This window comes from Tachypleus tridentatus, chromosome 1 (assembly GCF_004210375.1).
Source record: "Tachypleus tridentatus isolate NWPU-2018 chromosome 1, ASM421037v1, whole genome shotgun sequence".
NCBI classification, from domain to species: domain Eukaryota; kingdom Metazoa; phylum Arthropoda; class Merostomata; order Xiphosura; family Limulidae; genus Tachypleus; species Tachypleus tridentatus.
In genome coordinates, this window is record NC_134825.1 from 66778076 (window position 1) to 66893710 (window position 115635).

The 115635-nt window shown below is 34.0% G+C and overlaps 2 protein-coding genes across 5 annotated transcripts; both read left to right on the plus strand.

Moving 5' to 3' along the window:
* The first annotated feature begins 13760 nt into the window (after positions 1-13760).
* On the plus strand, positions 13761-79696 carry LOC143250960 (putative cationic amino acid transporter). Its single transcript, XM_076502202.1, has 11 exons — positions 13761-13838; positions 43610-43733; positions 50640-50793; positions 56927-57157; positions 57836-58044; positions 59897-60055; positions 61760-61956; positions 67030-67154; positions 71768-72407; positions 74333-74460; positions 76928-79696. Exons 2-11 carry the CDS (start codon positions 43611-43613, stop codon positions 77230-77232), a joined length of 2271 nt encoding a protein of 756 aa, XP_076358317.1. The 5' UTR covers positions 13761-13838; position 43610; the 3' UTR covers positions 77233-79696.
* Positions 79697-101581: 21885 nt separating this feature from the next.
* On the plus strand, positions 101582-108072 carry LOC143250967 (uncharacterized). Of its 4 annotated transcripts, XM_076502226.1 has the most exons (4): positions 101607-101720; positions 102852-102935; positions 103973-104871; positions 107436-108072. In XM_076502226.1, exons 2-4 carry the CDS (start codon positions 102907-102909, stop codon positions 107447-107449), a joined length of 942 nt encoding a protein of 313 aa, XP_076358341.1. In that variant the 5' UTR covers positions 101607-101720; positions 102852-102906; the 3' UTR covers positions 107450-108072. The 4 variants fall into 4 exon arrangements, with proteins under 4 accessions (XP_076358348.1, XP_076358341.1, XP_076358331.1 ...); XM_076502216.1 differs by having other exon boundaries at positions 101608-101720; positions 103973-108072; XM_076502240.1 differs by lacking the exon at positions 102852-102935 and having other exon boundaries at positions 101645-101720.
* Positions 108073-115635: the final 7563 nt, after the last annotated feature.

The following is a 115635-nucleotide window of genomic DNA, read 5'->3' on the forward strand; positions in this document are numbered from 1 at the left end:
GTCATAAAATGTCAAAAAAAGTTACGATCCGAGATGACGAGAAACCCACTTAAAGTAAAAATGTATCTGAAGATGGCCTGTGAAGATCGAAGCGTTGCTCTCCACTTTATTTTAATAGAAATCCATACCAACCATCTTAAGATACAAAAACATACAATGGTAAGAATGATTTGAGTAAGACTGATGCTGATAACGTGAAATCTTTATGTCAAGTGGAGAGTTAGAATAAGCAGGAGTGCTTATAAAGCTAACAGAATCTGTGCTTAATATCTGTGGTGGGTATATCGCAGATAACCCATTACATATATCCATTATACACACATAGAGGGCTCGGCATGGTCAGGTGGGTTAAGGCGTGCGACTCGTAATCTGAGGGTCGCGGGTTTGCATTCCCGTCGTACCAAACATATTTGCCTTTTCAACCGTGGGGGCGTTATAATGTGACGGTCAATTCCACTATTCGTTGGCAAAAAAGTAGCCCAAGAGTCGGCGGTGGGTGGTGATAACTAGCTGCCTTCCCTCTAATTTTACACTGCTAAATTAGGGACGGCTAACGCAGATAGCCCTCGAGTAGCTTTAAAAAAAAAAAACAAATTTGTAAGTTTATTTAGTTGCTTTGTCCTCAGATGGAAGGGAGAACCGGTGGTAAAATACTTCTTAAGGAAGTACAAATATTGAGCTTTCTGCAAGTTGAACTGCTACGAGATGCAAAACATAACGGATCTCGATACCGGTATCCAAGATGAGTTCCGATGAATACCGGTAGACTTTCATCCCGGAAGAAACTAAAAATTATCTTTTCCGCCGATAACATAAAATAATGAAAAACATAGATAACTTTAAATATACCTTAATTTAATTTCTGGTTACATAACTATAAATGACCAAAAACAAAAAACGATAATTAATTTTATAAGGTGACTCTATGATTATGTCACTTATGTGTATAAATAATTAACTCCAATTTATTATCGAGTTACCAAGACTCAACGAACACTTTGAAAACATGGTTTTAATTAATAAGCCTTTGTTTTTGTGCTTAATCCCGATGGGATTTGCTTCACTAATTAAATTATAGGAGCTCAAATTGTCATCTTAAACCTTATCATCACGATTCTCTTTCTGACTTTAATCTGTGTTATTTGTAACGAATAACTTTACTGATCTATGAAAAATGTGCTGCGAAAAATACTAAAGCCAAAATTTTTCACATTATAATAAAAGTCAACTAGTCAACATTATCCTCTCCCAACTCTTGGGCTTCCCTTGTCAGACTGAGCGGTGCGACTTGACCATTAATTTTATAATTCACTCACGTTTTAAGTATGGGACGCGAGTTTCTTGTTTGTTTCGTTTTAGATTAACGGGACGCAACCCAGTAAACCATGTCTCCACGGTACGCTATGTTAACTTGTGAAAAGTTATAATATATTACCGTTTAATCTGAAGCGCTACCGATTTTGTTTGTTTGTTTGAAGTTAAGCGCAAAGCAACACAATGGGGTTTCTGTGCTCTAACCGGCAAGGGTATCGAAACCCAGATTCTAGCGTTGTAAGTCCGCAAACATACCGCTGTGACTTTTGTTTCTTGAAGTTGGAAGTTCGAGATTCGCTCGAAACATATTGATGTGTACATGAAAAAGATACTTTATCCCACTATTTCAGTACTTACGTGTACAATATGCTATATGTGTATAACATGACAGGCTACAGGACAAATACGTCATTGTTCTCATAATAATGAGTACTGAAAAAGAAACAAATTATTGTTTTTATAAATTACACTATGTAACAAAAGTTTTACTTTTTCTTGTTCCTGGGCAGAAAGTGTTATTTCTCTGTTGCTTATGCCTAAAGTAAATGGAAATGACCTATTTTTATCTTCAAACTTTGCTTTTGTGACCTGGGAGCGTATAATGAAAACATGATGGGTGACTATATTTGGGGGCTGATACGTGAGAATGATTTACATTACAGTGGCAAATCTCAAAAAAATACTCACTTCTAAACATTTTTGTTCATCTTTGTATAACTGTAGTATAAATACATGTAAATCTTGATTCATATGTTGTTTTATTCAGACATTATGTCAATTAAAATGTGCAAATTTGCCCGTTCTTACATAACAAATAGGTTAATTTCTAAATTTCATTATCCAGGTCACAAAAGTAAAGTTTGAATGGAATAATGGCCATTTTCTGTACTTTCACAACATAAGCAATTTAGAAATAACACATACAATCCAGGAACAAAATTTGTGTTACATAGTGCTACGCATATCTAAATATATATTTGCCTCGTATAACCTCGCACAAACATTTCTAAATTTGAAAAGCTAATAATTCTTTTATTATATATATTATATATATGTTTAAAAATATACTTATAAATGACGCATGTATAAATCATGTGATTAAATTTCATTATTATAGAGACTAGAAAAATTATAACCCCACCATCATCTTACGAATGGAAAGGCTAAGCCTACAGCATATTGGTTTGAAACCAATACCGCAACTGGATCTAATAACATTTACAAATATAGCAAAAATTATCTTCCCAACGATATTTCAATTAATACTGTAGCTTTCGTAATTACGTAAGGGTGATCGTAAATAGATAGATAGACATAACAGAAAGACAGACAGATAGATAGGTGTAACATTTTATCCTCTATAATAAAACTTGTTTAAATGTGAGCTGTTTGTCGTGAGACACTATTCCGATGATTAAGATTGAACAATATAAGATAATTGTTTTTCTTTCTTTGTAATTGAACAAAGAGAACGTTAAAATAGAACATAAAATTTAAGTTTACTGGCTGCAGCTTATCTTCAGAAGTTTATTATATATGTGTGTGTAAGATAAAAAAAGTCCTTCTTCAAAAGCATTTTATAATTTTAAACCTGAGTACAGAATATCCATGTTTATATAAAACGATTTTTGGGCAAATAATGATGTAGGACAGTTTGGTAACAAGACATATTTTTATTAAAGAAAACTATTATATTTCTTGGACATATTTTGCCAATCAACATCAAAATGGGCTTTAGAAGTGTTTAAAGTTTAAGAAGTAGAGTAAAAGAACCCAGAACCTTTTGAAATAGTTCTTACCTTTCAAATGGTGTTGTTGGGCGAATATTCATCAAAGAAAGCATCAATGTCTCTTCACGTTACAATATTTTGCTTATAAATAAATAATACATGATTTATAATTTAACTTTTTAAAATAAATAACACTTTTTCCAGTGTGTTTCATTCCTCCCCAGTTTGTTAAATGCTAGTTCATTAGTGGGTCAACTAGTTTATGTAATTATAAGACTCAAACCTAGGGTTCGATTCCCGGCAGTGGACAGAGAGCATCTACCCTATTGGTGAAAGAAGAACAATATATATAGAACACTATAAAAAAGTACTTAAATGTATAAAAGTGATATAATTTCAATGTTTCATGTCTTAAGTATTTCAGTGTTGCATATCTTATATAAAATAATAATCGATTGAATAAATGTATAAATAATAACATAGAACATACATTTCTCTAAATTAATTCTTGTTTAACTCGCAGTTGAGTTTCGTGTTAAAAGTAATTTTTATATTGTAGTCTTATAACAATTCCAGAATGACAAAAAGGAAAAATTGGTTCTTTTAGTTCACCGTACGATCTTGTGACATATTTACTGAAATAGCTTGAGCAGCCAACAGAACTATTTACTGCATTTCATACGTGATGTAAAATCATACGAATTATTTTAGTCCTAGACATCTTGTACAATTTGAACACGTTGGCAAATAAATACAATTGGTTGATGGAAAAATAAAATTTCAAATGTATACCTATATATATATATATATATATATATTGCATTACTAAGACATTTCTATTAATTAAACATTTTATTCTACGCAGAATACGAGAGGTGACTTGAGAATTATTGTAACCAAATGGTTGTGTTTTTAAAGATTGGTATGTTAGGCGCATACTTCAAGTGTCTTGTTTGTTTTCACGACCGTTTCGATAAATTTTACGTCATTTCCCTCCTTGGTTCCACCTCCAACTTCCTAACAGATTTAGTTGATCTCAGTTTTGGTACTACTATTTCCGTATAATTGTTTTTAAAGATCAATATGCTATTAGTTACGTGCACACTTCAAGTGCCTTGTTTGCACAACCACTTCCACATCTTTTCATGGCATTCCCGTCCTTGTTCCCCTACAGGTTTGGTTCTCTTATTTACATTTTTTTAAATGAAAATAGAGACTCTTAGATCTATTCAACTGCTGAAAATCAAACAAACTTGAAAACATGTGGCAGCTCATGTTTGTTTGTTTTCAATTTTGCGCAAAGCTATACTTGAGTTATCTACGTTAGCTGTTCCTAATTTAGCAGTGAAAGGCCAGGGTCACCGCTAACTATTGGGCTATTCTTTCACCCACGAATAATGGGATTGACCGTCACGTTATAACCCCACGGCTGAAATGGAGAGCATGTTTAGTGAGACGGGGATTCAAACCCGCGAACCACAAATTCCAATTCGAGCACCCTAACCATCCGACCACGTCAGACCACGCAGCTTATATTATTGTATTCAACCTGGATAAAATCACTCCATCTGATGACCGCTATCTAATCGATATGGTGTTAGAAATCGCTAGTTCACAAACCATGAACTTCATTTATTTAGTGGTTATTATAAAGAAACTGTAAGGAATAAACAACTTAGTTTCGAGAAGACTTGCTTGTATCCAAAGCTAGTTTGGACTTTCATCCAGCTTCTCTGAAATGGCAGAAATTATAACTACTTGCATTTCTATTATTCTATTAAAGAAATGTTCGCTAAGTAAAACTGATCCAAGTAATGTAAATCATATGAGGGACTTCCTAGAGTTCTGCGCAACACAACTACCAAAAAGGCTTAACGTTGCACTGATTCGAGAATGGGACAGATTTCTCCCTAACTTTGTTCACAATTTAATTAGAAGTGTACTACGCAGACGTAGAAACTACATCAATGTTGGAATAAGAGAGAGATGACCATACTATTGCTCTCCTTTTGTTCCTTTTCTTTTTTTGAAACCTTTTTACTTTCAGTAGGGTTAATTCGGTTCGGATATAAGCCTAACGACTGAGAGGGTTATCATGTTCCAGAGGTTGTAACTAGCAATATAATGGTCAATGAAGCTAATACGTTGCTTTGATTCATTCAGTAAGTACGTTCCTAAAATGTACTCTTATTTTATTGCTCATTTGATTGAAAAACGGTTTTAAATTAAGACACCTTGTAAAGTTTTTAAAGCAATTCGTTTTCATAAGTGTTTAAGGGCTTGTCGATTGACAGACATATAAGATAATCTAACTAAATAATGAAAAAAAAAACTGAATTTATAATTAATGCCTTCTATTATTATTTAAATAATAAAAATATAAAATTGATAATAATAGCCACCAATCCCACTATCAATTAAAATAGATCAAGAGATGGCGAAGGGTGCCATGGACTAATTGCCATACTACTTCTCTCTGTTCAATATTAGGAAGAGTTAGTGCCATTTTGTCAGTGTGCGTGAATACTTGAAACAAATAAAGAAACACTGAATTTTTTCAGATACCAGTTTCAATTTCCTTCTATAACTACGTAGTACACCAAATATGCTTGCCCTTTCAGCTGTGAAGGCGTTATTATGTGACGGTCAATCCAATCATTTGTGTTAAAAGAGTTGTCCAAAGGTTGGCGGTGGGTGGTGATGAATAGCTGTCTTCTCTCTAGTCTTGTTTGTTTGTTTATGAATTTAGCGCAAAGGTATACGAGGGCCATCTGCGCTAGCCATCCCTAATTTAGTAGTGTAAAACTAGAAGTAAGACAGCTAGTCATCACCACCCACCGCCAACTCTTGAGTTACTCTTTTAACAATGAATAGTGGAGCTGACCGTCACATTATAACTCCCCCACGACTGAAAGGGCGAGCATATTTGATGGGACGAAGATTCAAACCCACGAACCTCAAATTGTGTTTGAAAGAAATTTAAAACAAACAAACAAAATTAGATATTACTTTCAACCTTTAAAGTTTCTGGCAAGGGATAACTCAGCTTCTTTTTTAAAGTTTCATTTCTAGACAAAAGATTTTCACAGCATAGACCTGTAACTGTTCACCTGAAGAAATTATAGGAAACGGTAATAACAGCATAAAACCTTATTTATATATACAGTCTAAATGAACTGTAATATGCAACTTTATGTTTGCTTCATTCATCTAGCTGTTTGGCAAATACGAATACTTTTTAAATATGTTTGAATTTTCATCAGATATTTGAATTTTCTCCGTCACGCGAGTGTTCTTCTGCATGTGTACTGTGTGTAACAATACCGGCACATGCACGAATTGCTTTGTAATAATTATGTTTATAAAGAGGGCATTCGTTTTATGTAGTTTCAAGTGTGTGCGTTTGTAATGGAATGATGTTGTTATCTCAGCTTTTGGAAGTATTGATCATTCCTAATTATTCATCAATGTAAGTTTTATTTTCTAAATTATAAATCTACTGATTTCAAATATTTAGCCAATTACGTAAAAGTGACGACACTTCGTTTGCTGTTTGTTTTGAATTTCGCGCAAAACTACATCAGGGATATCTGTTCTAGTCGTCCCTAATTTAGCAGGGAAGGCAATTATTCATCACCATGCACCACCAACCCTTGGGTTACTCTTTTAACAAGGAATAATGGGATTGACCGTAACATTATAATGCCTCCATGGCTGAAAAGGTGAGAATATATAGTGGGACAGGGATTCAAACCCGCAACCCTCAGATTACAAGTCAAACGCCCTAACGATAGGGTTAATAGTGTCCATAATCTTCCACTTACATTGTCATCTATATTTGTGATATAGACCAAAGCTGCACAGAATGTTATTTGTGCTTCGCGCACCATGGGTATTGGAGCCAGATTTCTAGCATTGTAAGTCCGTTATCGTCTATTTTATTATTTCAAAACTCTTTACTATAGGCAATCTACCTACAATCGGCCATCATTTTGAACTGTGGTAGTTAACAGGGAAATAAGTGAACAATATCCACCGACAACTTTTGGGTTACTCTAATCAAATAGTACGATTTTACAGTCGCTCTTATAACACGCCCACAGTAATAAAATGTGGATCACATTCTTTCAACAATGGCTCACAAGCAAAGATATCACAGTTCTGACACGCTAATTCGTGGTCAAGACCGAATGTTTATGAGAGGACATTTCTGATCATAAAATTATTTTATCATATACTGGTATAATGTTTTAAAGCGTTTCTCTCTTAGCTTCTGATGTTCTAAGATTCTGTAACATGAAGTGTCGTGAGAAGACAGGATGTGCAAGGTTCGTTAATCATATCATCTTCTTATGCAATCTTCAATTAATGTTAATAATTAATTAAGACGCTCTTAATTAATCAGTTATTAAATAAATGCTTGCTCGTTTTTAGTGGAATGGTTTCTTTGTTCTAAACCTGTAGTCGTAATTATTATAATTCTAAAACTAATGATAATACTGTTTTCAGGTTTATGACCTGACTATATAATATTTTATAATATTTGCTTTAAAATTCTAAATTTAATATTATTAAATGATTGTTGTTTTGAGTTAAGGACAAAGCTACACAGTGGGCTATCTGTGCTCTGCCCAGGTATCGAAACTCGGTTTTTAGCGTTGTAAGTCCACAGACATACCGCTGAGCCACTGGGGGCTTATTAAATGGACTGAACTGATTTGCAGGCTATTCCGTTTCCAGTCATTTATAGTGTATAAAAAAAGAGTAAAACAAATTTGCTAAACGATGTATAAAAATTTGAGAGCAGTTTTCTATAAGCTTTTTTTGAAACCTTAATATTCGTAGTGAAGATATACAGTAAAAACTATCAACAGTGGTGATTTATATCTATTTAATATTGCAAAAGTCAATAATAGAAATGTTAGTTATCACCATTAGATTCCATCTAAGAACATAGGGCCGCAATCGCTTGCGGATTCTTCAACAGGTATTTAAGTGAGTAGGTTGTTAGCCCACTACACCGAGCCGTCCCTAATTTAGCAGTGTAAGACTAGAGGGAAGGCAGCTAGTCATCACCACCCACCGCCAACTCTTGGGCTACTCTTTTACCAACGAATAGTAGGATTGACCGTAACATTATAACGCCTCCACGGCTGGGAGGGCGAGCATGTTTGGCGTGACGCAGGCGCGAACCCATAACCCTCGGATTACGAGTCGCACGCCTTACGCGCTAGGCCATGCCAGGCCTTAATAGAAATGTAGTCCTGAGCAATTTATTACTATTTCGCCATCTAGTGATCGCTACGTGAAATAAATCATAGTGATTTTAAGTTTGTACTGAATTTATTATGTATCTTGTCTTACGAATCTTAAACTTTGAAATTAATAAAATTTACAATATAGTTTAAATAAGTAGGTCATTAAGAAAACCCTTAATTGCAATTTTACACATTCTTGTTATCAAACATTTAGTTTGTCGTTCCTAGATGGAGACACCAACGCAATATTTAAGGCAACAATCTGAAAAGAATACATTAGACCCCTACGTTACGGGAAAGATGAGTTCGTGAAAAACCTTCTGTGGTGTGAAATTCCTTAAGTCGAACCTCATTTTCCCATTGACTCCAATATTACAGACGTAGGTACATTGTTAAAGAATTTTTAATCCACAAAAGGAATAAAAGCACACACATGGATGTAAGAAAACATTTTTAAACATAAACATAAAGTCACCAAATTACCATCCAAGGTTTTTGTCTTAGGTTATATAAACATCATGTTTAATGGTACATTATGTTGGACTTGATCCTCAATGCACATAACCAGGAGTCTTCCATATTAAACATCACTTCACTTCCATGTTAAAAAACAATGTTGAGCATCTACAAATGTGGCTATTTTAGCACTTGTCTCAATTTTTTTTCATAGTTATCGAGTATTGTTCCTATTCAAGAGGTAGCAAGCCCTAAGGTTTTAACCAAACAGCTAAGTTTTTCTCTGACTTCAAGTCTCCTTAAAACACCAACTTCACATCCAAAGTATTTTCTTTTCATACTCTCTTGGGTTTACTACTAGAGCTTGATGACCTTTGTCCAGACATCTTGAATAAGGGTAATACACTACAGATTCTTGAAAAACGATACAAAGAACAACTGCGTGACTGTATGATAATCATAACAGAAGTGTTTGATGACGTGGACAAAGCGTACAGCCTATATCACTGATGATAATCATAACAGAAGTGTTTGATGACGTGAACAAAGCGTACAGCCTATATCACTGATGATAATCATAACAGAAGTGTTTGATGACGTGAACAAAGCGTACAGCCTATATCACTGATGATAATCATAACAGAAGTGTTTGATGACGTGAACAAAGCGTACAGCCTATATCACTGATGATAATCATAACAGAAGTGTTTGATGACGTGAACAAAGCGTACAGCCTATATCACTGACACTTGAAAATTTGCTATATGCATTTTTAAAAGAAAAATACGATTGTGGGTCATTTTTTTGTATTTTGGGTTTTAACTTTTTTATATGTACCCCAAAATTCCATAAGGGCAAGTTTACAGTATGTACCCCGAATTTATTGGTCACACTTAACAATTTTCATATGGGCGAAATTCCATAACCCGAACACCCGCAACGCGAGGGCCGTCTGTAATAATTAATCCTATACTTGGTCACACAGTGGGAAAAGCTGGATTTAAAAACCAGAGAAACTTTCCTTGATATCTTGTTTCTTACAGAATTACAATTATCATAAATGTTCTTAAAACTCCTCCAGTCAAAATCTTCTAATGGAAAAACTGAGGGAACTTCTGTTTACCTTGCTTTACTTCTTAGAAATACCGTGCCTTTGCTTTTACTTTATCATCATAGATTGAAGATATGTTTATTTGAAATTGATTTTCAGAAACGAATGTAACTTAATACAAAAGTAGTTGTAAGCGATTTCATACGAATCTGAAACTTGCACTGATTGTTGAGTAGCAATCATGTGTTTAGATATGCTTGTTCGAATAGAACTTATTCCATGGCGTTAAAGAAAGACATAAAATGAAAAGTTTCAACATCATTACCAAGAGTTGCTACTTTCAATCAGGTGTTTTGATCGTCGCAAAGGTACCTCTGCAGAACACATACGTTACTAAAAAGGCGTATGTATTTTCGAACATTAAATTAAAGCTATACATTAAGCCCATTAAAAGGTGAAAGAAAATAGATACTGACAAAAATATGTAAACTATTTTTGTATGGTTAGCGTGCTTAGCTGTGGTTTGTATATCAAATAGCACTTTATGCTTGTAAGAAATACATAGTCTTAGTACTATTACTGTAACAAATTAGCGGATTAAGTTTCATAAAAGCAATATACAGCAGTATGATTGTGAAAACTAAATATAGTGGCCTGTATTATTTAGAAATGAAGATGTTGAGCTATATTATTGCATGTAATAAGCATGTTTTGCTGTACTGATACAAAAGAAATCATGTTGAATTGTATCGTTTAATCAATTATATCCGTAGGTACGATAAGTCCGGAATGGCCTAGTTGATATCATTCTCGACAGTGAAACCAGGGTTTATGGTTCGCGGCAACTTGCTGCATAGAACACTTTCTGAGATTTGAACCCGTGAGTGCATTATAAGATTGACAATCAAATACTACTATTCGATTAGACAAGAGGTAACTCAAGAATGGCGGTAAGTGCTATTGGCTAGCTTCCTTTTTTCTAATCTATTTGGGCTGTGCTGTCATAATAAATAAGCATTTGTAGAAATAAAACAAGTACATTTAGACGTATTAATATAATAAGCAAGTATATTCAAAAGTGTCTGTGTACTTTCTTATAGTAAAGCCACATCGGGCTATCTGCTGAGCCCACCGAGGAGAATCGAACTCCTGATTTTAGAGTTGTACATGCAAACGTATGGCCTTAATAAATATTCATTCTTAGATCACATTCTTGCACATGTCTTTGTTTTAAAACTTCACCAACAAACTTTTAAATCAACTTCGGCAAATATCAATATATATATATAATCATTTTAGAAAATACAATTTCTGTGGTTTTTATAAATTTTAATAATTTAATTAAGTTTCGATATTTTGATAAAATTTACATCATTTTACAACTTTATACTAAATAAATCTCACTTTTAAGCAATGGTACAGGAGATAGATTCCTTAAAGCGATTTTGATTGGTTTCATTACAATGATTACACCATAGGTAAGTTTATCATGGAATTTATCGTTTATAAAGTTAATAATTTAAAAACTACGCAGTAGGATTTGGGGCGTTCGTTTTAAAAAAAAAAACTGTTAAAACTAACAGACATTTTTTCAATCGCTAGTTTTCGTCCACGTATTTTTCTGAACGTAAACATATTGTAAACGTTAAAACTGAATTGTTATTATAGTAAATACATATTCAGTATATTTGTCAGACTGTTATTTTACGAACAGACGCTGAATATTTCCTTGTTAATATTAATTTCCGGAATTTTCTACTTAATAACGAACACGTGTCATACAAACATGTCAAGAAAGAACCGTTGCAACTTAAAGATTTCGGAGCCCAGCTTAAGAAAAAAACAGGACATTATTTCGTATGATTAGTTAATCATGGCACCGAAAATACAGGAAATTGTATAATTACCTGTAACGTCCTTCAGTCGCAAGACCCGTTAAAACTACATTATTTACAAGGATCTTCTACGCTAAAATGTACCAGAATTTGGCGCTTTGTTAATATTGATTGTTCGTCGACGTTAGAAATGGGAAACGAATACTGTTGCATGATAATATTAGAATAGCTAGACGAAACGTTAAGAATTACTACAAGAAACAACAGGGATAAACAGCATTTAGTCCCAACGAACGTACTCATATCTTTCCTTATCCTTCTACCTGTTTGTTCTTATAATCTCATCTGTTATCTTCTTCTCTAGGTACCTCATTAAGACGGAGAAAACAAGGTCTAGCAAAACGCATCTGTCACGGAACACGACACGTGAGAAGGCCACAGCTTTATCTGCTATTTCATCCGTCTCGAATTTTCCTAGAAAGTAGAAGTAAAACAAGTATAAGACTACGTCTTGTAGGAAGACCCAAAGCAAGACAAATATAAGATTAAGTCTTGTAGGAAGACCAAACTAGGAAGTTGATCCTTCTATTGTCTTCCTCTAGCATAACGAATAGGGATAAAAAAAAAATCTGTTTGTTACTTCTGCTTTAGGAACGTTTGTCTTTATTGCAGTTAAGCACAAAGCTGCACAAAAGGCTATTTGTGTTGTGCCTACCACGGGTATCGACAGTTCAGGAACGCACTGAAAGTGTATAGACGGACCAGACAATGCCAGGTGGTTAGGGCGCTCGACTCGCAATCTGAGGCTTGTGGGTTCGAATACTCGTCACGCTAAATATGCTCGATCTTTCAGCTGTGAGGGCGTTATAATGTGAAGGTCAATTCCATTGTTTGTTCATAGGAGAGTAGCTTAAAAGTTGACGATGGGTGGTGATGACTAGCTGCCTTCCATCTAGTCTTACATTGCTAAATTAGGAACGGCTAGCGCAGATAGCCCTCGTGTAGCTCTTGGGCTACTCTTTTGCCAATGAATAGTGGGATTAACCATAACATTATAACGACCTCACGACTGAAATGGCGAGCATGTTGGGTGTGACGGGGATTCGAACTCGCGACCTTCAGATTACGAGTCGAGTTCCTTAACCATCTAGCAATGCTGGGCCATATATTACTTTTTGACATAAGTCAAATATTTTCTACAGGTTCCGCATTTTTAGTGGCACAGTGGTAATGCTGCACTCTTATAACGCTAGAAACCGGGTTTCGATACCTACAGTAAGCACAGCATAGAGAGCCTATTGTGTATCCTGGTACTTTATTACGAACATTCTAGAGAATAGACACCCTGCGGAACAGCTGTAGGTTTATGAACTTATAATACTAAAACCCGGAGTTTGGTTCCTTGCAGTGAACGCAGCAGAAAGCCCAACCTGGCTTTTCACTAAAAGAAACAAACAAATGCTTTTAAAGTGATATCTAGGATTAAATACTGAATACACCCGCATATTCATACAGCTTTTCATACAAAAGTAAACAGCTATATTTACACATTTATACTTATTTATTTATATTCATTTGGGCCTGGCATGGCCTAGCGCGTTAAGGTGTGCGCTTCGTAATCTGAGGGTCGCGGGTTCGCGCCCGAGTCGCGCCAAACATGCTCGCCCTCCCAGCCGTGGGGGCGTTATAATGTAACGGTCAATCCCACTATTCGTCGGTAAAAGAGTAGCCCAAGAGTTGGCGGTGGGTGGTGATGACTAGCTGCCTTCCCTCTACTCTTACACTGCTAAATTAGGGACGGCTAGCACAGATAGCCCTCGAGTTGCTTTGTGCGAAATTCCAAAAAAACAAAAATTATATTTATTTATTTATTTATATTTATTTTGTTTTCTTGGTAATTCCTGTGATATTTATTAAATTCGTGAACATTTATTTGTAAAACTTCAAGTAATACCAAATTAATTTGATAATAAAAAGAAATTGTCATGGCAACGACTTTACGTTTAACAATATAAAAACAGGTTAGCGGTGATCGCGCGCGCGCGCAAAATGAGAAAATCGACATATCCGTACCTATATAGACGCCCCTCACGGTCAGTTCTGTAACTTCATTACTCGGGAAAGCAACGGTTACGGATCTTCATAGACGGCTGGGAAATTACTTTCCAGTGCGATACATTGACGTAATTCTCAGGTAAGCTACAGTTTTGTTTATATTTTCTAAGCATCTTTTATTTCTTCCGTGTTAACATAAATTATGGTATTTTATTTTTTGTAATTTTGATAAATCTTTGGTCAGATAAGTTTATTTTAACCTTCTTATGAACCAATACAAAGAAATTCAGCCCTCACTATTGATAGTTTGAAAACAAAACAATATTGGTTGTTCTTGAACAAACATCCAAAATTAATTATAAAAGTTGGGTTCTAAAGATGTTTGGAAAATTCGCGTTTCGTGACGGAGGTACTTTAAGACAAAATTCCCTTGCATAACCTAAGCCCTAGAATTCTATGAAACAACGTAAATTCTACTTGTTATATTCCATTAGATAACTTGAAACTGGAACACGTTTTGTTGATTTAGAGGATTAGAGCCAATTTTACTGATTACATTAGTGTTCTAACTCTGGTATAAACATAAAACGAACACATGCATGGTTTCCCTAACATAAGTGATTAAACACAGCAGTGCAGATTTGGTCAACATAAATTCCAGTAACGTAACATCAAGTTTGATTTAAACAGTTGCTAGTAATGAGTTCGGTTCGAGTCCTTATCTCTGATGTCTCATCCTAAGAAATACAAGAATCACTACTTTTTGTAGTTAAATGTTTGGAAAAATTTTGCCTAAAAATACCGCAGTTTGGGTTCATTTTTTATTCTTAGTTCACTCATTGAACTGTTGTCCGCAATAAAACAAAAATTTAGACTTTTCATTTGGCTGCGGTTCTACTCCGAACGTATTTGCCAAAAGGACGTTCACTTCCTTCAGAATGTAATTAAAGCTGTCAGTATTATTCAGATGAAACTTCAGTATTCTCATTGCTTGTTTTGGGTGTTCGTTGTCCAGAGATACTCAGCGGTAATCTGCGCTAGTTCTCTTTTATTTTGAATTCACAGATTACAGTGAAGGTATATATAAAGAGTACCAATAGTCGACCCTTGGGGCGCTACTGTTAGATCGAGTGATAGAATTTCACGGTCATCATCTTCCTATCTTCTCAAAACACAGAGCGCGAGCTGTTATTAATATTACTTTCACAGTAACGGGATCCGAACAAGGACCCACATCTCCGTAGCGTGTGGCACGCTACCTCTTGAATCACGTTTGGTTTGCTAAACATTCCATTATTTATTTTACTATAACTACTTAATCTAGTGATATTTTTTAATTTTTTCCCTGTTCTTGACTCGACTACTCTGATTGAACTTTAATTGCACGTGAAAACCTGAAATCAATGTATTACACTAAAAGCAAACTTAACAGCTGCCAAGTGTTTATACAGAAAGAAGTCTAGCTTATATTTTTCGAGTTCAGAAGAACATTATTTCATTTATTCCAAACTATCAAAATCACTAGTTATAAACGACACAAAATTATCAGAATCACTTGTTGAAAACAACACAAAAATGATCAGAATTATTAGTTTAAAAAGGACACAAAAATTAGCAAAATCACTGGTTAGAAACGACACAAAAAATAGATTTAATTTCTTGCTTGTAAACCTACTGAATTAACAGATAAATGTTATTTTTTAAAGTGATTGTTTGTTTGGAATTTTGCGCAAAGCTACACGAGGGATATCTGCGCTAGCCATCCCTAATTTTAGCAGTGTAAGAATAGAAGGAAAACAACTAGTCAACAACACCCACCGCCAACTCTTGGGCTACTCTTTATCAACGAACACTAGGATTGGCCGTCATATTATAAAGTACCACGGTTGAAATGGCGAGCATGTTCGATAAAGGTACTAAAACCCATAGATAGGTAGTAGAATGTTATCAGGCCAATAATTATAACATCAAAAATACTTTGTAAATCTAGAATGAATCGTTCTAACACATTAAACCAAGAATACATTTAATGACATGAACTTACTTTCCCTTACAAGTGTAAATTCATTTTTCTATCTCGTTCCTTGGTAGTAATTGTACATTTTTCACTGAATTATGAAAGAAAAAGAATAGAAATTATGAATACAGACAAGTTTATAGGTTAAAAACACTGGAATCGTTACAATCACACATTCTATAATACGTGTGTGTGTTTTCTTATAGCAAAGCCACATCGTACAATCCGCTGTGTCGAATCGAGCCCCTGATTTTAGCGTTGTAAATCCATAGACTGTACCATAGCGGGAAACATTGTAGATTGTGTATAATGTGTAAGTAAATGTTAGGAATAATTGCATATGGAAAATGTCATGGACTAGATCAGTGTTTCTCAGTTTCGGTTCCCAATCCAAAAGAGGGTTGCAAGGCTATTTTAGGGGTCACGAGATCATAAAAATATTGGATTATATTATCTGAAGAAAATCAGACTTCAAAAATAGCAAAAAACATGGGAAGATATCACATTATCAGGAAGTTTACAGGTTTCATTGTAACATCATCTTGAAACTTAACTACTTATGTTAGTTTCTAATTATGTTTTTGTCTACAATTTTCTCTAAAGGGAACTGAAGGCCGCCTGGAGAGGTCACCTATTTTAACCATTCGCTCTATAATACAGTAATGTGTTGTATGCTCCTCAGCCAATAGACACTAAAAGGACGTCACATAAGGGACGCTTTAGGTTGCAATTTATGTTGTCGTGACGTCAGTAAAACGTGCGCGTGCCATATATCATGAGAACAATTATGCACTCTGTGCGCCACAACACAGCATGATATATGAACTTCAACAGCAACGAATAAAAATATTTGTTACTCTTGTGTTTCTGTTTACTCTTGTAACAGAATAGTTTCGTGGACCCTGTGGAAATACATTCAGTATAAATCTATTTTAGTCTATATGCCTAACGATTTACATTTAATGATATTGTTCTTCTGTTTAATTACACAATGAAACAAATTTTTTACTTTTTCTTGTTCCTGGGCAGAAAGTGTTATTTCCCAATTGCTTATGCCTAAAGTAAATGGAAAAGACCTATTTTTCTCTTCAAACTTTGCTTTTGTGACCTGCATAATGAAATTTTCAAATTTACCCATTTTCCTGAACATTCCAGGTAGATTCAGTGCTGAGTAGCTGATAGAGAATTTTCTCGAACTTACAGGAATTTTTCAAGAACTTTGTAGAATGTTGTAGAACTTACGAAAATTTTCAAGAACTTTCCATAGTAATATATATATATATATACAGTGGCTCACCACTTCAGTTTAGTTCTAGCTACCTAAGTAAACACATAGACGTATCTGATTTTATCAGAGATGGCATCAAGAAGCTGCAAGCATTCTCCAGACGCATTATGCTATGTATGTGGCCAATTTATCATGACAAGAGCGAGAAAATACTCGGTGACAGCATCTACTAAAATGTGTGAAGTCCACAATGCATATTTCGGCATGCCTATTAGGGATCAAGACCTCGTTTTACCTGCGAGCACTGCAAAAAACTCTAGAAGGTAAGAGGGAAAAGTTTGCTTGCTTGAATAGTAAAATTTTATATTATATAAATTTTAGACCTTTTAAAATTAAGATATCTTTCAATTTATTTTTTAAAATTTGCAATAGTAAAGAAAAATATCACATATACAATATTTTGCATGAACCTCTTACACATTAGTTGTGAATGAAATAAGTTTATTTTTCATAATAACAATTATATTTTCCTCTTTTTCAGGATGGTACAGAGAGAAAAAGAGAGCCATGAAGTTCGCTATTCCAAGAATTTAGCATGAAACCACTGACCACTCAAGCAATTGCTACTTCTGCATGATAAACCCTTCCAAACGTTGGGCTGGCAAGAATACATCTGCTAACATGTATCTAGACCTTCCTTCATCCATTGCCCCAGTGCCTCACTGCCCTGAGCTCCGTGTACCCACTCCGTCAGAGAGAAAGCAGCCATACTCAGAAGAGAGCAGCAAATCAGAAGAGGAGGTAAGCGTTGAAGATCCAGATTACAATTTCAAAGGTGCAGCTGGTGAGAGAAACCAATACTACCCCAACCAAAGAGATCTCAATGACTTGATCAGAAATCTTGGTCTAACACAGTCGAATGCCGAGCTTTTTACACCTAGGCTCAAGGAGTGGGACTTGTTAGATGAAAGTGTGCAAGTTGCAAGTCAGTGGAAGCGTCACTGACATTTTTTCTTCACTCATCAAGATGGGCTCTGCTTCTGCCACAATGTATCCGGTTTGTGTGAGGTAATTGGAATTGCCTGTAACCCGAACGAGTGGCGCCTCTTTATTTACAGTTCATCCAGTAGTCTCAAAGCCATGCTGCTCCATAACGGAAATAAGTATCCGTCTCTTTTCCTGGTTCATTCGGTGCACCTCAAAGAGAAATATAACAGCGTCAGAACCTTGCTAGAAGCCTTGAAGTATGATGACAATGGCTGGGAGGTTATCGGATACTTAAAAATGGTGGCATTCTTGATGGATTTCCAAGGAGACTTTACCAAGTTTCCCTGTTATTTTTACCTTTGGGACAGCAGGGACACTGCAGCACACTACAACAGGAAGCACTGGCCACAACTGGACACAATGTCAAGTATGAGCTACTAGTGGACCTCCAGAAGGTGTTGTTCTCGCTATTGTACATTAAATTGGGTCTTATAAAACAATTTGTCACAGCTCTTGATAAGGAGTCTGCTGCCTTCAAGTACCTTTGAGACTTCTTCCCTAAGCTGTTTGAGGCAAAGGTCAAAGCTGGTGTCTTCGTTGGTCCACAGATAAAGAAGATCCTGGAGTGTACAGAATTCCCCAAGAAGCTCAGTAGGAAGGAAAAAAAGGCTTGTGGCAGCTTTGTCACAGTGGTTTGGGAATTCTTGGGCAATCACAAGGCCGAAAATTATGTGGAACTGATTGAGGCTCTGGTGAAAAACTATGACAAAATTGGCTGCAGGATGGCCCTGAAAGTCCATATCCTTGACGCTCACCTTGATAATTTTAAGGGGAACATGGAAGCATACTCAGAGGAGCAAGGCGAGCGCTTCTAACAAGATATACCGGACTTTGAACACCGCTATCAAGGAGCGTATAACGTGGCTCAGCTGTATGTCTGCGGAGTAACAGCGCTAAAATCCGGGTTTCGATACCCGTGGTGGGCAGAGCACAGATAGCCCATTGTGTAGCTTTGTGCTTAATTCAAAACAACAATAACGTAAACATGATGGGAGACTATATTTGGGGGCTGATACGTGAAAGTGATTTACATCACTGTCGCAAATCTCGAAAAACTACTCACTTTTAAACATTTTTATTCATTTTTGTATAACTTTAGTATAATACATGTAAATCTTGATTCATATGTTGTTTTATTCAGACGTTATGTAAATGAAAATGTGAAAATTTGCCCGTTTTTACATAAAAAATAGGTTAATTTATAAATTTCATTATCTAGGTCACAAAATCAAAGTTTGAAGGGAATAATGGCCATTTTCTATACTTTCACAACGTAAGCAATTAAGAAATAACACATACTATACAGGTAAAAAGTTTGTGTTATATAGTGCTATCACTAATGATAGCCACCTCTGTTAGCAAACACGAAGTGATAAATAAATCAATTGTACAGGCCTGTATATTTAAACTTCATATGAGTTGTTTTGATTTTGATAATGGATTATCTGTAATTCAGTTACGCAGATTTTGTAAATAATATTCATTTTCTTCTATTATGTAAGAAATTTTTACAAATCTGAAAGGAAAACTCTTACTTAGATCAAATTTACAACAAATTTACCAGAAATATAACAGAATATATTTGGGTAATTTATACAGCCTCTTGCTGTCATAGCGGCAAATAGATAATACTATCTAGAAATGCGCGTTTTAACCGTTTATATACCAGCGGTGTGTTTCTCGTGGGTTCTAGAAAGATCGATAAAACTCTCATGTCGTGATTGATCTAGATAAATTTATAGCCAGTAATTGTCAACATTTTAACTACAACAAAATGTGTCCCGATTTCAATAAAAAAAATTATTCACTTATGTAAAATTACCTGTAACGTTTGTGAAAAATCTGTACGTAATGGAGAAAAATTTATACTTTAAAAATCAAAAACAACTAAAACGGGATAGAAATATATTACTTAGAAAACAATGTTTCACCAATGTTAATTTGAGATGTTAATTATTCGTAGTATATCTTTGTAGACTGCGTTTTGCTTTGGTGTCAAGATTTTAAATATCTAGTATAATACTTTGTACACTGCTCCTTTACTATTATTCACATGCATTTATATTATTACAAAGAAAAATACGTAAGCATAAACGATAACAGAACTTAAAATTAAGTTTTTTATTTCTAGATGTGTACTTCAATCTTCGTTTTTCAAATAAAACATTTACTATTTTATCCTCACGATACTGAATTTATTGTATTTATTTATATTTGTTCATGTATGGATGGAGATCTTATTGGTTGTTTTGAGCTTCGCCCAAAGCTTCACAAGGGCTAGCTGCGTTGGTCGTTTAAAACTGAGCAGCATAAGGGTAGAGGAAAGACAACTAGTCATCACCACCCACCGCCAACTCTTAGGCTACTCTTTTATCAACGAAGAGCTGGATTGATCGAAACGTTATAGCACCCCAACGGCTTAAAGGGCGAGTGTGTTTTGTGTAACTGGGATTCAAACCAGCGCCCCTACGGTTGCAAACCGAACACCATAACCATCCGGCCATATAGGGTGGATGTATATTTCCGGAAAATAATTATCAATAATTTCTGACTAAAACTATATCAATCACAACTAAAAACTATCCAAGTAAGTAACGTTGCTAATTTAATATAATGATCCAATTAGGAATATCCAAAATCATAAATACACCGGTCTAACTAATCGTATTCAGTGTCATAAATATGCTGGTCAAAGTTTTCGTATCCAGTATCATAAATATACTGGTCTAATTAGGAGTAACCAATATCATCAATATACTGGTCTAACTAGGAATATCCAGTGTCATATATATACTGATTTTATTGCGAATGGCAAGTGTCATAACTATATTAGATTAACTAGGAATAATCAGTGTCATAAATATATCGGTCTCACAAGAAGTATCAAATGTTATAAATATACTGATCTAACTAAGAATATCCAGTATCATAAATATACCAGTCTAGCTGAGGTATCCAATGTCGTAAGAATATCAGTCTAACAAGTAATTTTCAAATGCCAAAAATACATTAGTCTAACTAGGAGTATCCATTGTCATAACTATATCAGTCTAACAAGGAATATCCATTGTCATAAATACACCAGTATAACTAGGGGTATCCAATGTCATAAACATACCGGTCTAACAAGGAATATTCAGTGCCATAAACATACTAGCCTAATTAGGAGTATCCAATGTTATAATTATACCAGTCTAACAAAGAATATCCATTCTCATAATATATTATTTCAAAAGAGAATACCTAATGTCATAAACATACCAGTCTAGCAAGGAATATCCAGTGTCATAAGTATACTGGTCTAAATAGTAGTATCTAATGTCGTAATTATACCAGTCTAACAAGTCTAACAATGAATAGCTAATGTCATATACATATTAGTATATCAAGGAATATCCAGTCTCATAAATATACCAATCTAACTAGGAATATCCAATGTCGTAAACATATTACTTTATCAAGAATATCCAGTGTCATAAATATACCAGTCTAACTAGAAGTATCCAATGTCATAAATATACCAGTCTAGCAAGAAATATCCATTGTCATAAACATATCAATCCAACTAGAAATATCCAATATCATAAATAAACTTGTCTAAATAGAAGTATCAAATGTCATAAACATACAGGTCTGACAAGGAACACTCGGTGTCATAAATATACTGGTCTAATTAGAAGTATCCAGTGTTATAGATATATCGGTCTATCCAATATTCTAATTATACCAGTCTAACTAGGAATATCTAATGTCACAAAATAAAAAAAAAGTTATATGATTATAGAATACCTTAAATGATCATCTGGGTGTCTCCTCTTTTAGAATTTTTTTCTATCGTAATTAAAATAATATCTTACAAGGTTAGGCCAACTTTTATAGGTAGTTCTGAATGCATTGAGAAAACAATGAAAATTATCCTCACAATAGAAAAATAAAATCTATAAAAGTAAGTCTTGTTTATTCAATGGTATACTGAAACTAAACATTTTAATCAGTACTGTTAATGAAAGTAACATTAAGTAAAGAAATGCGTATACCTTTGAAAACAAATAAACAGTAACCGTTTGTTACATCTAATATCGATAATTTCCTGTGGCAACAAGTTACAAAAGAGTTTTGCTGAGGATACATTGCTCTTTCAAAACGTTTCTATAATATATTACATGTGAAATAATCAGACAAATCCTTAATGAAACATAATTTTACATGTGAAATAACCAGACAAATCCTTAATGGAACATAACTTTTTCTTTTACACTTTTTTCGTTTTTTTTAGTTTCAATGCTATACATAAGATGTTCAATATGAAGCCTGGAGTTTCAAGTTTGTTAATTAATGAAACATTTTATCTAAACAATGACGGTCTAGACTTCTTTCTACATATTCATTAAGATTTCTTTGTCTTCATTTGGTGTCTTTTATATTTTGACATACATTGACATGTTCAATAAACTTACAAAGCTATTTTCAACCTATCAGTCCCAAATCCCATGACAGTCTACCTGGTTGGTTAAAGACAGCGCTAAATAGAAAGAAGAAAGATGGAAAATTTCATTAAATTTTTCTACACACACAACACTCAACTATATAACTAAACATACCCTCATTCCGAACTCTCGTCTCTTAACACAGGCTGTTACTATAATAGTGTTTCCTCATTATTCAACTTTGTGATGGAAATAAAATGTAAAAAACAAACTTCAGACGCCATGAGAATCGAAACATAATTTGACAGTACGTATTTATTTAGCTCTCTGAGGAGAGACATAAAACAGAGTTGTTGTTGTTGTTTTTTGCATTTTCTTAGGGTTGTTCATTTAGTAGTTCACAGAAACTAACTTTGAACGAAAAATAGAATATTTTCTGTTCAAGTTTATTTATTGAATTGAATACACATAAGGTGATAGGAAATTTTATGACAAATTTAACATTTTGTTTCTTTATAAGAATCAGTTTTTTTTTTACTTTTTATACTAAAATAAAATAAAATACTGTCCGTCATTAGTGGCGTCTTGAGTTACTATATATTGCAGACGATACAGGGAACTTACGAATGATAAGTAAATTATCAATTATAAAATAAAATTGTAAACAAGTAGAAACCCTGGAAAGTTTTCTTCTCTTTTTAACAAGTCTTTGGTGGATAGATAAAATAGTGGTGTGGGTTATTGGAGTGGGTTACGTTAAATGAGTAGGATAAAATAGAAAGGGATATATTTAATGTCGAATAGGATGAGTTACATTATGCAGTATGTTAAAATAGAAGGGGCTCATTTTGATGTAAGTTAGGGTAGAACGGCTACATTATAGTATAGGTTAAGATAGAAGGGAATCGTTATGGTGTAAGTCAACTTATGAGGTTTACGTTATGGAGCACGTCAAAACAGAAGGGGTTCGTTATAATATAAGTAAGGATAGGAGGGTATCTTATAGTATAAGTTAAAATAGAAGGGATTTATTATGATATAAGTAAGGGTGAGAAGGCTACGTTATAGAGTAAGTTAAAATAGAAGGGATTCGTTGCAATGTACATCAGGGTAGGAGGGCAACGTTGTGGAATAGTTTAAAATAGAAGGGATTCGTTACAATGTATATCAGGATAAGAGGGCAACGTTGTGGAATAGTTTAAAATAGAAGGGATTCATTGTGATGTTCATTTGGGTGATTTGCGTTTTTAAACAGATTAAAGTGAATGCGTTGAGTTTTTAAGTAGGCTGTGATTAGTGAATAACATTGTTACTGATGGTTGAGAGAGTGATTCATTTGGTGATGCAGCCCAAGTTATGTTTTTTATACAGCTAAATAAACTTATAATAATTGATTTAATTGTAATATAAGTTAAAAATGGTGGATTATAAAGAAATGTAAGGATTACAATGTAATGTGTTCTAGGATACATAATGTAGTGTATATGTTAGTTGTGTAATGGGAAAACAGTTAGACTTTGTTTGTACAATTGTATTACGATGAGGTCGATTTAAAGTGCCTCAGAAGCGTAATTACATCTTGTTCAGAGTGAAATTTCCCCGAAATATTCTAGCTCTTCAGAATTACTTTTAAAATTTTCAAAGCTATAGACAAGATGATTTGGTGGGAAAATACGAACAGTTTTAATTCACCTGTAAACAACAGCTCTTCGCCTGTGCAGTGTCACCATGGTAGATTTACGGTTGGAGATTTATCAATGTCACCATGGTAGACTTACGGTTGGGAATTGATCAATGTCATCATGGTAAACTTACGGTTGGGGATTTATCAATGTCACCATGGTAGACTTACGGTTGGGGATTTATCAATGTCACCACGGTAAACTTATGGTTGGGGATTTAAAAAATTCTTTACGACGAGCATATTCATACAGTTAGATTGTTAGATTATGTTTGGCCAAAAGATGCGTTTGAAAGAATGAGGACTTCAATATTTCATTGGAAGCAGGAAATGTCTAGCATCAGGACATTTAGGAGAATATCTGGCTTTGAAACTATACCTAAATCCAGTTTAGAACAATACCCTCAGCGCGAAGCGAAAATTACGCTAATGAAAGAAATTTCTCCTAACTAAAAAAACCATTGCGGTGAAGAGGAAGATATTTTGTGTAATCGGTAATAAGTTAATAAACAACTATTTGAAGATAACAAATCGTAAAAGTCACAATCTCAAAATCAACAACTGTTTTCTTGAGAAAGATGGTTGAAGAAAATGGAATCACGGCAGTCTCGTTTTGTCAAGTCCAGTGATGCAGATCTAATGGCCTCTTGTTCTTTCATTTTGCACAAATGTGCCTTTGGAAACCGACGAACACGGAAGTGAAAGACCTGAAAAGTCTGTCAAGATATGAAGTCTAAGAATGACTCCATTGTCCTTTACAAATGTTTGCTGCATTGGAATTTGTGGTGTTGGATAATGATACATAACCATGGCCATCAAACTTAGCACGATCGGCGGTTGAGGAACTAAATTGAAGGGTAGCACGTGGACTTTGAACAACAGAGTTTAAACTCGGTATACTTTACAACATTAATGTGCTGATGACGTTAGAAAAGAAGGGGCTTATTAACAAAAAGGGTAATTTTCAAGCATCTTAAGGCAAGCCTTTTTTTAGTGTTGGTTGTTAGAGGAAACCATGAGGGATGTGAGTTGTCTTGTGTTACATAGAGGGTAAAACTCCCTAAACAACAAACGCTTCATCTTTTATTCCTATTTAATAAGTGTCTTGTAAACACTTTTATGATCTAAAACGAAGCAGTGAATTATTGCTTTTTAACACTTAATAACATATTACATTTGTCTTTAAATTCCCACAAGATCCTACATTCATTTTAAAGCTGAAATAATTTTGTCTGTTCTAATAATTCTCAGCAAACAAAATGTAAAATCAAATATATATTTTCTTAATTGTTGACAATTTCTATGATAGAAAAAAGCACTTTGGGGGCACACAGGCAGGAAGGCAAGAGCTTTAGCCCATCCAGCTATCTCTTAGTGCACGTTACTACTACATAATATAATTTCAAATATAAAAAATTATTGAACCATCCTGATGAAAAAGGAAACACGTCATGTTTTAAGTATTCATCTCCAGTCATATTGTAAAACAAAATCAGCTATAACCTACTTGTCACAATTATTTCAGATAATTCATTACGTTTTATGAACAAATTTAAAACGTTTAATATCTTCCATCTATATTAACAGTAACTGTGGTTTTTCAGTGAGGATTCTAATAACAGTTTCTGGGACAAATCAGAATATACATACTTGATGGTGTAAAAAACAGTGTCTTTTGTGTTGAATCATGGTGTATAGCACGTTTTCATTTTCTACCTTTCTATCTTTTTTTATAGTTTCAGATATATCGATGAAACTCCTGAGATAATTTAATCTATCGTCTTCAGAGAACTCTAGACGAGATGAAAGAACAAAATATAAGCTCAACCCTCTAACTGTCGAAAGGATCGACAGTTTGAGTTGTGGTATAGAGTATTGTGTACTGTTTCGGTCCAGGGAATTGGCTTAACTGTATTTCTTTGAATGTACTTTTCAACACATAAAATACATTTCTGGGCTTACAGAAACGCTCACATTTATTTTCGTGTTATTTTATCACCGTCAGCGAAACTCCAAACATTTGAAAATAATATTTTTTTATTGAAATCTTAATGAGGAAGGAGATTCATTTTTTTACAAATGGAACGGCGGCAAGTCTATGAACTTACAACCCTAAAATCTGGGATTTGATTCCCCGCATTGGCTTTGCTCTAATGCAAACAAACAAATTTTGACAACTTATTTGGTTGCTGTCTATTTTTAATGAATATACTTAACATGAATAAAATGACAAAAATCAATGGTGAGAAAAAGATAAATCAGGTTTAATAATTTTCTGCAAGATATTCTTTGAGGAAATGTATATACATTTTAAATTACTTCAGAGATTTCCACTTGAAATCGTATGTCTTAGATCCATAAAGATAATGAATACAAATCTAAGACAAGCTCAAGTTTTGATGGTTCTCAGATGTAATGTATGTCAGACTTGGGGTGGAAAAAAACCTTACTCCGTGTGTTTTTTTTATTTCAAAGCCACATCATGCTACCTGCTGCGCCTACCGAAGGGAATTGAACCCCTAATTTTAGCGTTGTAAATCCATAGACATAACGCTGTACTAGCGGGGAGGCCTCGCTTAGGATGAAACAAAAGCATTATATCTGGTAGTTTAAGGGTTACTATTTATTGTATGTCATGAAACAACCTTAAAATTGACTGGCTGTTAAAAATAAAACATTTTGCGCACCAAAACGGATTCGCAACTTTTTTTCTTCAAAAAATTAATTAAGTGATATACATATATACATAGAGAGAGAGACGTCAGGATTCTTATTTATTTTTATACGAATTATAGTACGCTATAAAATTGAAAATATACACATGAAAAGTTTCTAAAATATTACAATTAGAAATAAAAATCGTGGAAATTCCATTAAGGTTCAATATTCAAACCATACACATACGTTCTACGAATCAATTACGAATCACAAAACTTATAGTAGAGTAATAAAACTAGCTTTCAACCGAAACGTTACAGACGTGTAAACTAGACGGTGGACCGTTATTTCAGAAAAAAGTGGTGAACAGGCTAGAGTTTCATCAAGCTACTAAACTTTATTACCGTTTAAGTTTGCTAGGTAGAGTAGCCCATCACATTTTCGAGAGGACTGTGTTTGCTATTGATTTTCATTTTATGTCCCTTGTTAATAAAGTTCGCAGATTTTTCATACCCAGAACCAATTTATTACAGTAAATTTAATCATGTTAACTTTATCAATATCAGATATGTATTTCATTATATACAGACACATATCTATATAAACTAGCGAAAATAACCGGCTTCGCTCAATTTACAGGTTGAAAGTGTGTGTATTCTGAACCCATTTTAGCATAAAAGTACAACTTATATTCTTTTGTTGCTAAGCAACATGGCATTAAAGCCATTATTGAAATGAATTTTTATTAAAACGAACTAGCTTTTCTATATATTGCAAATTGGAACCACTTCTTTTCTACGTGTTTTTTTTTTCAAGCCTGTCTCATGCAAAGATGCTCTAGCACACATGCGCGTGTACGTGGATAAGTGATAATACTCAGCTGTACATCCTAAGAGTCCACTTAGTATATGCAAAATTTCGAGTTTCTATGTTCTTCCCTCTTAGAGTTATGGCAATCACACACAGACCTACATACAAGCCTTTATGTATCTTTTAACTCTTTTTAATATTTAATATCTTTAGAAAATGAAGTTTCTGATTGGGAACCAGATGAAATACCAAGTTAAAACTACAGTATATCATAGTTGTTTTAGAGTAGTCAAATTAAAATTACAACTGAATAGTTGTCTCTTGCAATTTAAAACTGCTAAATGAACTATCTAAGCTCTGCCCGACAAGTAAAATCGAACCCTAGGTTTTAGAGCTGTATTTTTAAATTTATCTCTCAACCGCCAGAAGGCATAACTTGAAATTAAAACATACTGAAATATTTTGGAAAGTTATAGTTTAAATAATGTGATGTGAGAAATGCTCAGTCTACTCGCACGTAAGTCCAAGCTCTACACTTCATTATAAAATATCGTTAACATAAATTTAACAATAATAATTTAACAAAACCTTCAATATTAGTCTCAATCCGTGATAGGTGTTGCTTAAAAACGTTAAAATGAATACATTATAGCACTTTATTTATAACTTTAAGTTAGAAGAGCCTGACGTGGCTTGGTGGTTAAGGCGCTTGATTTATATAATCTGAGAGTCATGAGTGCGAATCTACAATTATAAAATAGTCTTGTCTCACCACTATTACGAACGAACTTCTAATTCGCTGCTATTAACGTCGAGAGATTCAGCCGTGGGGGCGTTATAATGTGACTGTCAATCCCACTATTCCTTGGTAAAAAAGAGTAGCCCAAGAGTTGGCGATGGGTGGTGATGACTAGCTGCCTTCTCTCTAGTGTTACACTGCAAAATTAGATACGGCTAGCGCAGATAGCCCTCGTGTAGCTTTGCGCGAAATTCAAAAAACAAACGTCGTAAGAAACCAAAAACATAAATTTCGCAAAGTGTTGATATTTTTTCACTATATTTCTTTTATATTCACACAAATTTTGCGCCTTAAATATGTTTGACCTAGCTCCAGTAGTATAGTGGTATGTATGCGGACTTACAACGTTAGAAACCGGGTTTCGATACCCATGGTAGGCAAGAGCACAGGCAGTATATTTTGTAGCTCTGTGTTTAATTCTTAATAAACAAAAAAAATAAACAAAAATGTTTAGTCTTAACTAAATTTATTTTTAAGTCTGTGTTAGAAACGTGCGTAAGTTGAATGGATTTGAACACAAAGCTACATGATGTGCATGACTGGATATATTTCCCAACAGAATAAAATGAAAGGATTTAGGCATGCTTTGCGAAAAATACAGAATATATCAGTTTCTACTGATAGAAGAAAAATTTATTATAGAATAAAAAATTGTGACATTAAAAATACCATCTTTTATTCGGTTATATAAAAGCGATATTAGTTGGCATCTTACAAAAAAAGGAAAGGAGTTCCAATTATTGAATTATAGAACCAAAACGCCTTCTACACATTAACTTATACAAGCTGCCTCTGTGACTCTATCAACGTTTACAAACAACTTTGTCTATATTTATGACAAAACTACTAAGATTATGTACAGCCATCTCTAATTCTCAATTATTAACCAGTTGGAAAGGAATCAGTCAATAGCATCCCATTATCCATGTATCGGATTTACCATTGTATATTTATTTTAATATCAACATTTATGTATGTTAAATTTATATTTAAAAATTTGTTAAATTTGAATTGCGAAATTCCCTCCTAGTCATTAAGTTTATAGAAGATTTCCGATTGTAAAAATCAACAATATATATATATATGTATGTGAATACCAGTATTGTAGCCGACTGAAATTTCGAGAACCTTGCCGGACGGTTATAAACCGACGTGCCAAGAGACAATATATATTGTTGGTTTGCTACAGTTAGTACACTATAAATCTCTGAAGCTATAACTGTGACTAATCCTTATTAATCTGGAACTACAGATATTTGGCCAGGAACGTTTATAGATTTCGAACATTACAAATCGTTTAACTTCAGCGGATTAACATCGGACATTAGTATTTTTACGAATACATTATCTAATATCGACTGTGAAAAAGTCACGTATGATCACTGAAAAGCTAGCTATCTCCACGATATTGAATTGTGCTTTATCAACTAAAAAAAATCGCTTTTTGGAGAAAAGACTCAATATTGTTTGTAAGTTTGTAAAACTTTTGTACACAAATCATTACTTGAAATAACCGTTATTATAAATTGTGTTATTGTTTGTATATTAAAATATATTTGTATTAAGAAAGAAAAATTGTGTGTATCAATCTTGTTAGTAAACGTCATAAGTTTGAAATATCTTTATGCTTAATTAACTACTAAATTAAAATTAAAATTAAAATTTAACCCAGTTTCAGGCTATTTGAAATCGTAACACGTAACATAATAAATTGGGGGCTCAGCCAGGATAAATTATAAGACGTAACACATGCCATGCATGTTTGGATCGACTGTCACTCTTATAACGCACCTACAATTTCAAGTGGGGAGAGGATATTTTATATTATCGCACAAATTTGAATTCGACTCGTTAGCTATGAAATACAGGGCTAATACGCGCCCCAACTTTATTTGATAGTGATTGTAAAAAACTTTAACTAGGAATTATACTGTAATTTAAGAGTAAAACCGTGAAATCTTCCAGATATTTTTTTTCTGCGAACAGTCACAAAGAATTCTTGAAATGACGTTCTTCTCTTATATTATATTTTGAGTCCCATTAAGGTACTAATATGGAATTTTGAACTAGACAAAATACACAAAAGGAATCGTTTTCTTGCGAGAGAAAATTGAAATATTCTCATCGCAAGAAAACAAATGTAATAAACTAGTGGAATACACTAACTTCTGGAGCTCACAAGGATTATCACTGGTCGTAGACGGAAGAATTCCCGGAAATAAAAGTGCATTTGATACACAATTACCGCAGGAACGTCCTCATAATGGAATACTGTACGTCATAGAATCGAGAGACCATAAAACTGCGTATTTTTTGTGTTACGTGTGACATCACGAGTGAACAAATACGATCAACTGCCTTGAATGTGGCCGTTCTTTATACTTACATATATGGAATAACAAAAAAATTCGGTTATACATTAATTGCTTTATTTTTAACAAGTTTCGTGACTTGAACACCACTCTCCAGAAGTGAGTTTACGTGTAGAGGAGATGTAGAAATGTTTGTATTTTGTATTCATGACAAACTAAGCGGATACATAGAGCTTTACGAATTTTATAACAGGTGATATGTGTTTGAACCTGTGCGATGTTGCAAATTATTCCTCACACAAGCTGTCGGTGAGTTATAAGAATTACAGTCAATGTCTTAGAGTGGAAGGATGCTACTAACTGGCTACCTTATTTCTGATGGATAGCTGAAAATTAGGGACGGCTGGAGATAGTAGCTTTGCCAAATACAAACGTTCCAGATCACGGCCGATATTTAGAAGGCAGAATTATTTTGTAGTTAATATTAAATATCAGAACTTCTAGTGAAGAATTACACTTTCATTTTTACATTAAGCAAATGCATAATTATCATTCAAGAGTATGCCTTTCTTTGTCAAAACATTCTAGTTTTCAGTAGCTTAAAATGTATATTCACATTCTTATGTTTACCTAATTCCATTAATTATTTCTCTTAATGTTGTAGTAAAGTTATAACATGCTAGGCATTCAAACAAACAAAAATGCACTTAAAAGTCACACGTTTTGTTTTCAAAATTGCAATAGATGTTTAGAAATCAGTTGTTTTTATCTTTGGAAGTGCTATACATACTTCAAAGTCATTGTGAAAATGTTATGAGCATTTCAGACTCATTTGTTTTAATTGTGAAAATGCTATGAATGCTATATACTCTTCAAAGTAAAATATTTTAGTTTTGAAAATGGAATGAGTGTTTCAAAGCTGCTTGTATTATTTGTGCATATGATTGTAATGAATACAGTGACACACAATATTTTGTGTAAAAACAACAACAACAAATATATACATTAAGAAATAAAAAGATGAAACTGTTACATCTTATTACGAGACATTGTGAAGAGCTTACATGGATAACTTCAGATGGAAGAAAAACCTAGTGCTTATTCTAAAGCCTGGAATGGAAAAAACAAAGAAACAGAAACTGTAAAAACATGACTTACTAACCTTCAAGTACTGTATAAGAAATGTAAAAAACATATTACTAATTTTCTTCAGAGGCAAACATGTAGGAAATGATAAACTATACCTTTCCATTATCATAATGATTTTCCGGAAAGTATTCTGAATGCATCACTGCTGTTGTGCTTGACGTAACCTGAATGTCATGGTTGTGACATTCTTCTAACCTCACAGTGTGTTGCCTTTTATTATTGGCTATTAGTGTCAGTATCACTGCCGTCATATTTAATTTTCCTCTAAGGATTTTAAAATGAGGCAATTTAAGAGTACAAATACGTAGGAGTCGCAGGTACAACTGCAAACAACAGTTGGGTATTGAGTATCACAATACAGGAGACTAGAAATGTATTATCTCGAACAACACTCGACTGTTTCAATATGTCTTAGCGGTTTAAACTTAATTTCATGAAAGTGTAACGGTATATCATCAATTTTTGCTTCAGTGTTTAAGTTCTATTATGTTATATACGTGTGTGTGTGTGTTTTCACATAACAAAATCATATTACAAACTTAACTCTATAGAATAAAGATGACAGTGTTTAAACATCCAATCTATAGCTAAACCTTTCTTTTCTCTTGGAGAATATTGCCATTTAATAGCAGGTAGGATCATAATGAAATAAGGAATATCAGATATCACTAAGCCTTAATCAGTATATTATTGAACTATCGAAGCTTTTAATCCAACAGTTTTGCATCTATTAAGACTTTAGCTTCTTTCTTTCTAAATCAAAGTAATACCGCTACTAGGCGTCTGTGATTACAGCTCATAACATTGTCATGTATCATTGTCCCTTGTCGTTTTGTTCTTGATGACGAGAAACCCACTTGAAATAAAAATGTATTTCAGAACGGCTGGTATCGGTGTTAACACTTTTACTGATAAAGAGAGAACAACGTTTCGACCTTCCTAGGTCATCTTCAGGTTAAGAAAGAAAGAGTGTTTGAATGTGACCGTTGATGGACACATATCTTATGGACGAGAGTATAAACGGGTACAGGATTGTAGGGGGCGTTGTAGTTAGATGTTAGGTTATTAATTAGTATAGGTATAAAGGTGTTCCTTTATATCGGTTTAATTTTGGTTTTAGTTTCTGTATAAGTAGGGCTTCTTTGATTTTACGCTTATTTATATTTATTTCCCTACTGAATATCTGGGTGTTTTCTATGGTTATGTTGTGTTTATTTGATTTGCAGTGTTCAAAAACGTGTGAAAGTGTTGTTTTATTTTTGTTCTTTGAATATATTTTCCATTTTTCCATTATAGGAGTCGTGGCAGTTGTTGCATTGTAAATAATGTGGTGTTTTGTTTGTCAGTGTAGTTTTCCATAGAATGGACTTCAGTTTTTACCTGGTTTTGAATAACTTTGGTGTTTACTGGAATGTTGTGCTTTCTTATAAGTTTTTTTTTTTTTTCAAATGTTGATTATTTTTTCGCTGATGTCGGGAACATATGATATGCAGCAGTATAAAGTTTTGTAGTTTGTTGTATTTGGGATTTATTGTTGTTTGTTTGTTGTTGGTCTAGGTGTGTGCTTATAGTTTTTTCCACGGTTTTTTTTTTTTGAGGACGTTTCTTGATGTTGATGACGTGTTGTTTTATTTTGTTGATTTCATCGTTAATTTTATCAGGTGAACATACTTTTGTGGTTGTGTTTATTTGGTTACTTAGTATGTTGAGTTTTTGTTTTGTTTCCTGTGCTGAGTCCCAGGGAATGTATAGTTCAGTATGGGTGATTTTTCTGATGATTTCTGTTTTAAATTGTGTATCGGTTCTTGTGATCTTGAGGTTGAGAAATGCAGTTCATTAGAAAGCCAATATTTCCTTCAACAACATGAAAGGCCATGTGTGTATATATTTTTTTATGTTTAGATTCAAACTAGGTTTCAATGTTTCCTTCACGCGACAGCGGGTGGTGTCTCTACAAAATCCTTTTCGTTTTCTATCTAATAAACGTAGCTTTAATCTAACTTTCTAATAAACATCTTTTCCCTTTATATTTCATTTCTATCATAATCATTCATGGTTTTTAAGATAAGTATTTAGTAACGTAATGGTTGTTTTGATTAGTTGGTGTGGCATTCAGCACTCCACTCTAAGAGTGTGTTGTTCACTCTTCTAGGCTCAGTTTTAATAACGCTGTGTCCTACTTTCTTGAACTACTGCACTTGAAGTTCGCATACACCCTCGTATAGACTCCCTTGTTGTCCCTTCTCTTCTTGGAGGAAATCATTTGGCAAAGAATCGCTTCGTTCTCGGAAAGTTACATCCCTGTAAATTCACCTAACTGATGTGAGTCATCTTAAAAACCTTTAGCGATCTCAGCATATCACGATTTTATAATGAACCTCAGACACCATAGAGATATGAACAGTAATTTCAAAAATTAGAATTTAAATATTCTTTTCCGAATCGCTATTATATATTTGTATATTTATTTAACACACTTTTGATTTGATGGATTTAAATGTATTGTCTAGCACCAGTGCATTGAAACAAGAAAACCGAAATATCTTGGTGTAGTAATAGATACAGCATTCGAAATAGCTGTAGAAACAATGAGGGGAAAAGTATAAAAGACAGATGCTACACGAATGCCACGCCTTTATCGTGTAACAGTTAACTTCATCAGGGTACAGTGATGCATTGATAGTCTACACTGTGATTAGTTGACATTCAACCACTTAGAAAGTGCTACTTAGTATATAGCCTATAGAAGTACATGAAAGTCATACTTTGTTAAACAGCAGTGATTGAATCCAGTATGTCTCTCAAGATTGAAATATCACATGACAAGCATATAAAATCAAACTTTTAGGAGGTCGAGGAAATTTATTTCGAAAACGTTTGGCAAAACCTCAATTTTCAATAAGAATTTTATGCTGGTGATATTAATTATATTAGGTTATACTATTAATAAATTTGACAACGAAGAGCCCACTTTGAGACAATGAAATTTGAAGATGACTTAATTAAGTATTGAAGTAAACTATTACAAATGACAAATATGTAGCATATAGACAATATTATGTCATCATCAGATACAAGTAACTTACATAGACACACGAGTACAGGTATATACAGTGTGGAACAAAGATGTCACAGAATAGGAGGTCTCTTAAGAGCTTATACAAGTATCTTGGTGCCTTGGGGTGTTGTGTTTTTCAATTTAAAATGGCTTCCATTATTTTACGTTTATTTATGTATTTTTTCGTAGCAATGGTCACAAACATTAAAGTTTTTTTTATTATATTCAGTGAGTTTGGTTTTTTCAATATAAAATTCTGGACTGATATTATACGTTATTTTATAAAGGATGTTGGTATTGTGTGATTCCATACAACGGTCAGGTTTTTTGAATGAATTTCAAGTAAACATATATTTCATGTTTAATGGTAAGTTTTATCCAAGTAATAATTACTTTTGAATTGATTTTAAGGATAAATTGTAGTATAATATTAGTTGTTGTTCGTTTTATTAGTTAAATTTTGTTCGTAGTTTGAGTTCTGAGATTTTTATTGTGGTGACTGTGTGAAAATTTGTTCAGTAATAACGTTGACACGTTGTATGTTTGCCGTTAAACTTATAATAAAGTTATTTTCATTGTCCACTCAAGTCGTCTTCAAGCTTTATATTATTGATAAATTATTTACTAGATGAACAACGATGGAGAACAGACCTGGCCAACAACCTCACTGTAACTACAAGTGTGAATGTTTCAATACGACACAAATTAATGTTCGAAGAATCTGTAATAATTGCTCAAAAACACAAGAGGTAACGAAACAAACTAAACGATTGGAATGAGTATCCGACCACAGTGAAGTTGAAAATTGTGTTTTTTACAGTATAAACCGGTTGCTTGACAACAAAGTAGGGTCATTTGTTCGAGAAAACACTGCTGTCATGTATGATATTGTGGAGTTATCTAAAACATGGAATGGTCGAAAGGCATCCACACAAATTAACCGAATTATGAAAAACAATACATTTTAAAAAATATTATACAGTTGTAAAGCATGAAACAACATGTAATACTCTATGTCAAGCATTGCAATGCAATATTCTAGTGCACTTCACCATCTATTCATTTTTCTTACGCATATTTCCAACGTTAATAGATTCGCTCTCTACTTACCATTAATCTTTGTTAATTACCTGTGTATTTATGTTGCTTGTGTGTTTCCATAACAATGTATATCACTGTAGATATCAGAGGATGTTGAGCTTTGATTTTAATCGTATGGTTACTGAAGGCTCTCCACTACTTATGTTACGGAACAGTTTAAAGAATGTTTAACTTAACCACATCGTCTAAGTCAACAAAAGGTTCATCTGTGTGTAAAATAGTTCCACTACGAAATGGTTTAAATTGGGTTAACTAATGAAAGTACAGTAGTTCGATTCTTTTCTTACTCGCAAAATGATTTAACTTATTCAAAGTGCTCCTTTATTAAAGAAACTATTTCACTAAATCCATGTACAATCATTACACTCTCTACCAAATGGATAAATATTATTATTCAATTTTTATTTGCCGAGAGAAACTTATGATAAAAATATGGATAAGATTTGAAGTATTTTAGTATTGTTTTTGAATGAGGGGCAGTCGTACAGGGACCCGGCATGGCCAGGTGGTTAAGGCACTCGACTCGTAATTCGAGGGTCGCGGGTTCGAATCCCCTTTACACCAAACTTGCTCGTCCTGTCAGCCGTGGAGGCGTTATAATGTGATGGTCAATCCCATTATTCTTTGATAAAAGAGTAGCCGAAGAATTGGCGGTGGGTAGTGATGACTAGTTGCCTTCCCTCTAGTCTTACACTGCTAAATTAGAGACGGCTAGCGCAGATAGCCCTCGTGTAACTTTGCGCAAAATTCAAAACAAAAACAAAGACTTTTGATACAAATAAAATACATCCTAAATCACACTATACATAAATATTTTAAGAACACAATTTACGCTAGATTTAAGACTTGTCAACTTGACAGTAATATTTTGTTAAACGTGAAAATTTTTGTTGTTGGTTAATACTGATCTGATTACTTCTGTTAAGCATAAACCTCCACAGTGGTGTATCTGTGCTGTATACACAACAGGGATCCAATCACGAATGATAACGCTATAAGTCCTCACATTTTTCACGTAAGTCACCAAACGAATGCTGGTAATATTTAAAAAACTGGTGTATCCAATCAAATTTTATTTTATTTAATCTTTCCCGAATTTGGTTTTTAAGGTTTTGATATACATCACGTGTTTCAAGTAACTTAGAATTATAACAAAACGTTCATTAATACATGCTACTGATCTACATGATCAGAGTAAGCTTGTGTAAAACATCTTATAAATAAGTTATAGTGAGCTACGAGCTAGGAATAATTACATCAAGCTCGAGGTAACTAGAGAAAAATTCTACAGGCTCATCCAACCATAAAAATGATTTTTTTATAATGTTCGAGTTTATACTTCTTTCGTATTATACCTTCTGTGGTAACAATTCTTTAGGTTTAATCTAAATAGCATGGTCTAAATTTCAATTACCTCTTTAAAAATAGCGCTTTCATAAGTTTGAAAAATGATTAGAACCATTCATGTCGTAAATGGACTCTTCTAACAACATTCCTTCCTTCGCATTTCCAATCATCCTCATCTCGATTAAACATTTTCATCTTCATCGTCCAAAATAAATTACTTCATATACTCACGAAACTATTTACACTATGCTTTTATTTTTTATGTTAAAAATGTTGTCTGTGGTTATGAATGATTGACACTTTTTTGTTTATCTTAAAATGACAAGACAGTGAAACAATAAGAACGTTATTATGCAGCTATTGGTAAAGTAAGGTGATCTCGTCACGTGCTCGGCTCAGAAACGTAAATGGTTTTGACATGAAACATCACTGTCTACAAAGAATCGATAGCACAATGTTTCATTAGTTTTGCTTTAGTGCTGTATCGGTTGTGCACTGCAGTGTGTTACCTTTGATGACTTAGATCGGAACAATATCTTAGGGCACTTAAAGCAAAACAAATAGAAAGCTGATTGGTTTGGTTTGACTTCATTAAACTTATGAACACATAAATCTGTGACAATTTTTTTCGAAGTCATTTCTTGTTTATTTCACGAGTAGAAGGTCAAATGTCAATTCAAAACCAGTTAGTTTAGCTATAAGTTAACCTATTCCATGAACATTTTTGAATAGAAAGGAAGAATTCCTACAAATAACCTGGAATCCATTATTTTCCATAAAGTGTGAGCCAATGAATTAAAATAACATTAAATATTGTTGATATTTCTTTTTGCATTAATTAGGGGTCATTAAGACCAGGAACTTCTTTTTTCTGTGAACTAAGCTTTTTAAATAGATTGTATGCTCTATTTTTCAAACATTTTTTTTATTAGAAACACCACGACTGCTAATAACTTTTAACCATTTCACATTTGTTTTTATAAACTGATAAATCACCGAAGAAGGAAGAGAATGGGTTCGCGACCTTCTTCGGTGATTTCTCAGTGTCTCAATTTCTCAGTCATTGTTAGGCCTTGTTATGACATTCCATTACACTTCCTACCAACCTTCAATGTCGTATATTTATGCAACGTACAAGTTAGCAACATTTTTTACGTTGAATTTCGTGCATTTGAGAAAGTGAAAGATGTCACCGGTGGTTAAGCGATAAACTTAAATACTTATAACACTGAAATTTGGGGTTTGATCCTTGCGTTGAGCATAGCGTCGGTAGCCCATTGTACAGTAAAAAACAAATTCTCATAATAAGAGTACCGTAAAATTAGAACTTACTCATTGATGAATGAACAAAGTTACTGTTAACGAAGTACCCACTGGCGTAGCATTGGCATTCTGCATGCTTGTTTCTGTAACGCCACCTACCTTACTGATCTAAATAACCAAATCTTGTAATGTCACGAATGTTTGTGTAATTATTTCTGCACACAGCTTTAATATATGTTGATTGGCCTAGTACGTTTTGGTACCTGATTTTGAGTTCAAGTGGAAACTATCTTAATGAATCACCAAGCACTTCACTTTGATCAGTTAAAGATTTATTTCATTTAGCCATTCTCACTATCTCTAAATATAAATCGTGTATAATTCTTTCCCATTTTATTTCTCATTTAGAAAAGTCAGCATTTTTTTAATAATTTCACTCTCAAGAATAACAGTAATAACTTTAGCGGGTTTTGCTCTGTTTTGTTTATGGAACACAAAATATTAAGTTAGCAGTGTGTTTGTTTGTTTTTGAAATTCGCGCAAAGCTATTCGAGGACTATCTGCGCTAGCCGGCCTTAATTCAGCAGTGTAAGACTAGAGGGAAGGCAGCTAGTCATCACCACCCACCGTCAACTGTTTGGCTACTCTTTTACTAACGAATAGCGGGATTGACCGTCACCTTATAACTGCTCCATGGCTGAAATTGTGAGCATGTTTGGTGCGACGGGTATTCAAACCCGTGACCCTCGGATTACGAGTCGAGTGCCTTAACCACCGGGTCATTTTTCGCTATTGAAAAATCTACTTTTAAGTTTGTTTGATTAAGCGCAAAGATACATAATGCGCTATAAGCGATATAAACTTCAGAGTTAGTGCTGAGTCACAAAGTACATGAATTTAGCATTGTTAATAATAGAAGCGGTCTACAAAGAAACTTCAAACATTTCGAAAGTAATATTAAATAACCCATGGTATGCTCAATTATCTAACTATAACTAAAGGCGTGAATATTATTTCCAATGGACCTATACTGGTTGAAAACCATTTCCAATTTCCAAGAGATCCAAATGGACATTCAACTTCAAATAATTAGATAAAAAAAAAGTTGGAGGGGTATTATTTATAGATAATTCTAATATCATATGATTTGACAACGAACAGCGATAGTTTGTTCGATGGCAAAGTGGACAATGGTATCTTGATCCATACAACAGTTATAGTGAAGAACGTTGGGGGGGGGGCAGTACAAATGTCGGTTGCATCTCAGCCCATGGTGTTGAACATCTACACCCCAGCTAATAATGTTGGAGATCTACACCCCAGCTAATGTGTTGGAGATCTACACCCTAGCTAATGGAGTTGGAGATCTACACCCCAGATAATGGTGTTGGAGATCTACACCCCTGGCTGCTGTCAAATACAAGTAAATTTCTATACATCACGTTATTCCCTGAGGAACAAGACTTGTTAGGGCAGGGATTCATCTACACATGCGGTAGATGTGGTAAAATGATAACTGGAAATAACAGGAAACCGATGGAGCACTGCAACCATGGTTTAGTATGAACAAAGCTCTAATATGAATATTATTAATGCTCCATGGGTTATATAGAATCTGAGATGATCAAACGGCAAACAAGCCCCTTAGGCAAATTGTGATGAGTAATACATGATATTTGGAACAATATTTCACTATTGGTAAACTTGTGGTAATATAAAATCAACATGTACTATTCTGTTTAAAGCTGGTACAAACTAAGAAATACAAATTGTAAGCAACAAACAGATACATACCGAACAAAATAGCCAAACTAGTGAGAGATGAACTGATTGAATCTTCAGTAATTAGCTTAATGAAAGCTCTTAACTTACTGTTACCGACTATCAACGTCGAAAATATAAAGTTTATAGTTGAATTCTGAATTCTTATTTTAAGTTTATGGTTGAATTCTGAGTTATAGTGTTAAGTTTGTGGTTGAATTCTGAGTCATGAGTTTAAATGCGCCAAAGATAAAGCAACAACATAATCTGGAAAAAGGAACAATTTTATACGAGTTTATACATATTAAAAAACAAAGCAGTTGCCTTTTAATTATTATCTCTAACAAGGAGAAGCTGATATATAATTATGAAACTTATCTCAAATACTCTGTACCTGAGACAGAGATCCGCAAATATCTTGATATATAACTATATTAGGACAATAAAACTTGCTAAAACATTTAAAATATTATGTACAAATTTTGTCTTTGTTCTATGCAGTAATATAATGTTATATTATTACACCAAGATCTTAAACTATTTGTTCTCTTTTAGGATTTCGGATAACTTTAGGTTTATTTAATTATTGTATGTGCTGTTAAGCAACTTATCAAAATTAAACAACATTACTACGTTATTGTGTAGAAAGTAGACTTTAACGCATGCACAGTAAGAAAAAAAAAAGTATATTTATGAACCTTAATTTCATCAAGGAATATATGTATCACATTTCATTATTATTTACCTTCTCAGCTACATTAGTCCTTAAATGCCCGGTATGGCGTGTTAAGGCGTGCGACTCGTAATCTGAGGGTCGCGGGTTCGCATTCCCGTCGCGCCAAACATGATCGCCCTTTCAGCCATGGGGGCGTTATAATGTGACGGTTAATCCCACTATTCGTTGGTAAAAGAGTAGCCCAAGAGTTGGCGGTGGGTGGTGATGACTAGCTGCCTTCCCTCTAGTCTTACACTACTAAATTAGGGACAGCCAGCACAGATAGCCCTCGAGTAGCTTTGTGTGAAATTCAATAACAAACAAACTAGTCCTTAAATATTGGTTGACAACACGTAAGCGCCACCTCCTGGGTTTTCACAGAACGTATCTGGCGTTTTTAACCCCACATTCGTCTCCGAAATGACAGTGGACTGCAGGATATTACATAGCAATTATTATATGGAGCACAGGTCTTTAAAAGATGTAGTTCAAATATTTTAATAGCAGGCACATTTCTTCCCTTATTCAAACATTCCCTTCCATATAACCTAATCCCATCATACTGTGAGAAATACCTTCTGGTAATTCACCCCTCATATTAAAGGAGTGTGATCAAATCAGTCCGCGCTTCTGGTTATAAATGTCTGTTTCTTATAATATTTGCACATGTTGTCATTAAGCTATCGGAAGTCGCATTACTTGGAAACATAAAGCCCTGAGAACAGCATAATATATAACGCATTAAAATAATACAAACAAAGAACACATAATGTATTTAATGGTTAATCGCCATTCATGAAACCTCCGTTTGTGTAGTAAATACGGATCACGAGGAAAGTCCTCTATTCAATAGAGTTTATGACAGGTCGCCACGAAATCTCGCTTTGTGTGATTTAGACAAATCGCCCTGAAACATTTGTTTAATGCAAATCCTTCCGCTTCCAAACTACATAAGCAATTTTCTCGTTTAGCGAACTAATTATTTTAAATCGATTCTATGCTTATATACCAGCCATAATGTACCTTCGAATAACTGAAAAGTTCTTTCCTATCATTTCCGACTTTAATAAATGAATTATAAATCAATTCTAAGATTTTTCCAGCTACTGTAGTAATAACATAAAATATGGTAAGCTTGTTTTCCTTATTTATACCGTATGTTCTGTCAGTGAACTGCATTTAAACCTTTATTTTGTTAGCAATTAAAAAAAACCAAAACAACTAAACTCACCAGGTTCTACTGATATAATAAAATATAAAATCAACAACTATGATTTTGCTCCATGTAATTAACTCACCAACCAGGTGTGGTATTTGGAAATTACTATGTTCTCTTTTCCTTTCTATGGTTTAATGAAATTTTCATTTTTTTTCATATATATGCTTTCTATAGAATGTTTATATAGGTTCGCTTATATTGTGCGAGGGTCGCGGGTTCGAATCCCCGTCACACCAAACATGCTCACCCTTTCAGTCAGGGAAGCGTTATAATCTGACGGTCAATCCCACTATTCGTTGGTAAAAGAATAGCCCAAGAGTTGGCGGTGGGAGGTGATGACTAGCTGCCTTCCCTCTAGTCTTACACTGCTAAATTAGGGATGGCTAGCGAAGATAGCCCTCGTGTAGCTTTGCGTGAAATTCAAAAAACAAACAAATAATATTGTGCGATTACATTAGTTCGCATTTCTGGTTATAGGTAGTTGCATATATTTGTTTCTTACAAACTTTGTAGTTGTTGTCTTTAGCCTGTCGAAAATCGCGTTACCAGGAAGAATATAGCTCTGAGAACAGCATAGTATATAACGTATTAACACAAACAATAAACATAAAAAACCGAGCATACAAACTGTGTGTTATGCCTGAGATAATTCTGTGTTTGTTGTATCGACGCTCAGTTAGTGTTCCAGTGTGCAAAGCTGACCTTATTTTGAGCGTATCCTATTTAAATATTTTAGAACATTCTGGTGAAATCGCAGAGGTTTATTTTGTGATGTTGTATATACTTCTGTGATAACGTTGTCATGACTAACTTTGGAAACTTTCACTTGGAAAATTCAATGACGCGAGTACCGTCTATTTCTATGTATTTAATGTCATACTTTATCGGTATAAAACACGTATCTCAAAAATAAGTACAAAATTTCAAAATCTCTTTATTTGACGTACCAGCAGTTTGGGTACATATTTTTAACTGTGTTGAATAAACATTGACTTTACTTCGTTTAACTTTATTTCCAGTGTCTTTTCTTCAACTCAATGAAGCCAGAGTTTTAGAGTTAAATCCCGTGAAATATATCCTGATTGTTCCTCCTGTTCTTTGTGGCTATTGCTCGAAAAATAAAACACTTAACCTGATAATATCATGTGTGTTTGTCTTGTGTATCTGATGTGAATAGCATGTTTCAAAGCTGATATGTGTGTTATGTCAGAGATAATTTTGTATTCGTTAAGATAAACTAAATTAGTATTCCATTCAGTAATCTGTGTTTAAAACATATATATTATATCACTAAAAAATATGTTTGCTTCTTATTAAGAATGTTCAGCGATACAAGAGAAAAACTGAAGAAAAATCTTCTTCTTGTGATTGGTAAACTTCTCCGAACTAAGGACTTCTCATCAGGAGACCCTGTGGAGACGTCAGCAGACAATAAACTGAAGGTAAAAACTTGAGATCTTATTTCTATAAGTGAAAATCGAAATACAAATGGGCAAACTATAAAAGTAAGACCTCAGAAAACAGAAAAATATATGCAGATGTTAATGAACAGTTAATATTGAAAAATAAACCGAGAGATCGTCATTTAGGCATTTAGATAGAGTATTAAATTACATTATAAGTCTATAAGAATTCATCAGAAGTGTGCATGTTGTTTACTGAAAGTTATGCAAGGCTACTTGATGTTATCTGCCCCAAACGCCCCTAGTTTTGAAGTTGTAGACGAAAGGGAAGGTAGCCAGTCAACATCACCCACTGCAATTATTGGACTTCTCTCTACTAAATAACATAACGATTGAATTACACATTACAATATCCTCACTACTGAGAGAGCGAGAACGTTAGACGAATGTGAGTAGAGCACTCTAACATCTAGAACTTCATCACATGATATAAACCATGCCAAAACAGAACACTCTTTGTATGACAGAAACGAGAGTGATTACATAGTGTGTCAGATGCCAGAATGATTAACAATTATTGAACTTCTGCAGAAAGCGTAAGGTAATGAATCAACAAACTCTTAATAATTAATACTCAGTTACAGTGTAGTTATATGCATGCTCATGATCATCGCTTCTTACACGTTCGTTATAATTTCTCGTATGTAATTTCAGTGTGTTTATATAGATGCTAAAAGTCATCGCTTGTTAGACGTTCGTTGTGATATCAATAAGTTTAATGTGTTTACAAAATGTTTCTCTCTTTCATATATTTTCTAATAAACAAAAAAGAAACAAATCGAAAACGCTGCACAAATTAAAAGGATCCCCAGGAAACACTCTATAGTATGGGATATAAAATGTGCCTTTGGTTTTTGGAGGTGACTGCTTGAGGTAGGACCCACATTGCGGTGGGGATACACTGTCTATCAGTCTTTATGTGAAGGGTAAGGGTGACATCTCTCCAAAGTAAAGAAGAACAAGAAAAAGTAATAATAATAAGTTGCCACCACCTAGTAGAATTAATCCTTTTACCTCTATGAAGATAACAAAATTAATTAATATCATATAGATTTAGCGTTTCATCAGTTAAAAAATAAGATTCAAGAAAGACAAAAACGTATGTTATAGTTCCAATTGATAAAGATGACTGTAATTTTGGTTTCATTTGTAAACAGTTTTATGCATTAATTATAATAAAAGAAATCAATGGTACACAGAAATTTAACCTTGATAACCAGTGTAAAGATACATAGTTAATAATTTATTGCCCCCAGTGGATCAGCGGTATGTCTACGGACTTACAGCGCTAAAAACCGAGTTCCGATACCGTGGCAGGCAGAGCAGAGATAGCCCATTGTGTAGCTTTGTGCTTAAATCGAAACAACAACAATAATTTCATTAAAGCTTATAAAAACTTTATCCTAACTCCAATTATTTCGTAGTTTTACCTTTTCTATATGCAATTCCTAAACTCCATAAATATACAATTAAATTTAGATTCATTTCTAGTTCAATAATAACAGTTATTAAACAACCAGCCATTTTATGAAATAAATTTCTTAATATTTTATTTAATAAAATTAAAACTATAATTTTGTTAATAATAAGAAACACATATTTTAAATAATAAAAATAATCAACCCATTTTAGAATATCTAAGAAATTTTAAACATATAAAGAATGTTCAAACATTTGATTTTACAACACTGTACACCACAATTTCATTAAGGAATTTAATTATTGTTATTAATTTATTAATAAAACAGTTTTGTTTGTGCAGTAAGAAATAAAATCTAGCTCCAAAAACATAAAAGACATTAAGTTTCTGCATTTATAATAATTATATATCTTTCAATAACCAGGTACTTAAATTAAGCAAGTAATAGGAGTTTCAATGAGAGCTAACTATTCTACTTGTATTAGAAATTTATAACTTTATTTTTAAGAGACTATAGTTACTGAAAATTACATAACTCCGGACATTGTTACTTTATCTTACAGATGACTTAAAATTAGTATAAATAATCCTTAGATAAATAATGTTATTAACATTATTTATGTGGTGGAATTAGATATTGAAAATACTTCAATTTCTAATGTAGAGGCGCGTTATTTAGATTTAGAAATTAATGCTAATGATAATGATATCAATCTAAACATATTTGATAAAAGAAAATATTTTTCTTTTCCGTTATATGGTTTACTTTCTTTTACTAATAGCGTATCATACTCTTCTGTTATATCTTTGCAATTATTCAGATTTTGTAAAATTTGTAATAAATTACAATATTTTATTACTAATGTTAAAGTATCGATGCAAAAATTAATATTTTATGGATCTAATAAAGATACAGTAAATACGATCATAGAAATATTCTGTAGTAAATATAAGAATGTATTAAATAAATATGAAGAGGTAAAAATTAAGTATATTTTCTCAAGTTTTCTAATAAGTATTTTTAGTTGTTAATAAGTTCACATAAACAGCTTGGCACTACTTTATGCAGATGAACACCTTGTAGTATATAAAGGCTTGTTTAGGGTCTGAAAATTAGTAATTACAGCGTACTTAATGGATGATGGTTGGGAATATACTAATTAGTTTAGATAACTAGTTGGGACCCTTTATAATTTGTCTTCTGGGCTACTAATTAGTGCCTTACCACCATAATGGGAGCTGAAAAGCCAACTTCAGGAGATAAGTTTATCTTACTTTTCCCTAAATAGTTGTACCTTATTATTATTACTTTTTCTTCATGGTTTTCTTCCCACAAGTGTATGCAGACTATAAAGAATGGTATAGATATGAGACGTTATGGGCTTGAGCACCCACATATCGCTCTCCTAATTTCTTTTGATAATATTATTATTTAATTATTATTGTTATTTATGAATTTCTTCATGTGAGACTGGCGAACGGAAGTTAAGATTTATAGACGATTTATCCCCACCGCAAATATGGGTCCTTCCTCAAGTAGTCACCTCCATAAACCTAGGGTACATTTTATATCCCATATTATAAACTATGGCCTGAGGATACTTTTAATTTGTGCAACGCTATTTTCATTTTTGTTTATTAGAAAATATCATTAGCGAATGGTTTGTATATGCTCTTTCTAACACAGTCCTTCTTTTTGACTTTGTTTTGTTTTGATGTATTTTACTTAACTGTTGAGTATTAATATTCTATCCACGTATAAACGCTCAAAAAATAATCAAAATTTCAATGGTTGTTTCTGCTAGACATTGATACATTCATTATTTGTATAATTTTTTACATACATGCTCGAAGTAATCCATTGTCTTTTAGTAAAAGTTATCCGTTCCAATATTTAAAAAAATTGTTTTGAATCTGTAAGTTCTAATGATTAATATATATTACATAGTGTAAAACAAAATTCATCATCTGATTATCACAAGATAATGTTATTGCTTCTTTAATATTTATGGTTTCATGAACAATTATTGCTTATATATATATACATACATATATAAATATGTTGAAATATTCAAAAGTTTTGGGTATCAAAATGTCTTTTTTATCTTTATTCCCTTTTAAAATTAGGTAGTCAAAAACACAACAATAAGAATCTAAGGTTAAAACATAAGACCAAACTATTCAATATTAAGCTTATAAATTCCTTCCTTTTATTTGACACCTGCAGGTTTGTTTGTGAAATCACTATTGGGCTTTTTTATCTTGTGTTTCTCAAAGCAGTCTGAACGTGACTTATATAGTTTCAGCACATTACTTTACATGTTAATAGCCATCGCATGTTACATATTCGTTGTAGTTTGCACCAGATAATATTTTTGTTCATACATATGCTCATAGTCATGGGATGCTACACGTTCGTTGTAGTTTATGGTATATAATTTCAATATGTTTATATACATCCTCAAGGTCATCGTTTGTTACACGTCCGTTATACTTTGTTGTATATAGTTTCAGTGTGTATGTATGTATGTATATACATGCTCAAAGTTATCTCTTGTTACACATTCATTGTAATTGTCACCGTTGAATTTGTGTTTATATAAATGTCTATCTATGTATACATACGCTCAAAAAATAATCGAATTTCCAATGTGGTTATCTCTGTTAGACATCGGTATTTTCAGTATGTGTACAATTTTTATATACATAATTAAAATAAGGAATGTATGGTATTTAAAAAAAAACGTCATTCGATATAATAGTAAAAAGTTTTGAATAAGTAAATACTCCTTTTAAAATGTTCGAGAAAGCTTTCTAAGCCTAATTAACCTTCACACATCTTTTGATAAAGAATAATATGATGACTTTGAGATCAAAGTGTATTAAAACTATGGTAATTCAAAACAGTCAATTATTTCCAATATTAAAATTTCAATCATAAGCAATTACAAAATAATAATAAGCTGTCTAAACTGAAGTAAATAGCAAAATCCTTGGGTTATTTTGTTCCAGATACTTGAATTCAACTGTGTAAAGTTTCAACTGTAATTTGTTGGGCAAGTCGTTAAATACTGTGTAGAGATATTTTAATGTCTTTGATTAATTACGAAACAAAAATATATTTGTTCAATTTGAAAATAAATAGTTTGAGAGGCGATGTTTACCTTCTAATGAATGCTACAAAGAGTGGGCAAATTGTTAGCAACCACAAAACCATAACTGTGAATTAATAAATATGATATTGCATGCTTTCATAATTTACATAGTAATTTCTACCAACGACGTTGATAAATAACACGTGTAATAAAAAACTAAAGTCTGTCAATTCTAGCTTAGACCATGCTGTATCTTGGAAGCAAAACTTCTACAACCAAAAGTAGATTTAATTTATCTGTTTAAAAATAAGATTGCAACAAAAACATTTAATGAAATGTTAGAGTAATGCATATAAATTCAGAAAAAAAAATTAATTAGTGCTTTATCTAATCACTGATGCAAACATCTGTTTAAAAAAATTATGAAGTATATATAAATATTCAATATATATGCTCTTTCCTAACTAAACGTGTCCTGATATTTTTAAATGATAGATTTGATAATAATAATTAATTACATTAGATGTAGTAAAACAAAATTTATCATTTCAGTTATCGAAAGATCACAATATTATTTCTTCTCTAATATGTATGGTTTCATGAACAGTTAAAATATTGAAAAGTTTTGAGCATTATAATATGTCTTTTTTAACTTTATTTTCTTTCAAAATTAGTTAATCAAAAATACAACAATAAGAATTTTATTGTTAGAACCTAGGTCGAAACTTTTCAACATTAACTTTACAAATTTATTTTTTTATTTGACACCTGTAAGCTTGTCAGGTCACAGTCTGGACACGCTTTGAAAGATTTATCATTTACTCAAGGGAAAAGTCATAACACGTGTTCGTTAGATTTATCTGCTACCGAGACAACATAAAAAGGAGAACAGTTAAATAACAGTGCTGACAAACGTCATTAGCGCCATCATGCTAAGAATATATCAGAAAGGAAATAGGAATGAGAACCATATTCTGAAAAATGTTCAGGTTTCAACAAAAGTCATTTCTACTATCACGATATATATGAATATGTTTTGAATAATTCATTTTAGAACTGTAAAAACAAAACATTATCCATACTAACCGCTTAAATATTATATTATATAAATGTCTACGATATGAAACCAGTTCAGTTAATATCATCTCTAGAGGAATATAAATAAACTCGGAACTATAATAGATTGAAATTTATAATAATGTTGTTGTTGTTGTTTTCTAGCTAGGTTCTCAGTAACACTCTGGTAACGGTAAACAAATATAACATCACCTGTATTATAATTTCTCTACGTTGCTGTTGACTGAAAACAAGAATAGTAGTAGGTTTACATGTATTATTAAATTCCTTTTATATAAATTACTAGTAATTTATTTGTGTGCGTGTGTGAAATTCTACCTATAAATCTATACAAATGTGATACACATCAGATATTTTCTTGATGTCAGGACAAAATGTAAGTTCAAAAATTAGTATAGAGATAGTAGGAAATCTCATAACACGAGCATTGTCGAAAGGTGGACTTTTCTTCATCAGGTGAAATGGGCGAAGAAAGGTCCACCTTTCGACAGTGCTCGTGTTACGAGATTTCTATTATCTCTTATACTAATTTTTGAACTTACATGTTGAGTATAGAGTTTTGTTTATCTTATCCATAAAATATCTATGTAGATAATTTTAAAGTACACATGTACGAGTTTATGTGTGGAATTCTCAAAAGCTACTACAACTGTTGTGTTTTTAGTCTATTAAATTCATTTTAAATATAAAATAGTAAATATGCACGAATGTTATATACAGCATTCTCTGTTTGGGTTAGGCCCAGCACGGTCACGCTCGACTCGCAATCTGAGGGTCTCGTGTCACACCAAATATGCTCGCTCTTTCAGTCGTGAAGGCGTTATAAGTGACGGTCAATCACACTATTCTTTGGTAAAAGTGTAGCCCCAAAGTTAGCGGTGGGTGGTGATGACTTCTAGTCTTACACTGCTAACAAAAGTTTATTTACCCCTTAGCTTTCGCACTGTTGAAACATCGTTCATCATCTGAGAGCCAGGAGCTAAATAAGCTTTTCTCTGGCTTCATTTAAAACAGATATGCTTAGAAGTAATTAGCTGTACAAACTCATTTTTTACGGTCCCTAGGCCGCGGAAATGTGGAGGGCACTAGGAGAACTTACGCCCTAATTTTAACCCAGTAAAGAATGGGGAATAGAGACATATGAATTGAATGGTCAGATCTAAATAAGAAGTCCTCATTCGTCGGTATCCCTAAATTCACATTTGTTTGGCCTCCTTTGATTTTAGCAGATTCTTTACTTAGTCGTTATTTATAACTGTTCTTCACTATATTATTATTTCATTCTATCTTCAGAAATGTTTAAGTACTTTGGACCTCACGTCGCTAGGTGTCGGGAGTTGTGTTGGAACAGGCATGTATCTAGTGGTGGGTATGGTTGCTAGAAACGTAGCAGGTCCTGGAATTATTCTTTCATTCATAATCGCTGCTGTAGCCTCATTGTTTTCTGGTATGTATTGCCATTTCTTAACATATTATTGTGTAATATTTAAAATATTGATTAAGTAAAAATTTATACATTGAATTTTATATTTTAAATTACATAATTTATATTAAATTAGCATGTAATTTTAGTAAGTATTGGAAAAAATATTTAAAATTGGAATTACGTGAGAAAGTTATTAAGAATATCATTTTAAGATTTAAAACAACAGCGAAAAGACGATTTATATATTTTTTTCCATGTACGTTTTACGGACAGTTATAAATAATATTATTATTAATGTATGACGAGCGGGTGTTATGCAGAACTCGGTTTTTGTTTGTCTTACAGCAAACTCACATGGGGCTATCGGCTGTGTCCACCGCCGAGAATCGAAGCCCTGGTTTGGAGCGTTGTAAGTCCGTAAACTAACAACCGTTCCATCTGGAGACTACCGAATTTGAACGAGAACTTTGGCTACTAAATTACGTCTTTGACCAATTTTGGTATTAGGCAATGAAGTAAAAAGAAACTGTCAGTGTAGTCAATCAATAGCACAAGCTTGCTTTTCGTTCGTTGTTAAATAGGCTTGACAGAAATTTATATTAAATATGTTTTCAAAACACACACATATATTTATATATATAGATAGATTTAGTATTTTTCTATTCAAGTATTCATTATTACAAATTTCTTTACATTTTTGCTATAAAATGATTAAACTTTATTCCAAGTAGATTTTCAACAGATTTCACTTTAGTCATTTGGCTAAATATATTATCACCAATACGAAATAAGAAAATAGCACAATTTTTCTCATAAACTCCCCTATAAATGCAGTAAATGTAGTAATTGAGCTATAACCTCTAAATTTGTAGACTGGGATAAACTTTAGTTGCGTTGTTCTAAATGCAAAGCTAGACAGTGTGCTATCTGTTCTCTTCTCAACACGGATATCGAAACTAGTTCTGCAAAAACTGCTGAACGTAGCGTAGCGTTTTAGCTTTATATCTGCTTCCCCAGTGGCACAGCGGCATACCTGCAAATTCGTACCGATAGAAACTGGGTTTCGATACTCGTGGCGGGCAAAGCACAAATAGTCCACTGTGTAACTTTGTGTTTAATTCTAAATAAACAAACAAGCTTTATATCCATAACCGCTTTCATTTGCTAATGAGTTTCTTCAATCTGAAAAGAACCTTATTGTGAGCCATGTACTGAACTGGTACTGACTCACGACTTATTTAGGTTTGTGTGAGTTACCGATTTCAGAAATGAACCCTGGCGAGCTCCATGTTAGACTAATTATATGAAAACGATAATACAAGAAGCATTAACATTTGGTACATTTTAGAAGGTATTGATCACTAAAAAAATCAAAATATCTCTTAAAGAAGTAGGTAAAAACAACAATGTATACATAAAATTAGTTATACAGACATAGAGCTTGTGAAGTGCTGCATGATTAAACCTGAGGTCGTAAATTAATTTCAGAACACAGATGCTGTTGTATCCAGGAATCGTACACAGAAAAACTATGACGACGTATTCGCTGTGTACTCTCTCATTATCTGATATAGACTTAAGGCGCTACTTGTCATATTAACCTTTACTACGACAGTTTTTTTCAAATTCAAGAACATATTGGCCAATAAAAAAAAACTTTAACTAAACATTTTATATAATTGTTTTCAGTATAAAGCTGTCAAACTGGCTACCTGCGTTGTGCTTACCTCAGGGATTAAACCATGAATTTTAGCATTATAAGTTCTCGAGTTTGTCTCTGAGCCAAAAGAAAAATAAAGTTTATTGAGATGGATACAAGAGGCAGCAATTAAAACTAAGAAGTAATGGAAATATTTTAAACGATTTATTCCTCGAGGAAAAAAAACTTCTTTATTCCACTAATTAATTGTAACTAACGATCATAAATCGTGAAATAATAGCCTGTTATTCAAATAATTTGTTACGGTCATACATTTCGTGCTTTCGTTGTAACATAATAAATAACTATGTTGTATGCATTGTGCGATAAAATGATGACTTATTTACCAGACAAAATATGTGTGAAATATTATCATATAATATAATACGACCGTTTATTGCTTTCTATGAATGAGACATATTCCAAACTGGCACAGTTACGAAACAAGTGATAGTATAACTAAACTACTGCTTACTTACATTATATATATATATGTGTGTAATCGTTAATAAATTAATTTTCTTTCTAATTTTCTGTGTATTTTTAAAGATCAATATATATACAGTAATTAAAAATAGTGCTTAATACATTAACTTTAAACACTCGACATTACTTTAATTTTTATCCAATGTCTTATCAATATTACAAAAACACAGATCTATCTTTAATTCATTTCTTACTTGAGTGTTATTCAACTGCTTGCTGGGTTTCTATAACATTTATCTTAAAATTGCGCTACAATAATATCTATGTGCAACATGTTTCTTCGTTAACACTGTGTAGAATATCTGCATTTCTCATTTCTAAGTGTGTTTAGGGGTGTTACTTTCACAGTCTTCTTAAAATTCTGATTTTCAGCAACTTCCATGTTTTCACGTGTAATTTTCAGTTTGCTTTTATTTCTATATCGTACAACTTTTATAAGATTTGTATGTTCTCTAATAGATACAATAATTAATTGAACAACAGCTGCTAAAACACGTTCCACAAGTGTGAACGTGACAGAACCCATTCTTCTTTCGTTTCAGTTCTTTTGATGCTACAAATGTTTGGACATTAAAGATCAAAGTTTGATTATTCTCTTCGAGAAGCTCCGTTTTAATGTTGAATTGGTTGTTATGTTTTAGACGTCTTTTGTTTTTACGTTTTTTGATGAAAATAACACGGACATAATCACGCTATTCCATTTTAACCGATATAAATTTCAACAGCACAAAATAAACTTTTTTACTGTAAACTTATTATCTTACTGTGCCTACTGTAGTGTTAGTTTCACTACATTTATGAAAAAAATTGTAATTTCGCTGGACATACAGATATACGCACCAACTCAAACATGTAAGTTTACTGACTTGAAATGAAAACAGTTGACGTCCATTCTACAAAGTTTCATCATGAACACTCTAGCTGAACAATCTATCAAAGAAAACAGTTGATTACAAACACATATCAGCAACTTCCTGACCTCGATTTTATCTGAAATTCGTTCGATAAATACGAAAATAAAATAATATCGTGTTCATTCTTTTTTCTGTTTAAGTGTAACTGGAGATGTACTTGGTATAGTGCTTACCTCTGCACTGCAGCGCTTGTATTCAAATTACAACATAAAAAAAAAAAATGTCCGGATGTCCATCGTTATCAACTGACACGGGCTATTTTGTCAGGATAATGAGAAATAATATTCTGCATACGACCAAGAAGGTTTATAGACCAATAACAGTATGAAAAATCGGTCGCCTTGTCAACATATAAGGATGTTTTGGATCTCTCTGTGAACTCGACCTTCCAAAAACCAATCACTTCTAAGTTCAGTCATAGCTGAAATGTATACAATCTTTCGTCCGGATTTATTCAGCAATTATCAAGAAATCCTGCTGACAAATACACAAACAGTTTGGTTTGGTTTGTTTTGAATTTCGCGCAAAGCTACACAAGGGCTATCTACGCTAATCGTCACTAATTTAGCAGCGTAATACTAAAGGGAAGGCAACTAGTTATCACCACTCACCGCCGGCTCTTGGGCTACTCTTTTACCAACGAATAGTGGAATTGACTGTCATATTATAACGCCCCCACGGCTAAAATGGCGAGCAAAGGGATTCGAACTCGCGACCCTCAGATTACGAGTCGAGTACCTTAACCACCTGGCCATGCCGGGCTCTACACAGTGTGAAAACAAAACCTCTGTCCACCGTTGGTAATAATATGTACGTATAAATATGATCGAGTAAATCAGAGACCACAGAATGTATCTCAGTTTCTGTCTTAAATTTTGTCTTGTTGAATTTGATGATGATAACAAAAATAGCAATTGGTATTTATATACGCTGTCAATGCTTTTGAATTTTTCACAATACACAACAATAATAAACAGTCAATCTGAAGTGTGAAGAATAGTTAAGTTAGAAAATAAAGCTTAAACACGTAATCTAATATTTTAATTTTTTTAACTTGATAGAATTAGACAGCAAATAAGTAAAACTTTTGGCGTGACACATGAGCCTGGTATCATTTGATATTGTCGAATATGTTTCGGGTAAGTAAATAAGGGAAGCTACTTAAGGCTAACGTTCTGTATTTAACAATGGACTATTATATATAGAGATCGTTTTTATGAAGCAAACACCCTTAGTCTTTCGTTATGACGTGAAACCCATTTGAAGTAAAAATATATTCTCCAGGCGGCTGGTATGGGTATTAAAACTTATTAAAATAAAGTAAGAACAACGTTTCGATTTTCTTAGGTCATCTTCAGGTTAATGAAAAACAGCCTGAAAATTACTTAAGAAGTCGAAACGTTGTTTTCTACCTTATTTTAATAAGTTTTAATACCCATACCAGCCGTCTGGAGAATACACTCTTATTCTTTATTGTCAACCGTAAAATAAAGTCAGCCTAAAGTATTGTTAGGTTTCGGTTTCAATATCAGGACTCAAAATGGCATGAAGTATTACAGTAGGCTACTCTTGCTGAAAATGAGTCTTGGTCCGCAAATCACGGATTTCCAACAAAAAGTGTGGAGAAATGATGTTTTATTACGTGATGTATGTCTTACATGACATCGATGAAGCCTTGCAATATCAAAGTTCATCAAAATGTGTCAAAGGTAACATCAAACATCTTTTGTATCATCAAGGTACATTAAGATAACTTGTTACAATGTCAAAAGGCTGAATCAAAGTACAGATGAAATGCCATTCTTGCACGTTTTCAATGGAAACCTGGCGGGCCCGGCATGGCCAAGCGTGTTAAGGCGTTCGACTCGTAATCCGAGGGTCGCGGGTTGGAATCCCGGTCGCACTAAACATGCTCGCCCTTTCAGCCGTGGGGGCGTTATAATGTGACGGTTAATCCCACTATTCATTGGCAGAAGAGTAGCCCAAGAGTTGGCGGTGGGTGGTGATGACTAGCTGCCTTCCCTCTAGTTTTACACTGCTAAATTAGGGACGGCTAGCACAGATAGCCCTCGAGTAGCTTTGCGCGAAATTCAAAAAACAAAAAACAAACCTGTAATGGGTATGCTAATGTCCTTGTGCCAGTACATAAAGTAATATTCCTGTAATAAATCATCGTGCATTGTAGCCAAAAATGATTAAGTAATTCATCAGAACTTCAAAGTGTTTTAATCATCATGTGTCTAGTTTATTATAACAAGCTTATAATTGTTAAAACTAGTGGAAAATCAACTTAGGTTTGCATAAAATTATATATAATATAATTTCAATGCATTTGACTACACTGAACAGTGAAAAAATGTAGGCTAAAAACAAAATACTTTAAGTCAATGAATTCTATATTATCAATACAAATTAAGAACAAAGTTGTTAGCCAATAATAATATCTTAAATAACTATTTTCGTAAGAGAGATTTTCAGCGAAAGTCACGAAATAACAGAAATCCCTAATTTCTGGTTTTTACCAACATGACTTTCTTTAATAAGAGAGGGGCTGTTGAATGTATTCAATCATTCCCCCTTTAAAAGACTGAAAGATAAATCTACCTTCTTGGTTAAAAAATAATCAGATTTACAGTGTCAATAAAAGTAGAAGAACCGGTTTCGAACAACAATGTTGTTTTTGTTTTTTCACACACAATTTTAATTCTTTTAAACACTAAATAATACGTTAATTCTGTTAATTTCAGCTCCAAATTGCATAATTTGTATGATTTTTTACCTACGCTAAAATAATAAAATTCTTCTGTGAAAATAATTTTTTTTCAAGTTTCAGTTTTTTTTAGGGAAACTTTCGTACTGTAACTATCATTAAATCTGGTTTATTCCTTCTAAATATATTTTGTTTTATAGTCTTTATCTTTTAACACACAGTCCGTGAGCCAATCAGATCGAATTTGAAGGACAGGATATTTATTACATGTTTTTCTGTATAATATGTTAATAATATTTAAACTATTAAATGTAAACTATAATGCTTTGCGTTTTCCGTCTTTAGGTGTTTGCTATGCAGAATTTGGAGTCCGAGTTCCACATACAACAGGCTCGGCTTACATGTATAGCTACGTCACCGTTGGAGAGTTTATTGCATTTGTTATTGGCTGGAACATGATATTAGAATATTTGATTGGCACAGCTGCAGTTTCTTGTGCTTTAAGCGCCTGTATAGATGCACTATGCAGTGGTGCAATCAGTAAAATCATGAAAACAAATATTGGAACAATGTTAGGTAAGAGTCATTTTATAGTTATATAAATCGATACATTAACCCTAAATAACTATAAAAAAAACTGTATGTTAAGTTTCCTAACATATAATTTGTTCAAGTTTCAGTTTTTCTTATCGAAATCACTACAAATTCGAGAGATAGGTTTGGTTTGTTTATATATAAAAAAGACAGTTTTACTATTTCCTGCATTTCTTACATTATAAATACATTTCTTTATTATCAAACTTTATAATACAAAAAATCGGCTATTTCAATACAAATATTTTGTTTTTGTTTTTCTAAGTTTTCTTTTTCTTTGAAAAATAAGGCTTAGAATAATCATTTGTCTTTCTTAGAATAATCATTTATCTTTCTTGTTGAATGAAGGTAAATTACCTTCCTAGTCTTGTTTTCTAATACCTTATAACGTTTTATAACAATTTTTAAACTAATGCGAGCCCTCTTTATTTGTTTATTTTTGTTCCTTATACTACGACATAGCAGTCACAACTTTTATTCAATACCACTTAATTATATACATATATATATATATTTTACTTTAGATTGCCGTTGTTACATTTTAAGAAGTAATAAGATACTGACTTACTTTGTTATGTATATTGTTTTACCACAGACTGCTGTCATTATATTTGAAAAAATAATAATATACTGACTTATCCTAATTTGTTGCATGAACAGGACACACACCTGACGTCCTTGCTGCATCTATCACAATACTGATGACAGCGCTCATGGTGGCTGGTGTTAAAAAATCTCTCCTATTTAACAACGTCTTAAACACCTTAAATTTTGCTGTTTGGGTTTTCGTGATGGGAGCCGGATTATTTTACGTTGATACCTCTAACTGGACAGAACATGGCGGGTTCATGCCTTATGGCTGGTCAGGGGTATGTTGGTAATTTCATTTCGTTTATCGAACTTTGTATTGGCAAAATATAACTTCTTTCCACATTTCAATGTGTTTTTAAACCTAACTATGCTTTTTATTAACTTTGAATACGAGAAATGCTAAGACTAATAACAATTCAGCAACAGTTAAAATGTTTACTTTTTTATTTAAACGATACAGCCCCTCAGTGGTATAGCGGTATGTCTGCAGACCCCCAGTGCTACAACCCGGGTGGTAGGTAGAGTACAGGTAACCAATTGTGTAGCTTTGTGTTACTTCAACTAAATTTTCAAATGCTTTAACTGTTATTGTAATTATATTTTGTAGCACAATCTCATCATAACTTGATTATCTAATCCACGAGATGAGATCCTACAAAAATATCACAAACAACATTCTCTTTTAAATATATTAAGTTTACCAATAACTTGTCACTAGTTTCTTTGTTTTTCATGTTTTTATCCTATTCCATTAGAAATTAATTCTGAACAAATTAGAATGATTTCTATGAGTATTCATTCCACAAAACATGTAACCTCTCTCTTCTTGTTTTTATGTTTATAAACCCCCAAATTACCAACTTGTTTGGTGTATTCTGTTTTGAATTTTGCGCAAAGCTACATGAGGGCTATCTCCGCTAGCCGTCCCTAATTTTGCAGTGTAAGACTAGAAGGAAGGTAGCTAGTTATCACCACCTACCGCCAACTTTTGGGCTACTCTTTTACCAACGAATAGTGGGAATGATCGTCACATTATAACGTCCCCACAGCTGAAAGGGCGAGCATGTTTCGTGTGATGGGGATTCGAACCCGCGACCCTCAGATTACGAGTCGAATACCTTAACAAACTGGCCATACCGAGTCCCAACTTGTTTACAAACCATTCACTATTGTTGCTCCAGGTTGAGTAATTTTGTACTGTTCTTTATTGTGTTACACCTCTCAATGTAAATCAGTAAACAAGAGCAGAAGTAATTAGTAGAATTAACTGTAATATTATTGACTTGTTCGTTTATTGTTAAGCTCGAGATACACAATGGCCTATCTGTGCTGTGCCCATCACGAGTATCGAAACTCGGTTTTTAATGGTATAACCCTCCAGACTTAAAGCTAAGCTACTAGATTGCAATACTGGTGTTAATTTTCTTCAATTTGTTCTTTGTTTGTGACAAGTATAATGTGTTTATAACCGACAAAGTCGAGAGCCTACGCTCAAGTTTAAGTAGCATAAATAGTCTAGAAAAATGTATTGAAATGTATCACTGGATCCGTATTACTCTGAGGTTAAATACTAAACTGTAAATGTGAGTTTATTAAATAATCTTAACGTATTTATATCTCAGAACACTGGACAAAAACGACGTGAGCCTGCTCTAGTACATTTAGTGAACCACAAAAATAACTTGTTTGTTTTGGAATTTCGCACAAAGCAACTCGAGGGCTATCTGTGCTAGCCGTCCCTAATTTAGCAGTGTAAGACTAGAGGGAAGGCAGACTAGTCATCACCACCCACCGCCAACTGCCAACTCTTGGGCTACTCTTTTACCAACGAATAGTGGGATTGACCGTTACATTATAACGCCCCCATGACTGGGAGGGCGAGCATGTTTGGCGCGACTCGGGCGCGAACCCGCGACCCTCAGATTATGAAGCGCACGCCTTAACGCGCTAGGCCATACCAGACCCGACAAAAATAACAGTATGGAAAATTTTCTTAGTAATTTGCTTGCACGTTTATAATCAAACATGGGATGCTTTCAAAAATAATCGTATTTTATATTAATTATGTATTTCCATGTCGCAAAGTCCACTTTTAATTATATGTGCGTTTAATTGATGTCATAATCACAGGTACTTGCTGGAGCAGCCACGTGTTTTTATGCGTTCATTGGATTCGATATCATAGCTACTACTGGAGAAGAAGCCAAAAACCCTAAGAAGTCTCTTCCACATGCCATTATTGTCAGTTTATTGATCATTCTAACGGCTTACATCACTTCCAGTGCCATCGTATGTAACAGTTGAGTTCTTTAAGATGTATGTTAGAATACTAAACTTGATCTAGTTAGAAGTAAATATAATGTTAGAATACTAAATTTACCCTACTTAAAGATAAGAATGTATGTTAGAATACTAAACTTAATCCATTTAAAAGTAAATATATATGTTAGAATACTAAATTTAATCTAATTAGAAATAAAAATGTATATTAGAACACTAAGCTTAACCTACTTAAAAGTAAAGATCTATGTCAAAATACTGAATTTATTCTAGTTAGAAGTAATGATGTATATTATAATACTAAACTTATTCGTGTTAGAAGTAAAAACGCATGTTAGAGCACTAAACTTATTCGTGTTAGAAGTAAAAATGTTTATTAGAATACTAAACTTAATCTGCGCAGAAGTGAAGGTATTTGTTATAATACGAAACTAATATATTTAGAAGCAAAAATGTATATCAAAGTATTAAACTTAGTTATTTAGAAGTAAAATGTGTGTTAGAATACTAACGTAATCTACTTAGTAGTGACGTTATATGTTAGAATTTTTTAAAAAAACTTAATTTATTTCAGAACGAACGATGTATGTTATAATACTAAACTTAATCTAGGTTACAAGCTAAACCTTCCCAACTGTACAAATACATCAATCTCTCTCTTTCTGTCTCAAATGTTCAGGCAGGAAAAGTGAAAGAAGTTATACTCTTCTCCTCTCTAACAGTAAAAGTCTTTCAATAAAACGAATCTTCAGAAGAGTTGTCTGAATTTTTGTTGCTTAACTCATTTATAAAGTGGTCTGTTGTGGTCTATTTCTTTCTTTTGTTCCGGACAAGTCATTCTGGTTGACGCACATATGATTTTTAATTATAATACAAAGGTTATATATATAACAATGTAAATATATCTGTCAAAATAAAGCCATTGATAGGCAGTTCTTTTGTGTACGTTTTCTGTTCGTTTCGGGAACACTATTGAGCTATTTTTCAGATTAATGGAGGACATGACACAAAGCCCTAAAACATTGTCTGTTGGAAAACGAGAGAAAAGGACAATTAGAACTTTAAAAAACAATGCCAATCAACTGATTTCATTCCCTAAGCTTATGAACTTATTATAATTTCTTTTCAGACACACTGTGCTGCTATGTTAAGAGTAAAGATAAAGTTTTATTTTGGCACAGTGAAAGATACATTTCTTAATAAAAATGTATCATTCTTTATAGCAGAAGATCATTGTCTTTGTATTTATTCTTAAAGAACTTATTATTTGATAAATATTTAGAGAACCTATGCCTGCATATTCTCTTTTATTTTAGTCTGATATAAAAATTTATTATTCGTTTTAGATATTTAATTGTGTAAAGAACACTATTTACTAATAATTTAAGTGCACGTAAAAGGCAATTTTTAGGATAGTTCAAACACTGCACACAAATAACTTTTTTATCCTTTCTTTTATATTGTATGCTTGATTGTTATCAATGCATTGTACAATAACATTAAAAATTAAATTTTATGCTTCAATATAAAAAATCTTTGTCAGTAAGACACGCTTGTTCATGTAGCTGTAAAAATATTTCGAATAGCAGTTATGCTAGGAATCCAGAGAGTTTGTTTTCTCCCCACGTTTTGAGTTTCCCCAATAACCGAAGCATAGTGTTATTAATCTTTAACATATACAGTTCCTATGGTTGAAAAGTTATAATTTCGCAGGTAACTTTGGCCGTACCTTATGACCAGCTCAACGCAGAGAGTGCGTTGGTGGAGATATTTCAACAACGTGGAGCTACGAATTCCAAACTTATTGTAGCGATTGGAGCGCTAGCGGGTCTGATTGCTAGCATGATTGGTTCAATGTTCCCAATGCCACGAATAGTATATGCTATGGCAAAAGATGGACTGATATTCAGGTTTGCAGTGAAACCTTGTCTTTGTATATTTGATATGTCAAACAATAGCTGAATTGATAAAGTCACTTAAAACATTGAAAATATATTAACTTTATTTGTTAGTATATTCGTCGCATATAGAGTTTAAGTAACTAATCGTCCATATTAAAGCTCATATCTTACTGAAATCCTTGTAAAAGCCAGAATTTAACTGACTTTTTATTAATTAACATAATAAAGCATCAACATTAAATGTCTTTATAAGTATCACATTGGCTCGGCATTGCCAGTTGGTTAAGGCACTCGACCCCTACACCAATGGTCGGAGATTCGAATCCCCGTGGCACCACACATGCTCACTCTTTCAGCCTTGGGAACATTACATTGTGACGATCAATCCTACTATTCGATGGTAAAAGAGTATTCCGAGAGTTGGCAGTAGGTGGTGAAAACTAACTGCCTTCCCGAATGATTAACAAATATTTCTTCTAGAACGGCACACTATTTTTGTAATACACACTAAGCTGAAGAGTTGATGTCCTTTTAATTATGTTTAATAAGCTAACTGTGCCGCATCTAATATTAAATCGGAAAAACCCTTGTTCCCTTTTAGCCGCGGCATAGTGGCTCATAGCTTGACCATGAGTTGTTTTTGGTTTTGGTTTTTCAAGTACAAACTTTTAGCTTTCGCTCGCTATCTCTTGACCGATTGAAGATATAATTACAATTTTGGACTCACGATGTCAAATTCTTTTGATTGATGTATTTGACGGCGCCCATGGTCTCATATATTAAATTTACTCTAATCTTGCTTAAAAGAATTTCGATTTAGGGGTAGGCTGTTAGAGATCGTGATGAGTAATATAATCGAATAGAGTATATTCACTTTCCACACTTGGTATTGATGGCACTCAAAAATATGGCTAAGAAAACGGGGAAAAAGTCTAAGATTAATTTATTCTAATCTAACTTATTCCAATTCAAGTGCCACGCCTGTTGAGGATTTCCTTTTCTTTTTTTCAAACTGTTCTGCAGCGTATTGAACATTGTTGTTTCACTTTGATACAGCCTAATTATTATACTGAGTTTATCTTCAAACAAAATGTAAATAATATATATAATCTAAATGTATTCATAGTAAATTAATTGATAAGCATGAGATTTAAAAATTTATGAAAACAAAGGGAAAATATAGTTTTCAATTCAAAGTTTTGCCATGCGTAGATTAGTGGTTAGCGTATTTCGACTGTGAATCTTGGAGTTGATAGTTCACAGCTTACTGCCACAAACACGCGCTCCACATATTGGGACTATGGGTGCCTCTAAGAGTGATAGTTAAAATCAACAATCGATGCTAAAAGAATTGGTTGTGGGTGTTATTGGCTATCTAACTGCCTTTCTTGTAGTCTATCACCTAAAAACTAGACACGACTAAGCGTAGATCTTTGTGTAGCTTTGTGCAAAATTGTTGAAATAAACAAACACTTCAAATTATTAAAAAACAACATCGTCCAAATAGTGCAGGACACACTTTTCTCAAGACTCCAAACACCGGCCATCCCTATTTCTCGGGCCCGGCATGGCGTGCGACTCGTAATCTGAGGGTGGCGCGTTCGCATCCCCATCGCGCCAAACATGCTCGCCCTTTCAGCCGTGAGAGCGTTATACTGTGACGGTCAATCCCACTATTCGTTGGTTAAAAAGTAGCCCAAGAGTTGGCGGTGGGTAGTGATGACTAGCTGCCTTCCCTCTAGTATTACATTGCTAAATTAGGGACGGCTAGCACAGATAGTCCTCGGGTAGCTTTGTGCGAAATTCAAAACAAACAAACAAATAAATCCTAGTTTTGTTCACATGAATTCAGATACTACAGATTAATATGTCTTATCTCAGACAGCAAAATACCAAGAACCTGTATTTAACATTTACTTACGTTTAATATTAAGAAAAGTGCATTTATTTGAAGTTTTATCCATACGTGGTTAAATCGGGAGTTTTCATCTTGCCTAAGAAAGTTGGGCGAAAGATAAACAAAATATCGATAAATTTCATGCCAGAAACAATTTTTTACTTTATAATTTAGCCTGCTTTAAATTTATTTTTTGCACTTTTACAGAACAAAATTTTAAATAATACCAAATGAAATCATAGGTTCGTGTTGATTAAGTTTATTATATTTTCACGTATTATAATCAGACAAGTCTCTGATTTATTATAATACGTATGTTACATATTACTATTTTAAATTGCCAGAAATATCAATTTGAATTTAAACGTTAATAAACTGTTAATATCTATCAAATTTATATCTGCCAACGAGATTCATACACAGAATTTTCTTTTTTAACATAGTTATATTTTAATATACAGTTGTTGTTGTTTTGAATTAAGTACAAAGCTGCACCATGGGCTATCTGTGCTCTGCCCACCACGGGTATCGAAACCCGGTTTTAAGCGATGTAAGTCCGCAGACATATCGCTGAGCCACTGAGGGGGGATTAATTTACAAGCATAAAAACAATAAACTTATGATAACGGTTATTACCAATAGTTATTAGAAATACCGGTTTATGTACAAGAGTTTTACAAATTTACAAAGAATACTGAGTCTCATATCCGCTCTAAAGCTGAATATTTAATCGATGATCCAGGTCTACAGCGAGCAAATTAAAGCTGAGTTGATACACGGCTGGCCAAAATCTTAAGGCCAATGAACATAAAGAAAAAAATATGCATTTTGCATTGTTAGACTCAACTACTTATTTGAGTTGAACTTCGAAAGATGAAAATAAGAAAAGGAAAAATAAAAATAAAAAACTTATTTAATAGGGAAAATGTGAACACCATGAAATTAGCCTAAATAACAGCTGGTCAAAGTTAAAAACCATACCAAAAAGAAGTTCTAAACAGGGTAGGAAATGTCCAACAAGAGGTCTCTGTAATGAGTTGCACGACCGTCATTGCGAATAACTTCAAACATTCACTTTGGCATGGTCGATATAAGCGTTTGCAGAAGGCTTGCTGGAATGTTATTCCAAGTGGTGAAGATGGCATCACGAAGATCATGCACTGTTTGTAATTGACGTCCATTTCTATAAACTTCTCTTGCCATCCACCCCCAAACATTTTCAATGGGGTTCAGTTTGGGCGAACACGCTGGACGGTCCAAAAGAATCACGTTATTCGCCATGAAAAAGTCCTTTGTCCTGTGAGCATTGTGGATTGCAGTGTTGTCCTGCTGAAAGATCCAGTCATTTCCACACAAGCGAGGGCCTTCAGTCAATAAGGATACCCTCTCCAACATGCTAATGTAGCCAGCTGCTGTTTGATGCCCCTGTATAACCTGAAGCTCCATTGTTTCATGGGAGGAGAAAGCATCCCAGATCATGATGGAACCTCCTCCACTGTGTCGTGTAGAAAATGTTTCCGGTGGGATATCCTTATCATGCCAGTAACATTGGAAGCCATCTGGACCATCCATATTAAATTTTTTTACATCAGAGAACAAAACCACTTTTCTACGTTCCATGTTTGGTGCTTCTCAACAAAGTTTAACCGAGCTATTTCGTGATGTGGAAGGAGGCGTGGCCTTTGAAGACGTTTACGGTTTTTAAAGCCTTTCTCTCGTAGATACCGTCTTATTGTTCTTGAACTGCATTCTGCGTTCGTAAGGGCCTTAATCTAGTTCGACGATCCGCTGGTGTCTTGCCGGACAACCCGTCGAATCCTCCTACTCAATGTTGGCGAAATTTTCTTGAGCCGACCAATTGAAATTCTCGTTCCGCATCCCTCAGGGTCTTTTAAGAAATTTGCAATAGCAGTTTTATTACACCCATTCTCACCAGCGATAGCACGTTGAGAGAGACCTTGCTTTCACAGTTCAACAATTCTGCCACGTTCAAACTCTGTCAACGTTTTAGCCTTTGCCATGTTTTTACCCAATGTAGCACAGGAAATGTCAGTGGGAGATGTTGACAACGCTTATGCTTGAACACAGATGACTATATTTCATTACGTGTTTACCGATTAACTTTTCGTTTCAGTATGGTCTTAAACTTTTGACCAGCCAGTATTTAGGCTAATTTCATAATGTTCACATTTTCCCTATTAAATGCTAAAAAAAGGTTTTTTATTTTTTCCCCTTTTTTATTTTCATTTTTCGAAGCTCTACTCAAACAAATGGTTGAGTCTAACAACGCAAAATGCATAGTTTTTCTTTACGTTCATTGGCCTTAAGATTTTGGCCAGCAGTGTATCTATGTACCTTGTTGAGCTAGCTAGCCCCGTCACACCAAACATGCTCGCCTTTTCAGCCGTGGTGCGTTATAATGCGACGGCTTTATTCGTTGATAAAAGAGTAGCCCAAGACTCGGTCGTTGGTGGTGGTGACTAGCTGCCTTTCTTCTAGTCTTACACTGCTAAATTAGGTTTGGCTAGTACATATAGCCCTCGTGTAGCTTTGCACGAAATTTACAAACAAACAAACTAGCTAGCTAGTTTGGTTGATCTCACACCGGTTACTACTTCATTTTTCACTAAGGGAGATATTTAATGTCCTCGTAGAAATAATAACTTTCAAAGTTATTCACTAAAGTTCAACTGCTTGTAATGTTCGAAATCTATAAACTTTCTTGGTCCAACTCTGTAGTTTTCCGATTAGTAAGCGTTAATCACAATTATAGCTTCCGAGGTCTACAACGTACTAACTGTAGCCATCCAGGAATAACAATCTCTTCAGTCTCTCGGCTAATTGCATTTTATAGGAATCACGCGAATTTGTAGACATTTTGATCAAAAATCAACACTTTCGTCAAAAAGTGTTGTTGATTTTTTATTCAAAAGCATTCTACAAATTTCAAGAACAGGCGGGATTTGCGCAATACAGTCAAGAATATATGTTACATTCACAAAAGAAAACTATACAGAAACAAGTGTAGACAATAAAATAAATGTACAACAGTAAACCTGTTGTATATTTCAAAGTTGGCGGATTCAATCTTCTTTTGTAATTTTATAGATAAGATAGAGAACAAAGCGTATATGTCTATTCTATACAAAATACTGTGATAATCAGTACCTTTCACTTTTTTTCAGATCTCTTGCTAGAGTCTGGTCCTTAACTGGCACCCCAGCAGTTGCAACTTGTATATTAGGCCTTTTCACAGCCGTTGTGGCTTTGGTAGTAAGCCTCGAGGTCCTTGTAGAAATGATGTCTATTGGTAGGTTTTAATTCTACATAAGATCCTTTGTTATAATAATTCATATTGGCAATAAAAAAATCTAAGTTATGTTTCTATAAATACTGTTGTTGTGCATAACAAGTAAAGAAAATAAGAAAGTAAACAATCATCGAACATCTTTATGGATTACGTGCTATCTTATGTATTAAAGATCAGCAATAATTACTACCTTTATATACACGTTATTTATAACACTGAGAGCTTACCACATAATGTAATATTCTCTACAACTTCCAAGTTCACATTTAGGTGTTATTTTATAAAGTTAGGATGAATTAATATTCTGATGTTCTTTTGTGAAGTTAGGGTAAATTCATGTTCAGATATTATTTTGTGAGGTTAGGGTAAATTCATATTCAGATGTTGTTCTGTGAGGTTAGGATAAATTCATATTCAGATGTTATTTCAAGAGGTTAGGGAAAATTCATATTCAGATGTTGTTCTGTGAGGTTAGGATAAATCCATATTCAGATGTTGTTTTGTAGGATTACGGTACATGATAAAATGTTAGTTTGTGAGGTGAGGGTATATTCATATTCACGTATTATTTTGTGACGTGAAGATAAGCTCATTTTCAAGAGTTATTTTGTGAGATTAGAATAAGTTCATATTCTTGAAATATTAATAAACACTTATTAACGCTATTCATTTTCATGCGATAGCAGCAAAATAACGCAGTATACTTAGTCAACAATTAGCTTTAAAGGTTAATTGAGGAAAGGACGAATAAGATTAGCCTCCTTTCTCCACCCTCTGCATGTGGACGCTTTAACTGGAAAATTTACTATCTTAAGCCTTTCACGAAAACAAGTTATTTTCTCCCAAGCATGGCATGGCCAAGTGTGTTAAGGCGTTCGATTCGTAATCCGAGAGTCATGGGTTCGAATCCCGGTTGCACTAAACATCCTTCCCCTTTCAGCCATCGGGGCGTTATAGTGTGACGGTTACTCCCCCTATTCGTTGGTAAAAGAGTAGCCCAAGAATTAAGGACGTCTAGCGCAGATAGCCCTCGAATAGTTTTGCACGAAATTCAAAACAAACAATTTTTTGCACATTTTGAAAAAGGTAATCATTAAATGTGTGTTTACGGTTATGAGCCGACCAAATGTGTATTATCTGAGAAGAGTAACATTTAACCCAACTCAATTTCGTGTAATGTCCTGCAAAAATAAAACAGTTAAATTCCATACTGCAACACTCAGCGTCTAACTTCACCGCTGGCGATGCAGATAAGTTATCCCGACAATTACTACGACTGTCTTGTCGCTCTCAAACAGGAGCGTGCATCTTGCTTGCCCCCCATACCTCTATAAACACGCACTCAGTCATTTTTAGAAGTGTAACGCTTTTTATTTCTACGCATATGATACGTGAAAGTGTACTGATATAGTGTATATATATGGTGTGTGTACTTAATAAAACATGCATGTTATTAACGTGTCCCGCCCCGATGGTGGTCAAATCGAAATTCCTGCGCACGGCACCCGTCTCACATCTAAGTAAATCCTTAAAAAAAACACTGGAATTATTTTTATGAATGCACCACGAAAACATGGCACTGCATTAGTAAGCACAATGTAATCTTAACGTATCATGCGTGGCATTTTAGTGGTAAATCCTCAAGGAAGTAATTCAATCTTTATATGACGTGTTTTTCATCTTTTAGTGTAAAATCGAATGTTGTGGAATTAGCAGATTACAACAGTATAGTGTCTAGTACTTGGTTGGCCTAAAAACGTAGTGCATGAAAATAATAATTTTATTCTGTCGTATGTCAAAGAAACGATGAGATTTGAACTCAAATTGCTTTGTTACTTTTATTTTTACAGGTTTCTTAACTTCAACTTCCCATGTTACTCTCTAGAAAATCATTCAATAGGAATAGAGAACTAAAAACCTTTATGAGATTTACACTACATTTGCCTTAAAAATAATGACAATAGATTAAAAATAAATAAATAATTAAACCCACACGCGTCCTGAACATAAGAGGTACCTTTTAAAAACAAAAATCTGCTTTGTAAAACTATATAGATACATATAGACTTGGCTTGGGTGAAACGTTTAACACAGATGGTTTATTTATTTGTTTACTCTTAAGCATGAAATTACACAATTGGCTATCTGTGTTTGACTCACCACGATTGTGGACCCTCACGCGTCTCGACGACCCCCTGAGAGACAAAGGTATAAAAAAAAGGAGCAGTTTTCCGAAAAAAATAAAAAAAATTCGAACAATTGCAAATCATAAAAAGTATACTAAAAATAGTAATTTTAACAGGCCGTTAATCTTTACGTCTATATTACCTCCTAGGATATTCAGATTGTCTCTATCAAATTCTGACCCGAAACCCCTCAGTGGTCCAACGCTAAGTCAGCGCATTTCCAACGCTGTAATCTGTGTTTCGATACAGATAACCCATTATGTAGCTTTGTGCTTAATTACAAACAACAACAACCAGACAAAATTTAACATATAGTTTTGACAATATTTCTATGTACTTTAATTATTTTATACCCTATCGCCTATAAGATTTCTTTACCTCTTGTCTTTCTTAGAAAAATAATTATAATAGTGTATAATATTACCATAATAAAAACTTCAAATTATCCTCCTTGTGAGGCCTACAAAGTTAAAATTCGAAGTTCATGCCTAGCGGCAGATACACGTTGTAGATAGCCCGCCCCTAGTGGCACAGCTACATGTTTGCGGGCCTACAACGCTGGAAAACAGATGTAGCTGTGTGGTTAACTTCAAACAACGACAGGTAGACCACTGTGCAACTTGGTAATACAACACTTTTAAATTATGCAAGAAATGCTTACTTTATTTACATCCTTACTTTTGTTACAACTGTAGGAGGTATAGTTTTTACTCCTGTATGTGTGTGAACAGTAAACTCGAAAAGGTTCTTATAATTGATTACATTTAATATCCCTAACTGATTTGCTTTGATTGAATGTACGTTGGGGGTAAAGGTCGCACTGGAGGTCAACCACATAACTTGAAAATTTGTTATTTGATTTTAATCAAATTTAGTATAACAGTTGATTGGCTCCCAACGAAATGATTAACTCGAGGCCACACTCAATGTCAGGAACTTTCATTTTAATAAGAGCGAGCTGAGATTTTAAAATAGGTTAAAACTCGGGAACAAACTGATACAGAAAGAGAACCTTGACACCATGATCTACTTTTTGAGGATGAGGAATTTTTTATGTATATTCTAGGTTCGTCACTACCAAAGACATAAACAGTGTAGGTGAGGGTTGCAGTCTGTTGATTTATTGATGGGCTATCTATGCTATGCCCACTTTCTGAGCGACCGGGCGAGGTGAAAATGTATTCTCCTTGTGGCTATCTAGATGAAACTACACAGTTAATACAAAATAAACATCATAACAGCTTCAAGTGGGAAAACTGAAACATTTTAGTGAGGGGTTAAAGTCATCTTTCATTCGCTAGATAAACTTCTTCTAGATACGTTAGACAAAACAAAAAATACACTTTGTATTTTTTATTTTTACCAAATTATAAACAAGTCGTTGTGCTGTTGACTGTTTGCTTTTTCTTTAGTCTACTAATTTCAAACTAAAAATGGCTACAGCGTTCGACTCGAAATCTGAGGGTCGTGGGTTGGAATCCCCGTCGCACCAAACATGCTCGCCCTTTCCGCCGTGGGGTCGTATTAATGTGGCGGTCAATCCCACTATTCATTGGCGGTGGGTGGTGATGACTAGCTGCCTTTCCTCTAGTCTTACGCTGCTAAATTAGACAGCTAGTGCAGATAGCCCTCGTGTAGCTTTGTGTGAAATTAAAAAAAAAAAACACGAAAATATTCTAATAGCTAAACACATTTTCTAAAGTCGAACCATCTGTGAAGGATTAAGAAAAAATATATTGGACATCTCTGTGTATATAACAGTATACTGTTGTGTGAGAGTGAACGAACATCGAACCAGTACATTAACAAAATACCTGTGTTTATTTCTGACGTGCTGACTAAAACAGCAGTTTGAACAACTGACGTCATTTTATGTCAGGAATTTTAAGTTTTACTTGATAACACTTATAAAAAGAGAAAAGAAATAAATTTGTTTTTGTTTAAGGAGAATTCACGAGTTTTTAAAGGAAAACTAATAATTAATTTAACTTAGGCAAATATATAAAAAGCATAACACTTTTGAATTTGACATAGTTTTTTTTATTATATTCCACACTAACTTTCATTTCACAGAACACGTGATCCATCAATATAACACACTTAAACCCAAATCTTAATTGTTGGATATTTATTTTAATTGGAAATATTGTAAAATTATTTGTTATATTCGTACTTAGGATAACAATGATTAAGACAGAAACATTTATATATATATATAACTGGTAGAAGTTGAGTGTTTCATGGTTCACGACTCGCTACCATAAAAATCCAATCTGCACTTAGTGGCCGCTGGTGCTACTTGCCATCGATACAATCCAATAGTTCAAATTACGCCAATACACCAATAGCTTTTTTGTAGCACTGTACGAATTGCTAAAAGCAGACAAAACAACTGATGGTGAACTTTCTAACAAATATTTTCTGCAGGTACACTAATGGCTTATACACTGGTGTCTAGTTGCGTCCTCATTCTTCGTTATCAGCCACAAACCACGACCTTGGTCGAGCTACTTCCTCAGTCTATACGTTCTGCGTGTCCAACACCATCTAGGGATTTTCCTAGTCCATTTAATGGATACCAAAAAACAGTTCACGCCAAACGAACTAATCGTGTCGAATCATCTGACAGTGAAGATTCTTTGGGTAACCTTCCCGATCCAACTTCTTCCGCTCTCTACAACAGAGTACAGGGTGATAGAGATCATCTTGTAGATAACAACAGTTCTAACCCTATCTCTCATTACGGTAGCTCAGATATCCTCACAAGCGAGCCAGGTGCTCTCAAATCAAAACTGAAAAGGTGGATTATAGAAAAACACGACAAATTTATGACCCGTCTTTTCCCATATGACTGGACCGTTCGAAAGCCTGCATCTTCAGATTCGGGGATGTTTGTAATGAAAATTGTTGGGCTTTTGTACCTATTCATTGTTACTTTGGACCTGATCGTAGTCTACGCCATGGCACCTCTAGAATCTGGAAGTCCTGTTGCCGTTTTCTTTTTCGTGGCATGCCTTCTAGGAATCACCAGTTGTCTCATAACCATCACTCTTCAACCCCAAAATAGGTATGTAGTTCGTCTCTTCTACAACCACCACAGTTAATACATAAAGAATACACCTCTGTCGTTAGCGTAAGTTATATAAGCTCTTCTCTGAGTGTGACAATTAGAATGTTTAAAAGTGTAATTAGTATTTACATGATCGCATTAAATATTGGATCAGTTACATGTGTAAATTTCTCTCAGATACTTAAGTTATTGTTCTCTCCCGAGAACACTTTAAAATATTTTATTGTAATTCACACACGTTATCCTTCTCCTTTTTTTTTTTTTGCTAAGATGCGTATAATCTTTAGAATAGTGGATCTGTGACAATAACTTACACTGCCTGGGCAAAGACTGATAAACCAACTGCTTTTTGTCAGAAAATAAACTTCAAAATCCAAGCTTTTTCAGAAAGTGGACTTCTCTTAATCTAGAACATTTTTCTCCGAACGCGTTTTGGAGTCCGTCAACAATTTATTTATAATGTCGCTATTTCAATAGCATGTGACTTTATACTATTCTGATTACGTAAGAATCTGTTTTTACGCGTACGCATGATTTTATGTCAGTTGTTACCAGTTTGCCAAAATCCTGTATATTAGGGGCAGTGGCATAAGTATGCCCCCGCAACTGATGGGGGATCCGAATCATAACTGCAATTACAGGGGAATAAATCTAGTGGGCCCAATTACCTTGTGTGCAGGGGGGGAAGTTATCTTTTCTAGTCACGCTACGGATTATAGAGTCTTCTTTCTTCAGAAAGAAACATTGAAAGGTGTGTGGAGAATAATTCTGAGTTGAAAATTTTATCAGCTTTAGATATTTTCCTTCTTTTCGTCAACTCTCCTCCCAAACAACACTAAAATTACGATGGATACAACAGACAGCCCAATGTATCTTTCAGTAAGAACAGAATTAACTGTTGGTTAAACAATACAAAAGAAGAAACTGAAATTAATTCATTTCGTCTGGCACACAACATTTTTTCCATATGGCACTGGCTCGAAATGGCCAGGTGGTTAAGGCGCTCGACTGGTAATCTGAGAATCACGGGTTCAAATCCCCGTCGCATTAAATATGGTCGCCCTTTCAGCCATGAGGGCATAATAATGTTTCTGTCATTCCCACTATCTGTTGGTAAAAGAGTAGCCAGAGAGTTAATGGGTTGTGATGACTAGCTGCTTTCCCTCTGGTCTTACACTGCTAAAGTAGGGACGGCTAACATAGATAGCTCTCGTGTAGCTTTGCGCGAAATTCAAAAACAAACAAACCATGTGGCACGTAGCAGTTCCTATTTGTTTACAACCCACAGTGAGATGAGCTGGATTAATAACAACGGGAGCCCTGAATAGCAGGTCTTGTCCCCTCCCTGATAGCTACTGTGCAACTGTTATATTAAATATTTATTATTTTAGGGTAGTACAGTGCTATCCTATCTGTAACGTGGATTATTTATAGCCAAACAATTTCTCAAAAAGGGTGGAGGTATGATAGTTACAATAAGATCATTAGGACCAGTAAACTGTAAAGAAAATATTATTATTGTTATTAAATCATTACAGTAGATTTGAGTACCTAGGGCCCTTACAAAAAGTTAACCACCGATTGTAAGATAAGAACTTTCCTTCTTCCTAAAACAATGGATATTTGCTGATCTGGAAAAGTTGTACAAAAACTTGCTAGTAATTTATATTATTATTGCTTTTTGCTTTGATTTTTAAATTTGTATATTTTAGAGAAATTTCTGTCAGGTTCAAGGTTTGTTGTTATTTTTATCACTTACAGAAAAAGACTCTGGCTGTCAAACAATAATATTATTCAACCAATAAGATTTCAGATTTTATCAATGTCCTTTTCGAGTCACGTTCTGTTGTGTCTGGTTGTTAAGACTGTCGGTCTGTTTCGAAATGAGAATAAACTGAGAAATTTTAACGTTTGCACTTTAGATGTGACTTGAAATTCAAAGCACCTGGTGTACCTTTTGTGCCAGCAATTGCAGTCATTATCAACATCTACCTGATCCTCAAGTTGTCCATTCTGACACTAGTCAGATTTGTAATCTGGATGGTGTTAGGTAAGAATGAAAGACTATATGTAGCTTTAACTGTTAATTATAGAATCCTTTTTAGTGTTACTAAAAAACAGTGGCGGCGTCAGGATATTTTCGTTGGGGCTGAAGTAAACTGTGGAGGGGCTTCCCAAAATGCCATCAATATGAAGTATGGATGGTAAATTATAATAATGTAAATACCAAGGTACATTTCAGAAAGGTGTGCTATTTTGAACTGCGTTTTCAATGCAGTTTTCATTGGAAACTCATACTCTGATTAATAATTCATTATTACAAATTAGAAATAATCTGTTTATGAAAATATGCGTATATGTAAAAGAGGAAGCTCACCTAAATTCCACCCAAGGTAATACATGATAATAAAGAAAATCAAGATTAGCTTAGATTGAATATTTAATACACCATTAACAGTAAAGCTACAAATCAAAGAAATATAACATAAAGACATAGTTTACATAGCAGAAACGAATTATCCCATGTGAAGTTAATACACTCTGAGGAAAAGTAAGGTCACCATCAGGTTAACTATCTTTCATTATGTTGTGTTTATAGTCAATATTACTTCAAAATAATGTGCCTCTTCTGGCGATTGGCAGTTTGGATGGCTGATACACAATGCAAAATGATCTCACAGAGGACACAACACCGGCTAAATGCTTCATAGTTTTGACCTATACACTTATATATGCATGCTATGTTTTACTTTTCAATAAAAGATAAATGAAATTAATGGATAAATACCTGTGAAACCTTTGGTTTATCAAGTAAAATCTCTGCTGATCTGTTGTAACTTGAAATCAACGTGGTTTTCTAATCTATGTCAAAGCACAAGATAGAATGGCATTAACACAGAGAGCGGCAATACAGTGCATGAGTTTCAGTACATTCAGTACGTTGCTATGGGACTTATGACACATACTTCCTCTTAATGAAGACGTTGAAATCTATGTCTCTTTGACATTAATTGTTAAGCAACAACGACGATCGTGTATTCCATATTTTATGAATATATGTAGGTAACAATATTCGGGGGTTGAGGGGGGCTTGGCTCATTTGGAGGAGGCTCAAGCCACCCCAAGCCCTCCTTGGCACCCCCACTGCTAAAAAATCGTTAACTATCGTGAAGATTGTTTCATAAGACTTGTGTTTAATGTTATAAGGAATCTCCTCTGGATTTGAGATTTTTTTTCCTAGACGCACAGAAGATGAGACATGTTGTTCTTCCTTACACATTTGTTTATTGATACAGTGTTATAACGCATCTGGGAACCTATTTCGCGAACTTATTTTCCCAATGCTTGACATAAGCAAATTGTTACTGAGCTCAAATATTCCACTAGTTTACAATACATTCTTGACATGTTTAAGTTCCTTTGCTGTAAAACGTCAGTTAGCTTCTAAATGTCTCTAGAAACGTAAGTTAACTTGATTTTGATTAAACTTACTCAGAGGTTCGATTCCCCTCGGTGGCCTCAACAGATTGCCTGATATGGCTTTGCTATAAGAAAAAACACACACACACTTAATTAAACTTAATTATCGGAGTGATTTAATTTTTTTATAAGTTTTGAATATTTTTCTGTTGCATTACAAACGTAAAAATCCAACAACTCTCGAAACACAGTTTGATGCCCGGCGTGGCCAGCTGGTTAAGGCACTCGACTCATAATCTGAGGGTCGCGGGTTCGGATCCCGGTCACACCAAACATCCTTACCCTTTCAGTCGTGGGGGCATTATAATGTTACAGTCAATCCCACTATTCGTGGGTAAAAGAGTAACCCAAGAGTTAGCGGTGGGTGGTGATGACAAGGTGCCTTCTCTCTGATCTTACACTGCAAAATTAGGGACGGCTATCTGCGCTAGCCCTCGTGTAGCTTTGCGTGAAATTCAAACCAAACAAACACAGTTTGAAACTTCTTGAATCAAAGCAAATAACTTATTTAATAAGATAAAATAAAAATAATTGAAAATTAACATTTCAGATTTTTCTTTCCTTTGAAGATTTTTATCGTGAAATGAAAGAAATAGATTATTTATATTAGCAAAGAATAGACTACATTTTAATGGCAAAGAAAACATAAACAGGTGTTTTTAAATGAATTGTTTGTTTTTTGCATAAAGCTACTCCAGGGCTATCTGTGCTAGCCGTCCCTAATTTAGCAGTGTAAGACTAGAGGGAAGGCAGCTAGTCATCACCACCCACCGCCAACTCTTAGGCTACTCTTTTACCAACGAAAAGTGGGATTGACCGTCACATTATAACACCCCCACGGCTGGGAGGGCGAGCATGTTTGTTGCGACCGGGATTCGAACCCGCGACCCTCGGATTACGAAGCGCACGCCTTAACGCGCTAGGCCATGCCAAGCCCTGTTTTTTAACTAAAACAAAATATGATTAGTACCTAATTATATACTTTTATCAATTTATCGGTTTAATATTCATTGTATTGTATTTTGTTTTGTTTTCAGGTCTTCTGATGTACTTTTTGTACGGTATCCAAAACAGTAACCTGGAATCTTTACCTATTCCGTCTAGCTTTGAAATAATGATACCAGACCACCGAAGAGAGAAAGCTTCACAATCAACAAACGTGACAACAACGTCATCTGGCACTTGTTTCCCAGAAACAGAAACAATACTTTCATCTAATGAATGTTTAAAACTTCCACAAGGTGTCACTAAGGGCCTCCAAAACGGGTCTAAAATGAACAATAGCACGGAGTCTACTTATGTCGGTCATACGATAACATTTCGCTGGGACGTGTTTGATTAACTATAAACTGTTATCGAGATTGTATAAGTTCTGTGTGTTGCGTTGATAGTTATAAAGTAAAATTAAAAAAGTTATTTTAATTGTTAAACATTTACTGTACACAAATAACAATTAAATAATAATAAGCTTTTGTGCAGGATCACATAACGTGTTTTGAAACTATATTTCGTTGTACTGTAATACTATGTCTGTTATTTTGAAATATCGATGATTTTATAGATTTCAACAGAGAATTATAAATATATCATTCTTCCAGATTAATGTGCGAGTTTTGATCAAAATAAAAGCAGTACGTAAATTATCCAGTTTTATTCAGAGTACGTTAGTTGACCAAACAACATTTATATATTAAATAAATGAATATAAGTTAAGAATGAATAACATTTCTCCACGCTATGTCTCTATTTGTGTTGTTATAAATTGCACGCGAGCTCCCATGCTGTCTTTTTTTTTCTCGAAATCATGTTAAAATAGCATCTAAGTACAGTTGATAAACTTTAGTGAATGGGAGTCAGTAGTTGCTTGTCAAAATATTTACTTTATACTACCTCTAACTGTTAGACAAACACGGCAAAAACAAGAACCAGTTAAATTTGTTATATTATCCAATTTTTTATTATTACATTTATCCGAGCACCAAAATTTGATTACAAATCGATTTGTTAAATGTTGCTTCAGACGCTTCAGTGTGTTAAAGCTTTTGGACATTGCAGATTAATAATGACTTATATGTTTAAAAGTTTGTTGAAAATTAAATGCATGTTGCACTGGTGGCTAAAACTATTACAACCTGGAATTATAAGAGAATAAAAGTAGAGGCATGGCTTCCGTTACAGTTGTATAGATGTGTTCACTACTCTGCACCATAGTCAACCTTATCTGCATTCATAATAGAAAGAACATTCATATGTAATATATTATTCTCTTAATTTGATCTTCCTTGAAGATATGTATTTTCTTTTGCAAATATATGATAATATCTTCAAGACGAAACTTTAAGCTGAATGTTTTGAATAAACTCAAATCTTATGCAAGCAGTGCTCTTACCTGAAGAAAACAGCCTGTGTATTTTTAAGAGCAAAGCTACACAAGAGGATATCATCGCTGTGTCCACAACAGTATCGAAGCCCGATTTGTAGTGTTTAAACTCACAAGCTTATCAATGAGCCACTGGGTAGGGAGGCAAAGACACTATTGCAGACATAAGGTGAAATGTTAAAACTGTAACTGTCTTTGTATGCATACAGTAATATATTTCTGTTAATTTCACATGCGTAGTAAATTTCCACTTATCCATTATTTATTGCTGTTGTTTAGCGGTGTTAAAAACATGATAATGGCGTTAATTGAATAAGCAAAATAGTATCAAATCAACTTTGCGCTTTTACTACTAGCTTTTAACTTCATTTCTGTTTCTTAAATCTTAGAATCGTTCTTTTGGTATTGGATTTGATAAAACAATGTACTTGAGTATTGGCAAGGGACGAGAGGAATACTTTGTAGGAGGTAAAATAGTTTTGTATACCGTTCGCATCGAAAATTAAAGAAAGTCTTATGTTCTTAGATAAAAGTGCTGTTGTAGAAAATTAATTTATTTTAAAATTCCTTAGTTTCTTATATATATAGACAGAAGATGAATATAAATCAAAATATTTGTGATTTATTTATTTATTTTGCAAAACATCCAGTCGAATTTAAGAAATTATATTACACTTATTGTTAGGCCCTAAACGATGAATTTAAGAAATTATATTACACTTATTGTTAGGCCCTAAACGATTAATTTAAGAAATTATGCTACGCTTATTGTTAGGCCCTAAACGATGAATTTAAGAAATGATATTACACTTATTGTTAGGCCCTAAACGATTAATTTAAGAAATTATATTACACTTATTGTTAGGCCCTAAACGATGAATTTAAGAAATGATATTACACTTATTGTTAGGCCATGAACGATCAATTTATGAAATGATATTACGCTTATTGTTAGACCCTAAACGATGAATTTAAATATATTTTATGGCATTTTCGTTTCGTTTCCTTACTTGTTTTACTGCAAAATTTATCAACAGGCTATATATGCTATGTCTATTACGGGGAACGAATCCTGGATTTCAAGCGTTGTTGAATCCATAAATTTACCGCTGATTCACTGAGGGACTTTATTTTTTGTAGTAAAGCCTTCATACGATTTTAAAATTGTTTTATTTCAATACTAGCTCACTTCTTGCCTACTGAGAGAATTATTTAAAAAGAATTACTTTAATATTTATTCTATATTTTGGTATGAAAGTGAAATAAAGTATTTGGGTAGTTTACTTTTTATATGTTATTGAGTGAATTGAGAGAAAGTTTGTCTGTTGTCTTTCAAATTTTAAGGTTGCCCGAAAATGTCAGAATATAGAAATTACCCAACAATAAAATGATAATTTCTAAAAATAAAATACAAGATAAAAATAATGTTTGTGATAAATATATTTAAATATATGTTTGTACCATATGTTACCACTATTGATATGTAATAGTACGATTATCGTTGTGTATTAAAATGGATAAACATATTTTGTAGTAATCATATTTCTATAAACATAACATTCATAACCAAAATTATGTTTTATTAGCGTTGAAAATTTGTTTGTTTTCATTCGTAATTGGTAAGCTCTTGTTATCATAATGATAATAATTTATTTTTCTTTACTTAAAAAAATACTGAAATTCGTCACGATTGCGATATAACATAGTGGTCAACAAAAGGAAATGAAAAGCCTACTATTAAACGTCACAAACTAATTTATAACAAAAAAATATAATAACAACAAAATGTTCAAATGATAAATACAGGCCCGGCATGGCCAAGCGTGTTAAGGCGTGCGACTCATCGTCTGAGGGTTGCGGTTTCGCATCCCCGTCGCGCCAAACATGCTCGCCCTTTCAGCCGTTGGGGCGCTATTATTTGACGATCAATCCCACTATTCGTTGGTAAAAGAGTAGCCCAAGAGTTGGCGATGGGTGTTGACGACTAGCTGCCTTCCCTCTAGTCTTACACTGCTAAATTAGGGACGGCTAGCACAGATAGCCCTCGAGTAGCTTTGTGCGAAATAAAAAAAAAAACTTCTAATAAATTTAGAGGGCGCTTTGATCAGCTACGATGTGCCAGCGTGAAACGCACGAATACAGTATTTGTGATGCACTATTTTCATAAATTATATATTTATAATAATAATTATAATTAATGAGACACCCTAATAAGTTTAAACGACAATACCTTTTAATCGCATTAAATATTAAAATTCACGGGCATATCTAGTAACAGAGAATAAATTATATGTGGATACTTCATAAATAATAAATGTATAATCAATGAAAGTAGTACACAAAAATAGTATACTTGCGCATGCTGTTGAATACAGATGACTAATATCCTAATTGCAGCACTTAGAAAACTGCTCGAGCTTTCCCGTTACACCTAGCAAAAATTCTAACTTTTGCTATTAGAAAGCATGTTGGAATTACTTTCAGCCTCATAACTCAAATGTCAGAATCAAAGTTAAGAACAACTGAGTAACAATGAATAAATTAGACCCAGAACTCGAGCGTTTTCAAATTATTGACTATTCTTCTTTAGGAGAATAAAGAAGAAGAACAGTTTTAGGCCTTATTTATTAATTTATTATACCTTTTGTGCTTGATGCTTGATCCTGTATGCCAATCCTTTATCACATTGACCAACGTATAATAAAACACTCAGTGATCAATGTTGTACAATATACAATTGTATTTAAAAATCAATCAAAGGTCATAAAAAAGCATTGTGCATGTGATAAATAAAACCAGTGCAATATATAAATTCAAAAAAACATGGTCTTGCCACATGTGACTGCTAGTTTACATATTTAAAAAACGATCAGACCATCTACGGACTCTCTGATTTTCTAACCCTTGATTGAAAATGAAATTATTTTTACTGTGCCTCATTATTTCTGTGGCTTCCTTAATGTTTGACCCCTGGTACCACAGTGCTATGACTTTAAACTCACACTACTAGAAACCGGGTTTCGATATCCGTGGTGGGCAGAGCACAGGTAGTCCGCTATGTAGCTGTGTGCTTAATTCCAAACAAAGAAAACCCTAATGTTTTTAGTCGTGATATCATTCGGAGCCAAAATAACACATTTTTCTAAACTGGATGACATGACCAATATAATTTACATGTTCAACAAGTACAAAGCTTTCACTTCTGCTTTTTAATACTTATCTTATGTTCATTTATTTTAAATTTATTCTAGTTTAACCAATATACACACCACCATATTCCCATTCAATTTTATAACTAATCGTTTTCTCCATTAGATTGATTTCATATTTGGTTTTATTTAGTACTAGCTGGAGTGTCTGTTCCCTGGACAGAAGTTAAGTACATTTATGATTAATGATAGTTTGCTTCCCTTATATGTGATTCTAAAAAATGCGTAAACGCCCATACGAATTTCAAAACACGGAGTGTAAAACCCCTACTTTGCATGTATCTTCGCATGGACCCAACAAGTCTTCATGTCAAATACAATGAAGGTTCATCAACATGGTAGAAGTAGTGATAAAACACGCAAAATCGCCCATAAAACCGCAAAACGCAAAATGCAAAATTTAAAAAATGTGTATGTATTGGATCCCCAGAGATCCAATAACTCTCCAAACAACTTCGATAAAGATCCATTTATAAATGGCGAAGAAATGGTAAAAATAGAAAAAATACCCGTAAAAGCGCAAAATGCGAAATTTAAAATTCGTATGGGCCCAATGAACTACCATATAAATTTTGGTGAAGATCCATCTACACTGTGTGAAGTACTTACATGAACATCCAACAGATAGATTTGAGTAATGTTTGTTCAATGGTTTATAAATGGGAGTAAGATTTTTTTTAACTTACCAAAGACATGACAGACTTGGGACAAACATCGTTTTTTATCTATTTTATACAATGTTGATTTCAGTTTAGTGAATTTTTTTAAATATGTAAGCTAGTAGTTACGTGACCGCAGCTTTCTTATAATTATGTTTTATAACAGGATCAATTTGTTATCACCCGTATGGGGGAGGTTTAGTTCGTTTTGAATTTCGCGCAAAGCTATACGAAGGCTTTTTTTTTTTTTTTTTTGTTTTTGTATTTTTTGCACAAAGCTACTCGAGGGCTATCTGTGTTAGCCGTCCCTAATTTAGCAGTGTAAGACTAGAGGGAAGGCAGCTATTTATCACCACCACCCACCGCCAACTCTTCGACTACTCTTTTACCAACGAATAGTGAGATTCACCGTCACATTATAACGCCCCCACGGCAGAAAGGGCGAGCATGTTTCGTGTGACGAGGATTCAAACCCGCGACCCTCAGATTACGAATCGAGTGCCTTAACCACCTGGCCATGCCGGGCCCCAGGTTGTGAAGGCCAGACTCGTTGTAGTTCTAAGTAGAGTGCAATGGCCTGTTGTTTTTATATTGGGAAAATTATTTTTGGTGCTGTTGCCACGACGTTCATGACAAAGGGAGTTCCAAATTTCTTCGATGATCTTGATGGAGCTCTTTTTAATTTCTGTAAGGTAATGAAAATTTGGTTACTCAACGTTCTCTGTTTGTGTCACAATACTGAATTTTACTTATCCTTATAAAACGTTGAAAAGACCAGAGAAATGTGTTAATTCTTTTACATTATACAGAATTACGGCGTTTCATAGTCAATCAAAACCAATATCCAATCGTAACATGTAATTCGTTCATGTAGTGCAGTTAACTTAAAGCAGGAACAGGATTAGACGCGATTTTGTGAAGTCGGCGTTTACGTAAAATGTGTTTCATATTATCTCTCATGTAGAAAAACAATGTTTTGAATAATGGCCATTTTGAGAAAATGAGGTATTAACCAATCACGAAGAAATTGAACTGGATGTCTTAAACATGTTTTTACTGTCACACAGTCGCAATTCGAAAACTATTATATGAACCAACATAATGGTTACTTGTCTAGGTTTGGAAGATCTACACAGAACACTGAGGTCTACGTTTGCATGGTTTGATCAAAAGATTCTGTGCTAGAATTTAAAGGTATGTAAAACAAACATAAAAATACATTATTAAATTATTCATAAATGCCTTCATAAAACAATGTATATATACATCAATATCATTAGTGTGTGAGAATTTTTCCACAACTCTAGTCTCTACCTCTAACTAAATAAAATAACAGTGACATATAAAATGTGGGATCGTTTACTAAATGTAACGAATTTACCGTTATACATATATTTTAGTGTCTACGATTATTTGTGAATAGGTTTCTTTTTGGATGTAACGTATATTCTTACTGTGTATTGCGCAAGTCTCGTCTGTTCTCAAAATTTATAGAAGGTTCTTGAATATAGGAATCAACAATACTCGTTTACGAAAACGCTGGTGTGCTCGATCATTGTTAAATGTTCCAGAGTCTCTCGTGATTGGTATATAAAAATCGACGCGCCGAGAAACAAATAGTATTATTATTATTGGACAGCTACAGTCAGTGTGCTATTAGTCTCGAAAGCTATAATCGTGATTAGCGCCTATTAATCATAAAATTACAAAAGTGGACCAGGAACATTTGTAGTTTTCGGACATTACAAACTATTCAATTTCACCGAATCAACTATGGACGTTAGTGTTTCTACGAGGATATTAACTTTTTTCCATCGGTAAAAGTCAGCTTATGAATGGTGTTAAACCAACCAGCCAGATAGCTTAAGCGAGGGGTGACAATAATAATTCAGAAATAATTTGTTCGTCGTGTATCTAGATCAGGAATTTCCAACAGGCGGCACGCGGCATGGTTTTGTGTGGTCCGCGACATTCTGTTGAAAAATAACATTCTTTTATAATATTTTTGTAGTAAAAAAATGAAAAATTGCGACTTGCGAGGTAAAAATGTGTGAAAATCCAACTGACATTCACTAACGAAATTTTAAAATTTATTTTGTGTGCACATATATGTTTATTACTTATGCCTCTATAATTTTACAGTAATAACTTGATAGTAATAGCTTTCAAATTATATCACATATACCTAGGCGTATTATACCATCATTTCCCCTGCTAGACAAAGTGGACTCGCTCAGCTATAAACTCCCTCCCCTCTGCTAAACAGAGTGAACTCGCCCGGCTGGTGGCTGTTGCCAGTCTGTCCGTTTACTGTTGAGGAGTGTGATGTTTTGTAAATTATCACTATTCAGTTCCGTGGTAAATATAAACATGAGCAAAGTTTTTAAGAAACGTAAGATTGACAGTGAAAATAGAGTATACCAGGAACGTTGTGAACTTGATTGTTTAATTACAAACAATAACGGCAAGTTGCAGTGTTTGGTTTGTATGCAAATTATATCAGTGCCCAACGAATTTAATGTGAAAAGGCATTATTCAACGATACACGAAGAAAAGTATAAAAAGTATGAAGGAAAAACTTGAAAAGTTCAGATTGTGGATTTCAGCAAGAAATTAAAACAACAAACGAGTGTGTTTAGCAAGTTGTCAGAAAGCTTCGTACATCGTTTCTCTTCAACTTGTAAGAGCAAAGAAACCTTTCATTGATGCCAGTTTAGTAAAGAAATGTGCTGTTAAAATGGCAAGGGCGTTTGGGGATGCCAAAATTACTAAGAAAATTGAATCAGTGCCGCTTTCCAACCAAACCATACAAAGACAGGTCACTGATATAGGTGTGTTTGTTTTTTGTTTTTGAATTTCGCGCAAAGCTACTCGAGGGCTATCTGCTCTAGCCGTCCCTAATTTTGCAGTGTAAGACTAAAGGGAAGACAGCTGGCTAGTCATCATCACCCACTGCCAACTCTTGGGCTACTCTTTTACCAACGAATATTGGGATTGACCGTCACATTATAACAGCCCCACGGCTGGGAGGGCGAGCATGTTTGTTGCGACCGGGATTCGAACCCGCGACCCTCGGATTACTAGTCGAACGCCTTAACACGCTTGGCCATGCCGGGCCTACTGACATAGGAGAACAATTGGAAAACTCACTTCTTGAATTGGTTGAAAAAAGTACTTATTTCCCCCTTTGTCTTGACGAAACTACTGATCAAGTAGATGTAAGTCACCTGTTAATATTTGTACGCATTATTCATGAAGATTTTTCAACGAAAGAGGAATTATTGAATGTATATGCTCTTCGTGTGACCACAAAAGGAAAGGATATCTTCAAGGCAGTGAAAAATTCAGTTTATAAAATCGTAGGTTTCAATAAGTGTTCAACAATTGTGACAGATGGCGCATCTGCGATATTTGGAAAAAAAATAGGCTTTGTTGGAATTTTAGGGAAAATGAAGTTACTTGTCAGCATTTCATCGTGTTATTCATCAAGGAACTTTGTGTGGAAAATCAGTGAAACAAAACGAAGTTTTTCACTTGTTTGTTAAAGTTATTAACATGATAATAGGAGGAAATAAAGCTCTTTTACATCAGCAGCTGAAGCAGTTTTTGAAGGATATGGAGACAGAATATGGGGATTTGGTTCTTTACAACCAAGTAAGGTGCCGGAAAGTGTGTTGAACGATTCTTTGGAATAAGGAAAGAACTTTCTGCACTCCTGGATCAGTTTGTTTCATCGGATACAACATAATTGGAAGAAGAACTCAAAAGCAAGGATTTTCTGAAACGTTTGTTTTGGAATTTCGCACAAAGCTACTCAAGGGCTATCTGTGCTAGCCGTCCCTAATTTAGCAGTGTAAGACTAGAGAGAAGGCAGCTAGTCATCACTACCCACCGCCAACTCTTGGGCTACTCTTTTACCAACGAATAGTGGGATTGACCGTCACATTATAACGCCCCCACGGCTGGGAGGACGAGCATGTTTGGCGCGACTCGGGCGCGAACCCGCGACCCTCAGATTACGAAGCGCACGCCTGAACGCGCTAGGCCATGCCAGGCCCTTTTCTGAAACAACTGGCTTTTCTCACTGACATCACCACTCACCTTAATGATCTCAACCTGAAGCTCCAGGGGGCGGAACCAGATGATATCAGATTTAATGGGAAACATAAATGGTTTCGAAGTAAGTTAAGAATTTTCAAAGTTTGTTTAGAAAACAACGACTTGGCCCACTTTCCAAGTTGTCAGCAATTAACAGAACAGTTTAAAGATGACGAGCCACTTGATTTTTCAGAATTTTGTGTAAATATTAAAAATATCATACATGAATTTAAAGCAAAATTCGAAGAATTTGAAATGCTAAAAAACAAGATAGAGCTGTTCAATAATCCTCTTTGTGTTGACAGAGAAAACCAACAAGTTGACATTCAACTTGAATAATTTTGTGATTTGCAAGTTGATCCATTTCTGCAAACCAGACAAGAAAAAAGACCAGATTTCTTTAAACTACTTTCAAAAAATCGATTTCTAAATCTGCGTGCTTTTGGACAAAAAATGACATCAATGTTTGGTAGCACATACACATGTGAAAGTGTGTTCTCCACGATGAAATTCATTAAGAACCACAACAGAAGTCGCCTCACGTATTCTTCTCTGCTCCATCTCCTGAGACTTGCAACGACAGAACTCCATGTCGACATATTCGCTTTGGTCAGTGCTGCTGAGCGACCTCAAAGTTCACATTGAAAATTTTATATCCTTACTACTTTAAATATCATAAATATGTTTGTTATTCTGGTTTATTTTATGTGCAGCATTTTTTCAATAAATTTATTTATTACGTAATTGAACATGTTTAAATTACATTTCCCTTTTATTTTCACAATGAAATATATCTTTTTTCACAAATATGTCCGTCCAAATATCATGTAACATAAGGTAAGTCACGTTCAGATTAACTCCTTCCCTAATCGTAACTCATTTTACCATGTTGAAAGGACATAAGTTAACCCTATCATGGATTAATTTACTCTTTAATTTGCATTACGTAATACACCAACAAGTCCTAATTTGACAAAAATATAATGCCACCCACCACCAGACATGTGAATATAGTTGTAACCCTCGGGCACTCTTAAGTTGGAAACTCTTGATTTAGATCGTCGATAAGATACTCAGTTCTAGACCAGATATAAAACTCAGTATAGTTTGTAAGCTTGTAAAGCTGTAATATATAAACCGTCATTTGTAATAATTGTTAGTAATAGCGTTATTATAAATTGTATTGATTTTTGATGTTATTTTGTATATTAAAATATATTTGTGTTAAAAATGGAAATTTTATGTATCAATCTTGTTGGCAACTGACATAAATTTAATAAATATTAACATTTAAGTAACTACTAAGTTCAAATTAAAATTCCGGTTATTTGAAACAGTAATACATAATGTGCGTAACATAAATCGAAGACTCGTCTGGGATAAATTATAATACGTAACACGAGAACTTGAAAATATTGATTAACATATTTAAAAAAAGTTTCTTCAGTCATATTAGCATTTAAGTACGTATTACCTCTTTTGTTTCTTTTATCACTATTTTTCTATAGGCAGGAGTAATTATTTCTTTGCTAGTATGGCAACAGCTCATCTGAGTTCTGTAAATCACATTGCCTCGAAGATGAGTTGCAAAACTCTTGGACAGACATAAAATAACCAATGTTATTACAAGATCGAGGCTTAAAACAAATATGTCAAAAGAAATTAATATTTTTATGATAATCTTTTTATGTTTGCTGACATACTAGACTCTATATTAACAAAGGTACTTCAGAAAGTTCATGAGGTATATTAATAAGGTGTTACTAACGATCCTGACAAGTGTTTAATAACGAACTAAGTAGAAAATAAGTAATTTGTTCAAGAATTATATGGTCATATTTTTCTATTAACTCTACACCTAGGAGCAGATAGCCAAGAAAACACACCTACCTTATAGTAATGTTAATCAGGCTTTAATCTAATTAAAGTACGCATATAAAGATGGATGTACATATACTCAGTAATGACCAATTACATCTTCTTATTTTGACAGAAGGTTAATGAAGGTAGAACACTGAGTAACAAGGACTAGATGTCTGCTTCAGTAAATGTCAACATTTGTAAATACATTTTGTGTGTTAATACAATCATTTTCATTTTAATTATGACCATAAATACCGTAATCACTGCAGAAGAGGATAAAAGATATTATACACTGTATTATAAAAGTTGGTAAAAAAAAAATCGTGTGTAAAGGTACATATATATATATATATATATATATAAACCGGCAGAAACCTAGATCAACAAACGTAGAGCCGATATTCAGGTATTGACATAAAAATTCACAATGTCAAACAACTGTACAGAAAACAACAACAACAACATTGTATACATAAAACACCTCAGTCAACCTAAAATATAACTTCAGAAATGGTGGAATTCAACTTGGTTGAAAAAGTACATGAAAAAGTTTGTTGAAACTTTGTAGACTGGACGGCAACTGGAGACACAAGTGTAGAGGACGACGTTCCGAAAGTCTTCCGCCTTTCGTCTTCTATGACACTCATAGTGGGCTCAGCACAAATAGCCCATTGTGTAGTTTTGTGTTTAATTATAAACCAACAAACAAAACCTTTCAAACCTTGCCTTTATTACTTGACGTTTTCGTCAGTCTGTTCTAATTGTTTAATATTGTTAAGTTGAGCGAGATATATCATCTAGTTTTATACAGTGTTTGACGATTTAGATTTTCAAGTTTTCCAACACTTTCCTTGTCGCATAATTTTCTATCTCTATATATATATTTATAGATGTCCTACTGCTTTTTAAGGTTCTTCATTGATCAAGTATACGATTTAAACCAAATTTACTATTCATTTAACTCCGTTTGATCGATATATTCCACAGGACTGCTTGCTAAAAACAAAACTTAATAGCCTAAATTGAATGAACACTTTTACGATAATTTACAACATTTGGTTGGAATGAGTTGTTGTTTTCAGTATTATTTTATCAAGTGAACAATATAAACTAATATATGAACTATAAATTACCACACTATGATATCATAGATTAATAGAAATAAGCATAACATTCTTGTATGTTGCAAGTTATAATACAGACTAAATCATACGTTAAAAATCTTTGAGTGGTTCAAGCTACTTCTAATTATTTTACTTTCCAGATTGCCCCACGCTAGCACAGCGGTAAGTCTACGGATTTACAACGCTAAAATCAGAGATTCGATTTCCCTGGGTGGGCTCAGCAGATAGCCCAATGTAACTTTACTATAAGAAAACACATACACTTCCCAGATTTAAAAGTCAAAACTAATCAAAATACTTGTTTTTAATATCTTGTAATTGGAATAAAACATCTTGTCTCAGCTACAATAATAGTTTAATATTTATCATAGAGAAGATAAAACGAAATATTCTTATAATTAAAATATGCAAATACTTACATCATGTACTTAAACAGTTCATCTAGTTGAATTTCAGTACAAAAATATCACGTGTTTTCTTATAGTAAAGCCACAAAGGGCTACCTGCTCAGCCCACCGAGGGGAATCGAACCCCTGATTTTAGCGTTGTAAATCCGGAGACATACCGCTGTACTAGCGGGGGGCAAAATAGCACACCTCCACTAAAATTTGTAAGTGCTATATACATAGACTCAGAATAAGGATTTAAAGCTTGAGAACATGATGTAGGTATTGTTTCCAATCATGCTTGCTTAGTTTTTCTTGCAGTCTTGAAAATATAATATTTGCATTTTCATTCAACTTATTTCTGTAATTTTTAGGTATCCTTTTTTTCCTTTTTAAATTAACAGTTTTTTACTAATCTTATTTATATTTTATTTCCAAAGAAAAGATCGATTTATCGTAATACGGCCCGACATGGCCAGGTGGTTAGAGCGCTAGACTGAGGGGCGAGAGTTCGAATCTCTGTCACATCAAACATGCTTGCCCTTTCAGTCTTGGAAGCGTTATAATGTTACGCTATTCGTTGGTAAAAGAGTAACCCAAGAGATGGCGGTGAGCAGTGGTGACTAGGTGCCTACCCTTTAGCCATAAATTGCTAAATTAGAACTAAAAAAATCGTATCGTTATATTTTCTTACTGAGGTTTTCTGTACAATTCTCAAAATATTTTAATAACTGACAAAGTCGTATCACCTGATTAGTTAGACCGTTGCTTTGGTGCAACACGTGATCCACACATTGTTGTAACGTAAAATTAACGCAGTGTCTCAGAGAGAAGTACAGTGGGACCTCGGTTCTCGAACGACTCCCTTCTCGAACAATTCGGTTTTCGAACATATTGTTTGAGAAAAAAATGTCTCGGATGTCGAACATAAACTCGGTTCCCGAACTAAGATGTCGTGGCCCGAGCCCCCGAAATAATCCGACTGATGACCCGAACGACCCTTCGATCATTTTCGGCCCACGCCAAGCTTGCCCAAAACATTTTACCCGCATCTGTCGCTCAGTCCACACCCCCGCTAATATCTACTGTGGACGTTCTCGTTTTTTCTTTTGTTTTTCTAAATATTCTGATTAAATAAGCCACTATGGGGTCAAAGAAGGATAATGAAAGCATCAAACCAAAAAGAAAAGTTGTTAGAGCCGCAATAGAGGTGAAAAAAAGATCTCATAACGAAGTACGAGAGTGGTGTTCGCGTGTCTGACCTTGCTACACAGTTTGGTATGGCGAAGTATACAGTCTGCACCATACTGAAAAATAAAGAGGTCATCAAAGAAGCTGGTGTTGCAAAAGGAGTGACAGTGCTTACGAAACAAAGATCACAAACAATGGACGAGGTAGAAAAACTGTTGTTGATTTGAGAAAACGAAAAACACTTAGCTGGTGATAGCATTTCTGAGACCATCATTTGTGAGAAAGCAAAGCAGTTGCATGCTGACCGCCTGAAAAACACCCCTGGAACGAGTGCTGATACAAGTGATGCCTTTAAGGCTATAGAGGGTGGTTTGAAAAATTTAGGAAGAGAAGTGGCATATATAGTGTGGTGAAACATGGGGAGGGTGCCAGTTCTAACAAAGACGCTGCTGATATATTTGTTAGGGAATTTAAGGACTATGTAGAAGCTGAGGGTTTTATTCCCCAACAAGTGTTCAACTGTGATGAGACAGGCCTCTTTTGGAAGAAAATGCCAAAGAGGACCTACATCACCAAGGAGGAGAAGTTACTGCTAGGACACAAGCCAATGAAAAACAGGCTAACTTTATTGTTATGTAGTAATGCAAGTGGGGACTTCAAACTTAAGCCTTTGCTTGTGTACCATTCTGAGAACCCGAGAGTGTTTAAGAAAAATAATGTCCTGAAAAGTAAACTAAATGCCATGTGGAGGGCTAATAGTAAAGCATGGGTAACCAGGCAATTTTTTACGGAATGGGTCCATGAAGTGTTTGCTCCAAGTGTAAAGAATTACCTCATGGAAAAACAGTTGCCACTCAAGGCCTTTCTTGTGATGGGAAGTGCACCTGCTCACTCACCAGGCTTGGAGAACGGGTTGGTGGAGGAGTACAGTTTCATTACGGTGAAGCTCTTGCTCCCTACACAACTCCTCTCATTCAGCCCATGGACCAGCAGGTCATATCAAACTTTAAGAAACTCTACATCAAAGCACTGTTTCAAAGGTGCTTTGAAGTGACCTCTGACACAGAGTTAACCCTTAGAGAGTTCTGGAAAAATAACTTTAATATCCTCCATTGCTTGAGGATCAAAGACAAAGCCTGGAGGGAAGTGTCTTTGAGGACCGTGAATTCAGCCTGGAAGAAATTGTGGCCAGACTCAGTAGCAGATAGAGACTTTGAAGGCTTTGAGGCTGAGCCTGTTGTCGAGGATATTGCCTCACTAGGCAAGTGTATGGGCTTGAATGTGAGTGGTGATGATGTGGAGGAGTTTGTGGAAGACCACAACACTGAGCTCACCACGGAAGAACTCCATGACCTTCAGAAGGAGCAGCAACAGAAGGCAACTGAGGAAGTGTCTTCAGATGAGGAGGGAAGGGAGGATGTTCCTAGTTCACTAATCAAGGAAATGTGTGGAAAATGGGGAGAGTTACAAAATTTTGTGGAAAAATTTTACCCTGACAAAGCTGTAGCAAACAGCAGTATAAACCTTTTCAATGGCAATGCTATGTCTTACTTCAGAAACATTTTAAAATGGGGGCAGAAACAAACCTCATTAGACTAGTTTTTAGTGAGAAATAGATCCAGTGAGTCTCAAGCAGGTTGTAGCGGTGCACAGAGACAGAAAAGAGAAAGAACCCCAGAAGGAGAGTTACCTGACGTTTTTATGGAAGGTGACTCCCCTTCCAAACAATAATAACCCTCCTACTCTCCACGTTCCTCACCACCATTCACTTACGCCATTAGCTCTCCTCAGCACAGGTGAAGTGCAGTTAAATTTTCATTTATTGTTTTTTATTGTGTTTTTAGTTTTTGTGGTTGACTTTATGCATTAAGTATTATTATACAGGTATAAATAAGCAATATTTTTACTTAAACTGCTTTATAATGTGTGTAATCTTTGGAGGTCTGTAACGGATTAATTTAATTTACAGTATTTCTTATGGAAAAAATTGATTCGGTTTTCGAACAGTCTTCTGGAACAGATTAAGTTCGAGAACCGAGGTACCACTGTACAGTAATTTCCTCGTTTTATTGCGTGACACAACAACAGAATACAATGTACGCACCATACTTTGGAGCTAATCACATTTGATTCGTCAATGTCGGTTTCACAAACTGGTTTTATCTATTTTTTATAACTTTGTTTAAGAATAAGAAAAAACTAAAATGTTGAAGCAATACGTTCCTAAACTTGCAAGATTTTGTAGCAGCAAAACGTAAATTTTGGTCATACTGTAGAATGCTCAAATAGAAGTGTGGTCAAATTGACAGCAATATGGAAAGTTTAAAACAAATGTTTGTAAACAAAAACAAAAAATTAATTCAAACAGCTTGAGAAGTGAATTTACCACAAGAGAAAAAAAGTCTTTATTTATTACACAAATTCTGTTATTTTTTCTCAACATTTTACAAAACATGGGCATGCTGGATAGTTGCCGTTTGTGTGTGTGTGCGTTTAAAACAAGTTATAGCTATTTATTTTGTTGTGAAGCCCAAAGCTGTGTGTGTGTTTCGTTTTCATCTAGCAAAATCACATCGAGCTATCTGCTGAGTCCATCGAGGGGTATAGCCCAAAGCTACGAGTATTGAAGCCTGGTTTTTAGCGCTATAAGCCTTCAGACTTACCACTAAGCCATAATCTACGTCTAGATTCCAACGATAAGGGCCCGGCATTGCCAGGTGATTAAGGCGTTCGACTCGTAATCTGAGGGTCGCAGGTTCGAATTCCCGTCGCACCGTCTATTTGGGTTAGGCTTGGCATGGTCACGCTCGACTCGCACTCTGAGGGTCTCGTGTCACACCAAATATACTCGCCCTTTCCGCCGTGGGGCGTTATAATGTGACGGTCAATCCCACTATTCGCTGGTAAAAGAGTAGCCCAAGAACTGGCAATGGGTGGTGATGACTAGCTGTCTTCCCTGTAGTCTTACACTGTTAAATTAAAAACGCCTAGCGCATATATCCCTCGTGTAATTTAAAAACAAACAGACAAACCAACGATAAGGAATCAACAACATCGCAACTAATGTTTCGCAGTTTGTTTTCATTTCGGAAAATTGAGAATATTATGTTTATACCACATTTACAGTTCTCTCATGGTCATAGCGTGGTGTCTTATCTTCATCTGTGATTACAAAAAGGGGAGGTTAACTCCTACCTCATACTAACACCTGAATAAACATTTGTACAACCTCAAAAGAATGGATAACAGATGAACTCGTCAGGCGAGTATGTTTTCATTTGTCACACAAGAGTTAACTGTATACTAGCTGGCCCTAAGTTTGAACAGATAGACAAGAAAGAAAGACAGCTAATTAATAGCACAATGTCGACTATTGGGATAAAGTAATCAAATAGTAATTGTGACAACATTGGTCATTTTTATAACATGTTCACACCATTAAAGTGCGGAATGTAATTTGGCGACAACGGGACACAAACCATAGATACACAGTAAGACGCAATAAGCTACTAAACAACACTCGGCCCGACTAGTAAACACTTCCTTTAATAAACAATGTTGTACGTAACTTTGGCTTTAAACAATGAGTTAAGTCATTTTATAACGGCATTATTTTGGTTATAATGATGTAAACTGGTTATGTGAAACTTTTGAAACATATTTCCTAAAAACACCTGAATAAAGGCAAATCTTATCATAATCAAAGAAAGGTAAAAATATGACAGTTTTCAGTTTTTACAGTTTAATTTTCGTAATTGCATGAGCTCATTTACAGCATGCAAATAAAAGATAAATCTAATGTCTTGATACACAAATATAATCGTATTACTAAATTCTAGTATCGTCTTGTTATACACGTACTTAAAAGATTTGTGTAGAAGAATACAGCATGAATTAAACTTAGAACATAAATATTTGTCATTAGGGTTGAATACGTTATGATACCTTTCAAAAGTAACAAATCGAATATAACCCTAACTCCACTCACAGCTGTTAGATTTAGTTCTAAAAGTTACCTATTTGGCCTGCTTACGTTTAACACTGTGAAGCTAGACTATAATGGCAATTCGTTGCTACAATGAGTTGTATTATTATAATCATAATTTTGATATTTTTTTAGCTCGCACTTACATTAAAACGCGAAAACAAAGGAAGTCTTTATTATGGCGTTAGCTGTCGCCTGTTGCTCGATTGTTTACAGCTCCAAAGCAAAATTCGTGTCATTTTTAATTATCATAATAAAGCAGACTCTGTATTGTGTAGAGTACAATCATATGGTAACTATACCGATACCACCGGCTGCCACTTCGATGGAAAAACATTGGCAAGGTGAGCGAACTATAACTTAGAAATATTTTGGAAAATCATAATAAAACGAATACACTTTTCTGGCTTTAATATGCTTAAGTACGGATGGTCTATAGAAATTAGATACAGCTATAACAATTGCATTTAGATATAGCAAATAATTGTAATTGTAACTTACATTTCATATTATGGTTAATTATATCCCATGGTGAAACGAACAAAACAAAAACGAATCCAGTGTTAAATATATAACAAATATAAAATAGTGTAACAAAAGGGGGTATTTTGGTTAGAATTTATATGTTCTGTGTAAAATACCTAACTGTTCAGGCTTCTTCCACATTCATTAGTTGGGGTGTCTGCCTTAAAGTACTTATATTGTAGTCTTCGTTTTTCTATTTATGTTTCTCTTTACAAATTGGCTTCACTGTTATTCAAGTTGTTAAACTTATTAATAATAGTTACGTTTGTTTTATTTCGTGTAACTCTCTGATGTTAATTAGACGTCTGGTTTCACTGTTTATTCTAAATGCCTCCAATGACACAGCGGTACGTCTATCGGATGCAAGAAACCGGGTTTCAAAACCCTGAGACAGAGCACAGATAGCTCTTTGTGTTGCTTTGCTATTAACTACAAACAAATTTATTTTAAAATAGTAGCCTATTTTGTTGTTCTAACTATGAAGTAAAATCATATTGCTGTTCTGGATGTAGTTTAAGTCTATTTAAATTGAATAATCTAAATAAATCGGAGTTAAAAACATTTTACTCTCCTATAAATAAAAGCAGCTTCCAGATTTGCATATCACCTTCTACCTATTTATATAGCTTCCACATAGTGGTTCAGAGGTAAGATTGAGGGCTTATAAAGCTGAAAACCTGGGTTTGATTCTCACGGTGGTTTCAGCGCAAATAGTCCATTGTGTAGCTTTAAGCTCAAACACAAAAACAAAACAAATCCACATTGTCTGTAAATTTATTTGTTTCTTTCTCAGTCTTTGAGTTATCACAACCAAGTTTGACAGAGAGTGTCCTCATCTATATGATGTAGCCCCCGTCAGTGAGGTGCCATGGCACTCGAAAGGTCATCCAGCCACGATGAGGATCTAAGCGTTACTGTTAAAGATCGCTGAATTCGAATCTAACATCTGATTTTGTGTTTCTAGCCCCTCTAGGGAAGCCGGAGGTGCCACGTTTGAAAGTGTTCACACTTTCACTCACAAGCTAATGAGATCAGCTGTGACATACATACTCGGGTACACCAAGATAGTGTCCTAACAAGACTTATTTTTGGATTGCAACCCTTTTTGGGATACCATAAACTTAATTTGATATAAGAGAAGCTTAAACGATACACTAAAAGCCTCTGTGGATCATGAAGGAGTGTTATAACCCCTACAACGGAACGCTAGTGTTTTATTATAGTTTACATAAAGTGCAGTCTCTTGCAATTTACAAAACTAGGATGTATTTCCTGAGGGTTTTTATTCATTTTTATTTTTATGTAGTCTAAAGTCAGACCCCGGTGATTCAGTAGTAAGTTTACAAACATACCATGCTAGAATATTGGGTTCGATTACCGCGGCTGACCTTGCGCAAATAGACTGTTGTGTCATTTTGCAAAAAACAAAACAAAACAAAAAAAACAGATGAAGCTAGTGTTAACAAAGTGAAATTAAACTTCACACTTGTGATGTAACTAAAGGAAACAGAAACGTAAAAGGACAGTGGGATGTGTTTCTCAGCCCGTCATGGCCAGGTGGGTTAAGGCGTTCGACTCGTAACCCGAGGGTCACGGGTTCGAATCCCCGTCACACCACACATGCTAGCCCTTTCAGCCGTAGGGACGTTATTATGTCTTACATTGCTAAATTAGGGATAGCCCTCGTGTAACTTTGTGCGAAATGCAAAAACGAACAATACTTGTTTCACACTTGTTCATCTTATTCATGTTGTTTATTATTTTATGTTTGAAATCGAACTGAAAACTACTGTTTATTTTTTAAAATATTAATGACACATTTTGAATTAAAATGGATAGAAAATTTTTAAAACAATTTAAATACATATGAACTTAAAGAGCCTTTTTTTTATTAAATTACTAGTGGAAAAAGAGTAAGAATCGTAATTAAAACTAGATTATTTTCAACGCCGTGATGACGTTAGGCCTAAATACACTGGAACTAAAGCTCTTCCAGAAGAAGACAACGTAAAAATCCGACTTTCTAAACATCTTATAGAATGATGCTCCTTGGATATCCCATTAACTTTATTATTAATGTGTATAATTCTAAAGAAATTTATTATACATGGCCGTAGATACAGTGGGAATTTACCATAAATCCAAACAGTGACAAGCATATAAGGTCAAGCTTACTTATTGAATACCTTGTCCATATGAGTGTAAAATTAAATAGTTCGTTACATTTAATTTCAAATTTTAACCGAGGTCCGGACATCGGTAACTTCATGGCTAGCTAAAGCCATGACATTACATATGGAATATAGACATGTTTAGCATCATACAGATATCATATATGTAATGTTAAAATCCATTTAAGTTAAAATGCATTTGACCTTATTTTAATTATCTTACATACCATCTTTTACTTAGTAGATTTCGACCTATTTTGATCCAATGTAACTTATAAATAAAGTATAAAAAGTGAGAAAGAACAAAATCTTTAGGAGCCAATTACAATTTTTTTATTTTGTACGAAAGCAGAAAAATATTATAAAAGAAATCTGATTTATGTCACATTAAATTTTAATATCCAATCAACTCGACTAGCTGGCTAACAAGTGTGGATAAGAACAAAATCTAAAATAAATCCAGTATTTAACCTCTCTTATTATTTTTGGGCTAGGATACTTTTCTTTTTGGGTGATTTTAAACTTTGATGGAATTCCATACAGTGCTGCTATCTAAAGTGATATCATCTTCTTGGGGTCTTCAACGTTCATCAACCATTTCAACAATGCATGATTCATTTGAAAAGTAAGCTTTCTACTAAATAAATAGTGTAGAAAAGGTTTTGCAAAGACAACAACTGCAGTTTTTTATTGTCAGAAGCTTAAGCATATGAATAGCATTACTGATTACATGTTCCACTCTGTCTCCCAACAAGCATCGTCTGTATCTATGAGATGCTGTATCACTGTAGTTCAATCTTGTCAGCCATACAATCCAATGAATACATTAACGTATTCCGTCAACAAATGTCTGAGTTTCTGCCGTTGCATTGAGTTTATATTATCTCTACAGAATCCTCAATTTGAGATATAAATAATCACATTACATAACACTGGTACATTATACACAGTAAACCACTGTGGCTAACACTAAACAACTCTATTCTGGAATATCAGTCCATCAGTTTTACAGGCAAAACAGACTGATAAATTCTGTAGTGCATCCATTCCGAGAAGCCGATGACAGAACTATGATCTTAAACAACTCTATTCATTCTATAAGCGAGTCGACCCAGATATGTTCATTAACATTTAGTTCATGTCCGTTCATTAAAACAATGTTCATGTTGATAAGTCATAATGGTGGTTTCGTTCAGTGCACGTGATATACCACGAGATTTAGCAGTGTTCTGAGCACTCCTGTATAAACCAGTAACCCTATATCCTGCATTCTACTTACAGCCGTGTACCAAGTCCTATCAAGCCTTGAAACAGTTGGACCGACCACTACAAACAAATTGTTCATTGCACTCTATCTAGTCAATGACCAAAGCTACAGCTGCAGTGCTTTGTACTTGCTATTGGTTCTCATGAACTTGTTGTATTATCAATCAAAACAAACAGCCTTGTTTTCCTTGCTGTTTGTTGAGATAGGGGTAGTTCACTCAAAAGTGACCCAACTATCCACAGGCAAACCATGTGGTTCAATCCTTCCTTCTAGGATGACATACAGGTGAAGGCATTGGAGATGTGTTGCAGCATACAATCCATGGAAAACCAGAATATATCTTTTCATTCATTGAATAATAATGTGGCTTCATTACAATGCTGGGATGGGTGGTGGATAACCTTTAGGTTTGTTGAAACCTTGTATGATATGATTGCCTTTAAAGGATGGTGTGTTTAAGTTGAACTCGCTATAGCAGCTGCTACAAGTTACTTCCTCTCCTGCAAATGAATCAAAGCGACTACTTTATATCATAACACAGTAGATATTACCTCAGTTATAATGTGAAAGTTTTTAATATACAAATGATGCTACATCACCTCTCTGAGTTGGTCTTCCAGTAACTTATCTTTGAGGATATTCTTGCAAGTTCCTAAGATCTTTCAAAGTAAGATTTACAGTGCAACTGGTACCAGTAATCAACATAATGGTTAGATTTTCCATGGGAACCAACTTCCGAGCTTTGAACTCAAAAACTGATGGACTGTTCTTTTTTTAAGCAGGCGAACTTTCTGGTGTAACTCGGTTATAATTATCTGGCAGTACCAGAGTTGTACCACCTACAAATGTTTGATGAAATGTAAGACTTGACTGTCTAGACACAAAACCAGTTGTTGAACAACTTATTCTGAAGCTCTGCCATTCTAGGCAGTCATCTGCCTGAAATACTTTAATAAATGGTACAAGTTTTTTTCATATTTATATACAAATATTTTAAATGGTTTGGTTCACCTTGCTCATGGAAACCTATGATTGGAACCAGAAACACTCTTTTCCAACGTCTTGATCATATTCTGATTGAGGTGTCCTTAACAATATTGGCACACCATTGTGAGAATTCACAACTGTCTCGATAATTAGACAAAGGGTAGGCTTTTGCTCTAGGGTGGCAAAAAAATGAGGTGCTCTATACAGTTTAGTTACACCCATGTTCGATCCTATACTCCAACATGAGCTTCAGTGCTATACCTTCTGGCTCAGGGAGAGTCATCATTGTCTGCTGCCTAATTTTTAGTGATTCAGTACCTATCATCTCACCTGTTGGTACGATGACAGACAGTATGCACTGACAGCGCCCCCAGTTTCATACATCTATAGATAGCTTTGAGAAGAGTTGGGGCTGGACACTTTTTCTTGGTTTAAGTCCAGCAGTACAGACTTCCCCAAACGGTTTCATTCTTTTCGTGGGTGGAATTTGATCAGCATATTTGGATATTCTATATATCATCAGCTCCTTCGCTTGTTTGTTGGCCACAGTGAGATAAAGAATTATTAATACTCATATAATTAAAAAATTTTAGGACACGAGTTTTCCTAAATCCAAGAAATGTCTCATATAAACATCTCCCTTCTGTGACGTCTCTTGCACTTGGGTGCAAGTCTTGAAAAATATCATTTCCTAACTATGGAGTCTTTTTTTTATTTAAATAAGGACTTCAAAGATATGCAGGACTATTATAACAGTACAATAAAACAGAAATGCATGGTATATTCATATACTACGCACCTATTTAATTTAAAACTATATTTTTATATATGTTACAAGTTTATTATGATACATACTAATAAGATGTTTTCGTTATTAATTTCATTTATGAAGTATTAGGTTGTTCAGAAATAAATGTCAGAATTCTCGCGATGACATTTAGAAGCCGAATATTGAGCAACTTATCGTTGGTTGGTCGGTTTAGTCCAACGTTTGTCGCTTACAAGGTGTCTTAATTGTTTTAACTCTACTCAGAGTAAGTTTCACAACCCCCATGAACAAAAAGGACATTCGTCTGATTTTCCTCTACGACTTCAAACTTGAACGAAAAGCTAATGAAACTATACGGAACATCAACCAGGCATTCAGCCATGAATATATTCAGTGTTTGTTCCAAAGGTTTCGACATGGATATGAAAGTCTTGAAGACCATGAAGGCCATTTAAGGAAGCCATCCTTAGATAAAAAGACATTAAGGGAAGCAGTTGAAAGAGACCCTCGCACAACAGTACGTGAGCTGGCAGAATAGCTAGGCACAAGAAAATCAAACATTACTAACCATCTGAGTGCGATTAAAACACGATAAAGTTGGAAAAGTGGATTCCGCATGAGCTGACTGAAGATCAACAAAATCGGCGTTGTGAGACCTGTCAAGGATGACACTCCAAAAATTGAACGAATTCGGAATATAGGTTCTGCCTCATCCACCTTATTCCCTAGACCTTTCCCTACAGATTTTCATTTTTTCAAGCACTTTGACAATTTTTTGAACAATAAACGCTTTCAAAAGCTGCGGAAGAAGAAGCTTACAAGGAGTTCATTGGCCATAGAAACTCTGATTTCTACAACAGGGGCATAAACAGCATCGTTACACGTTGGCAAAAGTGTTTTGAAGCAAATGGTAGTTACTTTGATTAAAGCATATTTTACAACACTAGTTTATACTTTTCCAAACTTCGCAGTTTAAAAACGTTTATTTCTGGACAACCTAATAAAACTTAAAGGAAAGTTATCACAATTTTTGTTCTATATTTCCAATTATTACGTTTAGTAAAGTTAAATTTTAGAGAGTGCGCTACAGTAGTACAAACTTAGATGTAAAGATTATGAGATGTAAATCGAATTATTTTAAAACTTAAATGGACGACTGACCTAGTAATTCTTCGAGAATAAAACTTAATCTCTAAATAACGAAATTGAAGCACTGGTATGTCTCAGGAGTGTGTTTAAATTTGTGTTTTAATTAAACGATCCGTAATTTGTATATGTAATGGTAGTATTTAATTAACTAGTTTTAGCAATAAAAAGACTAATAGTAATAGTATATTAGCAGAATAATTATTTATTATTTTCCAATTATAATTACACGAAAATGAGTCCCATGGTTTAGCTTTTCTGCCCTCAGTCTCGTTTTCTACTTACATGGATTAGTTATGTTCAGGTTGGACATAAATTTGATTTATAAATGTTGTAAATGGTTTTAATTGAATTATCATCTCTCCTGTTATGTTTTTAATGGAATTCAGTTGTTTTTAGCGATATAACATATTTTGGATTGGCCTTTCACATGCTAAGTAAATGTTATTCTACATTTGTTGTTTTTTAAAAAAACGAGTTGGTGTCTGTACTTGAAGTTCAAAACACAAAACCCTGATACTGTACATTAATTCATAATCTCAAAAGAGTTTTTAATTTCATTTTCAGACATGATGCTAATTATTTAGTTCAAGTTATGCAGATGTGAGAGAAGATGGTTGTGAATTCCATGTTAATTTATTTGTTTCCAGTTAAAATTAACTAAAGAGTCAATATCTTAATTCAATAACTGGCTACTAACATTACTGCTGTGAAACCTGTGGTCACTGGTTCAGTGATGAGGGATACATGGGCAGGTAGTGTGACCAGATATCCTGGTTTGGGTGAGACCATTCTGTTTTTGAGCTGTCTGTCCTCCTGTCCTCTAGAAACCTATGCTTTGAGAGATAATGAACTTAAATTTCCCATATTATCAGAATTAATACTGGTAAACAGTGCCATACTATGACTGTATTTGTATTATCCTTATATCCTTAATTTTAATATCTTAATATTCCACTTTGAACTCTAGAAAATCTGGTCACTTTAGGGGTGGGAGATATTTATTCCCAAGCTTGAGGTCTCCAAATTAAAGAACAGTTTATTCAAAACTTAGCTGTTCCCTAAAGACTAAGGCTCTTTAAAATGTTTGCTATACTTGGCATTGAATGTTAGTGTATCATCAGAAATATTATGCCTAGAGAAATTCCTTAGTTTTTTTTTTTCAGTGTTTGATTGATTAAAATACAATGATGTCTCATAGTTGATAGGTACTTTAGCAATTTTATGAACACTGATGATTTGAAGCCATCTTTTTCATGCTGTTGAGGGATGTTTGGTGGCACAAGTAATTATATCTCAAATTTATTTGTTCTGTAATAATACTAGTCAGGGAAGTTGTGATGTATTTTTATATCAAAGTAGAATATAATATGTAACACTTATACAAACCAGATATCTTGAATTAGCTAATGATTTAAATTCATAAAGTAAAAGTGTAAAGAGTGAGTGGAGTTTGGATTTTTATTAGGGGTAGGAGTACCAAATTAAGTTTTCCCTATTTACAAGACACCTTCACTATGCTGCTGCTGCCTGTGATTGTGAATAGGCTTTTTATTATTAAACCACATGCAAGTGGACTGTATTTACAAGTTATAATGCAAATGCCAAAACGTATAAACAGTGTCTACTGCATGCAGGCATATCCAGTTTACCCTAACCATACTACATCATGTTAATTCTACAAGTAGTTATCCATGCTGAAAATGATTTTGTTTCTTAAAGCAAGCATAAAAATATTTTTATTTAAAATATGGTAATGTTTCTGTCAGGTTCATTATGCATCTTCCAATACTTGTATTAATGTTTTATATGTGAAACTTATTATACACATCACTGAAGGGTTCTCTTATTGAGAATCTGTAAAAAGACTATACATTTGTTGAACTGTAAGCATTTCCATTGTAATCCTAGTATTAATAGATATAGAAACTTTGTGCGTATGTATTTATCAATGAAATAATATATTTATATATAGTTTTCTAGGATTATTCAATGTGCATGGTAATACTGTTTTTTAACCTAGTTTTTCATCATGTACAGATGTGTGATTATGGTTTCTGTGTGTTAATGACTTGAACTTTCTTTCAGCTTAGATTCAGATTGCAATTCAGAATCTAAATATTCAAGTCAAGATATCAAGTTATTTAAATTTGATTTTTATCTGCTTTAAAAATAGTGCTTTTTACAAAGATTAGATGATCATGGATAAAAACAGTACACATAAGTTAACTGCAGGATTTCAGTTGTGTATCTTTTTAGAAAGTATGTTATCAGTTTTTGTGGTATTTAATGTAATATAAGATTTCCCTTTGTATTTTACAGCAATATGAGTCAAAGAAGAAGAAAAACTGAAATTCATGTAAAATCAAAAAAAGTACCTAAAATTATGTTAAGTAATTCATCTAGAGGTAAACTAAAACAAACAAGGAATACAATGCTCCAACAATGCTCTAAACCATACACATACACCTGTAAATCTTGCCAATTGCAATTAAGTAACTTGCAAAATTATTGGAAGCATATTAATGAGTTATGTTCAGTCAAAAAACAAAAGGGAAAGAAACATGCTGCTAAAACCCAAGGGAAAGTAGAAGTCGGTAACATATTGAATGGCCATTCTTCACTTGTTACCAGAGAAACAGTGGAAGATACGGTGATATTATTTAAAAGAGAAATGATCAGACAAAAGAAATTACTTTCAAAAGTTCCATGTAATGAAGAAGATCAGTTACCATCCAATTTTCAAACATGTAACATGTGCCATAAAACATTCTTCTCTTTTGCTAACCTCCTTAAACACCAAATTTATCACAAACTTTCAAGTTCAGATGAAACTCGTAAAGAGTCACAGGAATTGTCAGAATCCCTGACGTCTGATGCATCCATAAAAAAAACCCAGTGGATCAGAAAAAAACAGTTGAATAGATTACCAGAAATCCCCAGATATATGTGTGAAACATGCCATTTACCTTTAACAAATTTACAGAATTACTGGAAACATGTAAATGAGCTGTGCCCTGTGAAAAAGCAAAAAGGAGAGGAACTGGCTACAAAAACTGAGGTGTCTGATTGGAGAAGAAAAGTGAAGGCTAATAGTGCATTGTTTCATGGTTGTTCTTCTTCCTTTACAAGAGTTCCAGTGGAAAATTCTGTTCTGCTTATTAAAAGAGAAATGAGTATACAGAAAAAATTAATGTCAGAAATTCCTTGCACAGGAAAAGGTCAGTCTTCTTCTAATTTTGTGAGTTTTACATGTAACATATGCCACAAAATTTATTTTTCATATGCCAGACTTCTTCAACATCAGGTTTACCATAAACTAGCCAGTGCACCTAATGAAAGACCTATTCAGGCCTAGAAATGCAGTAAAGAAACATGGAGAAGTTCTTTCCTTTTTTTTAAACTATTTGATGCATTTATAATACATTTGAATATATTGCAGTAATATTATAATATATTACCTCTTAAAATGTATGAAAATGTTTAGCACTTAAATAACATTATAGATTATTTATGCTACTTTTGTTACATGTGTAAAATTAAGTACAATTAAAAAACATTTTGAATTTATGTGTAAGGATCATAGCATAAATATGATTCAGATTTTCTAGAAACTAATGTTTGTATTTAAAAAATATAAAATTTTGATATATATATATATATTTGCAGACTTTAAAATCAATATTGCCTTTTTAACTTTTTTAAAATACTCATAAAATGTTTTTAAATGCTAAGAATGTACATTTGGTACGTAACAAGTCATGGCCAAAATGTACAATAAAATTATGTAACAAACACACAGAAAGCACTTCAATCAAAAGTAGGCATACACAATTTATAAATTTAGAAAATACATACAAGGTTTTTATATTTGTTGCAGACACTCCTATCATATTAGCTCTAACGCTACTAAGAAACTTATTGCTTTAAGAAAGCCAATTCATGAGTGCTGGAAGTTAGAACATAGAAACTCGGATATTGTTAAAAGGAAAAATATTTATGAATTACTCGAGTCATATATGTACAAGTTTCTATGTAGATGTAATGAAAATTAATCTCCACTATTCATGTTATTTCCTAGTAAGGATTAATATCATAAGTCTGTAGACAATGGGTAAATGCAGATACTGTTTGATTTCTTAAACACTAGGTGTAGCATTTGACATTTTGTTCTAATCAACTTCACATGAAAACAGGCTTTAATTATGAAATCCAGACTAAGACTATTTCAGTCAAATGCATTTAGGTAGATACCACAAGCTGTGTATGGATCTACTATAACTTCAGGTTGATGGGTGTCTGGAAAAAAATGGCTTATAAAAATTCCACCTCTAATGATGACACTGATAAAAGTGTCATTGATTAATAATACAAAATGAGAAAACTTTTATTTATAGAATTTATAATTTTGCTATATTTATTTTCTTCTTTTTGGCAAGAATTGGTACCATATTAGTAGGCTATTTTTTATGAAAGGTGAGAATTGGTCCAGTATTAGTAGGCTATTTTTTATGAAAGGTGAGAATTGGTCCAGTATTAGTGGGCTATTTTTATCAATGCTATTATTGCCATCAGTATTTTTTCAAGATTCAATGAAATGTGTCAGACTTGTTTAAATTTGGATCAGTTCATCCACCTATCTATAGTAACCTCTGTAAACAAGAATACATTTCAACAAAAGATCATAAACTGATAAAAACAGTTAACCAGCTATATATTACAAGCTTACGTGTTTTGTTAAAAATAGAGGATTTGATTCAATCATCTAATCAAGATATTCTTAAAAGTACATTAAAAACTTAAAGTATTTTAAGAGAACAGACACAGGATTGAGAAAAAAATTACCTGATGCATAGCAAGAAATGTATTGAGTTTAGTGTTATTTTAGCTTCACTGAATGTTATTTAAAGATTTTTCCAGGTACCAGTTAATGGAAAATAGTTGAAAGACTTGTAAACAGCATTTGTCTTTTATTAGATGGAATTCATCATTCTTTTATCTTTTATATGAATGGAAACAAATTTAAAAAACATATATATTGTTACATGTGTAAACTTTATTTATACTGGTGTGATATTTTTTAAATTGAAGTTTTTCTTAAGCTTCATGACAGAAAATAACTTAAGACACTTAAAATTAGTTTTTGTTTAGGTATTTCTGTAGTCTTCCAAAATAATTAACTGTAGGTGTATGAAATACTTCCTTTAGGTAGGACGGTGCATTGATACCAGTGGTGTTTTTAAAATGCTTTTTTTTTTTCACTCTGATGTAAATTTGAATATTGTCAGTAAATTAAAAGTGTTTAATAATTTTCGATATCAATTTTTTATTTTTCTGTCATAAATTCAGAAACTAACAACAATGTTACAAATTTAACTTTCCATTATTAGAATTTGTGGAAATCAGAATTGGTCATATGAATATTTGCTGACAATTCTGCTGTTGGCACTAGTACTTATATGATAATTTGTGCATCCCTAGTGTTCATTCTTATGTTGTAAGGAAGCTGTCCTCATGCTGAAAAAGGATAAAATAATACATGATACAAGGAACTTCAGTGATGAGAAGATTAAAACTTGGGTATTTTTAACTACACCATAAAAGATCTATAGATGACTTGTATTATCTTTCATCATTAACAAATATGGTTCGTAAGTACATATATTTTCAAGTTTTTGGTGAAAAGTATCATTTTACAGATTGCATTTTAGTATTTACTCTGTTTTATTCCTGTGTTGGCAATGTGTATAACCATGAACCAATCTGTTAATTTGTCATTTTATAGAAACTTTTAACTGAATATGTTGGAAGGATGAAGTATGAGACAGCCTCCATGTGAGGTCATAACCTCTAGAATTGTCATCTGGTACTCAATTCATCTATAAATGATTAGACTTTCTTGTTTCTTTTTCCTGAGACTTATGTTTTATTTTGTAACCTACTATTTTATACGTATTTCAACAGTGTGAACTTATGTTTTGTCAAACAAATATTTGTGATCAGTGTCAGCATATCAGCATCAACTATTCGTAAAGAGAAAATAGTATATGTTTTCATATATATATATATATATACAACCTATAATAAATTCTTCATATATGTAAAATTCCTTTGTGTGAACTAAATATTTGTAATGAATGATTGTGTGGGCTGAATAAATGAACACTTGGATATTAACAGCTGACACACCTTGAATTACCATCAAATATAAAAAGTTTGTAAAAGTTTCAACAATAGTTTTTGTTAAAATGATGTGCTTGTGTCAAATATGTACATTCATTCCCAAAAAGGGGGGTATTTAGTTTTGCCTGAAAATTTGTTAATGTTGTTGTAGGTTAATAAGATGTGAAAAACAAAGTAATTACATATTATCGTGTAACTAGGGGCCATAAATTTATAATAAAGAAATGTTTTATTTTTGTTGTTTTTTTGTCATGGATTGTCTTAAATATAGATACATGTACTATTTTGATGTAGTTTCACCATATATCTAGTGAAACTATATCAACAACAAGTTTGTGCATCAGGAACAAGATTAATGTGTTTTATCTTTAGATCATACTGACTTTCATATACTGTATACCATATTTATTGGTTAGTTTGAGCCACTTTTTATTATAAAAGCAGCTCCACTGCAAATAACTAAAAAAGGAAATAGTCTGTACTGATAAACAATCCAAAACTTTCTTTTAGTTGTGCAAAATTATTCATGATCTTTTCTGAAAATATCTTTACCTGTCAAAACTTGAAATTCTTCTAAAGATTATTTGTTTGTAATTTTTGTGCAAAGCTACATGAGGGCTATCTGTGCTAGCCTTCCTTAATTTAGCAGTGTAAGGCTAGAGGGAAGGCAGCTAGTCATCACCACCTACCTTCATCTCTTGAGCTACTCTTTTACCAATGAATAGTGGGATTGACCATCACATTATAATGCCTCATGGCTGAAAGGGCAAGCATGTTTGGTGCGACCAAGATTCGAACCCGTGACCCTCAGATTACAAGTCAAGTATCCTAACCACATGGTCATGCCAGGTCCTTTTTCTAACGAAAGAAGCTATAATTTATAATTGTTTGATGATCTAGGTCTCATAATGCTTTTTAACCAAAACTGGCAGCAGTATGAACACAAACAGTTCAGGATGTTTTGTTTTTTTCACATTATTTTCAAATAATTGTGTGTGTTAACTTAGTTTATATATGCATTCAATAGAATTGTTCAATATTGACAAATGCTGTAGTCTGGACATGTTTGATAATTAGTGCAAAAGGTTAGAAATCTTTTTAAAAATCTAGGTTTGCATTACGATACAGTTAAACATGTTGTCTATTTTTAAATGTGGGTGCATTATAAAAATAATAGTCAATACCTGTAATTCAAAGGTTAGCAAAGCTCTTGTGGTAGTTGGTGTTAGTGACAGGTGTTCTCTTTAAAAGTTTCAGACCTAGCCATTTAATCTGTGTGTGCATAAGGTGCCATTCAGCCTGTTTTAAATATACAAAACTGTTTCAGTTTTATATTTAATACAAGTGTTATATTTGTGACAGTCACTGTTGTACATTTATTTTAGTGCTGACGTTTGTAGCCTGGCATTGACAGGTGGTTAAGGCACTCAACTCATAATCCCAGGGTCAGGGTTCGAACCTCCATCACACTGCTGGCCCTGTCAGCCTTGGGGGCATTATAATGTTACGGTCAATCCCACTATTCGTTGGTAAAAGAGTAGCCCAAGAGTTGGCAGTAGGTAGTGATGACTAACTACATTCACTCTAGTCTTACACTGCTAAATTAAGGAAGGCTAGCGCAGATAGCCCTCGAATAGCTTTAGAAACTTGTCAGAAAACTACAGAATTATTATATATGAATAATTTTTGTTTAATATGTTAATATCACGATAGTTACATTTGTTTCTAAATAAAAACGATAAAAAATAAACAGGTAATCTTTTACTCCTATTCAGTTGGCCTTATAAATACTTTTAAAATCTAAAATTAAACATTTATTTAATGGATATTAATTACCACTTAATAGCATACCTCAGTTTTTGTTTTTTCACTATAAGAACTTGCACGAACTCGTGTTCCATTCATTTTAGATATTAATTTCATTCTATATTTAGCAACCAGCTGCGAGAAAGATGTGGAATCAGGCGTAGCTCTTAGTATTTGTCGATAATTATTACATCTGAGAAAAATGGCACTTTTGGGGGCATAAGAGCGGGGATTTGATTACAGCAAGACGCTTCCTGTACACGTTACTGCCTAATGATATTGCATTCAATTTACTAAAGAGAATAAGCTGCTGGAAGAGCTTTCTTTCCATGAAATTATTAAAAACAGTAGAGCATGATTTCTTTAAAAGAAAATACAATTCACCCAGTAGTAGAACTCTGAAGTTGGAAAGTGACGAGAAAGGTTCGAATTCGAGTAATATCACATAATACTTTTCACACTTTAATCTGTGATTGCATTTTAAGAATAAGAGCAATTAAATAATCATGAAAAAGAACGATTAAAACTAATTCATCAGTTAATTAATTCACCTTAAAAATAATGCTTAACACTAATTAAATGAAATATTTATAATTAAATCATCATAAAATAATGATTAATACCAATTCATTAAATCATTCATAATTAGTTAATTTAATCAACTATAATTAATTCGTCCTAAAATGGATGCGTAATGATAATTCATTAGCTAATTAAATTTCCTTACCATTTATATGTCCTAAAGGGCCCGGCATGGCTAAGCGTGTTAAGGCGTGCGACTCGTAATCTGAGGGTCGTGGGTTCGCATCCCCGTCGCGCCAAACATGCTCGCCCTTTCAGCCGTGGGTGCGTTATAATGTTACGGTCAATCCCACTATACGTTGGTAAAAGAGTAACCCAAGCGTTGGCGGTGGGTCTTACACTGCTAAATTAGGGACGGATAGTACATATAGTCCTATTTCGAAATTCAAAAATCCTATAAACATGTCCTAAAAGAACGATATTTTAATCAGACTTACTATTTCAATTATCAACTAAATGTTTAAAGATTTTCAGTGGCAAGGGTATATATAATAAATTGTGAAAAACATTATTAAACGTAACATGCTTGAATGAGATTACAAATTACGGAGAAAGTCATATACTTAAAATTAACAAATATTTTTCATGATACTACATAGATAGTCTAATAACTAAGTAGTTAAAGTTTTGATAACAATTCTGTGTTTGTAACAAAAACATCTTTTACTATGATAACTTATATTAATAAACTTCAATTGATGTTCGCTTTACATAGGTAATATTAGGTTGTCCAAAAATAAATGTAATTTTTGAACTGCGAAGTTTGAAAAAGTATGAACCAGTGTTGTAAAACATGCTTTAATCAAAGTAACTACCATTTGCTTCAAAACACTTTTGCCAACGTGTAACGATGCTTTTTATACCCCTGCTGTAGAAATCAGAGTTTTTGTGGTCAATGAACTCCCTGAAAACTTCTTCTGCAGCTAACTGGCTTTGAAAGCGTTTATTGTTCAAAAAGTTGTCAAAGTGCTTGAAAAAATGAAAATCTGTATGGGAAAGGTCTGGGATATAAGGTGGATAAAGCAGAACCTCGATTCCGAATTCGTTCAATTTTTGGAGCGTCATCCTTGACAGGTCTCACAACGCCGATTTTGTTGATCTTCAGTCAGCTCATGTGGAATCCACTTTTCCAACTTTTCGTCTTTTAATCGCACTCAGTAATGCTTGATTTGCTTGTGCCTAGCTTTTCTGCCAGCTCACGTACTGTCGTTCGAGGGTCTGTCTCAACTGCTTCCCTTAATGTCTTTTCATCTAAGTATGGCTTCCTTCCATGACCTTCATGGTCTTCAAGATTTTCATCTCCATGTCAAAATCTTTAGAATCAATGCTGAACTGTATGTTCAGTAACAGATCCATGGCCGAATGCCTGGTTGATGTTCCGTGTAGTTTCGGTAGCTTTTCGTCCAAGTTTGAAGTCGTAGAAGAGAATCAGACGAAAGTCTTTCTTGTCAATGGGGGTTGCGAAACTTACTCTGAATAGAGTTGAAACAAATAAGACTTGTAAACGACAAACGTTGGATTAAACCGACCAAACAACGATAAATTACTCAATATTCAGCTTCTAAATGTCATCGCAAGAATTCCAACATTTATTTCTTGGCAAAGTAATAGTTACTATAATAATTTTATAAAATTATAAAAGTACAGTATAAAAGATGGCCATTATACTTGACAAGGTTACTAATAACTTTCATTGCATGAATTACGTTTTCAAATATAAGTTTATATCTACTGAGAAACTGTTCATGTTGTTTGATAAAAATAATTAAAATGTCTTTGTGAATTCTTGAAAATTACATATCAATACAATGTAGCACATAATTATTCATACTTTTCATTGAAGTAAGATTCATTTAGTCCTCTAGTCTACATGTTCCCAAACGTAGACCTCCTTTGTGATGATCTCTTTATGAATTCTTTCATAAGCTCTTCTATATTTATCTTGTCGACCTCATCTTTGTGAGTATGACAAACTGCCACATGGTTGAGGCGGTACTGAGACATAGTTGACCGTCTTCAACCGTCTTAATACAGAAAAGTTGCGTTCACATTTGCAGCTGGATACTGGACATACAAGCAAAATTTTTATGAGAAGAAACACTTCACTAAACATCTGCTGGCTTGTTTCATGCATTTTACAGTAAGCATCCTTTGCACCTTTTAGAGACACTGCTTTTGATGTTCCTTTGAACATGGGCAACTGAAACTCGAGCCGTTGTGCAGAGATTTCTGGATAGAAGTTTATAACCGAGTTGTCAATCTTGCCAAATGTGATAATGTTCTCAAGTGCCAGATATTGCACTTGTCATTGTTGTCTGCATTTAATCTAGTGGTTAGATGTTCTATGACTATGTCCACAAATTCAAAATATTGGCTTCTGTAGTAATCTCTAGCTGTTGCAGAATGGTGTGCTGAGCCATCACCTGTGCTCCTTCTGGGAGGGTCTGCGAAAGCGTGGTAGTTCAATAGGCACCAGATCTAGAGAAGTTACCTTTTTCTCAGCTTCATCAAATATCTTGTTGTAATTTTTCTCTGATCGCAATACCCGCAATTGCTCAACTATCATTGCAGATGCTTCAATCATGCCAGATACTGTTGCTGATTTTGCTTGGAATGCACGGTTTAGTTCCTCTAATCCTAAAACTGTCTTTCCTTTGTCAAATCTGTCCAACAGACCTTGTGCTTTCACTGCTACATCTGATTTTTCATTTGCTAATTCAGACAAAGAATCAACAATGTCACTGCAGTAATCATTAGCACATATAATTGCAGATAGGCGGCACAACCAGCGTGTTGGACACAGTGGATGGATGTATTTAACTGGACCATTGTAGCTGTCTGACGATACAATATTTTCCAAGATTGTCTTGTATTTGCTGACCTCTGAAGCAAGACACCAAGTTCATGTACCCACTGAATAGAATCTCGAACACATTCACAAGCTTCAACTGCATGTTGCATTATTAAATTAGCCTTGTGTGCTCCGCAGTGAAAAAACAAAGCTGACGGTTGCTTCTCTTTTATTTTTGCCTGGCATCTACTGTACGCACCACTCATGTTAGCGGCTCCATCATAAGTTTGTGCTCTTAATCCTGACAGTGGTAAATTGAGTCTAGTCAGTACATCAAGTATAGTCGAGAATATTGTTTCACCATTTGTATTGGAAACACTGTACAAACCAAGAAATTGTTCATGGACGTCAAGGTTCTCATCTACGTATCGTAGACATTTGCTTCCTGTTTGGCACTTGTAACATCTTGAGTGCCATCAACCATTAATGCAAAGATTTTACTTTGCTGCACTTCGTGCGCTATGTTCCTTAGTATTTGATGGATGAACATCTCCATTATTTCATTCTGATCCTGGGGTGATGTGAATGTGGTTTTCTTTGATATGTAGGCCGTCAACTCAGGATCTTCCTCTTCCAGGAGCTTCATTAACTGCAGGAAGTTCCCCTCCGTATCAGTATATCCGCGTAATGCTAAACCTTGACGCAGTAAGAAACGTAAACTTCCGAATATTTTGGCTAGACTTCTTTTGCATTCTTCCTGCTGCTTCTTTTTTCCATCATGTAGCTGGACAGTCACTGGAGTTACATCAAGTGAACCTTCTAAAGATATAGCAAATCTATGCTGAGAGGAGAATTGGTGTTAGTTGAATTTCTGTTTTGCCTTTTTCCAGTTGCAAAAACCGGTAGATATGAAGGTATACTCCACTGGCCTCTCCAATTTCCCTGTAAAAAGGCCTCTATTTTCCGCCTTGGCACAATGAAAGCATATGACTTTTTGAGTCTGATTTTCGAAGTGCAGTTATGGGAACTCATCAAACCACTTGCCCTGGAAGTTGATATTTTGAGATTTTGCTTTCTGTCGTGGTATTAGTTGTGAGTCTGGATGATATGGCTTTCCACACTGTATCTGTGGAGTGTCAGATTTTTCATTACTGCACAAACTTGTTTCACAATTATCTGGTGGTTCATGAAGTGCAATAGTTGCACAAGCATTTTCAGACTCGTCCTCTGATGAACATGGTTTTTCCTCTGTATGACAAGTTTCTATTCCTTTGCTGAAGTTGTTGGATTATCTGCATCTGCATTGCCACTTGTAGTACTAGTAACTGGCTTGCAGAACTGTCTAATATCGGAAAGTTTCAAACGTTTGCTTGTCATAATTGGAATCTGTTTCCCAGATGACTCAACAGGCTAAAATACAGTCTTTATTGAAAAACTCTAACGTATAACGAACGAAGATCGAACAAAATTGAAATAGGACTGAACTGTACAATGTATTTAAGTCGAACGCGCGAACCTCACAGTGACTACCGAGCCGACTGACCGCCTGGACATCGCTGGGACAATAATGTGTGCTAGTTACAACACAAGTAATTGCAAGTTTCTCGAAAAATACTTAAACAATCACAAATATATTATATTCCTGTTAAAGCTCATCAAAAAACAAACACGTTGTGATATAATGTCTATAAGCACGTCTATTAAATAAAAACACCTAAACAAAAACTATCAATACAATTCGAGTTGAGGCTTCAGGCCGTTGAAATCGCTCCTTTTGTGTTCTAATTATACAAGAAAATACAATATTTTTACTATCTATGATAAGAAAATATATTGTTCTTTTACTATAAAGCAAAAGCACTTTATTAGAGAGCGGTGATGATTTGAAATTTCGTAGATTAATGAGGATCAAAAACACAGGTCTAATCGAGGCTCAGACTAAAGCATGGGTTCCCAACCGGTAGGTCGCGACCCCCTTGGGGGTCGCGTAGCCTTGTTAGAAGTAGCTTGGGATAACATTAATTTTATTTCATCAATTACATGTTCATGCTCTTACATTTTTTTTGTTTCGGTGCAAAGCGAAACGTGTGCTACGTCAGTTCAATGTCATTAGGTGATATTATGGGTGTATGTATGCGTGCCTGTGAACATAGCATTCTCGAAAGTCAGCATGATAGCTTTACGTGTCCTTGTTCCATTCGCTTCTACCTACTTGTGTGAGGCAGGATTTTACACTCTTGTCAATATAAAAACAAAGAATAGGAACAGATTGGATGTTGGAAATGACATGAGACTGGCTCTAACAAACGCTCGGCCACGAATTTCAAAGCTTGCTGCTGAAATGCAACATCAGGCATCTCACTAGCTGGGTTCAAACCAATGTTAATATTATTTTAAGAAATATATGTTCTTTTTGTGAATTCAGGTTGGACCAATGTGATTTAATTTGCTAATAAATAATTACAGAATTTTTAAATATTGTTTAGATGTTTCTTTCCCTCTCATTCACAGAAAATAAAAGAAAAATTAAGCTGCTGATATTAAGCCCTAAGTAGGGGGCCACATGGGTTTCAAACTTTTAGGTAATGGGTCGCGAGTGCCAAAAGGTTGGGAATCCCTGGAC

Coding starts and splice junctions, on each gene's coding strand:
- LOC143250960 (XM_076502202.1), top strand. CDS start 43,611: ATGTTCAGCGATACAAGAGAAAAACTGAAGAAAAATCTTCTTCTTGTG. Junction 67,155..71,767: donor TGTAGAAATGATGTCTATTG/GTAGGTTTTAAT, acceptor TATTTTCTGCAG/GTACACTAATGGCTTATACA. Junction 72,408..74,332: donor ACTCTTCAACCCCAAAATAG/GTATGTAGTTCG, acceptor TTTGCACTTTAG/ATGTGACTTGAAATTCAAAG.
- LOC143250967 (XM_076502216.1), top strand. CDS start 102,907: ATGCTGTTGAGGGATGTTTGGTGGCACAA. Junction 102,936..103,972: donor AGGGATGTTTGGTGGCACAA/GTAATTATATCT, acceptor TGTATTTTACAG/CAATATGAGTCAAAGAAGAA.